Source organism: Dryas octopetala, chromosome 6 (assembly GCF_963921425.1).
Source record: "Dryas octopetala chromosome 6, drDryOcto1.1, whole genome shotgun sequence".
Classification (NCBI taxonomy): domain Eukaryota; kingdom Viridiplantae; phylum Streptophyta; class Magnoliopsida; order Rosales; family Rosaceae; genus Dryas; species Dryas octopetala.
In genome coordinates, this window is record NC_141371.1 from 20,023,857 (window position 1) to 20,168,035 (window position 144,179).

The 144,179-nt window shown below is 36.4% G+C and overlaps 5 protein-coding genes, 1 long non-coding RNA gene and 6 pseudogenes across 8 annotated transcripts; 7 read left to right on the plus strand and 5 right to left on the minus strand.

The window, feature by feature from the left end:
* Positions 1-6,066: 6,066 nt before the first annotated feature.
* LOC147283124 (uncharacterized) lies at positions 6,067-8,634 on the plus strand. The gene is made up of 3 exons (XM_086248363.1): positions 6,067-6,269; positions 6,361-7,217; positions 7,796-8,634. Exons 1-3 carry the CDS (start codon positions 6,067-6,069, stop codon positions 8,632-8,634), a joined length of 1,899 nt encoding a protein of 632 aa, XP_086104489.1.
* Positions 8,635-25,260: 16,626 nt separating this feature from the next.
* On the plus strand, positions 25,261-28,179 carry LOC147283125 (receptor-like protein EIX2). Its single transcript, XM_086248982.1, has one exon. The coding sequence runs from the start codon at positions 25,298-25,300 to the stop codon at positions 28,076-28,078; it is 2,781 nt and encodes a 926-aa protein (XP_086105108.1). The 5' UTR covers positions 25,261-25,297; the 3' UTR covers positions 28,079-28,179.
* Positions 28,180-46,705: 18,526 nt separating this feature from the next.
* LOC147283126 (receptor-like protein EIX2) lies at positions 46,706-49,559 on the plus strand. Its single transcript, XM_086248981.1, has one exon. It carries the CDS (start codon positions 47,113-47,115, stop codon positions 49,372-49,374), a length of 2,262 nt encoding a protein of 753 aa, XP_086105107.1. The 5' UTR covers positions 46,706-47,112; the 3' UTR covers positions 49,375-49,559.
* Positions 49,560-49,892: 333 nt separating this feature from the next.
* Positions 49,893-60,182, minus strand: LOC147283127 (uncharacterized; annotated as a pseudogene). The gene is made up of 9 exons (XR_015122929.1): positions 60,120-60,182; positions 58,857-59,348; positions 58,218-58,362; positions 57,960-58,171; positions 57,431-57,505; positions 57,228-57,324; positions 51,499-51,603; positions 50,891-51,058; positions 49,893-50,818 (listed from the first exon to the last, which is right to left on the minus strand). The product of XR_015122929.1 is annotated as an uncharacterized LOC147283127 (transcript).
* Positions 60,183-63,788: 3,606 nt separating this feature from the next.
* LOC147283128 (uncharacterized) lies at positions 63,789-66,098 on the minus strand. The gene is made up of 2 exons (XM_086248365.1): positions 66,058-66,098; positions 63,789-64,662 (listed from the first exon to the last, which is right to left on the minus strand). Exons 1-2 carry the CDS (start codon positions 66,096-66,098, stop codon positions 63,789-63,791), a joined length of 915 nt encoding a protein of 304 aa, XP_086104491.1.
* A 6,552-nt stretch (positions 66,099-72,650) lies between these two features.
* LOC147283129 (uncharacterized) lies at positions 72,651-81,271 on the plus strand (annotated as a pseudogene).
* A 3,686-nt stretch (positions 81,272-84,957) lies between these two features.
* LOC147283130 (uncharacterized) lies at positions 84,958-86,482 on the plus strand. The gene is made up of 2 exons (XR_015123028.1): positions 84,958-85,057; positions 86,095-86,482. It is a non-coding gene; the product is annotated as an uncharacterized LOC147283130 (long non-coding RNA).
* A 1,535-nt stretch (positions 86,483-88,017) lies between these two features.
* LOC147283131 (receptor-like kinase TMK4) lies at positions 88,018-88,392 on the plus strand. The gene has a single exon (XM_086248366.1). The coding sequence runs from the start codon at positions 88,018-88,020 to the stop codon at positions 88,390-88,392; it is 375 nt and encodes a 124-aa protein (XP_086104492.1).
* Positions 88,393-95,449: 7,057 nt separating this feature from the next.
* On the plus strand, positions 95,450-98,192 carry LOC147283132 (light-harvesting complex-like protein 3 isotype 1, chloroplastic; annotated as a pseudogene).
* Positions 98,184-100,758, minus strand: LOC147283133 (protein IN CHLOROPLAST ATPASE BIOGENESIS, chloroplastic-like; annotated as a pseudogene). Its single transcript, XR_015122860.1, has 11 exons — positions 100,618-100,758; positions 100,442-100,525; positions 99,962-100,036; positions 99,822-99,864; positions 99,695-99,752; positions 99,413-99,580; positions 99,242-99,304; positions 99,056-99,150; positions 98,866-98,947; positions 98,655-98,765; positions 98,184-98,564 (listed from the first exon to the last, which is right to left on the minus strand). The product of XR_015122860.1 is annotated as a protein IN CHLOROPLAST ATPASE BIOGENESIS, chloroplastic-like (transcript).
* A 20,860-nt stretch (positions 100,759-121,618) lies between these two features.
* Positions 121,619-123,094, minus strand: LOC147283134 (uncharacterized; annotated as a pseudogene).
* Positions 123,095-130,122: 7,028 nt separating this feature from the next.
* LOC147283135 (receptor-like protein 7) lies at positions 130,123-133,393 on the minus strand (annotated as a pseudogene).
* Between the last annotated feature and the right edge of the window lie 10,786 nt (positions 133,394-144,179).

The window sequence follows — 144,179 nt, forward strand, 5'->3', positions numbered from 1 at the left end:
TCACCCTACTCATACTACATCCTGAAGATGTGTTGATCTGATATATATGCATTTGCTCATCTTTTCCCTTCGACCACGGGTTTTTCCCATTGGGTTTACCGGGCAAGGTTTTGGTGTAGCAACTCTAATGCACCCCGCTCCCATAGACATACTATCTGGTCATGATCCAGAAGATATGACTTCACCTACTTTCGAGGTCCTGATGCGACTACTCCACACTCACGCGCGTTGCACTCTTTTTCCTTCGACCAGGGTTGTTTTTGTTCCCACAGGGTTTTTATTACTTGGCAAGGTTTTAACGAGGCAACTTAGAAGCGCATAGCAGAGACAACACTAATAACATGGAATATCCAAGGGGGAGTGTTGTAAATATATTGTTATATGTGGCTATCCCTGTAATTAGTTGTAGGGGCATACTAGTAAATAAAAAAAACCTAGTAAACCCTACTTCTATATAAGGATATTTATAACATGAATGAAATAGACTGATGATATTCTCTCTGCCTCCTCTTTTCCACAAACCCTAATCTCTACATATTTTACAACAAAACCAGCTTTTTCCATTTGGCAAGAGAATCCAGACAAGTGAATACAATATTATTCTCTAACTATCCAACTCAAGACAACAAGCGATCGAATACAATAAAAATTGTACAAAGCACAAATTTGTGTCCACAAGCAACTAGTTGCAACCTAGAAATTAATCTCAAGATCTTTAGCCTCCATTTCTGACTTGATTGATGCATGCTTCTCCTGTAACTCAATTATTTTCTTAGCAATACAATCAGCCTCTTCTACAAGTTTTGTTTTCTCATGAGTATATATGCTTCGCTATCTTACATTCAACATCTTTTGACTCGCCCTGAAACCGTCCTTTCCTATCTTTAATAGACAACAATTCATTCACACGCCCAAAATGCTATCAAAAACATTTTTTGGGTCATCAAAATGCAGCGTGGATACCTTCTCCACCAAACTAGAGAATGTTACCATATTGCCAATAGCAAATCCCTCCTGATATTCCTCTTTACATTTACCCAAAGGACGAAAATGTGGCTTTTGTGGCATTATTCTGAAAACTTCTAAAGATTCAATTGTTTTCCAAACTGGTGAGCACTTCACAAAAGGCATACATGGATGTTTTTCAAGTTGCTTCCGTAACACTTCTACAACATGCTCGATCAGTTTATCCTTGTTGGGAGCAGCCGAATTGTGCTGCTTATATTGTAACTTCTTCTAATCATTCATAGTACGTGTTAAGAGGTTCCTTTGCTGATATGCTGAAAATGAATTTAAGTTGCACACTCTCAAACCTGTAGGATCAATCCCTTTGTCCACACGCACAGCAACTTCATGAAGTGTCTGATCATTTATGACATTTTCCTCAGCAACATTTCCTGATCCATTCTGCTCCTTAACTACAATTCACAAAGCATGGTAATCTATCTGAAAACTCATTGGTCAAAATAACAATTTGTGTTTTTTGGATAAGTTGGCTGATGTACAAATTTGCTGAAAATTTCAATTTGGTCCTCTTGTTCAATTTGAATAATGTCAACCAACCTTATATATTTCACCACTTGTGCACAGTATTACAAGGACGTTAGCCAAAATTGAATCACTGCCAAGTTCAGCTGACATAACCTGGGTGTTAATAGCTTATTTTAGATAATATCCAATGTTGTCATTGTTGATAGCTTAAATCCCTAATGCTTCATGTTCCTCCTCTTTCCACAATATTTGAATAAAAGGGCCTAATAGGCTAATACAGAGATTAGATAAATTATTAAATAGAATTTTCACTTCTTCTGTAAAATAGTTTTTTAACTTTTAGTTTGTGATTTGACTCGATCATCAATCAAGTTGTGTCAAGCTAAGGATAACCCACTCCCAACAGTCAACACCAATCTACTTTGCTTACAAGAAGTGACAGGGCCAATCACTCCTCAAACCATCCAATTGAATTTACCAAAATAAGTTCCATTTTTTTTTCTTAGAGAACAGAAAAGTTCTAGTTCTCTATGGCAGAATCCACCAAGCAGGTTGAATTTTAATTGCTCTAATACCATCCTATGACTTTAAAGGGTCATGTTTGAGTATATTCCTACCATGCTCTTTTCTTGTGCTGGATCATTTGTATTCTTCTTCTGATCTCTCATTAGCTTCAGTAAATCTTCATTAGGAAGCTAACAAGGAATTTCAGCCGGTGAACCGTCCTTTCCCTTAGCTATTGACCCTAAGGTGAGAAGCACTTCAGCTTTGTTACTTATACCCTACTTTTGAACAATTTTTTCAGCAGAATCAACACTTGCATAGCCTTCCTTACCTGCACATCATCAAAAACCAATTTTCTTTTCTATAAGAAACCTAACCAATGTTGGTCTATTGATGAGCATATATATTTTCATTTGGCAAGAGACACTGAGACAGTGCACATATATATTGAATTCCAACTTGAGACTTTGTACGTCTTCCATTACTTTTGATAGGATGTATCCATTGACTATCTACCTCACCATCTCTCTGTTTCTTAGTTTTCTACACATATAATGATGAAAATGCTGATCAGGAACAATGGGTCACATAAAAACAAAACCAAAGAAGTAGTGACTTGATCCTCATTGCCCATCAAGAAAGGGGAAATAGAACAACACACCATGGCATGCAGTTTATTATATTTATGAGTCCGTGAATTATAAGGTACTAACAATGCAAAACATTAACCAAAAACACCCAATCAATTTCTATTAACTTGCGGACACTTTCCTCGAGCCCAAAACATAACATGCGGACACCTTCCAAAAGACTAGCATCAATGCATCACAACCAAAACAACTACACAAACAGCCCAAAACCGATCTCCTTCTTTTCTTGGCCAAATCGATCTCTTTCTTCAACTTTACCAAACCGACAACTGTTCATCTTCACTCTCAAGCATCCTTTTGCAACTGCTACAGCAACAACCAAAAAAAGAGGTTCAATATCTACAGTTTCATCTATAGTAACTACAACTGCAAGTTTGCAACTCCAATAAACTACAGTTTCATTTGCAATTAGTAACTGTAATTGCAAGTCTGCAACTCTTAAACTGCAGTTTCACTTGCCGTTAGTAACTGCAACTGCAAGTCTGCAACTCCAATAAACAACAGTTTTAATTCATTTGTAGTTCCAAAAATCAAGAACCTGCTACTGATAAGAAATTAAGAACGAGCTGTGATCATGCCCAATCCTCCATTCAACTGCAAATCCCTTGCCCATAAGCTCTCCGAGGTGGAGAGCCAAGGCAACTAGGTTTGGGCTCTCAAAGCCGCCCACGCGGTCAAGTTGAAAATTGACGCCGCCATTGAGGCCTTGAATGCGCTGAAGCTCCAGAATGCTTCGATCAAACTGGGGAAGCATGTCAACGTGGACAGACCAGAGGAGAAGCCGAAGTGATCAGAGAAGATCCATAAGGCTTTGATCGGAGCAGATCCATTGCTTCCTGGTCGACGTTGAGATTTTCAAGGCCATTGACGACAGCACTGCTCGTGGTGGTGGTGTTCGTCCTGAAGGTGCTTGCTCTGTGAAGAAGAAGAATAAGAAAATGATGAAGAGGAAAGAGAAAAGAGACATAGCAGGGGGAAAGAGAGAAGAGGAAAGTGATGAGAGAAGAAAGAGAGAGAGACAAAAAAGGAATAAAATGGCAATTGACCAGATTTCAAAATAAGCCAGCTAGTTGCAACTTACCTTGTTGTTAAATAAAATTAATTGGTGCACACTTTAAACCCACCAGGCAAGTAGCCCACTCAGCTAGAGTCAACGAAATGACATGCAGTCAAACTAACCTGACTGTTAATAAAACTAACCTAATTGTTATATATTAATAATTATGGTATTAGAAGTTAAAAATCATAGCAAAGATGTAGTATAGAATAATTGTTTCTTATATATATAGCACCCCACTACTATGATTTGCGAACTTTCCCCAATGTGAGGCCAAGCAGGTTCTTGAGAGGCTTTACAAGAAGTGGGAGAACAGGGATGAGAACAAAAATAGAAAATGTAGTTCTCACCTCTGGATCTTCGGAAACTGTGGATTCTACTTGAGTAGCAAAGGTGCAATGAGAGCTGGTCTAGATTCTTTATCATATTAATTTAAGCATTTTTGCATCTATCAGCAGCTTAGTTGTCCTAGTAGTTGGGGAAAAGGCTTGTTTGTACCATCTTCTTGAGTATTTTCCATAGTCTAATTTTGTATCGTATCCACTATTTTTATTTGATCTTGGATGTGCTCTCGCTTGTATTCAAAGATTTATTAGTAGTTTTAACATTTGATAAAAAGAGCTATCCAGGTTTATACTTTACTTTTTATCATTGAAAGTTTCTTGCTACTGGCCATTAGTATTATTGACCAAAAAAAAATGTAATCGTTTGTTTATTTTTGGTAAATGAATTAGTAATTAACAAAAAAAAAAAAAGCTCAATTACAAAATCATCCCATGAACTATAGGGACTATTTCAAACGGGGACAAAATATTTCAAGCACGTTCACCAATTAACAAAAGGCTTATTCGCTAATTTGCCTCTTGAAACTAACTTTTTTTCTCACTTTGCTCCTTTAACGTAATTTTTCTCACTTTGCTTCTTGAACTTTACAAATGACTCATTTCGTCAACTCCATCCATTAGTCCGTTAAAAAAGCTGATGTTGCGCCTATGTGGATGGCTATTTTGGTAATTTATTAGACTAAAGAGGTGAGTGGGACTGACAACTTGCAAATGGGTGCCACATCAGAAAGAAGGAAAAAAAAAAACAAAGCAATAAAAAATTTAAAAAAACTAAAAGAATAAAAAAAAATGTTAACTATTTAAAACCCCCAAGTTTGAACATGGTTATTTATAAACCTCCACTCTTAATAAAACTATTTCCCAACCCCCTATTGGACATTTAATCTCTCCCAAAACCCCCTAGTCAACTAATAGTTTGACCCATATTTTTTAAATATTCCAGTTTTACCCCTGTTTTGTTTTCCTACATCAACAGGTTTAATTACCGTACCGTTTTTTTAGTTAGCCCTGTTCTTGCGCTTGCGATGTTCATCGTGAGCTTGAATCTTCATTGAGCTTGAATCTTCATCATCGTGAGCTTGAATCTTCATCGTGAGTTCTTCATCTTCAAATGCGATTCTCTTCGTGAGGAATTGAATATTCGTGAGCTTGGGATCGGATTCGTCGGGGTGTTTTCTGTTCTCGGGGGAGGTCTTCATCGGATTTTGGAGTAATTGAACCTGCGCGAGCTTGTTATCGGATTCTTCAGATTGTGATCGGGAGGTTTTCATCGGAGCTTAGTAGACCAAATTTGATTACTGTGAGTTCTTGAAAATTGAGTTTCAATTGACTAAGTGATTTTAAATTTGTGTGTTGATTATGTTGAATTTAGGATAAATTTGTGTGTTGATTATGTTGAATTTAGGATAAATTTCAATTGATTTACAATTTCTGTGTGTGATTTAGTTACAATTTGTTTGAGTGATTTAGTAACAAGTTCTGGGAGTACCAATTCTGTTTCAAAACCTTAAAGAGAATAATTCAGTTTCAGTGTACCAATTATGTTGAAATTCAGTTTCACTGTAGGAATTATGTTGAAATTCAGTTTCAGTGTACCAATTCTGTTGCAATTCAGTTTCACTGTAGGAATTATGTTGAAATTCAGTTTCAGTGTACCAATTCTGTTGCAATTCAGTTTCACTGTAGGAATTTTGTTGAAATTCAGTTTCAGTGTACCAATTCTGTTGCAATTCAGTTTCAGTGTAGCAATTATGTGGAAATTCAGTTTCACTGTAGCAATTATATTGAAATTTAGTTTCAGTGTAGCAATTCTGTGGAAATTCAGTTTCAGTTACACTTGTGTTTTTTCTTTGTTTGTTTTATTTTAAGTCACAAATTGAAACTGATATTGCCTAAACTTATTAAGAAATTGAATTGCAATACTGATTATGTTGTTCTGTTTTAACAGTTTCAATTGATTTATTTTGTTAGTCAGTGTTTACTTATTTTTTTGTTTTATGTTTTCTTATCATGTAGCTTAATGGATGTTGGTGTGATTTCAAGAGTTACTTGTGATAGTAAGTCAGTTCTTTTGTCATTGTTTTCCGGTGTTACCTATGAATGGATTTGTAGTGAAGTAATAAAGAGATTCAATCATTTGAAGGCAGGGCAATTTAGGTTATCTTACTCTTTACCGGATCTTGAAAGTTGCAAATTGGAATGTGATATGGATGTTCACTTGATGTTAGCTTCTTTGCCGTTGTTTAAACTTTCATATGTTGATATACTTGTGAATATATCACGATGGTGTTCTTGTTGAGTATGTTGCTTGTAGTGCTCCTAGTACATCATCTAAAGATACAAGTGCTAGTGAAGTCTCTTATACAAGAAAGAAAGGTGCAAGTTGTTCATCTTCTGAAGACTTTGAGAGTTTGATTGATCCGAATCAGTATTTAGGTGATTTTGGAACTGCTGAAACTAAAAGTTATCTATCGAAAGAGTGGGAAGGTTATATTGATCATGTTGGACAAAAATTTGAGGGCGGTGTAGCTGAATTTCGTTTGAAATTGGTGAAATATGCTGTTCAGATGGGATTCAAATGTGTATATGCGAAGAATGACAAAGATCGGATTATAGCTGAATGTTTTGAGAAGAATTCACATGGTTGTAAATGGCGTGTGTATGCAGTGTTATGTAGAGCAAATGGATTTTGCTATATTCGTACTATGAATAATCAGCATACATGTCGTGGAGTTGTTCGTGAGACTAAAGGTAAGATGATGAGTTCACGAATTGTATCATCAATTGTGAAAGATGAGCTTCGTTTGAAGCCATCTTTGAGACCTATTGACATTGTGCAGGAACTGAAACTGAACTATGGTTTGGATATCAGTTATCAAAATGCATGGAAAGGTAAAGAGATGGCAAAGCTTCTTGTTCATGGTGATGAGGAGGCCTCTTTTCAAAAGTTAGCTTGGTACGTTGAAGCTGTGAAGATTTCAAATCCAGGCACACATTGTGTTTTACAGTTGGATGAGTCAAGTGGTCGGTTTTTGAGATTTTTCATTTCATATTCTGCATGTATTCAAGGATATAGATGGTGTCTTCCCATGGTTCATGTTGATGGAACTTTTTTGAAAGGGAAGTATTTGGGTCATTTGCTTGCTGCAAATGGAAGGAATGGTGATAAAGGTACGTCTTCTTTTTTTAGTTGCAGTTGTTTATTGATTTCGTTCATTTACCTTTCAACTCTTTTTTTTTTTTTTGCCGTTGCTTCCTTCCTCGATTTTTAAGGGTAAATCCCTATTTTTGATCCAATCTCCTCCTAGGGTATAGAATGGGCTTGGTGGAGACATTATGTTAGGGTTTAGCTCTCCGCCCAAATCCCGTAGCTAAACCCTAACATAAATGCCGACAAACCAGGTATTTGTAATATTGAAACTTTTAATTAACTTAATTATATATGGCTCTAAAGAGATTAATTCAGTTCAGTGTAGGAATTTTTTGGTAATTCAGTTTCAGTGTACCAATGATGTGGAAATTCAGTTTCAGTGTACCAATTCTGTGGAAATTCAGTTTCAGTCTAATATGGCAGTGAAAGTTAAAAAATAGAAAGATTGAGTTTATTTGACTTAGTAAAATTTATCTTCTGTCCAGTAATTTATCTTAGTCAAATTCAGTTACAGTTCGTAAATTATCATATTTTATTCTTTTGCTTTATTAGTTACACTTCGGCTTTTTCTTTGTTTGTTTTATTTATTTTTCTATAGGTATATTTCCTCTTGCTTATGCTATTGTGGATTCTGAGTCTGAAGACAATTGGACTTGGTTTTTTGAAAATTTGTATCAAGTTTTGGCACCCCAAGGTCGTACAGTTACATTCATTTCAGATCGTAATCCTGGCTTGTTAGAAGGTGTTAACCGTATTTTTCCTTCCTCACCTCATGCATATTGTTATTTTCATTTGGTAGGAAATTTGAAAAATAAGTTTCCTGTGAAAGTAGTTGGTAAATATTTGAGAGAACGTGTTCTGAATTTATTCATGAAATGTGCATATGCGCCAACGGTTGAGATTTTTTACAAACATTTGGCTGATTTGGAAAAAGAAGGGCATGATAATGCTAAGAAATTCTTAGAGAGCATTCCGTTTGAACATTGGGCGTGTGCTTTTTTTAAAGGTAATCGGTATGGGGTTATGGCAAATGGCTTATCTGAGTCTTTTAATTTTTGGATCCTCAAGTTTCGTTCATTGCCCATATTTGAAATGGTTGATGGTATTAGAGTTCAAATAATGGAAACTATGGACAAAAGAAGCACTGAGGCTAGTAGTTGGCATAATGTTCTTTGTCCTAAAATGGATGAGATGTTGAGGAAGTATATGGAAGTGGGTAGGCATTGGAAGATTGCCCGATCATATGATTCTGTTTATGAAGTGTTCGGTCCACATTCTGTTTTAGTTGATTTGAACTCCAACTTTTGTACTTGTCGTAGATGGAAAATTGAAGGGTTCCCTTGTGCTCATGCTCTTGTAGCAATTCAAAGAGAGGGTAAAAATGTCTATGATTACATTGAAGACGAATTTAAATCTGGTTACTATAGGAATTCCTAAGCAGCTGCAATTCTTCTCATTCCTTATATTGAGATATCTGCTTATGATGCTTCTGATTTTGTTATTCCTCCTTTTACAAAGAGGCCTCCTGGAAGACCAAGATCAACGAGGTATAAGTCTATTGGAGCCAGTTCAAGATCTATTAAATGTGGTAGATGTGGTAAAGTTGATGGCCACAATAAGAAAACATGTACTGCTCCTTTGAGGAATTGATTTCTTTGTTTTTGTAGTTTAGTTTCGGTTTATGAAATTGAATTTAAGGATTTCTTGGAATTATTACATTGAATTAGATTGATGATTCTCGAAATTTTTATTATGTAGTCCTGTATTCTTGGATTTTGGAATTTTCAAATGGAATCTGTTTGGTTTTCATGTTTTTAGTATTATTTTCGAAGGTGAAACTGTTTTGATATAGTTTCAGTTGAATATTTTGTATTATTAGGGATTTTGGTTTATGATTGCAGTTGAATGTTATTATCTGACTTATGATACAATTATTATATTCCAGTTGATAGCTTATTAACAATGAGACTGTTCATTCTCTTGAAACTGAAAAGACGTACGCCTCTTTCTTTGAACATGGAAACTGAAACTGTTTTGTAAGTGAAACTGTTTTGTAAGTAAAACTGTTTTGCAAGTGAAATTGTTTTTCAAGAGAAACTGTTTTGTAAAAGTTGACAAGTGCGTTGGTGTTATTGCGAGTTTTTTTGGTCCTACAAGCAAAGTTGACAACATTTAAATACAGTTTCAGTTACTTTTAGTGTCCAATTTTAGTTATTGTTTAACAGTTACACTAGAACTTAATGACCAAGAAGTTTTTTTTTTTTTAAAGTGAAATTGTTTAGACATTACAAAAATTACAGAAATAAAAGAACTACTTATATACAAGTTATAAATTAAAGAAATTAGATCAATGTTTGAATTTAGCCAAAAATTACAGAAATAAACCAACTACTTATATACAAGTTATAAATATAAAAGTCTCGACATTTTATCAATGTTTGAATTTCACCATGATATGATCAAACTTGTTGTTGGCTTCTGGTCTCTTAACTTTTTTGCCCAATATGTTCAACCAGCTAAGTGGATGATCCATGAACTTCTTCAGGACTTGTATTTTGAATTTCTGCACATCTGTCTTTGTGAAAGGGTTCTTAAATGGAACTCCCCTTTGAATTTGCTTTGTGTAGTACATGACTAGGAATCCACAATCATTTCTGCAATAGACAAGTTACAGTTACAGTCAAACTTACAGTTACAGTCATTCCTTTATTCTGAAATATATATTTGCACTTTTTAAAATATGTAATAATACTTACGTTCCCGATTTTTGCTGGGGACAGTTGTTGTCATCTTCAATTGGCATTTCAATGTTGTGTTCCAACAGCCAAGTCAATGTTACTTTCTCATCCTCATTCAGTTGCACTTGATATAAGTCATCTAGTTTCTGTTGATTTGCCTGGTTTAGGGAAATTGGACCTATTTGTTTCACTAGATTCTGCCTCCTTGTCCCTTTAGCTAAATCTTGTGCAGCATTCTTTTTGGATTCTGTGAGGAATTGATCCACGTAATCTTTCTGCATGTTTAAGACAACATATGTTAGTGTAACTGAATGAATCATATGTTAGTGTAATTTAATGTTAATATACATTTGGTTTGTTTCTTACCAAATACTTTGCATTTTCAAAGCATACATCACTTCCGTTCACATTACTTGATCTGAGGGAATTGAAATGCGTCCACTTTCTATTCTTCAAGTCAAGCATAAGTAGTGTGAAGTGGGTCTTTTTTGTAGATAACATAGGAAACAGGAATTTGTCATATTTTGGCAAGCGTACGTTGCAACAATTCTTTCAAAAGGAATCCAACGATGCCATTGTCGTTTTTCTCTTCCAAAAATCTCTAATGTTCTCAAGAAAAATAAATTTTAATTTGATAAAACATACATATACACATTTAGAATTAATAGTAGAAATAAATAATACAGTTTCAGTTCTTACCCAGGCATAAGTACTGAAAATGAATGTACCACTTTCTTGTAGCTCTTCTTGCAATATGTGATTATATGAGTCGACAACCTATGTTTTGTGATGAATTTCAATGTTAGAAATTAGTATTTTAAGGTATAAGAAGTATATAAGAATGAAATTGAGCATGTGTTACTTTCATGCTTTTATCTTACAGTATTTGGCATATCATGCTCTTTGATCAACTGATCCACATCCTCGTGTGATACTGTCCATCCAGGTTTACCACACCAAAAGAATTCACTATTTGATAAAGAAAACAATTTCAGTTACAGTATAAATTCAATTGCAGTGTGAAGATTCAGTTTCAGTCTAGTATTGCAGTGAAACTTCATATGTAAAAAGATGGAGTTTATTTGACTTACTCAAATTCAGTTTCTTTCCAATAATATATGATTTGTGCTTTCAATTCAGGTTCCATCATCTTGTACACTGCACATCTGCCCCATGGGATTTTTCTCCTCTTTTGATCTACTACTGCTGAATCAACAGTTGCAGTGGTTTCAACAGTTTCAGTGGTTTGAGTGTTGTCGAGTTCCTCAACATCATCTGTTTTCACTTCATCAGGACCCACTTGTGAAATTGGCATTGCAACTTCGGCAGTTTTGATGGTGGTCCTTGTCTTTTTCTTTCCACAGTCATAATCGAATTCAGGGTACTCCAACTTCTTCCTCTTTCTTTGTTTCATCCGTAATATTGCTGACAGGTTTTGGATGAAATGCTTATTTGATATCTTTAATGCCTGGCAGGGAGTTTCAGGAGTATTCTTTTCCTTCAAGAACTCTACCCCTTTGATGAGTTCGTTCTTGATGTGGATTATTTCACTTTGGATGTCTTCTAGGTTCTTGATCTGAAGCTCTAGGCTGCAGTTCTCAGTCGCTATTGCCAAAAGGTCATTACTCATTCCCTTCACTTGTTCATTCAATTCATTTACATGTTCATTTAGAGATGCATTTGTAGCATGCAACATGTGCATCTGAAATTCAACTTCAGAACTTTGTTGTTTTTCAATTTGCAACATGTGCTTCAGTTCTTCATTTTCTCTCTTTTTTTCCTGTAATTGTTCACAAAGTTTGTCAGCTTCCTCTTTCAGCATGTTGAATTGATGTTTTAGATCATTCCTTTCTCGTGTAAGCTCCTCATTCTCAGTCATTTCTTCTACCAGCATTTCTTGAGTCGATAGTCTTTGATATTCGACTCCATGTGGAACTTTAATTTGCCTATAATTTTCTTCCCTTTCTCTCAAATAATGATCTTCCAATGAGCCAACAATGTCTCGAAAAACATCATTGCCGCTTGTCTGGTCTCCACCTTCGACATCTTCATTTTCAGTTGCAGCATCAGATTCAGTTTCAGTTGCACTGCTGTCAGACTCATTCCCTTCTTCTTCATTTTCATCTTCTTCTTCTACAGGTTCATCCTCATCTTTCTTTTCCTCTTGTTTTTTGTTGTCATTTTTCCCCTTTGCAGTGTCATCCACTTGTTCTTCCTCATCAGATTCAGTTTCAGTGTTTCCACCTTGGTCTTCTTCCTCATCCTCACTTCCTTCCTCACCATCGCTTTTTTCCTCAACCTCCTCATCAGATTCAGTTTTTGTGTTTCCACCTTGCTCTTCTTCCTCATCCTCACTTCCTTCCTCATCATTGCTTTTTCCCTCATCCTCCTCGTCAGATTCAGTTTCAGTGTGTCCACCCTGCTGTTCTTCCTCATCGTCACTTCCTTCCTCACCATCGCTTTTTCCCTCATCTTTCTCTGCAGCCTCATCCAGTCCTTTGTGTTTCTTTTTTGGACCCTCTTGGTTTGTATTTCTTTGCCTGATCCTTACGTTCTTTCTTGCCATCTGCACAGTTGCAATATAAGGTATTGCAATAATAGTTACAATACAATAATTTCAGATTCAGTATAGATAATGTTTTTTTCACTTACCATTTGTACTAATGACATGTCTTCTTCAAAATCATCATCATCCTCATTACCACTTTCATCATCCTCATTACTACTGTCAACATCTTCTTCTGCAAACTGCACATTTACATTAGTGTTAGTATCATTGAGAAAACAATTTCAGTATATTAATAATACAATTACAGCTTAATTAGAATAGAAATTTTTACCTTTATATCTGCAAGTTTTGTCTTTCTCAAAGCTGCAATCAATTTCAACAAGTCCCACTTTACAATTGTTGGACTCATGTTTTCTCTTCCTTCTATTGGTTTTATAGCTCTAGTTTTCTCACAAAACCAATACTGTGAAGATACAATAAATAAAGATATAGTTACAATCATATCAACATATTGTAAAATAATGTTAATAAAAAACTGAAAAATGTAATTACGTACCAAAATCATTATAACACATCCACTGACAGAACTGCCCTGTGGACTATTCCTCAAATTATTTCTCAAGAAATCTCTTATGGCTCTTGCCCATGCAAACGATTTCATTTTCTTGATGTTTTCTATTGAGGAGATTAAATTCCATGCAAGTGTGTACCCCGAATTTGCAAAGAAGATGATAGTTAACATCAAGATAACAATCAGCCTCACCACATCATCCGTTCTGTCTTCTTGAAGGGCTTTTGTAAGTGCATTTTCAGCTTCTTTTTTGGTCACTCTTATGTCTTCACTGAAACATCTCTTTACAAAACTTGAATCAGATCTTGTGCAGCCATAGTTGTCGATTTGTACTTCCTTTCCATGACTTGGCAACCCAAACATCTTTGCAACATCTTCAACTTCAATTGCTTCAGATCTTCCCCCAATTTTGAATTTGTGTGTCCTTGTGTCATACAAGCTGAGGATTTGGTGGATCTGTTGGTCTGATTTCCTGTGCTCTTTCTTTGTTATTAATCCTCTGTTGCAGGCATCGAAAAAAGTCCAAAAAGGAGTCTGTTTTAACTTGTCCAGATGCTTCTGTTGTAGACTAGGCTTGATGCTTTGGAGGATATTCAAAAAGCTCACCAGGTTAGATCGATATTGTATACCTGGATTCCTTTTAGCATCCTTCGCTGGTGATTTTTTCTGACTCTATAAAAGTTTAAACAGTTACACTTATTACGATATGCTATGAATTGAAACTTGTCAAGGTATACTCAAACATAAGAAACATGTCAAGGTACATTTCCTAGTCCCATATTCAGTTACATTGCATTTATAGTAAAGTAAAGTAAACATGTGCAAATGGATAATTATAGTGAAACTGTTTATGTGTAAATGGATAATTATAGTGAATTTATAGCAAGTGAATTTATATCAAGAACAATTATGTGCTTGAAATTAGCTCAGTCAAATGATGAAACCATATTAGATTATGCAACTTAGTGAAACTGTTTCCTCCTACACTAAGTGAAACTGTTTCCTCCTACACTAAGTGAAACTGTTTCCTCCTAGACTTGGTTATAGTTACATACATTTGTGCAACTTGCATAATCTAGGTGAAACTACATCAGTCAAATGACGAAACCATATTACATTATGCAACTTAGTGAAACTGTTTCCTCCTACACTAAGTGAAACTGTTCTTATTTAGAAATTGAGTTGCAATTGTTTTTTGTCGTTTTACCTTATGTTTCGGTGCTTTGTTTTTTTTTGTTGCTTGCTTCCCCTTTGCCATTTTTTAAACCCTGCAATTTGAAAGTAGTCACAGTTATTAGAAAATACTAGTGACCTTGCTGAAAGTAGTCACAGTTTTAGAACCCTGCAAATTTTAAGTCTCAATTTGCATAAGAAACACAAATTCAATTCAAATATAGTTACATTAGTACACTTACCCAGAATACCCACAAATTTTTATGTTCCAGAATACCGAGAAGAAAATTATGTACACTTACCTTTTCTGCAAAAATTCTTTATGTTTGTTGTCGATTTTGGTTTCTTCAGCTAATATATGTGTTGGTTTGTAGGAGAGGGAGTAGATTTCGGAATGAGAAATCGTGGGGGGTGAGTGGCAGAAGTTGAAGAGTGAGTGGGTTCTGAAACTGTTTTCGAAGGGGGGAGTGGGTTCTGAAACTGGTTTCGTGATGGAATCAGAAATCGTGGGGGGGGGGGAGTTGGGGGAAGTTCAGAGGGAGTGGATTCTGAAAATGTTTTCGCAATGGAATGAGAAATCATGGTGGGGAGAAGTGGGGAAGGTTGAAGGGGGATGGGTTCTGAAACTGTTTTCGTGGGGGGCAGTGGGTCTGAAACTCTTTCAGTGATGGAATGAGAAATCTTGGAGGGGAAGTGGGAAAGTTGAAGGGGGATGGGTTCTGAAACTGTTTTTGTGGGCGGGGGGGGGGGGGGGGGGGAGTCGGTCCGAAAATGTTTTCTAATGGAAGGAGAAATCTTGGAGGGGGGAGTGGGGAAAATTGAACTGGGTTCTGAAACTGTTCGTGGGAGAGAGGGTCTGAAACTGTTTTCGTGATGGAGATCGTGGGATATTTTGTGTGCTACGTGTTTGTAATGGGGTGGGCTTGTGGGTTTGGGGTGGGCTGGGTTGCTGGCGGGGGTTGAGCTTCCAGCTGTCCTGTGGACTTGCTTGGATGCGGTTTGTTTGTGGGCTTCTGGCAATTTGTGGGCTTCCAACGGTTCTTTGGGCTGTGGGCTTGGTTGCAGTTTCTATGAGATTGGTTGCGGTTTCTGTGGGCTATGGGCTTGGTTAATGGCATAGATGTAAATTCTAGTAATTATGAAGCCTAAACTATTGGTAGGCTGTGTTTAGGGTGCGGCTGGTTTATTGGGTAATGGCTGGGTGCGGCAACAAATTATTTGCTATAATTGGGTGGTATAAATTACGGACTATAAAAAAAATAAAAGGGGGGGGGGGGGGAGGAGCAAACCCCCTACCCCGAGCCTCCATCCCCACCCTAACCCAACCCCAACCCCGACCCCAACCCCAAACCCACTTCACTACCCCCATCTCTTTTTTTTCTCTCTCTCTCTCTCTCTCTCTCTCTCTCTCTCTCTCTCTCACTTTATGCTGGAAGCCATTAAAGCCACCGTGAGCTTTTATGCAGGAAATTTGAAACCAGGTAGAGAGAGACAGAAAGAGAGAAGGGTAGCCGGCGCGTGAAGGGAATGAGTTTGGGTGGCAGAGAAGATGGAGGAGCATATGGTGGAGGCGCGGATGAGGGAGGGGAGAGCTTCGTGGGTGATTGAGGTTATGGTTTTGGTTTTGGGGAATTTGCAGAGAATGAGAGAGAGAGAGAGAGAGAGAGAGAGATGGGAGGAGGGGTCGCCGAAGGTATTGTGGTTGGGGTTGGCTGGTGGGGAGGGTATGAGGTAGGATGGTGGTGGCTACATTGGTTGCGGGTGGCAGGGCGAGGGATTTTGGGTCTTTTTTTTTTGTTAATGTGTTTGTTTAATTTTTTGTTTAATTGAATTTTTTTGTCATTTTTTTTTGTTTAGTTTACAAATAATTTTTTATTATTTTTTTTGTCCACATGGGATCTTACTTTTTTCAAAGGTTGGGTTCCAAACCTCCATCACTTCAAGCACTTTCCCTTCTTATTTCTTTGAATTATGCATCTATATAGGACCAAATTTTTAGACTACGTTAGTGAACCACATTATGTGATAAGACTGATCGATATGATAATTAGTGTTGTCTTGATTACCAAAGTCAATGGTGTAACAAGTGGTTCGATAATTTGGACCAAAAATGTATTCATCTAGCATTAGTCTGCATTAAACATCATCTTACTTTTAATTAGAATTGTAAATCTTTTACTGCTTGAATTATCTTATATGCATGACAGGGCTGTTTGTGACAATCATTGTTATAATACTCTTTAGGCGAACCCAGGATTCTGAGCACCTTAAGAAGCTAGCTGATGGCAAGCTTCTTGACATCATCGTCCAAATGCAACAAGTGGCACTGCCAAGCAAAACTGGAAACAGATAGAATTTTAGTTTACCTTTCAACAGAAAATTGTACTATTTTACTATCAGTACTATCAGTGACCCCAAGTTGTATTGTGATAAAATAAGTCACCCTGCATTAAATGTGTTATGTTCTTTTTTCTTACTCTTGACGAAGCTTTAACTCAGAAATTAAGAACTTTGTCTGCCATTGATGGAGATGGACATAGAAAAAGTGATGCTCTTATTTATTTGTCATTTCTCTAGCTTGACGAACCTACAACATTGTCAAGAAATTTGTCTGCCCTGCCGTAGAGGATGGGTTTAGAAAAAGTGAGGCTGCAATAAGCAATGGCTCTTGGCAAGACTATCCAAATGCAACAAGTGGCACTTCCAAGCAAACTGCAAAGAAAACTTAAATTTTCCTTGCAAATAGAAAATTGTACTACTTGACTATCTGTATCATTGACCCCAAATTTTCCACTCAAATTTTCTTTCTGGCCCCAGTCCCACAGCCACTTGATTGAACATGTTGTGTTGTGATATGATAAAAGTCACCCTGTATTTAATGTGTTGTGTATTTTTCTCTTGCTCTCCACCAAACTTTAACCTTGTCAAGGACTTTTCCAGACAATGATATATGGAGGTGGACTTAGAAAAAGTGATACTCTTATTTTTGTTACTATTCTAGCTAGTCAAGAAATTTTTCAGACCTGCCGTAGAGGATGGATTTAGAAAAAGTGGGGCTGCAATAATATATAGGGCCCTCCCTAGTACATATAGGCTAGCACTGCTCTTGATATATGGTTCATTGCTCATACACATCACCTTCTTTATACAATTTAAACTATTGCAATCATTACTTTTATGGCATGTTTACTAATGTGAGGATATAATGGGAAAAAAAAAATAAGGAATTGAATTCGTCCAAAATTAGGAATGAGAATACTATCCCCCACCCAAGAATCCAATTCCTCCAAAATAAGGAATTGAATTTCTGATATCATGTGGGCCCCAATTGTGTTTTTATTCCCATATGATTAGTAAACACATGAGCCATCCATAATTGGAATCTCACTCCTTATTTTGGAGGAATTGGATTTCGATTACGGATTAGTGAGCATGTCATTAATATTGGCTTATGCAATAGAAATCTGGGTGTGCCTTGCAAAGAAACTGAAAAGCAAGCACTTCTCATGGTCAAACAAGTTCTTAATGATTCTGCAATTCTACTTTCATCATGGGTTGGAGAAGGAGACTGTTGCAATTGGACTGGACTTGTCTGCGATAACTTCACCGGTCACATTCACTAGCTCAACATTTGCAATTGGACATACAGTTAGGAAAAAGTTTGCAAATAAATAGAGGTAATAACAAATACAAATTTAAGAGGAAAGGAAAGAAAGGAAGAAGATTACAATTGTCAGTTATGTATCTAACCCGCTTTACAGAAATATTCAATTAAATTGGATCTAAAAGATTTTAACACTAATGGATAAATTGGATATTTCATTCTTGTGTGTGTGGAGAAATTGGATATTTCATTCTAACCCGTTTTTAATACTGTAACAAAAGGACTAAAAGTCTTTAAATGATACAAAATGACTATTTTTTTCAAATTTTCTGATTTAAAGATTTATTCATACTTGAGTGGATGAAATGATATTTCTCTTTTATACTTGGTGAGTTTGGGGCGGAATCCAATAAAACAAAAACACAACTAATTATATCAGGAGGCCTCAAACTCAAGACCCTGATACAATCATTTCAAACAGTATTATAGGTGAGATTGACCAGAGTCATGACTTTAGATTAATATATGTATAAAATTTGATCCCTTTGATGTAAAAGAAAAATGATTATAATTGTAAATGAATTGGAGATAATATGTAATTTTGAATTAATTTTAGATCGGCAATAAAAAAAATTAGTGTTAGAGCAACATGAACTCCCAATATACAAACACAACAAGAGAGGCATAGACCAATAAAACCGAGTATGACGGTATGGATACATAACAAATGGTTCGTTAATGTGGACTAAAACTGGTTGTCCTATAGCATTACTCTGTATTATATATTATGTTAATTCTTATTAGAATTGTATATCTTTTACTGCTTGAATTATGAGAAATTTTATTCAATAACCCTTTTAAATACCTCAACTTTTTTGACCCCTTAGCCCCAAAACTAACAATAATGACTTTTACATTTTTTCAGACCAAAATACCCCTTTATATATGAAAATGTCACCACAGTCCACCATGTGTCAACTTCGACAGGTTGCTAGACCTTCTTGTAGCAGCCAAACCCTCCTCCACCTTCTTCCTGCAGCAGCCATGGAGAGCGACCTCCCTCACCGGCCAACGACCCATCATCTCTTCTCTCTATCTATCTATCTCCCGTCCTCTCCCAACCCAAATCTGAAAACAAACAAAAAAATTCGAAAACCCAGATCTGGGTGTTTTCTCTAAATAAGTTGGGAGGGAAGGGGAGAGAGAGAGAGAGAGAGAGAGAGAGAGAGAGAGAGAGAGACTCAAAGGTTGGGTTCCAAACCTCCATCACTTCAAGCACTTTCCCTTCTTATTTCTTTGAATTATGCATCTATATAGGACCATATTTTTAGACTACGTTAATGAACCACATTATGTGATAAGACTGATCGATATGATAATTAGTGTTGTGTCGATTACCAACTAGTCAATGGTGTAACAAGTGGTTTGATAATTCGGACCAAAAATGTATTCATCTAGCATTAGTCTGCATTAAACATCATCTTAATTTTAATTAGAATTGTAAATCTTTTCCTACTTGAATTATCTTATATGCATGACAGGGCTGTTTGTGACAATCATTGTTATAATACTCTTTAGGCGAACCCAAGATTCTGAGCACCTTAAGAAGCTAGCTGATGGCAAGCTTCTTGGCAAGATCGTCCAAACACAACAAGTGGCACTTCCAAGCAAAACTGGAAACAGAATTTAAATTTACCTTTCAACAGAAAATTGTACTATTTTACTATCAGTATCAGTGACCCCAAGTTGTATTGTGATAAGATAAGAACTTTGACTCAGAAATTAAGAACTTTGTCTGCCATTGATGGAGATGGACATAGAAAAAGTGATGCTCTTATTTATTTGTCTTTTCTCTTGATGAACCTATAACATTGTCAAGAAATTTGTCTACCCTGCCGTAGGGGATGGGTTTAGAAAAAGTGAGGCTGCAATAAGCAATGGCTCTTGGCAAGATTATCCAAATGCAACAAGTGCCACTTCCAAGCAAACTGGAAAGAAAACTTAAATTTGCCTTGCAAATAGAAAATTGCCCTACTTGACTATCTGTATCATTGACCCCAAATTTTCCACTCAAATTTTCTTTCTGGCCCCAGTCCCACAGCCACTTGATTGAACATGTTGTGTTGTGATATGATAAAAGTCACCCTGTATTTAATGTGTTGTGTATTTTTCTCTTGCTCTCCACCAAACTTTAACCTTGTCAAGGACTTTTCCAGACATTGATATATTGAGGTGGACTTAGAAAAAGTGATACTCTTATTTTTGTTACTATTCTAGCTAGTCAAGAAATTTTTCAGACCTGCCGTAGAGGATGGATTTAGAAAAAGTGGGGCTGCAATAATATATAGGGTCCTCCCTAGTACATATAGGCTAGCACTGCTCTTGATATATGGTTCATTGCTCATACACATCACCTTCTTTATACAATTTAAACTATTGCAATCATTACTTTTATGGCATGTTTACTAATGTGAGGATATAATGGGAAAAAAAAATAAGGAATTGAATTCGTCCAAAATTAGGAATGAGAATACTATCCCCCACCCATGAATCCAATTCCTCCAAAATAAGGAATTGAATTTCTGATATCATGTGGGCCCCAATTGTGTTTTTATTCCCATATGATTAGTAAACACATGAGCCATCCATAATTGGAATCTCACTCCTTATTTTGGAGGAATTGGATTTCGATTACGGATTAGTGAGCATGTCATTAATATTGGCTTATGCAATAGAAATCTGGGTGTGCCTTGCAAAGAAACTGAAAAGCAAGCACTTCTCATGGTCAAACAAGTTCTTAATGATTCTGCAATTCTACTTTCATCATGGGTTGGAGAAGGAGACTGTTGCAATTGGACTGGACTTGTCTGCGATAACTTCACCGGTCACATTCACTAGCTCAACATTTGCAATTGGACATACAGTTAGGAAAAAGTTTGCAAATGAATATAGGTAATAACAAATACAAATTTAAGAGGAAAGGAAAGAAAGGAAGAAGATTACAATTGTCAGTTATGTATCTAACCCGCTTTACAGAAATATTCAATTAAATTGGATCTAAAAGATTTTAACACTAATGGATAAATTGGATATTTCATTCTTGTGTGTGTGGAGAAAATGGATATTTCATTCTAACCCGTTTTTAATACTGTAACAAAAGGACTAAAAGTCTTTAAATGATACAAAATGACTATTTTTTTCAAATTTTCTGATTTAAAGATTTATTCATACTTGAGTGGATGAAATGATATTTCTCTTTTATACTTGGTGAGTTTGGGGCGGAATCCAATAAAACAAAAACACAACTAATTATATCAGGAGGCCTCAAACTCAAGACCCTGATACAATCATTTCAAACAGTATTATAGGTGAGATTGACCAGAGTCATGACTTTAGATTAATATATGTATAAAATTTGATCCCTTTGATGTAAAAGAAAAATGATTATAATTGTAAATGAATTGGAGATAATATGTAATTTTGAATTAATTTTAGATCGGCAATAAAAAAAATTAGTGTTAGAGCAACATGAACTCCCAATATACAAACACAACAAGAGAGGCATAGACCAATAAAACCGAGTATGACGGTATGGATAAAAGCATACATAACAAATGGTTCGTTAATGTGGACTAAAACTGGTTGTCCACCTTCTTCCTGCAGCAGCCATGGAGAGCGACCTCCCTCACCGGCCAACGACCCATCATCTCTTCTCTCTATCTATCTATCTCCCGTCCTCTCCCAACCCAAATCTGAAAACAAACAAAAAAATTCGAAAACCCAGATCTGGGTGTTTTCTCTAAATAAGTTGGGAGGGAAGGGGAGAGAGAGAGAGAGAGAGAGAGAGAGAGAGAGAGAGACTCAAAGGTTGGGTTCCAAACCTCCATCACTTCAAGCACTTTCCCTTCTTATTTCTTTGAATTATGCATCTATATAGGACCATATTTTTAGACTACGTTAATGAACCACATTATGTGATAAGACTGATCGATATGATAATTAGTGTTGTGTCGATTACCAACTAGTCAATGGTGTAACAAGTGGTTTGATAATTCGGACCAAAAATGTATTCATCTAGCATTAGTCTGCATTAAACATCATCTTAATTTTAATTAGAATTGTAAATCTTTTCCTACTTGAATTATCTTATATGCATGACAGGGCTGTTTGTGACAATCATTGTTATAATACTCTTTAGGCGAACCCAAGATTCTGAGCACCTTAAGAAGCTAGCTGATGGCAAGCTTCTTGGCAAGATCGTCCAAACACAACAAGTGGCACTTCCAAGCAAAACTGGAAACAGAATTTAAATTTACCTTTCAACAGAAAATTGTACTATTTTACTATCAGTATCAGTGACCCCAAGTTGTATTGTGATAAGATAAGAACTTTGACTCAGAAATTAAGAACTTTGTCTGCCATTGATGGAGATGGACATAGAAAAAGTGATGCTCTTATTTATTTGTCTTTTCTCTTGATGAACCTATAACATTGTCAAGAAATTTGTCTACCCTGCCGTAGGGGATGGGTTTAGAAAAAGTGAGGCTGCAATAAGCAATGGCTCTTGGCAAGATTATCCAAATGCAACAAGTGCCACTTCCAAGCAAACTGGAAAGAAAACTTAAATTTGCCTTGCAAATAGAAAATTGCCCTACTTGACTATCTGTATCATTGACCCCAAATTTTCCACTCAAATTTTCTTTCTGGTCCCAGTCCCACAGCCACTTGATTGAACATGTTGTGTTGTGATATGATAAAAGTCACCCTGTATTTAATGTGTTGTGTTTTTTTCTCTTGCTCTCCACCAAACTTTAACCTTGTCAAGGACTTTTCCAGACATTGATATATGGAGGTGGACTTAGAAAAAGTGATACTCTTATTTTTGTTTCTATTCTACTCAAGAAATTTTTCAAACCTGCCGTAGAGGATGGATTTAGAAAAACTGGGCCTGCAATAATAAATGGGCCCTCCCTAGTATATATAGGGTAGCACTGCTCTTGATATATGGTTCATTGCTCATACGCATCACCTACTTTATATAATTTAAACTCTTGCAACCATTACTTTTATGGCATGTTTACTAATGTGACGTATAATGAAAAAAAAAAAAGAGAGAATTGAATTCCTCTAAAATAATGACTGGAGTTGTTTGGATAACTTCACGGGTCACGTTCGCTAGCTCGACATTTGCAATTGGACATACAACCAGGAAAAAGTTTGCAAATAAATAGAGGTAATAACAAATACAAATTTAAGAGGAAAGGAAAGAAAGGAAGAAGATTACAATTGTCAGTTATGTATCTAATCCGCTTTACAGAAATATTCAATTAAATTGGATATAAAAGAATTTGACACACATAGATAAATTGGATATTTCATTCTTGTGTGATATAGAGAATTTAACTTAAAATATAAGAGAAAAGATTATAAGCCTCAAAATTTGTGCCTCAAACTCCATGTCATTTGAAATTAAATATACCTTAATCATATGTGGCACAACTATTTCTACACATTTTATTAACAGCTTTTTTGTGAAAGACCATCTTACAAATTCCAAATCCAACTATTTTTTTTTTGTTTGCAATAAATTTATTATCCCCATGTTTCTTCTTTGCAAGTTGCAACGGCACCTGCTCCTTCTCTCGTTCTAATTCGATCATGTTCAAAGTTCATGATTTCTAAAATCAAATTTTTATCACAATTTTTGGATTAAAGTTCTCATCGCAAGATTTAGATTTAAGCCTCTGCACCATCATTTTTTTCACGTTCGTTTTACTTTCTTTGTTTTCACGTTCTCATCATAATTTTTTTTAGTTGAAATTGCTATGTCGATCTCACTATAAGATTCATGAGATCAAGCCATACAGAATATTGCCAAAATCCAACTTGTTCTTGATGCCTACCCACATAGCCAAACTCAAATCAAATAGCTATATGTTGATATTGCCTTCCAGAACAAGTCTAGCATTCAAGTTGCAGCATATAATAATGATCAATTCTAATTAAATACAAATTATGAAATAAACTAGTTCTGAAGGATATTGGACTAAAGACAGACTTAATATATGAAATTTTAGAGTTCTACATTTGGGGCTGAATTTGTTTCCTTGTAAAAAATAAGTAATAGATTTTTTAATTTGGGATTGTAATCTTTTTTTTATAAATTTATTAGAAAGGTTGAAAAACCTGTTCCTATTAATAAATAAAATCTAAATTAAGAAAGAAAAAGGGTGAAAAAGAGAGCAAGAGGGTCTGAGTTTTTCTTGTTTGAGTATCCAGAGGAAAGAGAACACAAGCTTTGATCATGGCATCAGGAGATTTGGTAAGCAATTCCAACGGAGTTTGTTTGTTTGTTTTGTTGATGTTTTTCTAAGTAGTTAGCTCTGAATGATGGTTTCGGCTATTGAACAACAATGATTTTGAGTATTAATTTACTTTGATAAAGCTGATGTGGCAAGTGGATTATGACATGTATTTAATAAAATTAATATTTAATGTCACACCTTTTATTAAGGCACCTTAACACTTTTCAAAATATAATTGGTTTTAAATTACATGGCTTTGAGGCACATTTGAGGCTCAAAATCACAAATTTTGAGGCACCCTAACATATATTACCCAAAAAAAAAAAAGTATAAATAAACAACCACCTTTGAAATTATCAGTCAAACGCCTTCTTCTTCTTTTGATTTATCCAATTTTATGAAATATTATTTAAAATCTTTTTATTTTGTAATTTAATTCAAGTTTTTTATAATGTTAAGAAAGGTTAAATTAGTCTTTTTAAAAATTTATGTAAAAAATTATTTGCCACATGTATTTAACAGTATTTAATATTTTAAATGACATGAAATAGAAAGAACAAGAAACTGGAGGACTAAATTTAGTAAATTAACATAGAGAAGTTAGAGAAGCTTGCTTCACAAATCGATAGAGAAGAGGCAGAGGTGTTGGAATTGAATCCTTATACCTGCAAGCTATCTAGAATTTCCAGCAACACACAAAAGCTGAAAACAGTAAAAGACCAAAGGAAGCAGAATTGATTAATTGCCACACTTTTCTGATGTATTGATATTTTCTTAGAAAAGCATTACAGCTAGTCTAGTGGAAGTCCACCGACACAGAGCAACGAGTCTACCTAATAATTAAAGTAGAATAACTTTCATATAGTTAAAGCAAAACATATAAATCCTGTATTTAATGTATCGTGTTTTTTTCTCTTGCTTTCCACGAAGCTTTTACTTTGTCAAGGACTTTTTCGGACATTGATGGAGGCGGACTTAGAAAAAGTGATACTCTTATTTTTTTTTTGGTTCTATTCTCTTGACGGACCTATAACTCTTAGTCAAGAAATTTGTCAGACGTGCCGTAGAGGATGGATTTAGAAAAAGTGGGGCTGCAATAATATATAGGGCCGTCCGTAGTATATATCTATATATAGGTTAGCACTGCTCTTGATGGTTCATTGCTCTTACGCATAACCTACTTTATACAATTTAAACTTTATGGGGAGAACCATGAGAGCTGTTTTACTTGTCAGGTTTCTGACTATTGCAACCATTATTTTTAGTATTGGCTTATGTAATGGAAGTCTGGGTGGGCCTTGCAACGAAAGTGAAAAACAAGCGCTTCTCATGTTCAAGCAAGATCTTAATGATACTGGAAATCAACTTTCATCATGGGTTGGTCAAGAAGACTGCTGCAATTGGACTGGAGTTGTCTGCGATAACTTCACCGGTCACATTCGCGAGCTCCACCTTAATTCTTTTTATTCAAACTCTTGGTTGGGTGGTAAGATAAATCCTTCTCTTCTCAATTTAAAGCATCTCAGCTACTTGGACCTAAGCTACAATGATTTTGAAGGAATACAAATTCCTAGATTCTTTGGTTCTCTGAAAAGTCTAAGATATCTTAACCTCTCAGAAGCAGAGTTTGGTGGAACAATTCCTCATCAACTGGGAAATCTCTCAAGTCTACGCGATCTGCGTCTTGATAACTATAATTTGGAGGTTGAAAACCTCCAATGGATTTCTGGTCTTTCTCACTTGGAACACCTGGACATGAGTTATGTCAATCTTAGCAAAGCATCTGATCATTGGTTGCAAGTAAAAAACATGCTCCCCTCTTTGGTAGAGTTGCGTATGTCCTACTGTGGACTTCATCACATTCCCCCTCTTCCTATCATTAATTTTACTTCACTTGTCGTCATCGATCTTTCTTACAACAACTTTGCTTCTTTGATGCCCAGTTGGTTTTTTGGTCTTAGAAATCTAGTTTCTCTTGATCTCTATTATTGTGGTTTCCATGGTCCAATTCCTATCACTGATTTTCCAGTTGTAAATCTTTGTGAGTTGATGCATCTTGATCTGTCTTTGAATGATTTCAGCGGAAATGTATCAGAAATGTTTGAAAGTTTGTCTATTTGTAGTTCAGGTCCTCAAATAAAGTCATTGTCATTAGGGTATAATAATCTTTCAGGTCATCTAACAGAGCAGGTAGGAAATTTGAAAAATTTAACCTCCCTTTTTCTTTCTGGTAATTCAATATCAGGTCTCATTCCAGTCTCCCTAGGAAATCTATCATGCTTAGAAGAATTAGACTTTTCTAACAATCAGTTTAGTGGAACTCTTCCAGAAACGATTGGTCAACTGGAAATGTTGTTGTCATTAGATATTTCTAAAAATTCATTTGAAGGTGTAGTATCTGAAGTTCATTTTACTAATCTTACAAGATTGGAGTCCTTGTTTGCAAATGGAAACTCATTGACCCTGAAAACTAGTGGAGATTGGCTTCCTCCTTTTCAACTTCGACACTTACTTTTAGATAATTGTCATTTGGGGCATGAATTTCCTACCTGGCTTCGGAGACAAACAAACTTAGAGATGTTAAGTTTATCCAGTACAGGAATTTCAGATACCATTCCGACTTGGCTGTGGAACTTATCTTCCGATTTAAGTTATCTGAATCTCTCACACAATCAATTGTATGGGGAGATTCAAAATAAAATAGTTGCTCAAACGATTGATCTAAGCTCTAACCAGTTCAACGGTTCCTTACCTCTTGTTTCCTCTTCAGTACGAATCCTAGACCTTTCCAAATCATCATTTTCTGGATCAGTGTTCCACTTCTTTTGTGATCAGATGGATGGACCAAAACAACTACTACTCCTCCGTCTTGGACACAATCTTCTCTCTGGAAAAATTCCGGATTGTTGGATGAATTGGACAAACTTGAGAGTCGTAAATTTAGAAAACAACAGCTTCACTGGGAATATTCCAAGCTCCATGGGATATTTGCAATTCCTTGAATCATTGCACTTGCGCAATAATCACCTATCTGGAAAATTACCACTATCCCTGCAGAACTGTACCCAATTGTCTGTTCTTGAGCTTGGTGGAAATGAACTTGTCGGAAACTTACCAACATGGATAGGGAAAAGCCTTTCAATTTTGATGGTTCTTGACTTTCGTTCAAATAAGCTTCAAGGTGACATTCCTTACGAACTCTGTGATCTCGGTTATCTCCAAATCTTGGACCTTGCATATAACAATTTGTCAGGAATAATTCCAAAGTGCTTCCACAAGTTCAGTGCCATGGCCACCTTGTCAAACTCCAACTATTCCATTTATATTACGAGCAGTTATTTGGGGGACCTGTACATGGAGAATGCGATCTTAGTGACAAAAGGCAGAGAAGTGGAGTATGAAAAAACGTTGTATTTGGTTACAAGCATTGATCTTTCAAACAACAGCATAATTGGGGAGATCCCTGAGGAACTGACCAGCCTCATTGGCTTGCAAACTTTGAATTTATCAAATAATCTTTTGGCTGGGAGAATCCCTTCAAACATCAGTAACATGAGAAATTTAGAATCTCTTGATTTGTCGAGAAACCAACTTTCTGGTGAAATTCCTCAAAGCTTGGCGAGTTTGACATTTCTCAGTCACTTGAACTTGTCCTACAACAATTTGACGGGTCACATTCCAGAAAGCACCCAGATTCAAAGCTTTGATCAGTTTAGTTTTATTGGCAATAACCTTTGCGGACCTCCGCTGAACCAGAATTGCAGTGCAAATAGGGTGATACCACCAACAATTGGGGAACACAGAGGATATCATTTACTTGAAGACAAGTGGTTCTACCTCAGCTTGGGACTTGGATTCGCGTTCGGGTTTTGGAGTATACTTGGTTCGCTGCTAGTAAACATGCCATGGAGCGTTGCTCTTTCACGAATCCTTAATAACATAGTACGTAAACTTTATGGTGTAATTGTTGAACATATTTAGCTAGTTTTTGTGCTTCTGCATATAGAGTGAGCTTGTTGTGTTTGGGCTTGCTAAAAGGAAATGTGCATTGTATTTTATTGTACCCAAGGTTACCCTTTTGTTGTCATGTTTTAATTGTGTTAAAAGAAATAATATTTTAAAAATAAAGCTTTTTCACACTTTTTTCCATCCCTTATGAAATTGCAAGATTTGCCACTGAAATAACTTCAAGTCTCACTTTACTAATTTATGAAATTGTAAAATTTACTAATTTATAAATAAGTAACTCTTCATAGTGACAGGGAAGATCAAGGCATGCATTAATATAACTCTTCATAGTTGTATTTCTAGATTCAAAGTGAGACTTCTGTAAAATGATAAAAGCATCTCTTTATGTTATTATGGCTATGCTTGAGCAGATCACAAAATCCTTTAAGCTGAATTCGCATGAACGGAAGAAATTTTTCATGGCCTGAGAAGAAATGATAAAATTTCTACATTGATAACATGCTAATAATATGATTGGGAAAATTTGGTTTTATTCCACCATACTCCCAAGTATGTTTTCACAAATGGAAATCGAAGAAAAAAGAGAAACCAGCATTTTCCATTTCGCAAGAATCCAGACAACAAGCGAATACAATATTATTCTCTAACCATCCAACTCAAGACTAGATACTATAAAAAATTGTACAAAGCACAAATTTGTGTCCAAACTGATACCTAAGCTTGACATCCCTACTCTGAGGAGCAAATCTAACAACTTTCACTAAGGGTTGTGCGCCACCCATCCAAGGGTGTTAAGCAAATTGGGTAAAACTCAGGTCTATTTCAACGGAGCGAAAGCTAGCTTTTCAAAATCTGTCCGGGCACTCTGAATGCCTTTATTGATATCATCCACAAGCAACTGCAACCTAGAAATCTCAAGATCTTTAGCCTCCATTTCTGACTTGATTGATGCATGCTTCTCCTGTAACTCAATTATTTTCTTAGCAATACAATCAGCCTCTTCTACAAATTTTGTTTTCTCATGAGTATGCTTCGCTATCTTACATTCAGCATCTTTTGACTCGCCCTGAAACCGTCCTTTCCTATCTTTAATAGACAACAATTCATTCACACGCCCATGTAGAACAGTAACATTGAATCCATACTTTTCCAAGTCTAGAAGACTCTCCAAAATGCTATCAAAAACATTTCTTGGGTCATCAAAATGCAGCGTGGATACCTTCTCCACCAAACTAGAGAATGTTACCATATTGCCAATAGCAAATCCCTGCCGATTATTCTGAAAGGACAAAAATGTGGCTTTTGTGGCATTATTCTGAAAACTTCTAAAGATTCAATTGTTTTCCAAACTGGTGAGCACTTCACAAAAGGCATACTTTGATTCTCATCACGCACACAGTCACTGGCTGCATCAATTGCAGGAGATTCCCTAGCAAGCTCAACTTGGTCTTTTGTATCGCTATTTTGGTCAACGGTCCTATCAGGTATGGCCCTATTAAAGAAAACAGATATAGTCAAAATGTTTAGCTACACAACCTAGCTTGTTGAACAATCTAATTGTTTGCTAATGGTGACAATAATTTTTTTTGTCCAGTAATTTTTCCAAAAGTATGGTTTGCTTCATGTCCTTCCTGTCTTCCATGGATGTTTTTCAAGTTGCTTCCGTAACACTTCTACAACATGCTCAGTTTATCCTTGTTGGGAGCAGCATAATTGTGCTGCTTATATTGTAACTTCTTCTAATATATCATTCATAGTACGTGTTAAGAGGTTCCTTTGCTGATATGCTGAAAATGAATTTAAGTTGCACACTCTCAAACCTGTAGGATCAATCCCTTTGACCACACGCACAGCAACTTCATGAAGTGTCTGATCATTTATGACATTTTCCTCAGCAACATTTCCTCATCCATTTTGCTCCTTAACTACAATTCACAAAGCATGGTAATCTATATGAAAACTCATTTGTCAAAATAACAATTTCTGTTTTTTGGATAAGTTGGCTGATGTACAAATTTGCTGAAAATTTCAATTTGGTTCTTTCGTTCAATTTGAATAATGTCAACCAACCTTATATATTTCACCGCTTGTGCACAGTAGTAGAAGGAGGATATGCTGGGTTCAACTCATAATAGAGTAGGCAGTTCAAAATCACACCTTGTAGAGTGCGTGCGGTTGGTGTTTCTATCACGTTTAACAAAACAAATATCTTTCAACACACCAATGTTCCCTCCATCCACCACCACAACTTGACCGGATGGAAAAAAGCATGCACATGCCTCCGAATTTGATCTCAAGTTCACATGGGATCACTTTTGCACCTAAATCATCCTTCCTCTAATTGATAAATACAGGATTAAACATATATTGTTCAAATTGTAACTATAGGAACCAAATTGAAAATTTTAAAAAGTACATGCATGGTTGACTATCTGTATCAGTGACCCAAATTTTACACTCAAATTTTTTTTCTGGCCCCAGTCCCACACCCACTTGATTTAACATGTTGTGTTGTGATAAGATAAAACTCACCCTGTATTTAATGTGTTCGGTTCTTTTCTCTTGCTCTCCACGAAGCTTTAATCTAGTCACGGACATTTCCAGACATTGATTGGAGTCTATGGAATAATAAATTGTAAATTAGCGATAGTGAATGTGGATTTCTCTTGAAAATATGAGATCAGATACTTGTGAAGAATTGAATTGTATGCACTAACCTTTGTGGACCTCCACTAAAAGAGAATTGTAGTACAAATGGGGTGATACCACCAACGTACAGTTGAACAACATATAGAGGAAATGGTTTTTCACTCTTACTAAACAATACTACAGAGCATTTATGGTGTAATTGTTGAATGTTTACGTTAATTACATCACAACTTGACCTATTTTATGCACTGGTTGCTTTGGTTGGTAGTTCTATGACCTATTTTACTTCTACCGATTTTAACTGATCCTTTAAAGTAACTTTAAAAAACAACTGATCCTTTAAATTACAAATGGTTAACGGCAGATACAGTAAAATAGCTAGCTTGCCCATAACTTCACTGACAAAAACAGGGGAGGGAAGATAAACCGTCAAATTTCGAAGCATGGAATTTGTCCCTACTTTCTATCTATACGACCATTTTCAGAAAGGGAAAGAACAAGAAACTGAAGGACTAAATTAACAAGAATTTAGAGAAGTTAGGGAAGCTTGCTTCACAAATCGATAGACAAGAGGCAGAGGGTGCTGTGTCTGCTAACGAAAAATCAAAGCATGGCTTAGATACAGAATTGTCTGTGATGAAGCTCCATCATAACATGGTGGGCATGGATAAGGAGATCTCATCTCCCAAAGGTTGTGCTTCTCAATTGTTGGGTTCCAAACCTTCATCAGAACTTGCCCTTCTAATTTGTTTGAATTATGCATCTAGGACCATATTTTTAGACTACGTAGTCGAGGATCGAACATCACGAATCCACCCATATCCCATGCCGCATATTTCCTTACCGGGCCTAACACCCAATGAGTCTATCATAATACGAAGTCCGACATCGGGATCGGGTACTGGAATCGACTCCAACGAAGTACCCGGAGGGTGCTGCTCGGCCAAGCTCTCCAAATATATTCTCGAGTTGGCCACCATCTCATTCTTCAAAATGTTATATATACAAGTAACCAATTAGAAAAATAAATATAAAAAATTGTGAAAAAAATTAAAATATAAAAAACTAACATGTTTTGCCTTGGCCGCATCACAACCGGGATGAACATAGATATCCCAGAAAGTGTCTATCTCCGGGAATTGCGACCCACGCTGAAAAAGAAAATAATTTTGTCAAAGACCCAAACAATATTAAAGAATATATGTGTATTAAATTAAATAATGATGTACCCGACGTCGCCACTCCACTCGATATGAGATGGGCGTTGGACCACTATGATGGTTAAACGGCTTCCCTTTCCGATTTCTGTTGAAATGCACGTGTAGTTCGTGCTTCCACTGCCTGTTGGACTTGATGAGTAAATCTGTCATGTACGTGACGGTGAGGGGATCATCCATCTGAATGTCAAAGTTAACCTGAAAAAAATATTAGATTGTTATGAATGATCAAATTTATCGTTTTGAATTAATTATTGAGCTATATACTCACTGAGATGGAGCGGATCACTTTGTGTTGAATCTCTGCCGGCAATTTTTTCCAAGTGGTTGCAACCATGGCACACTCGGCACGGATAATAGCCCCTACATCGTGCGAGAACAAACTGTCAACGTTAGGATCTAACGGTCGTCGGCCGTTTTGCACACACATGACTGGAATCCACGCCCCAATACTGCGCACGATCCGAGAGGACTTCAACCCACTACATGGTCCCCTCGTTGCAGTGGATGACGTCGCAGTAGATGAAGCAGAAGCGGAAGTGGAAGCGGAAGCGGTGACCTGACTAGAGCGGTGAGATCGACGGGCCCTCCGTGGCATAGAGGGGCTCCCAGTACTCGAGGATGGTTGAACTACATCATTGGGAGCTGACTCCATTGCCTTCCACCTTATAACTAAATTATATTTCTCAAACTAATTAATCTACATTTTGTAATTAAACTAAATTTTATATTTAAAAACTAACAAACTAACTAATCTACATACAAACTACCTAATAAATTTTATAATTAAAAAACATATAAAACTAACTAATTTTATATGAAAACTAATTTGTTATCTAGCATAAGAAAATATCAGCAAACTAATTTCCCTAAGAACAATGATCAGAATTAAACTAATTTATTCAACACCAATAAACAAATTTAAGAACAAAAAATTAAAAACACCAGCCAAATAACATTAAAGGAGCGATTGAGTCTTAAGTCTGACCTGAAAAATTTCCCTGGGTATTACTATTCCCCTGGCCACCTGCACTTGATCCCTCTGAAAAAAAAACTAAAGCTAATGAGCAGAAAACACAGAAAACAGAAAAACAAAAAACACCCAAATAAAAATAAAAAAAAAACCCACCAAAAACCCACAATCGGGTGGGTTTGCTGCAGCTGGGTTCGGTGGGGTTGCTGGTCGGGGTGGGGGTTGCTAGTGGGGATAGGAATGGGAATCGAGGGAGGCGGCAGGGAGAGGGGAAGGAGAGAGAAAGAGGAAGCCGAGGAGGGTTTCGGGGAGAGAGAAAGAGGAGGGGGTGGGTTTCGGGGAGAGAGAAAGAAGAGGGGGTGAGAGATCGGGAGAGAGAGTTTTCTGTGGGCGATCGGCGGGGATGGGCGAAGCGGCGACGAGGGGAGGCGAAGCGACGGCGGGGCTAGAGCTGGGCGGGGATCGGGGTTTCTGTGGGGATCGGTGGGGATGGGCGGGCCTGGGGCTGGGGCTGGGAGGGGATCAGCGGGGATGGGCGGCCTGAGGCTGGGGCTGGGCGGGGATGGGCGGGGCTGGGGCTGGGAGAGAAAACAGAGAGATGAGAGAAAACAGAGAAAGGAAACAAAAGAAGAAGAAGAAGAAAAGAAAGTAGGTTTAAAATTTTGAGAATCTTAGGCAACGAATCATTTTCGTCGCCCAAAACGTTCTTGGGCGACGAACTAATAATCTCCTTGCCTAAGAACAACTTGGGCGACGAACTTAGGTTCGTCGCCCAAAAATTAAAATATATGGCGGGCTTAATACCGCCCAATTTTTCAACTTTTGGGTGAGGAAGGAGGAATTCCGTCGCCCAAAAGAGTCTTGGGTGACGACTTTCCCATTTCGTCACCTAAAAGCTGTCCGAATAATTAATTTTAAATAACTAAGTATGTTGTTAATTTTACATAATCAATTATGTTGTTAATTTTATATAATCAATTTATTAATTTTATCGATCCGAACCGTTCATTTATTAGTCCCTCACTAAAAGATTATCCCTACAAAAAATCGGTCAAATCGGAATTCATCTAGCCATTCGATTATCATTATTAAAATCATGATTGTTCATAAGTTCGATCTCCGATACTTAACTTCTAAAACTTTGATTGAGCTAATTTTTTGCATAAATGATCTTTGAGTGGGAAACTAATAAATGAACGGTTCGGATCGTTGAAAACACGATCAATATATGAGATTATATATATATAAATGAACGGTTTATATATTTGAAGAATAAAATTTCATTAACTCTTTCATTGAAATCTTGTCATTTCAATAATTGTGAAGACCATAACGTGATTACAACGATCAGAGCCGTTCATCATCTATGTTGATACTCAAAGATCATCCCTGCAAAAAATCGGTCAAATCAGAGTTCATATACCCGTTCAATTATTATTATAAGAATCACGATCATTTATACACCCTAAACGCCAAACCTAACTTCTACATCTCCGATTGAGATAATTTTTTGCATGGATGATCTTTGAGTGGGGCACTAAGAAATGATCGGTTCGGATTGTTAAAAACACAATAGAAAAGTGAGTTTCTACATACAAATACACTTGAAGAGTATAATTCTATTAGCTTTTTCGTTGAAACTTTGTCGATTCAACAATTGTGAAGACTACAATGTGATTTCAACAATTGGAGCCGTTCATTTTATTCGTTTATACTAAAAGATCATCCCTGCAAAAAATCGACCAAATCGGAATTGATCTACTCGATCGATTAGTATTAGAAAATTCACGATCGTTCATAAATTCGAGCACCGTTACGTAACTTTTACATCTTTGATTGAGCTAATTTTTTGCAATGATGATCATTGAGTGAGGAATTAAAAATTGAACGGTTTGGATTAATGGAAACACGATCGCATTATATGAATATAACCTACATAAAATTGTACAAAAAAAAAAGGCAATGAGACTTTGGGCGAGAAATATGCATGTTCCTCGCCCATAGATTGGGCGACGAATACGTAAGTTCCTCGCCCAAAGTGACTTTGGGCGATGAAGAGACACCTTCCTCGCTTAAAATCGCCTTGGGCGACGAAATAGTTCGTCGCCCAAAGTCGTTTTAGGCGAGGAAATTTTATGTTCATCGCCCAAAGTCACTTTGGGCGAGGAACTTACGTATTCGTCGCCCAACGTATGAATCAACTATCGTTTTTGCGTTTGTTTTAGGCAACGACATATTTTCGTCGCCCAAAGTGTCTTTAGGCGAGGAAAATTGTATTCGTCGCCCAAAGTTATCTTGGGCGACGAAGCCCAAACTTGGATGGGATTAGGCGACAACGTTTCTGGTTCGTCGCCGAATGTTGCTTTGGGCGACGAATTTTGGTTCTTCTCCCAAAGTTTCGTCGCCCAAATATATTTTTCTTGTAGTGTACATTAGCAAACCATATATTTGATAGACTGTTATGATAAGTGTTGTGTCTATTACCAACTAGTCAATAGCGTAACAAGTGGTTTGATAATGTGGACTAACTATGTTGTCATCTAGCATTACTCTGCATTATATATCATCTAAATTCTAAATCATTTACTGCACAAATTATCTTATAGGTCGAGTGGCAATGGTTAGGTTCTTCAGGCGAACCCAAGATTTTGAGCTAGGGACGAAGCCAGGATTTGAAAATGAGATGGGCTAAGCTAATTTTTTTTCTTTAGTGATATTGAAATTTCGGCAAAATCTTATTTGTTTGTTTTCGTATTTCCTATGTTGGTACACTTGTCAGAAAATTTAAATCATTCGAATTTATGAGATTTTTAAAAACGCTTAGCGGTAGGGAGGGATGTAGTGAGACGAGAGTGACTGAGTGAGAGACTCAATTTAGAGAAGAGAGGCGAGACTGAAAAGGAGAGGAAATAAGTCAGAAATTGACAATCGATTGTACGGGAAACAAGACTGTTGCAATTGGACTTGAGTTGTTTGCGATAACTTCACTGGTCACATCTGCGAGCTCGACATTTGCAATTGGACATGTCGCCAGGAAATAGTTTGCAAATAAATAGGGTAATAACAAATACAAATTTAAGAGGAAAGGAAAAAAAGGAAGAAGATTATAATCGTCAGTTATGCATCTAACCCCCTTTACAGAAATATTCAATTAAATTGGATCTAAAAGATTGTGATACACAGGGATAAATTGAGTATTTCATTCCTTGTGATGTGGAGAATTTGACTTAAAATATAAGGAAAAAAATTATAGGCCTCAAAATTTGTGCCCCAAACTCCATGTTATTTGAAATTAAATATACCTTAATCATATGTGGCACAACTATTTCTACACATCATTATATATTTGAAAAAGGGTGAAAAAGAGAGCAAGATCGAGGGTTTGAGTTTTTCTTGTTTGTGATGTAGAACAAATGGCAGAACGGTTCATGCAACAACTCGACCGCCAGAAGCCCAAGAAAAGAAACAAGCTTCAGCCCGGCCCAGTGTCAGAAATGGGCCCATGATATACCGATTCGAAGGGAACGACGAGACAAATTCAAGTCATCGCCATAGGCGATGACTGAGGGCCTATTTTGGCCAAATTCCTTCGTTTAGGGCTTCAAATAAGCAATTTAGTGTTTTTAAATAAATTTCCTAAATTGCACTTTATTTCCATTTTTATTTCCGTTTTGAATTTCGAACGTCTAGGGTTCTGAACGTATTTAAGGAACCTTTTGGCTGTTTGTAAGTTTCAGTTTTTATTATTTTCAATCAGAAAAACCTTGAGATTTCTCTCATTTCTCTGGTGGATTCCAGATTCTTTCTTAGGGATTAACGCTGGTTTTCCCTAATATATCTTAATTGCGTGTTACGCTGCGTCAAGTGGTATCAGAGCAAGGAGTTACCTGGCTCGATGGGTGATCATCCCAAAGAAGGAGATCGCGGACTTGATGCCCTATGGGAGGCTGTGAACAAACAAACCACGGAGACTACTCAGCTATCGACTCAACTTGAACAGATTCGACAGTTGTTAGTGGGTTTGAATCTTCAGGGTAACCCTAACCCTAACCCTAACGGACAGGGTAATCCCAGACAACAACCAGTTGACGGAAGACAAGCCATGGGATTTGCCCGTGGTAACAACCGGCGACAACAACCTGAGAGTGACGATGAATCCGATGAAGAAGAAGAAGTTCCGAATATTCGCAATAACGAACGGCCGCGATACAACCACAACCAGAATTTTGATGACTACAGGTTAAAAGCTGATATTCCCTATTTCAATGGACATATGCAGGTCGAGGATTTCCTTGATTGGCTTACAGAAGTGGAAAGGTTCTTTGATATCATGGAGGTTCCCGAGGGAAAGATGGTGAGGATGGCTGCTTTCCGTCTGAAAGCCAGCGCGGCTGTTTGGTGGGATCAGTTACAGAAAAGTCGAAACAGACAAGGGAAAAATCCTGTCAGAACTTGGCGGAGGATGAAACAATTAATGATGGATAGATTCCTACCGCAGGACTATGAGCAATATCTTTACCGCCTCTATCTGAACTGTACCCAAGGTGTGAGATCTGTTGCGGATTATACGGATGAGTTTTTGCGACTAGCAGAACGCAACAATCTGGCGGAGTCGGAACATCAAACTGTGGCAAGATATATGAGTGGTCTGAAGCCATCGATCCAAGAAAAAATTGGATTGCAAACTCTCTGGAGCGTTCACGAGGCTCACAATATGGCCTTGAAAGCCGAACTCATGGAAAGGGAGAGACGACCTGGATTTGGGAATAACACCTATCGAAGGAACATACCAGAGGTGTCAACCTCTGGTACTACTGATAAAGGAAAGGGGATTCTACCTAGCCCTGCGATCCCTCCAAAGGTTCAGGGCCAACCTTTCAAACTCACCGAGAGCGGTAGCAGATTCCCAGATAGAAACCAGACTCGGGCTCAGAACCAAAGGTCGAATCCGTATGCCAAACCAACAACGGACATATGTTATAGATGCAATAAACCGGGTCATCGATCAAATGTGTGTCCAGAAAGACGAACTGCAAACCTTGCGGAAGCTGAGGGGTTTGAGGATGACACTGAAGAAACCCAACTTGAAGATGAATATGAAGGGGTTGAGTTTGCTCAAGAGGAAGGCGGAGAACATGTTAATTTTGTCTTGCAGCGAATTCTCTTTTCACCCAAGCAGGAGGGGCAACGTCATAACATATTCCGCTCACTTTGTTCCATTAGAAACAAAGTTTGCAACCTGATTGTGGATGGCGGCAGCTGTGAAAACTTTGTAGCTAAAAGACTGGTGGATTATTTGCAGTTACCAACAGAGAAGCATGCAGCCCCATATTCCCTAGGGTGGGTCAAGAAAGGCCCTTCAGTGCAAGTAACCGAAGTTTGTCGAGTTCCTCTCTCCATCGGTAAGCACTATAAAGAAGAAATTTTGTGTGATGTCATTGATATGGATGCGTGTCATATTCTCTTGGGTCGACCATGGCAGTTTGACGTTGATGTCACCCATAGAGGTCGAGATAATGTCTACTTGTTTGCTTGGGGTTCTCACAAGATTGCACTGGCACCAATAAGTCAGACAGGGAAGACTGAACGACCAAGAATAGAGAGTTCAAATTTTCTGGCTATTTCTAGCAGTGAGCATGAACTAGTGAAAGCTGCAGAGGAGGCCCATGCAATTTATCCGTTAGTAGTTAAAGGTTTGCTGACAGCCGAGACAAAAGGGACGACGATTCCCACAGAAGTGCACAAAATTTTGGGTGATTTTCAAGAGTTGGTTTCTGATGACCTGCCAGATCAACTTCCTCCTATGAGAGATATACAGCACCACATTGACTTGGTGCCAGGAGCTAGTTTACCCAACCTTCCTCATTACAGAATGAGCCCGAAAGAGAATGAGATATTGAAGGAGAACATTGAAGAGCTGTTGAAAAAAGGGTTTATTCGTGAGAGTATGAGCCCGTGTGCAGTGCCTGTTTTGTTAGTTCCAAAGAAGGATGGTAGCTGGCGCATGTGTGTTGACAGTAGGGCGATCAACAAGATCACTATCAAATATCGGTTCCCTATACCGCGCCTGGATGACATGTTGGATGTGCTAGATGGATCAAAGTTGTTCTCTAAGATTGATCTCCGCAGTGGCTACCACCAAATTCGGATCAAACCAGGGGATGAGTGGAAGACAGCTTTCAAAAACAAGGATGGATTGTACGAGTGGCTGGTGATGCCATTCGGCTTGTCTAATGCTCCGAGTACTTTTATGCGCCTCATGAATCAGGTTCTACGCCCTTTTATTGGTTCATTTGTTGTAGTTTATTTTGATGATATCCTTATCTACAGCAAGACCAAGGAGGAGCACTTAGCTCACTTGCGACAGGTTCTAATGGTGCTAAAGGACAACCAGCTTTTTGTCAACTTGAAGAAGTGCTCCTTCCTCACCAGCAAGCTATTGTTTCTGGGTTTTGTAATTAGTGCGGAAGGAATTCATGTGGATGAGGAGAAGATTCGAGCTATCAGGGAGTGGCCCACCCCAAAAACAGTGAGTGAAGTAAGAAGTTTCCATGGGTTAGCTACATTTTATCGGAGGTTTGTGCGAAATTTTAGTGTTATTACTGCTCCTATTACTGAGTGTTTGAAGCAAGGCCGATTTCATTGGGGAGAAGAACAGGAGAGAAGTTTTGCTCTAATCAAGGAGAAACTTTGTACTACCCCAGTGTTGGCACTTCCCAATTTTGAGAAGATATTCGAGGTCGAATGTGATGCTAGTGGAGTGGGAGTCGGTGCTGTGTTGTCACAAGAAAAGAGGCCAGTAGCATTTTTCAGTGAGAAACTGAGTGAAGCTCGGCAGAAATGGAGTACTTATGACCAGGAGTTCTATGCCGTTGTGAGAGCTTTGAAGCAGTGGGAGCATTACTTGATACAACGGGAGTTTGTGCTGTATACTGATCACCAAGCCCTAAAATTTATTAATAGTCAGAAGCAGGTTAATAAAATGCATGTCCGATGGGCCACTTTTCTACAAAAGTTTCCTTTTGTGATTAAACACAAGGCTGGAGCCTTGAACCGAGTGGCAGATGCATTGAGTAGACGAGCCACTTTGCTTATCACTCTTTCTCAAGAAATAGTTGGGTTCCAGTTTCTGAGAGACTTGTATGTTGCAGACGATGATTTTAAAGACCTGTGGGCCAAGTGTGTCCAAAACCAACCCGTCATGGATTTCCATGTTAGTGATGGGTATTTGTTTAAGGGCAACAGGTTGTGCATCCCTATCTCTTCTTTAAGGGAGAAACTGATCCGAGACCTACATGGTGGAGGATTAAGTGCGCATTTGGGCCGAGACAAGACTATTGCTAGCTTGGAGGAGCGTTACTTTTGGCCACAACTGAAGAGGGATGTGGGAAATATTGTGAGAAAATGTTACACCTGCCAGGTGGCCAAGGGTCAGTCTCAAAACACTGGACTTTATATGCCTTTGCCTGTTCCTAACGATATTTGGCAGGACCTCTCTATGGATTTTGTGCTGGGTCTTCCACGAACCCAAAGGGGAGTGGATTCTGTTTTTGTTGTTGTTGACAGGTTCTCAAAGATGGCGCACTTTATTCCATGCCGGAAGACATCTGATGCATCCAACATAGCCAAATTGTTCTTTCGGGAGGTTGTCAGATTGCATGGAGTGCCCCAGTCTATTACCTCTGATCGTGACACCAAGTTCCTCAGCCATTTTTGGATCACTTTGTGGAGGATGTTTGGGACAGCCTTGAATCGTAGTAGCACAGCCCATCCCCAAACTGATGGACAAACAGAGGTGACGAACAGATCCTTGGGCAATATGATTCGCAGCATTTGTGGAGACAAACCAAAACAGTGGGACTTCGCTTTGCCCCAGGCAGAATTTGCATACAACAGTGCTGCCCATAGTGCAACTGGACAGTCGCCGTTCTCTCTGGTTTACACTGCGACTCCTAAGCATGTGGTTGATCTAGTGAAACTTCCCAAGGGACATGGGGTAAGTGTGGCAGCTGAAAATATGGCACTTTATTTCCATTTTTATTTCCGTTTTGAATTTCGAACGTCTAGGGTTCTGAACGTATTTAAGGAACCTTTTGGCTGTTTGTAAGTTTCAGTTTTTATTATTTTCAATCAGAAAAACCTTGAGATTTCTCTCATTTCTCTAATGGATTCCAGATTCTTTCTTAGGGATTAACGTTGGTTTTCCCTAATATATCTTAATTGCGTGTTACGCTGCGTCAGTTTGAGTCTCCAGAGGAAAGAGAACACAAGCTTTGATCATGGCGTCAGGAGATTAATTGATTAATTACCACACTTATATCTGCAAGCATTTTAGAATTTTCAGCAACACACAAAAGCTGAAAACAATAAAGACCAAAGGAAGCATATATAATTGATTAATTGCCACACTTTTCTGATGTATTGATATTTTCTTACAGATAGGATTCTTCAGATATCATTGCCGTAAAATTCTCTTTTATATATAACTATACTTTATATTTTGCAAATGGTGAGGATTTGTTAGATATATTATCATAATATAAATATGAGACAGGAAGAGGATTTAATAAAGTGGTGGTTGTATAACCGCATGAAATTAACCTTTCATTGTAAATGGGTGCAAAGTGGTCTTTGCACCACTTGGGTTAAATCTGCAGAGGGATGTCTGTGTCAAAAAGTGTCTATTGGGTTTAAAGTATATGGTTTTTCATCAAAAAATGTCTGTTGAGTTTAGTACGTGACCTTTGATCAAAAGGTGTTTAATGACCATTAATTAATATTGGCTGCAATTGACAACTCTTAATAAAAAGTGGTAACCCAAAAATTTAAAAAGATATTACACCACTTGGAAAAGGTACATCATCTCTATATAAAGAGAAGATTTCCTGCAGACTCATTACATCCGAAAGTTCTATTTCCTCTCTTGTATTTTGTGCCTTCATCTCCTTTGAGATTTCTAACAAACTATAATTTAATTCTAGAAATATTATCTAGTAATTGTTATACTTCAGAAACAATTACTTAAAACCTTGAGTCTTTTGAAAACCTTCATTTGAGTTTTGGGTTGGTCTTCGGTTGTGCAAAATGTATACCAACATTAGCATATTGCTAGGCTTCATTGTATCTTAGAGACTTATTTACATATCCCCTTTGCACACTTGTTGTGGGGACAAATAAAGTCTTAAGAAAAGCGTAAATTTTTACGTGCCTGTGAAGTATTTTTTCCTCCCTAACCATTACACACATACACATTATTCCAACATAGTGGAAGTCCACCGACACATAGCAACAAGTCTGCCTAATGATGAAAGGCATAATAATTAAAGTAGAATAGATTTCATAATTAAAGCAATACATATAATAAGTAAAGTACAACACCCTGTATTACATAATTAAAGCAAGTCACCCTGTATTTAATATATGTGTTGTGTTTTTTTCTCTTGCTCTCCACGAAGTTTAACCTTGTCAAGGAATCTTGGCCAAAAAAAAAAAACCTTGTCAAGGACTTTTCCAGACATTGATGGAGGTGGACTTAGAAAACGTGATACTCATATTTTTGTTTCTATTCTTTTGATGGACCTATAACTTAGTCGATCAAGAAATTTGTGATGCCGAGAGACTTGCGATTGACTTTGAAAATCAACTCGACATGTGCAAAAAATGGAAAGTCCACTTTGGCAGGCTGTATTTAATTTATATAATGTCAAAAATAGGTTAAATAATATATCAAATCGAAGGGAATTTCCAGATGAGGGTCCCCAACTCCGCTTGACCAGGTCGTTTTGTCTTTTAGGCCAAATAAAATCGTTTACAAGCTGTAAATGTCATTTTACTATTCTATGTCAAACTTTCTTATTTTCGCATTTAGGATTCCTTTTTCATTTGTGCTTCCAACGGAGTGGGTTTGTTTGTTTTGTTGATGTTTTTCTGAGTAGGAATAGAAGAAATACATTAAGTGAATTAGTTAGTTCTGAATGATGGGTTTGGCTATTGAACAACAATGATTTTGAGTATTAATTTACTTTGATAAAGCTTATGTGGCAAGTGGATTATGACATGTATTTAATAAAATTAAATATTTAAGTTAATATAAAATTTCATGTTACACCATTTATTGAGACACCTTAGCAGTTCTCAAAATATAACTAGTTTTAAGTTACATGACTTTGAGGCAAGGTACAAATTTTGAGGCACCCTAACATATATTACCCAAAGAAAAGAGTATGAATAAACAACCACCTATTAGTCTTTTGAAATTATCAGTCAAACGCCAACTTCTTCTTTTGATTTATCCAATGTTATGAAATATTATTTAAAATCGTTTTATTTTGTAATTTTATTCAAGTTTTTTATAATGTTAAGAAAGGTTAAATTAGTCATTTTAAAAGCTTATGTAAAAAATTATTTGTGACATGTATTTAACCGTATTTAATATTTTAAATGACATGAAATAGAAAGAACAAGAAACTGAAGGACTAAATTTAGTAAATTAACATAGAGAAGTTAGAGAAGCTTGCTTCACAAATCGATAGAGAAGAGGCAGAGGTGTTGGAATTACAAAAGCTGAAAACAGTAAAAACCAAAGGAAGCAGAATTGATTAATTGCCACACTTTTCTGATGTATTGATATTTTCTTAGAAAAGCATTACAGCTAGTCTAGTGGAAGTCCACCGACACATAGCGACGAGTCTACCTAATGATGAAAGGCATAATAACTCTTAGTCAAGAAATTTGTCAGACCTGCCGTAGAGGATGGATTTAGAAAAAGTGGGGTTGCAATAATATATAGAGGTTAGCACTGCTCTTGATGGTTGCAATAATATATGGTTCCTTACCTGTCAGAGTAGGAATGATATAATATAGGTATTTGATTATTAAAATATCTTTGTTTTAAATAAATTATTTTATATACTAATTAATAATGTGAGGGTATGATGAAAAAAAAAAAAAAAAAAGGAATTGAATTCTTCCAAAATAAAGAATCAGAATACTATCCCTTACCCAAGAATCCAATTCCTCCAAAATAAGGAATTGAATTCTTGATATCATGTGGGCTCCACTTGTGTTTTTATTCCCATATAGTTAGTAAACATATAAGTCATTCATAATCAGAATCCAACTCCTTATTTTGGAGGAATTAGATTCTGATTACGGATTAGTGAACATGTCATTAGTATTGGCTTATGCAATGGAAATATGGGTGTGCCTTGCAAAGAAACTGAAAAAACAAGCACTTCTCATGATCAAACAAGTTCTTAATGATACTGCAATTCTACTTTCATCATGGGTTGGGGAAGGAGACTGTTGCAATTGGACTGGAGTTGTCTGCGATAACTTCATCGGTCATGTTTGCTAGGTCAACATTTGCAATTGGATATACAGCTAGGAAAAAGTTTGCAAATAAATAGAGGTAATGACAAATACAAATTTAAAAGGAAAGAAAAGAAAGGAAGAAGATTACAATTGTGAATTATGTATCTAACCCGCTTTACAGAAATATTCAATTAAATTGGATCTAAAAGATTTTGACACACATGGATAATTGGATATTTCATTCTTGTGTGATGTGGAGAATTTGACTTAAAATATAAGTGAAAAGATTATGAGCCTCAAAATTTGTGCCTCAAACTCCATGCCATTTGAAATTAAATATACCTTAATCATATGTGGCACAACTATTTCTACACATCATTATATATTTGACACATCTTATTAACATTTTTTTTTGTGAAAAACCATCTTACAAATTCTAAATCCAACTATTTTTTTTTTCTTTTCAATAAATTTATTATCCCCATGTTTCTTCTATAGAGGTTGCAACGGCACCTGTTCCTTCTCTCGCCATTCTAATTCGATCATGTTCAAAGTTCATGATTTCTAAAATCAAATTTTTATCACAATCTTTGGATTAAAGTTCTCATCGCAAGTATTAGATTTAAGCCTCTGCACCATCATTTTTTACTTTCTTTGTTTTCACGTTCTCATCATAATTTTTTTTAGTTGAAATTGCTATGTCGATCTCACTATAAGATTCATGAGATCAAGCCATACACAGTATTCCCAAAATCCAACTTGTTCTTGATGCCTACCCACATAGCCAAACACAAATCAAATAGCTATATGTTGATATTGCCTTCCAGAACAAGTCTAGCATTCAAGTTGCAGCATATAATAATGATCAATTCTAATTAAATACAAATTATGAAAATAAACTAGTTCTGAAGAATATTGGACTAAAGACAGACTTAATATATGATATTTTAGAGTTCTACATTTGGGGCTGAATTTGTTTCCTTATAAAAAATAAGTAATAGATTTTTTAATTTGGGATTGTAATCTTTTTTTTTATAAATTTATTAGAAAGGTTGAAAAACCTGTTCCTATTAATAAATAAAATCTAAATTAAGAAAGAAAAAGGGTGAAAAAGAGAGCAAAGAGGGTCTGAGTTTTTCTTGTTTGAGAACATAAGCTTTGATCATGGCGTCAGGAGATTTGGTAAGCAATTCCAACGGAGTATGTTTGTTTGTTTTGTTGATGTTTTTCTAAGTAGTTACCTCTGAATGATGGGTTGGCTATTGAACAACAATGATTTTGAGTATTAATTTACTTTGATAAAGCTGATGTGGCAAGTGGATTATGAAATGTATTTAATAAAATTAATATTTAATGTCACACCTTTTATTAAGGCACCTTAACACTTTTCAAAATATAATTGGTTTTAAATTACATGGCTTTGAGGCACATTTGAGGCACAAATTTTGAGGCACCCTAACATATATTACCCAAAGAAAAAAGTATGAATAAACAACCACCTATTAGTCTTTTGAAATTATTAGTCAAACGCCAACTTCTTCTTTTGATTTATCCAATTTTATGAAATATTATTTAAAATCTTTTTATTTTGTAATTTAATTCAAGTTTTTTATAATGTTAAGAAAGGTTAAATTAGTCTTTTTAAAAATTTATGTAAAAAATTATTTGCCACATGTATTTAACAGTATTTAATATTTTAAATGACATGAAATAGAAAGAACAAGAAACTGGAGGACTAAATTTAGTAAATTAACATAGAGAAGTTAGAGAAGCTTGCTTCACAAATCGATAGAGAAGAGGCAGAGGTGTTGGAATTGAATCCTTATACCTGCAAGCTATCTAGAATTTCCAGCAACACACAAAAGCTGAAAACAGTAAAGACCAATGCAAAGGAAGCAGAATTGATTAATTGCCACACTTTTCTGATGTATTGATATTTTCTTAGAAAAGCATTACAGCTAGTCTAGTGGAAGTCCACCGACACAGAGCAACGAGTCTACCTAATAATTAAAGTAGAATAACTTTCATATAGTTAAAGCAAAACATATAAATCCTGTATTTAATGTGTCGTGTTTTTTTCTCTTGCTTTCCACGAAGCTTTTACTTTGTCAAGGACTTTTTCGGACATTGATGGAGGCGGACTTAGAAAAACTGATACTCTTATTTTAACTCTTAGTCAAGAAATTTGTCAGACGTGCCGTAGAGGATGGATTTAGAAAAAGTGGGGCTGCAATAATATATAGGGCCGTCCGTAGTATATATCTATATATAGGTTAGCACTGCTCTTGATGGTTCATTGCTCTTACGCATAACCTACTTTATACAATTTAAACTTTATGGGGAGAACCATGAGAGCTGTTTTACTTGTCAGGTTTCTGACTATTGCAACCATTACTTTTAGTATTGGCTTAGGTAATGGAAGTCTGGGTGGGCCTTGCAACGAAAGTGAAAAATAAGCGCTTCTCATGTTCAAGCAAGATCTTAATGATACTGGAAATCGACTTTCATCATGGGTTGGTCAAGAAGACTGTTGCAATTGGATTGGAGTTGTCTGCGATAACTTCACCGGTCACATTCACGAGCTCCACCTTAATTCTTCTCATTCAAATTACTCTCTCTTGGGTGGTAAGATAAATCCTTCTCTTCTCAATTTAAAGCATCTCAGTTACTTGGACCTAAGCCATAATGATTTTGAAGGAATACAAATTCCTAGATTCTTTGGTTCTCTGAAAAGTTTAAGATATCTTAACCTCTCAGAAGCAGAGTTTGGTGGAACAATTCCTCATCAACTGGGAAATCTCTCAAGTCTACGCGATCTGCGTCTTCATAACCATAATTTGGAGGTTGAAAACCTCCAATGGATTTCTAGTCTTTCTCACTTGGAACACTTGGACATGAGTGCTGTAAATCTTAGCAAAGCATCTGATCATTGGTTGCAAGTAACAAACATGCTCCCCTCTTTGGTAGAGTTGCATATGTCCGAATGTGGACTTCATCACATTCCCCCTTTTCCTATCATTAATTTTACTTCACTTGTCGTCATGGATCTTTCTTTCAATAACTTTGCTTCTTTGATGCCCAGTTGGTTTTTTGGTCTTAGAAATCTAGTTTCTCTTTATCTCTCTGAATGTAGTTTCCATGGTCCAATTCCTAGCAGTCAACAAAAGAACATGTCTCTCAAGGAAATTGATTTTCCAGTTGTAAATCTTTGTGAGTTGATGCATCTTGATCTGTCTGAAAACAAGTTCAGCGGAAACGTATCAGAAATCTTTGAAAGTTTGTCAATTTGTAGTTCAGGTCCTCAAATAGAGTCATTGTCATTAGGGTATAATAATCTTTCAGGTCATCTAACAGAGCATGTAGGAAATTTGAAAAATTTAACCTTACTTGATCTTTCTGTTAATTCAATATCAGGTCCCATTCAAACGTCCCTAGGAAATCTGTCATGCTTAGAAGTATTATTCATTTATAACAATCAGTTTAATGGAGCTCTTCCAGAAACTATTGGTCAACTGGAAATGTTGGGGTCATTAGATATTTCTGATAATTCATTAGAAGGTGTAGTATCTGAAGTTCATTTTACTAATCTTACAAGATTGGAGTCCTTGTTTGCAACTGGAAACTCATTGACCCTGAAAACTAGTGGAGATTGGCTTCCTCCTTTTCCACTTAGCCGGTTACTTTTAGATAATTGGCATTTGGAGCATGAATTTCCTACCTGGCTTCGGAGACAAACAAGATTAGAGATGTTAAGTTTATCCAGTACAGGAATTTCAGATACCATTCCGACTTGGCTGTGGAACTTATCTTCCGATTTAATTTATCTGAATCTTTCACACAATCAATTGTATGGGGAGATTCAAAATAAAATAGTTGCTCAAACGATTGATCTAAGCTCTAACCAGTTCAACGGTTCCTTACCTCTTGTTTCCTCTTCAGTAGAACTCCTAGACCTTTCCAAATCATCATTTTCTGGATCAGTGTTCCACTTCTTTTGTGATCAGATGGATGGACCAAAAAAACTACAACTCCTCCGTCTTGGACACAATCTTCTCTCTGGAAAAATTCCGGATTGTTGGATGAATTGGACAAACTTGAGAGCCGTAAATTTAGAAAACAACAGCTTCACTGGGAATATTCCAAGCTCCATGGGATATTCGCAATTCCTTGAATCATTGCACTTGCGCAATAATCACCTATCTGGAAAATTACCATTATCCCTGCAGAACTGTACCCAATTGTCTGTTCTTGAGCTTGGTGGGAATGAACTTGTCGGAAACTTACCAACATGGATAGGGAAAAGCCTTTCATATTTGATGGTTCTTGACTTTCGTTCAAATAAGCTTCAAGGTGACATTCCTTACGAACTCTGTGATCTCGGTTCTCTCCAAATCTTGGACCTTGCATATAACAATCTGTCAGGAATAATTCCAAAGTGCTTCCACAATTTCAGTGCCATGGCCACCTTGTCAAAATCCAACAATCCCCTTTATTTTGATGTGTTGAAAAGTTCTTTTTGGGAACCTTACATGGAGAATGCAATCTTAGTGTCAAAAGGCAGAGAAGTGGAGTATGACAAAACGCTGCGTTTGGTTGGAAGCATTGATCTTTCAAACAACATCATAATTGGGGAGATCCCTGAGGAACTGACCAGCCTCATTGGCTTGCAAACTTTGAATTTATCAAATAATCTTTTGGCTGGAAGAATCCCTTCAAACATCAGTAACATGAGAAGTTTAGAATCCCTTGATTTGTCGATGAACCAACTTTCTGGTGAAATTCCTCAAAGCTTGGCGAGTTTGACATTTCTCAGTCACTTGAACTTGTCCTACAACAATTTGACGGGTCACATTCCAGAAAGCACTCAGATTCAAAGCTTTGATCAGTTTAGTTTTATTGGCAATAAGCTTTGCGGACCTCCACTGAACCAGAATTGCAGTGCAAATAGGGAGATACCACCAACAATTGGGGAACACAGAGGATATCATATACTTGAAGACAAGTGGTTCTACCTCAGCTTGGGACTTGGATTCGCATTCGGGTTTTGGAGTATACTTGGTTCGCTGCTTGTAAACATGGCATGGAGCGTTGGTCTTTCACGAATCCTTAATAACATAGTACGTAAACTTTATGGTGTAATTGTTGAATATATTTAGCTAGGTTTTGTGCTTCTGCATATTGAGTGAGCTTGTTCTGTTTGGGCTTGCTAAAAGGAAATGTGCATTGTATTTTATTGTACCCAAGGTTACCCTTTTGTTGTCATGTTTTTATTGTGTTAAAAGAAATAATATTTTAAAAATAAAGCTTTTTCACACTTTTTTCCGTCCCTTATGAAATTGCAAGATTTACTAATTTATAAATAAGTAACTCTCTGTAGTGACAGGGAAGATCAAGGCATGCATTAATATAACTCTTCATAGTTGTATTTCTAGATTTGAAGTGAGATTTCTGTAAAATGATAAAAGCATCTCTGTATGTTATTATTGCTATGCTTGAGCAGATCACAAAATCCTTTAGGTTGAATTCGCATGAACGGAAGAAATTTTTTCATGGCCTGAGAAGAAATGATAAAATTTCTACATTGATAGCATGCTAATGATATGATTGGGAAAATTTGGTTTTATTCCCGCATACTCCCAAGTATGTTTTCACAAATGGAAATCAAAGAAAAAAGAGAAACCAGCATTTTCCATTTGGCAAGAGAATCCAATAAACAAGCGAATACAATATTATTCTCTAACCATCCAACTCAAGACTAGATACTATAAAAATTGTACAAAGCACAAATTTGTGTCCAAACTGATACCTAAGCTTGACATCCCTAATCTGAGGAGCAAATCTAACAACTTTCACTAAGGGTTGTGCGCCACCCATCCAAGGGTGTTAAGCAAATTGGGTAAAACTCTCAGGTCTATTTCAACGGAGCGAAAGCTAGCTTTTCAAAATCAGTCCGGGCGCTCTGAATGCCTTTATTGATATCATCCACAAGCAACTGCAACCTAGAAATCTCAAGATCTTTAGCCTCCATATCTGACTTGATTGATGCATGCTTCTCCTGTAACTCAATTATTTTCTTAGCAATACAATCAGCCTCTTCTACAAATTTTGTTTTCTCATGAGTATGCTTCGCTATCTTACATTCAGCATCTTTTGACTCGCCCTGAAACCGTCCTTTCCTATCTTTAATAGACAACAATTCATTCACACGCCCACGTAGAACGGTAACATTGAATCCATACTTTTCCAAGTCTAGAAGACTCTCCAAAATGCTATCAAAAACATTTCTTGGGTCATCAAAATGCAGCGTGGATACCTTCTCCACCAAACTAGAGAATGTTACCATATTGCCAATAGCAAATCCCTCCCGATATTCCTCTTTACATTTACCCAAAGGACGAAAATGTGGCTTTTGTGGCATTATTCTGAAAACTTCTAAAGATTCAATTGTTTTCCAAACTGGTGAGCACTTCACAAAAGGCATACTTTGATTCACATCACGCACACAGTCACTGGCTGCATCAATTGCAGGAGATTCCCTAGCAAGCTCAACTTGGTCTTTTGTATCGCTATTTTGGTCAACGGTCCTATCAGGGTATGGCCCTATTAAAAAAAAACAGATATAGTCAAATTCTATCTAGGACAGAAAAATAAATAATATATAAAGTAGCTTACTTGATTCACCCACGCTTGCCGGACACTGCACCCCTCCAAACCACATGGATAGAGGTCGGTCATCATCATCTATATTGTCAGACGCTCCAACAAGGGTTGCAGCTTCACTTGTCATGCACCTTGTTCCATTGACTTCAGCTGTATTTCTTCTAGAAGCATCTTGTGAATCTACAAAAATTCCAGATATGGTTTCAGTTCCAGAAAACACAAGGTGGATAGAATAACAAGAAATACTCTCTTTAGCTCTAATTCTTTCTCTGAAGTTGATAGACAGCACAGAGAAAATGTTTCGCTTCACAACCTTGTTGAACAATCTAATTGTCCGCTAATGGTGACAATAGATAATTTTTTTTTTTTTTTTTTTTTTTTTTTTACGTTTGGTATTTCCAGTAATTTTTCCAAAAGTATAGTTTGCTTCATGTCCTTCCTGTCTTCCATGGATGTTTTTGATGTTGCTTCCGTAACACTTCTACAACATGCTCAGTTTATCCTTGTTGAGAGCAGCCTAATTGTGCTGCTTATATTATAACTTCTTCTAATCATTCACAGTGTTAAGAGGTTCCTTTGCTGATATGCTGAAAATGAATTTAAGTTGCACACTCTCAAACCTGTAGGATCAATCCCTTTGACCACACGCACAGCAACTTCATGAAGTGTCTGATCATTTATGACATTTTCCTCAGCAACATTTCCTGATCCATTCTGCTCCTTAACTACAATTCACAAAGCATGGTAATCTAATCTGAAAACTCATTGGTCAAAATAACAATTTGTGTTTTTTGGATAAGTTGGCTGATGTACAAATTTGCCGAAAATTTCAATTTGGTCCTCTCGTTCAATTTGAATAATGTCAACCAACCTTATATATTTCACCACGTGTACAGTAGTAAAAGGAGGATATGCTGGGTTCAACTCATAATAGAGTAGGCAGTTCAAAATCACACCTTGTAGAGTCCGTGCAGTTGGTATTTCTATAACGTTTAAAAAAACTAAAGCCAAAAACCCTTACATATTTCAACACACCAATGTTCCCTCCATCCACCACCACAACTTGACTGGATGGAAAAAAGCATGCACATCCCAATATGATCTCAAGTTCACATGGGATCACTTTTGCACCTAAATCTGTTGGAAATAAAGTTTCCACTGATGCTCGAGTGAAAGAAGACTGATTTTAGTATAGGAAGTTAAATATTGCTGATGTGGTATTTTAGTGAGTTTCATTAAAATGATGTAATAGAGTATGACAGTTGGCATTGTGTAATTGGTCAAGTGTGTGTGTGGAATGAGTGAGGTAATAGGCTCACGCATCTTGTTCAGTTTTGTAACAGAATTGCTTTCATCAATATAAGATCACACACTGAACGTGAGTAAGCAAGTGAGCTACTCCATTTTTACACAGCTCTGTTTTCTTTCCTTCCTAAAAAAACAAATGTCTCTAAGAAATCAGTAAATCAACATGGTATCAGAGCCATGGATTCGACCTTGAGCTGGGCGTATTACTGTGATTGAGTGATTGAAAGTTAAAAACAAAAACTGAAGAAAACACAAGGATTTTTTCAGAAATGTCTGGATCTGGCAGTATGGAGCTACGAGCTCCAGTGTTTGATGGAACAGAATTTGATTATTGGAAGGTGAGAATGGTAACAATCTTCAAGTCTCAAGGACTTTGGAAGCTGGTTGAGAAAGGGATCACAGTCCCTGACTCTAAGAAGAAGAAGAAAGATGGAGAGGCTGGAGGTGCTGATGAAGACGATGAGATCAGTGCCTATCTTGAGGATCAGAACATGAAAGATGCCAAAGCACTTGGAATCATTCAAGGAGCTGTATCAAAGACAATTTTCCCTCGAATTGTGAACCAAGAGACAGCAAAAGGAGCTTGGGATTTGCTGCAAGAGGAATACCATGGAGATGAACAAGCCAGATCTGTGAAGCTACAAGGTTTGCGCAAGGAGTTTGAATACATGAAAATGAAAGATAATGAATCTCTTCCTGCATATTTTAGTCGTTTCTTTGATCTAACTAATCAAATGGAAAAGTATGGTGAGATTATGTCACATCAGAGATTGGTTCAAAAGGTTTTAATAAGTTTAACTAAAATCTATGATCCAATGTGTGTGATAATTGAAAGAACAGTTGATATGAATACTGTATCTGTGCATGAGGTTGTTGCATCACTTAAAAGCTATGAGGTGAGACTGAGTAGGCATGAAGAGGATGATGAGAGTTCTGAAAAGGCCTTTGCTAGCATGAGCATTGGGTCTAAGAATCGAAATGGCCAAGGCAGGACCTATGGCAATGATGGAGGGAAGCACAATCAAAGGCTCTGGAAAGGCAAGCCCAAGAAATGGGATAACAAGCTTACAGGAAGCTCAAAGCAAGTAAGTCACAGTGATGCAGGGAAACAAAAATGCAGAATCTGTGACAAAATGCATCTTGGAGACTGTTGGTTCAAAGGCAAAGTGAGGTGTCACAATTGCAGTAAATTTGGGCATGTGATGAAAGAATGCCATCAGCCTAAGAAGGAACATTCAGTGAATTATGCAAATCAAGTACAAGAACCAGCTGCTATGTTCTATGCATGTCATAAGGCCTCTGTTGACAAGGACAAAGAGGTCTGGTATCTAGACAGTGGTTGCAGCAATCACATGACTAGCAATGAGGCTATGCTCATTGATATTGACAGATCAATGACATGTAAAGTGAAAATGGGCACTGGTGAGTTGGTGAAGTCAACTGGGAAAGGTACTCTTCCCATAGAACATGAGGGTGGTGTCAGATACATTAAGGAGGTGATGATTGTGCCTGGACTCGATGAGAACCTATTGAGTGTGGGGCAAATGGTGGAGAATGGATACTGGTTGGTGTTTGGTGACTTCATGGTTAAAATTTATGGTGATGAAAGTCTGCAACAACTTATTGCTGCTGTGCCAATGAAAGGAAACAGATGTTTTCCCTTCTCATTTGACAGTCTCAATCCAATGTTGGTCAATCAAGCCACTGTTGTTGATTCCACATGGAAATGGCACAGAAGAATGGGGCATTTAAACTTTGAGAGTCTGAAAAGATTACAAGATAAAGAAATGGTGATTGGTCTGCCCAAGTTAACTGGAAAAATACATGTATGTGAAGGGTGTGCTGCAAGCAAGACTCACAGGGCAACATTTGATAAAGGGCAAGTGAGAAAAGCTGCTGAACCTTTGGAATTGGTCCATACAGATGTGTGTGGTCCTATGACTGAGTCTATAGGGGGAAACAGGTACTTCCTTACATTTATAGATGATAAGACTCGAATGTGTTGGGTGTATTTTCTGAAATTCAAGGCAGATGTATTCACTGTTTTTAAGAAATTCAAGTCTATGGTTGAATTGCAAAGTGGCTATAAACTGAAGAAACTAAGAAGTGACAGAGGGGGAGAATACACTTCACATGAATTTGTCAAATTCTGTGAAGATGTGGGAATTGACAAGCAACTCACTGTTGCATACTCACCCCAGCAGAATGGAACAGCAGAAAGAAAGAATAGGACAATAGTTGAGATGGCCAGGACAATGTTGCATGAGAAAAGGATGCCAAGGAAGTTTTGGGGTGAAGCAGTGCATACTGCTGTTTATCTCTTAAACAGGTGTCCTACTCAAGCCTTAGACAACAAGACTCCATTTGAGGAGTTCAGTGGGAGGAAGCCTGGTGTCAAGCATCTCAGAGTTTTTGGCTCCATCTGCTACACACACATTCCATCTCAGCAAAGGTCCAAACTGGATGAAACAGGCCAGAAGGGAGTCTTTGTAGGGTATGGGACAAGAGAAAAAGGCTATAGAGTTTATGATTTGACCAGTGACAAAGTTATTGTCTCAAGGAGTGTGACATTTGAGGAAGCAGGTATGTGGAATTGGGAAAGCAAGGAAGCTGTCTATGTATCTGTTCCTTGGGATAACACAGATGAGACAAGTGGAATTGAACCTGGTTTTGAGTTTTCTACTCCAACACAAGCTGTGCAAACTCAAACCATATCACGAAGCTCATCTGGATCAAGCCTTAGATCAGAGAGAAGACATATAGAAACTGAAGCACAAAATCAAGAAGGAGATGTTGTTGAAAGCACAGAAACCAGTGAGATTGAACTATCAAACACCTATGACACCACACCACTGAAGTGGAAGAATCTAACTGAGGTTTTTGCACACTGCAAACTCAGTGTCATTGAACCAGAGAACTATGCTGAGGCTGCAAAAGATATGGCATGGCAAAAGGCTATGAATGATGAGATAATGATGATTGAAAAGAATCATACATGGGAATTGGTAGAAAGACCAAGTAACAAGCCTATTGTTGGTGTGAAATGGATTTTCAAAACTAAACTTAATATGGATGGAACAATACAAAAGCACAAAGCAAGACTTGTGGCCAAAGGATACACTCAGAAACCAGGTGTGGATTTCAATGAGACCTTTGCACCAGTTGCCAGATTAGATACCATCAGGACCTTGATAGCTTTGGCTGCAGAGAAAGGGTGGAAGCTGTATCAACTAGATGTCAAGTCAGCATTCCTAAATGGAGTGTTAGAAGAAGAGGTCTATGTGGATCAGCCAGATGGATTTGTGGTTGAAAATGGTGAACACAAAGTCTACAAACTGAAGAAGGCTCTTTATGGCTTAAAACAGGCCCCTAGAGCTTGGTACAGCAATATAGATGCTTATCTGCTGGAATGTGGATTTAAGAAAAGCCCTAGTGAAGCTACACTATATGTGAAATGCAAGGAAGGTTTTGGGACTCTAATGGTGTCGATCTATGTTGATGATATTGTCTATACAGGTGACAATGAAGTGTTAATTGAAGAATTCAAGAGAGACATGATGCAAAGATATGAGATGACAGACTTAGGACTTCTGCATCATTTCCTTGGAATTGGAGTAATTCAGCAAGAGCATGGGATTTTTATTCATCAGAGGAAATATGCAATGACTCTACTAGACAAGTTTGGTTTGAAACACTGCAAATCTGTATCAACACCATTGGCCACCTCAGACAAGCTTAGAAAAGAGGATGGAAGCAAGCCTGCCAGTGAGGAGTTATATAGGAAAATCATTGGGAGTTTGCTATATTTAACTGCAACCAGGCCAGATATCATGTTTGCTACCAGCCTTCTTGCTAGATTTATGCATTGTCCTACTGAGAAGCACCTTGGAACAGCCAAAAGGGTCTTAAGATACATCAAAGGTACTCTAGACTATGGCATTCAATATCAGAAAGGGGATTCACCAATTCTGATTGGATATTGTGATAGTGATTGGAGTGGAGATGAAGATGACATGAGATCAACCTCTGGATATGCTTTTTCATTTGGAAGTGGAGCTTTCTCATGGGCCTCTGTCAAACAGCATAGTGTGGCTCTATCCACAGCAGAGGCTGAATATATAAGTGCAGCAGAAGCTACAACTCAAGCAATTTGGTTGAGGTTTGTGTTAGAAGATTTTGGTGAAGAACAGGTGGAACCAACTACCATTATGTGTGACAATACCTCTGCTATAGCCATGACAAAGAATCCAGTGTTCCATCAGAGATCGAAGCATATTAAAAGGAAATTCCATTTTATAAGGGATGCATTGCAGGAAGGTGTGATAGATTTGTTATACTGCAGAAGCAAGGATCAGATTGCAGACATTTTCACTAAGGCTCTTCCAAAGGATCGTTTTGCTTTCTTGAGAAACAAACTTGGAGTTAAATCAGTGCAAACTTTAGAAGGGAGTGTTGGAAATAAAGTTTCCACTGATGCTCGAGTGAAAGAAGACTGATTTTAGTATAGGAAGTTAAATATTGCTGATGTGGTATTTTAGTGAGTTTCATTAAAATGATGTAATAGAGTATGACAGTTGGCATTGTGTAATTGGTCAAGTGTGTGTGTGGAATGAGTGAGGTAATAGGCTCACGCATCTTGTTCAGTTTTGTAACAGAATTGCTTTCATCAATATAAGATCACACACTGAACGTGAGTAAGCAAGTGAGCTACTCCATTTTTACACAGCTCTGTTTTCTTTCCTTCCTAAAAAAACAAATGTCTCTAAGAAATCAGTAAATCAACAAAATCATCCTTCCTCTAATTGATAAATACAGGATTAAACATTGTTCAAATTGTAACTATAGGAACCAAATTGAAAATTTTAAAAAGTATAGAGTTGGCATTGTTCAAATTAAAACTAAAGGGACCAAATTAAAACACATTGAAAAGTGTACTGTTGGGATTGTTCAAATTGAAACTTGACCAAACTAGAGGGGCTAAAATGTCCTTTGGCCGAATTCATAATAAATACTAATGATTTTAGTTTTAATGCATTATTACCTCCCTCTGAAGCTTGTCGGCTTATGGCCACTAACTTTCGAGGCCTGCCCCTCTTTCTTTTATGACTGCTTCCTCCAGCTTCTTGCTGCTTAAAGTCCTGCTCAAATAAAGACAAACATCCATAGCAATGCCATTGAGCTAAGAAACAAACAGAAGACGAAAGATAAAATTGTTACTGTGGATGTCTCACTCCATGATTATACCATGTCTGGAAAAAGAACCAGGCTACGGAGCAGGTTAGCCAAAATTGAATCACTGCCAAGTTCAGCTGACAAAACCTGGGTGTTAATAGCTTATTTTAGATAATATCCAATGTTGTCATTGTTGATAGCTTAAATCCCTAATGCTTCATGTTCCTCCTCTTTCCACAATATTTGAATATAAGGGCCTAATAAATAGATTAGATAAATTATTAAATAGAATTTTCACTTCTTCTGTAAAATAGTTTTTTTACTTTTAGTTTGTGATCTGACTCATCAATCAAGTTGTGTCAAGCTAAGGATGACCCACTCCCAACAGTCAACACCAATCTACTTTGCTTACAAGAAGTGACATAGCCAATCACTCCTCAAACCATCCAATTGAATTTACCAAAATAAGTTCCATTTTTTTTTTCTTAGAGAACAGAAAAGTTCTAGTTCTCTATGGCAGAATCCACCAAGCAGGTTGAATTTTAATTGCTCCAATACCATCCTAGGAGTTTTATGGGGTCATTTTTGAGTACATTCCTACCATGCTCTTTTCTTGTGCTGGATCATTTGTATTCTTCTTCTGATCTCTCATTAGCTTCAGTAAATCTTCATTAGGAAGCTGACAAGGATTTTCAGCCGGTGAACCCTCCTTTCCCTTAGCTATTGACCCTAAGGTGAGAAGCACTTCAGCTTCGTTACTTATACCCTCCCTTTGAACAATTTTTCCAGCAGAATCAACACCAATTTTCTTTTGTATAAGAAACCTAACCAATGCAGGTCTATTGATGAGCATATATATTTTCATTTGGCAAGAGACAGTGCACATATATACCTGCTTCTTGGGTCAGTCAGATTCCAACTTGAGACTTTGTACGTCTTCCTTTACTTTTGATAGGATGTATCCATTGACTATCTACCTCACCATCTCTCTGTTGCTTAGTTTTCTACAATGATGAAAATGCTGATCAGGAACAATGGGTCACACAAAAACAAGACCAAAGAAGTAGTGACTTGATCCTCATTGCCCATCAAGAAAGGGGAAATAGAACAACACACCATCGCAGGCAGTTTACTATGGATCAATTTTTTCTCACTAAATACTTAAGAAGTTGACCCATATGAAACAGTATCAATCCCAACCAAAACCAAATAACCCCAGTTTCATAGTAGTATATAGGTCCACAAGTGTAGAAACTCAATAGCTACTTGCTTTTGTAACCAATCATTTAGGTCCTCTGACAAAAAAAAAATTAGGTGTACAAGATGTGTGTGTATGCTTGCATGTGTGTGACCGATTCATGAACCAACAAACACCACTATGTCATGAATGGCACATCACATCAAGGTCAGGGATCTCTCATGTCAATAACTCTTGAACAGAGATTGTAAATTTAGTAAAGACAAACAAATAAAGGTTAAGAGAAGACATTCAACTCACAATTTCCTTTTCCCCAAGCAAGCTCTCTGTTTTAAAAAGCTGATGGGTAACAACAGGTTTTCTTGAGCGTCTTGTTCCTTTAGCTCCTCTGGTCATTGTGGCTAATTCATGAAGCATTTCTTTATCACCTGGCTTTTTTTTTGATTGACGTGCTTCAAGAGATAATACGATCTCTGAAGCTTTGTCATCCTTTAACTTTTTCAAAGGACGTAACTTTGTAGCACTACCATTAGGGGCTGGCAGATTGATCACCCTGATGCTTTGGGGATGACTTGACTGCTCCATAAGATTCCTCCTTAAATTGTTTGATTCAGGATTTTCCCCTGCAGCACCTGAATTTTCTAGTTGAGTAGCCACCTCAGGATGGTTGAAATTGTTTTCGGGAAGCAGCACATTCTCTAACCCTTGCGGAGAATCCGAAGCCATCAATACTTCCTGGAACAAACCCGCATTAGCTACCCATAAATAAATATAATCCCTAGGAGACACTAACTAAACTTGAACTCATGCAAGCAGCTAAGCTTTTTGCTTTGACATACTTCATGACCACCAAACACAAAATAACTTATTAACGTTCATTACATCTGTACTCCATAGTAGGCACCATTCCATATATAAAAAGTTGAAACCCTCTCGATTCCCTTTGTGTGGATTGATTTCTCCACACATAGTACAAAACAAACCTCACTATAGATTGAGATTCCGCGACCCCCTCCCCCCTTCTCTCTTCCACCAACCCATTTGCCATCTTTCCATTCTCTGAATCTAATGTTATCAGGGAGATAAAAATTGTCTGAAGTTTTAGTTTTGTGTATGTTTGTTCTGGAGTTCAAGGCTAATCCCGCATCTTATTTTTCCTATTATTTGTGTAGATAGCATATTTCCTATGGCCATGTGCTTGCTCTTCTCTAATCTGCTGATGTTGATGCTTTTTTCTATTGTTATTGAAAGACCAATTTTATATTTTAGTTCAAGGTTTTAATAGAAGAAAATGGTAGATTGGATCAGTGCCTGTAATCAACCAATTCTTAGTAGGGCATTACAATTTCTGGCTTACTTTATTGGCTCCATTTCTGATTGGTTATTTCTTAATTAAATAATAAATTTGCATTAAAGATTTCTTTCCCATCTAAGCATTGTAGTATTTTACAATGCTTAGATACGTGCTTTTGGGTCCTGTACTCGGGTATTGTAGATCACTGCAAGTAGTGAAAACTACATGCTATAGGACCTTACATATAATTGCTTAAATGGTTTTTGTACCTTTGTGCTTGATACAAAAACATGCCACTGGACCTCTTCTTTTATTCTGTGATAGCATGACATGTTATCGAGCTGTTTGAATTGCATACGTGGTTCAATTTTAATTCTTATTTTGAAGCATTATGTATAGCATCATCTATTAACTCATCAAAATATGTTCAGATATTTAATGGGGGATTGTTTCAAACTGCAACTGAGCATAAGGAACAGATTCATGGTAATTCATTTATTTTAATCTCTGAGAGTTCAACAATTGATCTCCACACCTCTAGGTTTCCTGAAATGCAGAGCTCCTGTCTTAATGCTCCCTTTATGTTTGTTAGCTCATGTTTCTTTACAAGATTTTACATTTTTTTTTTGAAGTAAATGATTATATGTGATACTGAATTTATTCTTATGAGATTGTTACAAGAATACTGCAAAAACATTCTATGATGAATTGTGATGGAGATATGGTATCAGCTGCACTGGTCAAATTCAGAGTGGCATCCGAAGGGAATGAAAGCTTCTTCTTCTAATCCGAAGGTTGATAACTCAAGTTCCATGGTGAACTCTGTTAGTTCCTCCAGCTTCGTTGCCAAGTCAGGTACCTCTAACTCTGTTTTGAGTACTTCTTCTTGTACTAGTAATGGTGCATGGATAATTGATACAGGTGCTACGGATCATATGACTTCTGATTGTTATGTTTTTAGTCATTTTTCATCTGTCTGTCCTAAACCATTTATTGTTAATGCTAATGGTGTGTTATCTCCTGTTCTAGGGGGTGGCACGGTCTCCTTCTCCTCTGATTTATCTTTACATAATGTGCTGTTTGTTCCTTCCTTAAATTGTAACCTTGTTTCTGTTAGTCAACTAACCAGAACTCATAATTGTGTGGCCACATTCTTTCCTACCCATTGTGTTTTCCAGGACATTCTTACCAAGAAGAAGATTGGCAGTGGTAGAAAGAGTGGTGGATTGTACTATCTGGATAGTGGGGTGTTCGTTTCTGACGGTCATAGTGGCATTGTGAGACTCGTTCGTGATGGTTCCTCGGAAAATAAGAAGAAGATCTGGCTGTGGCATCGCCGACTTGGTCATCCTTCCTTTGGCTATCTTCGTCGTTTATTTCCCTCGTTATTTCTTGGTTTGAACATTTCCAATTTTAGTTGCGATGTTTGTGTGTTGGCCAAAAGCCATCGCTCAGTGTTTCCTTTTAATGATAAACGTATGGATGTCCCTTTTGCTTTGGTGCACTCGGATGTTTGGGGTCCTGCCCCGTGTGTTACAAATAAAGGAATGAAATGGTTTGTGACATTTATTGATGATTGTACTAGAATGACGTGGGTTTATCTTCTCAAACATAAGAGTGATGTGTGTGCTGTTTTTCGCTTTTTTCATAACATGGTCCTTACCCAGTTTGCATGTCCTATTAAAGTTTTGCGCTCGGATAATGGCGGTGAGTTCGTTAATACTGAGTTGACTCAGTATTTTGCTTCTACGGGGATTCTTCATCAGACTTCTTGCGCTCATTCTCCACAACAGAATGGGGTTGCTGAACGCAAAAATCGGCATTTGTTGGAAGTCACTCGGTCCCTTCTTCTGGGTGGTCACGTGCCATCTTTGCTCTGGGGTGATGCCTTGAGTTCAGCTGTCTATCTGATTAATCGGACCCCGTCTAGTGTCCTTGACTTTTGGCGACCATTGGATGTTCTCTCGGATTTTGTCACTTTACCAGGTATCCTTCATTTGGAACCCAGAGTTTTTGGGTGTGTTGTTTTTGTACATTTACACTCTCATCAGCGATCTAAGCTTGCATCTCGGGCCTTGGAGTATGTGTTTGTTGGTTATGGTCCGTCCCAGAAGGGGTATCGGTGTTATCATCCTTCTACTCAGCGCTTCTATGTGTCTATGGATGTCATTTTTCATGAACATCAACTATTTTATTCTCCACGTCCATTGCATTCTACCCTTCAGGGGGAGGTTTCTAGTGAAGTGCAGAATCAAGATGATCTGTTGTTCTTTGGTAGTAGTAGTGAGGAAGGATCAGAACAGACTACTGATCGTCTAGTGTCTGAGTCTAGTAGTGAGGAAGGATCAGAACAGACTACTAATCGTCCAGTGTCTGAGTCTGAGGATGAGACTGAGACAGCAGAATTTACTGAGAATAATACTGAGGATATAGTGGGACAAGAACCCACGAATTCTGAGTCTGAGGAATCACCACTCTATGATAGTACGGCCATCTCTCCTACTCCATTGAATCAATCTTCTTCGTCCATTGAGGTAACCAACAATACTCTTGATTCACATTCTGGTTCAAATATTGATTCTCATGCTTCTCAATTTACACTTCGTCCTCGGTCTAATCGAGGACAACCACCAGCTAAATATGAGCCAGATCCAAATGCCAAAGTTAGATACTCAATTAATAATCATGTGTCGTCTGTTAGGCTTTCAAAGTCATATGAATCGTATGTTCTGCAATTATCTTCCGTTTCTATTCCTAGTAGATTGCAGGATGCTCTTACAGATTCTAGATGGACCAAAGCTATGGCTGAAGAAATGGCGGCGTTACAGAAGAATTCAACCTGGGAATTGGTTTCTCTACCTAAGGGGAAGAAGACAGTGGGATGCAGATGGGTGTTTGCAGTCAAACACAAAGCTGATGGGTCAGTTGAAAGGTATAAGGCAAGGTCGGTAGCAACGGGTTATACACAGTCCTATGGCATAGACTACTTGGAGACGTTTGCTCCAGTGGCCAAGTTAAACACAGTACGGGTTCTGTTATCTTTGGCTGCTAACAAAGATTGGCCACTTTTTCAGTATGATGTAAAGAATGCCTTTCTCCATGGTGATTTGACTGAAGAAGTATACATGGATCCTCCTCCAGGTATACCAGAGTTTGATAATACAAAATTGGTATGTAGACTGAAAAAGTCTTTATATGGTCTCAAACAATCTCCGAGAGCCTGGTTTGGGAGATTCACCCGTGCAATGAAGAACTATGGTTATCGGCAGAGTAATTTTGATCATACTTTGTTCCTAAAAAAAAGGGGGAAGAAGATTACTGCTCTTATCATTTACGTTGATGATATGGTTCTGACCGGAGATGATTATGAGGAAATCTCTAATTTGCAGAGGTACTTGTCACAAGAGTTTGAAATGAAGCAGCTAGGGGACTTGAAGTTCTTTCTTGGGATAGAAGTGGCTCGGTCTAAACATGGCATATTCCTATCTCAAAGGAAATATGTTTTAGACTTGTTATCTGAAACTGATATGCTTGGGTGTAAGCCAGCTGTCACTCCTATGGAACAAAACCATAGACTTTTCGAGTGTTTGGGGGCCTTGCCAGCAGATAAAGGGCGATATCAGAGACTTGTTGGAAGATTGATATATCTGTCTCACACTAGACCTGACATTGCTTATGCAGTCAGTGTAGTAAGCCAGTTTATGCATGCCCCGTGTAAACCCCATATGGATGCTGTGGAGCAAATTTTGCAGTATTTGAAATCTGCACCTGGTAAAGGATTGTTGTTTGCTAATCATGGTCATGTGAATGTTGAAGGGTTTTCTGATGCAGACTAGGGTGGTTCAACAGATGATAGGAGGTCTACCTCAGGCTATTTTACCTTTGTAGGGGGGAATTTAGTGACCTGGAGGAGTAAGAAGCAATCAGTGGTATCTAGATCAAGTGCAGAGGCTGAATACAGAGGTATGGCACTCGGAATAGTCATGAAGCTTAAAACATTTTTCGATCATATGAGTTGTACCCCCACAGTGAGTACACTTTCGGTCAGGTTTCTTAGCATCTTTATTAGAGAATTTGTGGGCTGCCATAGCAACCGCCCCATCAGTACCCCCCATCATAGCTTCTTGCCGATTAGCCATGGAGCACACAATCGCATAGGCCGCCTGTAATTTAGGCAGAGGAGACATGCCAAGGACACGACCCCGAACTCCATCTAGATGAGAATCCAAACCAGCTAGAAACATGTATAATCTCTGAGAGTTAATCATAGTGGTATATTTTTCAACATCACTTGCATAATCCATAATGCAAGGTTCAATTGCATCAATATCCTGCCAAAGTTTTTGTAGCTTGCCAAAATAGGAAATAATAGACCCACCATTTTGACGTACAGAGATTACCTCACAATGGAGTTGATAGGCTTTGGAAGCATCTTGGCTCACTGTATAAGTCTGTCTGGCTGCGTCCCAGATGTCCTTCGCCGTCGGTAATCGAATAAAGAGAGAACAGACTTCTTTAGTCATGGCATCAAGAAGCCAAGACTTGACCATGCAATTCTCATCCTCCCATGCTTCAAACTCATCAGAATTCACATCCTCTGGAGTTGCTCGTGTTCCTGTGATAAAACCCCATCGTTTTCGACCTCTAATTTTATTTTGCACAATGAGAGCCCAATCAATATAATTCGAGCCATCAAGTTTCTCGGGTGAGACAAGTGATGACACATCCTGGGAGCTTAACGGAGGGAGAGCAGGCAACGGCAGTTTTGAGTTAACCACATCTTTGTTCTTATTCCCGTTCGAGCCTCCAGGACTAGAGGGTGGTGTTTAAGACATGATGATTGATAAACCACACACACAAAATAGCAAACAGCCAAGAAAAACAGTGCACTGCTACAGTACAAAGCAACACAGAAAAACAGTGCCCCTACAAGTGATGGGTCGGGTCGGCGTCGTAGCTGATGGTTGACGCGAGCGACGGGTCAGGCGAGTGGGCAGGCGATGCCCTGCTGGTCGACGTGGCAGGCAGACGTCGCGTCGGGCGAGCCGGTCGCGTCGGGTGGAGGCGGGCCCAGTCGCCGGCGTGTTGAGCAGAGGCGTCGGCGTCGGGTCTGAAGGAGCAGAGGTCGGCAAGGTTGGCAGGGGAGCAGAGGTGTAGATGATGATGCCGAGATTAAGGTACAGTGAAAAAGAAACAATTTTCTGGAAAACTTGTTACCCAAATTAATCACGTAGTGCAGCGGAACCCAACAATTTTGTGGAAAATTGTTAACCAAATTTATCTCGAACAATCTACAAGGCAGTAGGATAAAGAACCATGCTCTGATACCATGAACAGAAAAGGTTTAGGTTTAGGGGTTTCAATATGATTTCTGCTTAATTGATTAAGACCACAAAGTGTGGTTTATATACATGGGCCTATAGCTAAAATACAGGAATTAATAAATAGCCTAATTAATCCTAATAATTACACAATAATAACTTGAGTTGACTCACACCAACAGATATGGTATCAGCTGCACTGGTCAAATTCATGACTAAAAATTGGAGTAGAGGTAGAGAAGAGAAAACGAAGGCCCTTCATCTGAGTTTTTGCTAAGAAATGGGAAGGTCACTAGTAATTCAGACTTTTTGCATGGACTTGGCAGCCGCTTTTGACTTTAACAACTAGAGACTAAATCTATTCCATGATTAAAAATTTTGGGCATGGGTGTTCAGACAATATATGAGCATGAAATTCTTCCAGGGCACAATATATTCAAGTCTCCCACTTTAGCAAGTATAGCATGCTTACCACTTTTCTTTTCTCTGTTTTTCAGAATTATTGACCAGCATGACAAACTGAGGAAAAGAAGCACAGAAGCTTATACCACCAAGATAAGTAATACTCTTTTATCCTTCTGTCTGGTATAACCTAAGTATCATACAGCAGATAACATTGAGAAGTTAAATCACACATTAATATTCCGATTTCTTTAGTAAATGTCACACAGTACTTTCTTACTTGTTTTGTTGCCATTTTCAGCAGTTATAATTGAATAATCATGTATCTTGTGCTATCTTATGTATTTCTTTGCTATCTTATGAAGTTTTTGAATTGGGATCTAAAAGGCTCTATTATTGAAAACAAAATAATGAATGCAGATTGGGTTGGTAGTTCTGTTCGCTCACTGTATATCTTTATGTTAAAATTGTGTCAAGAAGCAACCTTGCCTCCAGACCTATTGCAGAGGCAAGGTATCTTGCCATTGTGTGGTCTGCAACGTCTCAGAAATCAACACATGAAGATTGACTAGTATTTCATACCAAGTATGTTCAGCTAGTTGCTGATATTTTCCAAACCACTTCCAATGGTCCCATTATGTTCTCCAAGGATCAAAATTGGTCTCTGAAAACTCTCCGTGCTTTTGGAACATGTATTTGAACAAATATTGATTAGTTAAATGAATGGATGGATTTTTGTTGAATGGATGGATTTTTATGAGAGAAAGGAATATAAGTAACATTTATAACATCCAAATCCCATTAAAAATTGACATGTATAATCTTGTTTATTTATATCAGTTTCAGAAGGTTTTATACATCGAAAAAACTTGATTACGATTTCCAATCTTGTTTTGGATATCAGTTGGGCTGAAAAAACAAATGGCATTTGCTTTGTTCTTTTGACAATTCATCCATTGCGTTTGATCTGTTTAAATGATTTTAAACGATTCGACAGGCTATGTAACAATATGACTGTTTAGGATCCCAACTATACTAGCATTATTCAATGATTAAAAAACAGAAAAAGATTTTGGTTAATACATAAAGGGGCAGCAAATACAAGCATGTGTATTGGCACTTTTTGGTACTTGATATTCAGCAAATTTTACCCAACTCAAGAATACCAAAACATTTTGATACAATATTGATGCATTGTCAATCCTTTCGAGCCTGATGTGCAATTCCTATATCAAAGTAATCGTTTGGCACTCCTGTTTGACAATCATAGTTGGACATGCAATCACGATCTATAGCATGTGTCCAACTCAACTTAAACTTACCGTCTAAATGTATAAATATGGGTGGTTTGGGTTTTGATCAAATTAGAAACTTAAACTTAAACCCTATATCCTATATCCTAAACCCTATATACTTATTATTAGGGTATATGGTCATTTTATGGGGTTTAGGGTTTAGGGTATACACTTTACCCTATATACATTATACTTATTAATTATTATAGTTCTAGGGTATAGTACTGTATAGTGTATATGGTATATGCCGTATACCCTATCTCTAAACCATAAACTCTATTAAATATCCTATACACTATAATAAGTTAAAACTTGAAACTCAAGCATACAATTCTAATTTTTAAACCCTAAACCCTATCCAAACTCCAATTTGCCCAAACCCCAAAACCAATAGAAAAAGACAATATAAGTATAAGACAAATAACAATGAGTTAGCAATCATTAATTGGTCTAGGATATAGGGTATAGGGTATAGGGTATATATCTATATTGTCATTTAGAAAAAAGACAATATAAGTATAAGACAAATAGCAATGAGTTAGCAATCATTAATTGGTCTAGAATATAGGGTATAGGGTATAGGATTTAGGGTCTATGGTTAATTTAGGGTTTAGGGTTTAGGGTATATATCTAATTATCTATTAAATTATATGTTTTATATAAATTATTAAACACATATTAATTAAAAATTTAAAACATATGTAAATATGTAATGTATATAGTTTTAGACTTTTAGTATAAGATTTTTAATTAAACTTGTTAATACTTAATACCCTAAAACATTTCTTCTAAAAAAAAATAATACCCTAAAAAATTAAAAATTCCAAAAACTAAAACAGAAAATCACTAAAACAAAAAAATTAAAACACAAAAACCTAGTCAGTCACTAACCGAGTCACTCTTTTACTCTCGAAATCTAGCCTCCACCCAGACTCTCTCTCGCCGCCCTCGCCCTCTCGCCCTCTCGCCACCCTCTCGCCATCCTCTCACCAGGACGTCCATCTGCCATCATCCCAGAAACCCAGAAAACTTAGACTCTTTCTCTCACCGAGTTTCGAAACCTAGAAACCCAGAAAACTCAGACTCTCTCTCTCTCACCAAGTTTCGATCTCTCAGATAGCCTGTGAGAGAAAGAGGTAACCTGCTGAATCCTCTTCTCTATGTCTGCAAAACCTGGGTTAGCCCTAGCTCGATGGGCTCATGCCGCTATCTCTCTCATCAACTCCTTCTCTCTTTTATCTGCATGCACAACCTAGGTCATTAGATTCCCTCCCTCTCTCTCTCTCTCTCGCTCTCTCTCTCTCTCTCTCTCTCTCTCTCTCTCTCTCTCTCTCTCTCTCACTGTTTCTTAATTTCCCTCTCTGTCTTTCTTCTCTCAATCCCTATCTTCGCTTGAGGTTTGTTTCCTTCATCGGGTAATGTCGTTTCACTCATCGGCCAGATGGCAGCTTCACTTCAACTCCTCCAAAGAGTCTTCCCAGCTGGTACTTGTTTCACTTCAAAGAAACCTCATTTTCTTTCTAATTTTTCAAATATTTACTTGGTTTAGATTAGGGATCCGATTTTTTTTGTTGTTGTTGATTTTTTCAAATAACTAATGTTGTTGTTTAATTGCTAATGGACTCTTAAATGCACTTAGTTTTCTATGTAGTTTTTATTTGTTAATTTTTGTTTTTCTTTTCTACAGGTTGTTGATTAATTGTACATGTGCTTGCTTGTGGTAAGGAAATCCTATCTTAAGTATTTTAATTTCTATTTTGATTTTTGGGTCTCAGTTTTGGGGCTATGATTTGTGATGGTTTTTTTTTTTTTTTTTTTCGCTTTTGCTTTGGTTTTTTCTTCCTAATTTGGTTCTTTGGTTTGCAAGACTGTACAAAATGAGATGCTTGGAGTGATAAGTAAGGTAAAAAATGAAGTGGGAAACAGTATGTGTATGCATGTCATAAATATTGGTACCAAAGACGAGAAAATTGGGGTAAAGGGAAATAAAACCTCCAATTAATGACAAATTTAGGACCACCAAGAAAGTTGGGTCTGAGGTTGTAACTGATTTCATGCGGAATGGGACCTTCCAAATCATTGTTGGCAAGATTCCTAACCCATAGCATATAAGTAAATAACTGACAGTAACACTAGATATTCAGCTGCATCTTTTTCTATGGTTTTTCTGAATGGTCTTGGCAAAATTTTCATTGTGCGTTATGTGGATGTCTATAGGAAATCATAGAAAAGATTATAGAAGAATAATTGAATAAATTTCATTTATTTTTTCAATTTCAGGTTCTAGATATTCTTTATTGTGGCAAAATCTTCTACACTTGTTCGCAAGTGATCTGCATAGCAAGAGCAGTGGTGACTGCAATGAGCTTCATGTTTAAATGATGAGACTAAAATTGTTTGCAAAGGTGAATTGCATGATGGGACTAAAATTGCTGTAAAAAGGATGGAATCTGTGGCAGTAGGAACTAAAGGATTGAACGAGGTTCAGGCCGAAATTACAGTCCTCACTAAGGTCAGGCATAGACATCTGGTTGCTCTTTTAGGATCCTGCATCAATGGCAATGAGAGGCTTCTGGTATACGAGTACGTGCCACAAGGGACATTGACACAACACTTGTTTGATTGGCGCGAGAATGGGGTACCTCCTTCTACTTGGAAGCAGAGAGTGACAATAGCATTGGATGTGGCAAGAGGGGGTCAAATATCTGCACAGCTTAGCTCAACAAAGTTTCATTCACAGAGATTTAAAGCCCTCAAACATACTTCTTGGGGATGACATGAGGGCCAAGGTTGCTGACTTTGGTTTGGTTAATACATAAAGGAGTATTATTGCAGCTGGCATCAAAATACAAGCATGTGTATTGGCAACTCTGTATTGGCACTTTTTGGTACTTGATGTGTAAATGTGGATATGTTGTCAAAATATGTATCGACACTTTGGTAAATATTATTAGTGATACACGCGGATGTTTTCTTCAGTGATATGCCCTTATTAGCATATTGTGATACATGAACATTTGGAGTAAATATTATTGCAATGTCAATCCATTTCCAGCCCCATGAGCAATTGCTATATCAAATTGGCAGTTTGACACCCCTGTTTGACAATCACATTTGGACATGCAATCAATTTATATTTTAAAACTTTTAGAATACATTATTGTGGTTTACAAAACATAAGATGTTTTCTTGTCAATCTAAAAGGATTTTTGAGTACCGATATTGACCTCTAATATATTGTCTGAGTTAATTTTGATCAATTTACTTGATATAGTATGTAGTGGGATGACTGGAAGTGCTTTGTCCATTTATTGGAGGCTTCCAATAAAAATTACCAATTTTCACCCTACAAAGTTGAAATGGAAATCAAAATTACCATTCCCCGCCCAAAAACTTAAAATTGAAACCAAAATTGCTTCCCCTCCCAAAAAATGTGTTTTTATGAAACTAAAATTCATTCCCCGCTCAAAATATTGAAATTGAAACCAAAATTCCTTCCCTGCCCAAAATTATTAAAATTAACCCACCCAAGTTGAAAAAAAGAAAAAACATTGTTATTATGTCATTTATTTTTACTTAGCGTGTATAGCCTTGGCAGTAAGACTTTAATTTATGAATCACCACCTAGTTGTTGAAGTTAATGTATAAGTTGATTTATGCATAAGACAAAAGTTCTGAAAAATGTGGCTCAAGCCAACATTTTCAGAAAATTCTACCTACTTCTGCTCAAAGGCAAAACTTCTGGAAATTGTGGCTCAAGCCAACTTCATCAGAAATTTGGACGTAGGAGGACAATCGATATGTATGCATCCTGAAAATTATGACAATTAAGAGTTTGAGATGTTACTTTTTCATGCGCTTGGAATGAGTAGATTAATTGGGGGTTCTAATCATTATTTCAGAAATTGAGGATTAAAATTAATAAGTTCATGTTTGTTAGTAAATATTCAGGCACTCCAATTTAAACTAGCATAGGATAATTGGGTATGTTAGACTAGATAAATACATTCCTTTTGTGAGAGATGCTGATAAACATATTGCCATGGGCAGGGGCTTGCCTCTGTAATAATATGCCTTCTAGGAACCTGAGTTGTGCACGAGGATGCAGTAGACCTATTATTCAATCCCATGCAGAGTAAATATGTCTAAGGAGGCATTCTTCAACATATGATGCCTCTGGCGCGTCTTCAAACTTGTCAAACTGTGTAATTTTGATTGCATGTCAAAACCTGATTGTCAAAGGAGCTTGTATTTAGCATTCTGGAAATGCAATTGCCCTTTTGTCTATATACAATTGCAGTGCGTAACGTTTTTTGGCCCAGTGATTCTGTTACCATTTTCTCGATGTTTGGTTCAAGAAAATGGTAACTTCGATCAAGAATGTGGTAACTTAGTATTTCTTGAGAAAATATTACCATTTCTTGAGGAAACAAAATCAAGAAAATTGTAACTTTGGTCAAGCTTGGGCTGGGTTACCACTTTCTTGAACCAAGTTACCATTTTCTTGATCGATCGATCAAGAAAGTGGTAACGTTTTTTGCCCCACTGATTCCGTTACCATTTTCTTGATGTTTGGTTCAAGAAAATGGTACCTTCAATCAAGAATGTGGTAACTTACCATTTCTTGAGAAAAAAAATCAAGAAAATGGTAAGTTTGGTCAAGCTTGGGCTGGGTTACCACTTTCTTGAACCAAGTTACCATTTTCTTGATCGATCGATCAAGAAAGTAGTAACGTGTTTTGCTTGGTTGATTCCGTTACCATTTTCCTTATGTTTGGTTCAAGAAAAAGGTAACTTCAATCAAGAATGTGGTAACTTACTATTTCTTGAGAAAATGTTACCATTTCTTGAGGAAAAAAATCAAGAAAATTGTAACTTTGGTCAAGCTTGGGCTGGGTTACCACTTTCTTGAACCAAGTTACCATTTTCTTGATTGATCGATCAAGAAAGTGGTAACGGTGTTTTGCTTGGCTGATTCCGTTACCATTTTCTTGATGTTTGGTTTAAGAAAATGGTAACTTCGATTAAGAATGTGGTAACTTACAATTTCTTGAGAAAATGTTACCATTTCTTGAGGAAAAAAATCAAGAAAATTGTAACTTTGGTCAAGATTGGGCTTGGTTACCACATTCTTGAACCAAGTTACCATTTTCTTGATCAAACGATCAAGAAAGTGGTAACGTTTTTTGCCTACTAATTTGGTTACCATTTTCTTGATGTTTGGTTCAAGAAAATGGTAACTTCGATTAAGAATGTGGTAACTTACCATTTCTTGAGAAAATGTTACAATTTTTTGAGAAAAAAAAAAATCAAAAAAATTGTAACTTTGGTCAAGATTAGGCTTGGTTACCACATTCTTGAACCAAGTTACTATTTTCTTGATCGAACGATCAAGAAAGTGGTAACGTTTTTTGCCCCATTGATTTGGTTACCATTTTATTGATGTTTGGTTCAAGAAAATGGTAATTTTGATGAAGAAAATGGTAACTTACCATTTCTTGAGATTAAGTTAGCAATTCTTGAAAACAAAATCAAAAAAATGGTAAGTTTGTTCAAGATGTAATTTTGTGATTGCATGTCCAAACCTGATTGGCAAACAGGAGCTTGTATTTAATACTCTGAGAATGCAATTGCATGTTTGTCTGTATACAGTTGTTTTCGTACGTGGTTACCACATTCTTGATGTGAAGTTACCATTTTCTTGAATATAAGATCAAGAAAGTGGTAACTTGGGTTTTAGGCATTTGTGAAGTTACCACTTATTGAAACAACTCTCAAGAAAATGGTAACTCTTAGTCAAGATTTGGTAAGTTACTAAATCTTGACTAAGAGTTACCAATGGTAAAACCCAAATCACACTCTCATCTCACTCTCGATTCAAAAGAAATAATCTCCCCTCACCCAGACTCTCTCTCGGTGCCCTCACCCTCTCAGTCTCTCACTTTCTCACTGAATCCTCGCCCTCTCAGTCTCTCACTCTCTCACTGAATCCTCGCCCTCTCGCCACCCTCGATCTCGCCCTCTCACCAAAAACTCAGAAACTCATCCCATAAAGATCAGACTCTCTCTCGCCGTCCTCGCCCTCTTGTTGAATCCTCACCCTCTAGCCACCCTTTCGCCATCCTCTCACTAAAAACGCAGAAAACTCAGAAACCCATCCTAGCACGTCCATCGCCCATCATCCCAGAAAACTCAACCCTCTCTCATTGAGTTTCGAAACCTAGAAACCTAGAAAACTCACTCAGACTCTCTCTCTCACCGAGTTTCGATCTCTCAGAAACCATAAAACTCAGACTCAGACTCTGTCTCTCTCACCCAGGTTAGGGCTTCGATTTGTTTACATTTGATTTTGTAGTTTTATTCATATGTCAAACTCTATATCTCTTTCATGAACTTAATATTTGGATTTTGAACTAATTTATGCAGACTCAGAAACAGGCACTTGCAGCAATTTAAGCTGAAGCCAAGACACGTTGAATGACAAATATTTCTGAGCAGGGATGGCGTAAGTGAAGGGCAATTTTATCAAGTCTTACTATATGAGTTTTATGCAATCCGAAAGGTGAGAATTGATTCATTTTGCTTCATTATCACTAGTATCAGATTGTTGGAGATAAAAAAAGGAAATTTTTGTTGCATTGATATGTAATCTCCATACAGGCATGTGGCTCCCTGGAGGCCAACAATCAACCGCCAGTGACTTTCATTGTGGTGCAAAAATGGCACCACACACGATTATTTACTAATAACCATAGGGACAGGAGCAGCGCATACAAGAGTGGGAACATATTGCCTGGTAAAGTTAAATTATCTTGGAAACTTGTATCTGTCATGTTGTACAGACTTTTGTACTAATAAAGAGTGTTCTGTGTTCTATATGTTTATTGTTGTTTTGTTTTCAGGCACCGTGGTTGATACTAAGATCTGTCATCCAACAGAATTTGATTTTTATCTCTGCAGCCATGCTGGTATTCAGGTAGAGAATTGTATTAATCTCTCTTTTTCTCTCTCTCTCTCTAGCTCTCTCTATTTGAGGAGACTTTACAAATGATGCATTGTAGAGCACACTCATAATTTTTCCATGAAATCTAAGACAATCACGCTTAGAAAAATCACTTTCACAATCAAGTGAGGCACGTGGTGGTTGAGAATCGGCTTCTACAATTTGATGTATGGGAGAGATCAACAACTCAATAGACAGTTCTTTTTGAAGGCAAAGTGGCTGAGGGGATAAAATATCTATTAGAGCCTTAATTTTGTAAAATACTTGGATTATTTCAAACTTGGGGAAGTTCATTCTCCTTTCTTTAGGCACAGATGTTGCTGCATAGTTATAGGCCGCGGGTGAAGAACAAGATGCTATGATAATGGTGACAATCATGAATAAGATATTGTAATACATGTACAATTATATACTTTTATTTATGGCCCGACTTCACATGTTTCTTTAGTTTTGGTTTATATTTTTGAAATTCTTGAAAACTAAATAAATTTTATCTTATATGGCAGGGGACAAGTCGACCAGCTCATTACCATGTTTTCTGGGATGAGAATAATTTTACTGCTGATGAATTCAGTCATTGACAAACAATCTTTGTTACACATATGCGAGGTTCACGCGCTCGGTGTCTGTTGGTAAACCATCGTTTTGCATGGCTTCTAGTAAGCCTATTGGAGCCAATGACATATCTACAACAGGCATTTTTTTTTTTTGGAATTGTAGCATGCAGATTGGCTTCTTGGCTTAAATTTAATGATGCAGTTGGTGTTGATCCATTATCTTGCCATTCATGTCTTGCTTATTTGATTGGTTGTTCCTCATATTTCATTTGTTGATGATTCTAGTTAATTGTTAAACTAGATTTTTTATTTTTGGTTGGCCTTGCTACTTTTTTTGTTTAGCTTTGACTTTTTTGCCATTAGTTGTTAGATTAGTTCTTAAATCTTTTCCACAACAACCCCTAAGGTTTGCATACTATGCATACTGGCAGATAAATGATATGTGTTGCCTATCATTTTAACTATATCAAACTAATTACTGAGTTCAAGATTTTCTGATCTTAAAAAGAAAGTTATAGAAATACATGGCTTAGGAAGAATACCAAGTATTTCCTTTAGTCTATTTCTATAACATAATTTTTGTCCAAGTTTTTCTTTTGTATTGTGTGGTTAATTATGCTAATTCCCACTACTACAATAATATAAATAGACGACACTATCTACACAACGGTTGTTTTAAAACTGTTGTGTAGTTTTTACAGATAACGGTTTTAAAAAAACTGTTGTATTTATGAATGAAATCCAATGGTTTTGAGAGGGGTAGATTTTTTGGTTTGGCCTACACAATGGTTTTAAGTTGTGACCATTGTGTAAGCGAAACAAAATGGAAAAACCGGTCTACAGTAACTTCATTAAAAAAATTTTGTTGTGTACTCTTGTTTCCCTCCGATATGTTTCCCTCTCAATGTTCATCGTTCCCACCCCTAAGTCATACACCCAGCAACAAACATTGCCAAAACCAGAAGAGATCTGAGAGATAAGCCATCATCTGCTCCAAGCGCACCCACCTGACCTCCAAGCGACCTCACAAGCCCGACCATGTGAGAGATCTGAAAGATAAGCCACCCATCGATCTCGCCTCTCTCTCTTTCTCGCCTCTCTCGTCGCATCTTCTCCTTCTCGCCACCGAGTCACCGTCGCGTGGGGACACTAAACCTAACCCTCAGTCCCTCATCCAGATCCAACCACTATCTCTCTTTCTCTCTCCGTTTGCTCTCTCTCGCCAATCGCTCTGTCTCACCGTCGGATCGCTTTCTTAATTTGTGTCACCGTCTTGAAGGAGAGAACTGGGAAGCGACCCTTGCTCACTGGGGATGTGAATGTCACTCTGAGAGATGGGTATGCCACGATTGGAGATATGAGTTCACCGTCGACAACTTGAGCTGGATTCGGAGCAGAAAGTTTAGGCTGGGTGCAAGGGTAGCTCGGCCAGTGGTTATTAGGGTGCTCTTAAGGGCCTACATAGAGTGCTACACAGCAGGTTTTTCATATCTCTTACCTTAGGTTATAGTCATAGTTATCTTCGTTTTGGTTTTCCTTTTCTACTTCTATTCATTGCTAGTAAATTGTTTTTGCAAGAAACCTTAAAAGTAATGAAGCTAAGTCAATGATTCTGCATATTGAAGATGTTTTCTTTAAGGGTTCAAACCCTATTTGCCAACCTTAATTTATTCCCATCCCAACATTTGACAAATAAAGTTACTAAGCTTGAAATGGGCAAGAACTATTTCTACTGTCGAAGGCCTTAATCCAAGTGATGAGAATTCTGCTCTTGTCCACTGTATTCAGGTTTAAATTTGTCATTTGTTGCTACTTGGATTAGAAATTTGTTGACCTTAATTTTTTCTTTATAAACAGTAGAAGTTATTAGAAAATATAAAGAAGCATGCAAGCCTGGGACACATGAAGAATTTAAGAGACCCCATAGAGAAATCATGTTGACAAATTTTACGAAGTTACTTTATGATAGATGGTTGTAATCATGTAATGCTTATCGGTATAAAAAATCAATTTGGCATTGATGTGATCAAATGAGGAGTCTTTCCCATGAGATTTGTGTATACTGCAGTAAGATCAGACCAGTTTTTTAACTTGGACTTCTGAACCAGTGGATAATTTGAGAAAAGTTTCTTTCTTTCTTCTTTTTATTGGGGTGGGTAGGATATACATTTCTTAAAGGGTGGGTAGGACATCCTTATAAGAGAAAGAGCATATCTTTTTATACTTTCAACATAGTTATTTGTACATCATTGTTGCTTACTAATAATGTACTATTTTTGTTTTCTTTTTGAAAATGAGTTGTTTTGTTGCGTCCATCATATATTTTTATGAGGCTCAGAATCAAGTTTTCATGGGCTGTAAAAGGTTGTTTGGTTGCTGCGGAATTGGAGGGGGAAAAGTTAGAATTTAGATTTTACTGAATGCATGCTTTATTTTCTCACTAGGTTGCGTATATTTAGTTTGCATTTCTAGGTTGAAATCAAGTTTCCATCGATAGGGTTGATGCAGTATGAGTGATAGAGTCTCATGGCGTGAGTTTCTGATTGTAGTTCCGTTTTTATTTGAGATATAAAAATTGGTTATAATATGGGTTATTTACTGAACTTGGATCTTTAGGTATGGAAGGAAATGGAATTCTAATTGGTTAGCTAGAACTGTTCTAGTTTCCTTTGTATATGTGACTGAATGCTATTCACTAAGTTTGGATAATTCCCAAGGATACTGAAACTCTTGATTGGTAATGGACTAATATGACTAATATCATAGTTCATTTAATTTTTAAATTTAGTTTGTATTTATTTTGAAGTATTTCTCTTGTTTATTGTTTCTAAATTAAGTCATTTGTGTTTGTAGATGTGAGAAATCATCTAGTTTTTTATCCATTATAAGTGTACGTGGAAAGCGCTACTGACTATCTTTCAAAACCAAGGCTCACAGCGAGGTAAGAAGACTTGAACTTATTTGTGAACCCTGTGAAACTCTTGTGGTAATGCATTTGAGTATGTTTGAATGTTTGGCATTGGCAAGAATATTAAAGGTTCTGACCTTACTGTTTACTTTTGTTTGATTTTGGTAGTCTTTGACCTTACTGTATACTTTTAGAAAACTGTATCATTTGGTAAGGAGTCATAAGCTGATTTTTTGTGAGTCACAAGTTCACATCCTAATGGTCATTTGAAGACAAAAATCACCATATTCCGTCCTTGAATGTAGTTTTCGTGGAATACCCAAGTCAGACCTGAAAATCTGAAACTCTGACAGCAACACTCCTCTTGCATGCCTACATTCTCACTAGTCCTTGTGTGATTTTGTGATATTTTTTTAACTGAAATTGTTTGGATAATATTAGGGTAACTGAATATATTGAATTTTACTTGCAATGAATGACAAGTTTGCTTTAATTTTTTGTGAAATTTGAAATTGTTAGATGGATAAGTCATGGATGTTTGCTGATAGAAGGTCGAGGGCATATGAATTAGGGATGGAAGCATTCTTCAAGTTTTCATTAGAAAATACTAGAAACCCAAACCTGATTCATTGTCCTTGCACGAAGTGTGGCAATGTGAAGCAGTTTGGTGTTGGAGTTGTAAGGGAACATTTATATTATAATGGTGTTGATAAAAGTTACCAACAATGGATATGGCATGGAGAACCTTCTAGGTCAGCTACAAATACAGTTAGAGAGAAAGAGCAAACTGAAGTAGAACGTTCATTTCTCTCTGAAACAGTGGAGATGGAAGGTGATAAGGCAAACTATTTTTCAGATGACGCAGCTCAAGATTTTTTGAATGTTATTGGGGATGGAGATACACCTTTGTATCCTGGTTGTACAAAACACACTAAGCTATCTGCACTAGTGAGGTTGTATAATTTGAAGGCAAAGCATGGATTGAGTGATGCAGGTTTCTCTGATTACCTTATTGCTTTTGGGGATTTGCTTCCAGAAGGTAATAAGCTACCCATATCCATGTATGAGGCAAAGAAGGCTCTGTGTGCATTGGGAATGGATTATGAGAAAATACATGCATGTCCTAATGATTGCATCTTGTACAGAAATGAAAATGAGGATGAAACCAGTTGTCCTACTTGTAGTCTGCCAAGGTGGAAGATTGGTAAGGATTCAAAAATGAAGGAGGGGGTGCCTGCCAAGGTCTTGTGGTATTTTCCCATTCTCCCAAGGTTTAAAAGGATGTTCGAATGTAGTGAAATAGCTGAGAGTTTAACTTGGCATGCTAATAAAAAACTGAATGATGGACAGATGCGGCATCCCGCTGATTCCCCATCATGGAAGTTAGTTGATTTTAAGTGGCCAAACTTCTCAGAAGATCCAAGAAACCTTAGACTAGCAATATCAGCTGATGGCTTCAATCCCCATAGTTCTTTGAGTAGCAAATACAGCTGTTGGCCAGTTATACTAGTTACTTATAATCTTCCTCCATGGTTGTGTATGAAAAGGAAGTTCATGATGCTGACTTTATTAATTTCTGGTCCTAAACAACCTGGAAATGATATAGATGTGTACCTGACACCTTTGGTTGATGATTTAAAATCTTTATGGGCAGGAGTTCCAGGAGTGTATGATGCGTTCAGCTGTGAATACTTCACCCTTAAAGCTGTACTTCTATGGACCATCAACGATTTTCCGGCCTATGGAAACTTATCTGGCTGCATTGTGAAAGGGTATAATGCTTGTCCAATCTGTGGATCACAAACAAGACCTCATAGGTTGGTACATGGTAATAAATTATCGTACATAGGGCATAGAAGATTCTTGTCACGCCATCATCCTTATCGAAGGCAAAGAGCAGCTTTCAATAACTTGCAAGAATTAACACCACCTCCTGTACCATTAACAGGAGAGGAAGTACTTGAAAAGGTTGAAAAGGAAAATTTCACACCTTTTGGCAAGAGGAAAGTCAAGAGTAAAGGGGTTGAGGGTGAAGCTAGAGCTTGTTGGAAGAAGAAGTCAATTTTCTTTCAGCTTGAGTATTGGAAATCTCTTCATGTTCGGCATATTATCGATGTTATGCATGTTGAGAAGAATGTGTGCGATAGTATTATTGGCACACTATTGAACATCCCTGGAAAAACAAAAGATGGGGTTGCAGCTCGTTTGGATTTGTTGGACATGGGGGTTAGAACTGAATTGGCACCTAACACTTGTGGAAAACGGACTCACTTGCCGGCTGCAAGTTGGAATTTGTCTAGAGAGGAGAAGCGATCTGTGTGCAAATCATTTCTAGGTATGAAGGTCCCTGAAGGCTATGGTTCAAATATTAGCAGTCTTGTATCAATGGAGGATTTAAAGATTCATGGCCTTAAGTCTCATGACTGTCATACCCTCATGCAACAATTGCTCCCTGTGGCCATACGTTCTGTGTTGGAAAAGCCTGTGAGATATGCTATCACGAGATTATGTTTTTTCTTTAATGCTATATGCAGCAAAGTTGTCGATGTATCAACGCTAGATAAACTTGAAGAAGATCAAGTAGTCACTCTGTGTTTGCTTGAGAAGTATTTTCCACCATCATTTTTTGATGTTATGGTTCATTTAACAGTGCACCTTGTGAGAGAAGTTAGGTTATGTGGACCAGTTTATTTTAGATGGATGTACCCCTTCGAAAGATATATGAAGGTGTTAAAGGGGTATGTACGAAATCGTCATTGTCCCGAGGGTTGCATAGCGGAGGGTTATATTGCGGAAGAAGCTATAGAGTTTTGCTCTAAACATATGCGTGAAGTTAGTACAGTTGGTATCCCGTCATCTCAAAAGTCTGGCTCTAACAATGAAACTAAGCCCCTATCAGGTGCTTCTATACATCGGGTTGATCGTGACCAGTTGGAGCAGGCCCATCTTTATGTACTAGAAAATACAGTTGAAGTTGAACCTTTTATTGAGTAAGAGCAATCATTTCCCTTTAAAATTAATTTTATAATTGTTCAATAGTTGTTTTCCCCCTGCTGGTTAATTGATACATGTCTCTTATTATAGTGAACATATGAGATATTTGAAAGAGAAATATCCCAAAAACAAGAAAAAGAAGAGGTGGTTGCAAGAAAAGCACAATCGAACCTTCATCCCTTGGATAAAAAAACGGGTGATATATTCAACTTTTTTTACTAGTTCATATTTAAAAAAAATGAAGCACATTCTCTGTATACACAGTGCACCTTATTTGATATAGACGGTCATCTTTGCAGGTGAATCATGCACTTTCTGTCACACCTAATAACATATCTGAAACTTTGAGATGGATAGCTGATGGACCGTGTGTTGAAGTTCCGAAGTTTAACAGTTACAAGATTAATGGGGTTCATTTTAGTACCAAGTGTCGTGATGACGTAAGAACTGTTCAGAACAGTGGTGTTTACCTCCTGGCAGATGCAATGCAGGTTGCTAGTTCGAAGGACAAAAACCCGGTCATCACAGATATGGTCTTCTATGGAGTGATTCAAGAAATATGGGAACTAGACTATTACAAGTTTAGGCTGCCCATTTTCAAGTGTGATTGGGTTGAGAATCAGAATGGCATTAAGATAGATGAACTTGGATTTACGTTGGTCAATTTGAGTAGGTTGAGTCATAAGCCGGACAAGTTTGTTTTGGGAAGACAAGTAAAACAAGTGTTTTATGTGGAAGATCCTGCAGATTCTAGGTGGTCTGTTGTACTAACAACCCCAGATAGAGATGACATTAGATGAGAAGATGAGCTGGGAAATACCACATTTGACCTTCAACCATTCACCACTAGTCTTCCACCCGTAGAGACGTTTGATGATATAGTGGGTGAAACTGGAACAGAATATGTGCGACCTGGAGGCGAGGGCATATGGATTGATTAGTTTATGTTTACCATATTTGAGCTTGTAAATTAATACTTATTTCAATTTGGATTAAAATATTAATATGTAATAAAGTGTTTGCTAGTTGTGTTTATATTTTTTTCTTTGGTTGCTGTCAAAGGTATTGATCTACAGCAAAGGTAAAAATCTTGTGTTTATACTTGTGTTGATACCTTTATATATGTTGCTTGTGTTTATACCTTATTTCAGTATTGCTTGTGTTTATTCTTACTTGATTGGTTATTATGCTTATTTGTCAAACCTTGTTCATACTTAATTAGTTGATTGCTTTTGTTTTTGCAGACCATGGCTCCACAGAGGGCATCTCCGGCTGGTAAGAAGAGGTGTAAAGCCAAAGCTAACAGGACACCGACAAAAGCAAAGACTTTTAAGCAAACACAATCTAAGGCTGTTGAGGATTCAAGTTCTGGTGCTAAGGAGACACTTACATCAGAAAGCAGTGTGAAGAGCAAACGAGGACCCGTTACAATGCCTCGCATTGTGAGGCGAAAGATCCTAAAGATTAAGAAGGTGGTTGAGTATAATAAGAAGGGTCAGCCTCGTGGGAAGGTGGCAACGGAACTACAATCTTACATTGGGGTGTTAGCACGTACAAAGATCCCTATTACCTTCGCTAAATGGAAGAAGGTGGACAATGAATATAAAAACAAGATTTGGGAAGAAATAGAGGTAAGCATACATTTAATCATGCTCTTTTTTTGTTTTCATATAAATACTTATAGCAACCTATTTTTGTAACCCTTCTTGTAATGTAGCAACTAATATATTGGACATCTATGTATGTAGTTGGCATTTGAGATAGCGCCGGAAAGCAAAAAGCTGGTAATGAAATCAGCGGGTGCTAAATGGAGGGAATTCAAGAGCCGTCTCACGACTGCTTTTGTACTACCATTTATAGATGACCTTGAGAAACTTAAGAAACCCCCTGCAGAGTATAACTTCCTTGAGAAAGCTGACTGGGACGAGTTTGTGCAGTCAAGACTAGAACCAAATTTTTTGGTAATTTCATGATTTTTACATATTATATCCCCTTAAATTACTGTCACATCTTCCTATTTGATGCAAGTAATTTGTTACTTGTTTGGATTGTAGAAACTTCATGAAGTTCAGCAGGAGAGACGTGCAAAGGCCGAGTACCAACATCGAATGTCGCGTAAAGGGTATGCTGGGTTGGAGTCAGAACTGGTTAGTGATGTGTTTTTAAATCCGCTGATTTTGTGTTATGATGTTTAGGTATGTAACACCGTCTATAAGTTCTAAAACCATATGGCTTTTGGCAGTTGAATGACATGAATTCTGACCAAGAAGAGGTTGATCGTGCTACTCTCTGGATGAAAGCACGTGCAAATAAAGAGGGTAAAATCATAGATGCCAAGGCAGCTGAGCTAGCAAATCGGATTGTGAGTCTGCACGCTAAATTTTTATACTTAGTTCATGGCACCCTACAGTTTATAACAGCCACATCATTGCTTGTTTCTCATTATTTTTTAACAATTTTTTAATTGCATTTTCAGGAAGAGTTGAAGCAACAAGAGAAGGAGGGGAAATTAAGTACATCTGGTAGCAATGATGTTTTGACACTTGCCTTGGGGACCCCTGAGCATGGTGGCAGGGTTAGAGCAGTTGGAAGTTATGTGACACCAAATTCATACTTCCACCTCCCTAAGCGAAGGAAGACAAGTGTGAAAGAGAATGTGAGAGAGTCAATTAAAGCAATTGTAGAGGAGGAGCGAGAGAAGATTGTGGCGCAGATAGTGGCAGAGGAACGAGAGAAAATCAAGGCAGAGATAATGGCAGAGGAGAAAAGAAAGATCTCGGCTCAAATTTTGGAGGAGGAGCGAGCAAATATTGTGGCCAAACTTGTGATGGATGAGCGAGACAAGTTAATGGCAGCAGGGTCCCCTGATTGGCAGGCCAAGGTGACTACATTGGATGAAATACTAGCTAATGTCAAGGGTCCTGCTGCAAATATCCCAGTCCCGGTACAAAAGACTGCTCCTCCCACTCCCCCAACTCCACACACCGTGGAATATGGATCCGATAAAGCCAGTTGTAATGCTGCAAAGAAGGTGTTGGGATTGAATGACAATCCAAAGGAGGATGACATCATGGATGTGGATTCTGAATTTGTGAGGGAATCAATATTTAAGGTGATTCAATGAAATTTTATATGCATCTAAACAATGTCTTCAGTTACGCTTAGTTAAAATGCTTAGTGAAAATGCCTTCAGTTATGCTTAGTTAAAATGCCTTCAGTTAATTTGAAATTGTGTCTTGTGTGCAGGGGAAACAATGCAAGTTAGTTGTGGAAGGTGAGGATAAAAAAATTGTTGCACATGCAACACTGATTGAGGTACAGGTTGACAACCCGACTGTCCATGGCATTCCTTTGGGAAAGGACAACCTCAGGGTTTCAATCTATGCTTCATTTAATGATGATGCACTGCTTCCCATCCCTGTGAGAGGCGAACTTGAAACTGTGGGCCAAGCCAAAGGTTGTGTTGTAGCTTGGCCAAAACAGTTTGTTTTGCCTATGGAGGAGAACAAAAAGGGTATTAAGGTATTGTGGTCAACCGTGTTGATTTTGGCAATTTTTTATGTTATTTATGAAATCCTACATCTAACATATTTTTAATTTTGAACCTAGAAACCCTTGAAGGCCAAAGCTGATAAGCATCAAAAGAGTGTAAACAAGCCACAACCTTTGGACCTGAAAGTACTGCCCCCTACATTGAAGGTGTTATGCATGTATGCACAAACTGGCATGAAGAAGGATGCGACAATCCACTTTGTAATTGAACCTGAAGTTTTTGGTCAGCCTCGGAAAATCCACGTACTGAGTGAAGATATAGAGCAGTTTAGCCGTATGGAGGAGATATCAGCCACTTGCATTGTTGTGTATATGAGGTAGCTTAATTATGTCTTTCCATGTGAATTAAGTAATAAGTTTGGCAAGCTTTCTTCCACTATGATATGTTAAATTATGTATGTTCCTTATAGGTTTTTATTCGATGTGGTTAAGAAATCAAAAATGAATGACATGATTGGTTTTATTGACCCTGCTCGAATGGGGGCTATTGGCTGTGGAACCGTTGATGAGAGATCACGAGTATTAGCAGATAGGTTCAAAAGTTCTGCTGAGGATCAGCTTTACTTAGTCCCTTATAACTCTGGGTAAGTAATTGTTTTAATGTGTTTTATAGTTGTTTTGCAATTTAACATAATCCATAAGAAGTTTGGTAGATGTTTAATGAATTTTTTGTGTAGAAATCATTGGGCGTTAACGGTTGTCAATCCGGGCAAGGAGATTGTCCATTTTTTGGACCCAATGAGAAGGAGACTATGTGGTGAAGAATGGAGAACCGTGGTGGACAAGTAAGTAATTAATTGAGCAGAAGCTTGATTCCCAAAACAGCAGTTTGATTTATTTATGCATATGCATGTATAAGGTTTTTATTTGCTATGCTGATACACGGTATCTGTTTTCATGTTAAAGTGCGATCAGAATCTTTAAAGCCCAAGGGAATAAGAAAGGGAACAAGGCAGTTGTGTGGAAAAACTTGTCGGTATGCATGTTTGCTAATTTCTACTCAAGTTCATAGTGATTTAGATATAATACTTAAGATTATGAATTTCGGTCCTAATTCTATTGCTTATACTATTTAGGGCATTCCTCAACAACCAACCCACAAGGAGTGTGGCTATTTTGTTATGCGGTTTATGAAAGAGATAGTTGAAGATGAAGGATTAAGCTTTGCTACCAAGGTACAAACTGAACTTGAAATTTAGACTTAATTTTATACTATTTGGAATGTATATATACTAGGATATATATATCATGGGAAGTTTGAAATTTAATAAGCTGAAAGGTTAATTGCATGTGGGGCAGATTTTAAGTCCTAGGTAGCATTTGGCCTAGACTTAATTGGGACAGATTTTAAGTCTTATGCACATTTGCATGTGTTCATAGTAGCATTATGAAAACAAAGAAGTTATTTATAGTAGCAACTTGATGCCCTACTAGTTTCCAAGTCGCTTGTTCTATTTTATTTTTGATTTTTTTTCTTTGGTGTATTTAGGTTACTCATTTTACATATGCTTATCATTTGTTGTGTTGTTGTGCACCTTTGATAGTTTATTTTTGAAAATCCCACCTTTCTTTGGGTCATGCAACTCTTTTCTTGGCCCTATGCTTAGATTTAGCCTGTTTGTTTTGTCATGTTGACCAATTGATTGGTGACTTGCACTTTCATGAAATTGATTAATTGGCCAGCAAATTAATTTCCTGAATTTTTGTAACTTCTAAACAGATATTGGGGTTCACTATTTTTGTGTAGTCGTCATAAGTGGAATTAAGCTCTTTCATCTAATTAAGTTTGCATGCTAGAATTATTTCAATCTTACCAAATCAAAATAGACCTTTGAACAATTTCCTGCTGTCTACTAAACTTTGCCCAGGTTTGAATGTTGAATGTTGGTATACTGCATGTGTTACAGTGTGCATGTTTCATGGTGTCATGATAACATGATGGTTTGGCTGCAACCTCATTACACTTGGGACATGTTTCATTTTGTTTAAAATGTGGTTTGGATCAATTGTGTAAAAACCCTTGTTAATTATGATGATGATGGATTAATTTTATGGTTATGACAGGTTGATTGTTTTTTAAGTCAATTAGATCATTAATTTGATGGTTGATGATTAACTTGATGGTTATGGCAGGTTAATTGTTTTTTAAGTCACTTGTGTCTTGGTGTATTCCCTTATGTTAATCCCTTTGTTACTCCATGGTTAATTTCAGTGGGAAAGGAGAAAGGACAACACCTACTCACAGGACCAGATTGATGAAGTACGTGCTGAATGGGCAGGCTTTCTGGTGCGCTATATGTAGATCCAATACGTACTCCTCACTTCCCTAAATCTGCTGGCTGGGTTTAACAAGCATTTTTTGGTAAATATTTTGTATAGCTAACTGGCTAGGCTGTGTAGACATGCAATATTATGATGGGAGCAGTTCATTGACTAGCTAATCTTGCAAAGTCAGATATTTTGGTATTTATATGGCTGACTTTGCACGATTACTTAGGTTAGACCATGTCATCCCTAGCTTTATAGTTTTTGTAATCAACAAGTACTTTTTGTAGTTATCAAGTTACTTATAATTTTTTGGGCTGTACATTAATTGGCAAGGAATGTGTGAATGGGTTTGTTATCATGATCGACTTTGTAAACTCCAATTCCAATTTAATGAATTCATGGATCTTTTTGAGTTACCAATATTTGTGGATTACTTTGGATGCAACAAGCAGGGATTTAGTGGGATTTAATTCCAATTGGATATGCAAGCAGGGAATTAATGGGGATTCAATTGGATGTAAGCAAGGATATTAAAATGTGAATCAAACAAACAACAGTTTTAAATTTAAAAAAATTATGTTAATTAACAATAGACAACGGTTTTAGTTAAATAACCATTGTATAAAACTCCTACTAACAACAGTTAAAACGATTAACCAAAAAATTGATGTGTATCATCTATCTATACAACATTTTTGAAAAAAAATTACTTGTCAAACACCTAACTTAACATCACATATAGTTAAAAAAAGTTGTGGAAAACATGATTACCCAACGGTTTTAAGATATAAAATGATATGTATAAGTAATTAAAATAACATGTTTTAGTAAAAACTGTTGTTGAGTTTCTTATGTACAAACATCATGCTGGTTTTATACTTAATTATGCAACGGTGTTTCTTAAAACGGATGTTTAATAAGACTTCAGACAACATTTATATCATATAAGTATTGTCTAATTATTACTAATACAATTGTTTTGTATCTGTAAACGTTGTGTATTGGGTTTCAACACAACTGTTTAAGATGAATATTGGGTATTTTGGTGGATACTAGACAACAGTTTTAAATTATAAATGTTGTATTAATACATTTAGACAACGGGTTTTTACCGTTGTCTAAATATACTATAGTCGTCACTCGCCTAGACGACGGAATTTTGGGTAAATAGACAACGGTTTTTCACCGTTGTCTATTTATATTATTGTAGTAGTGTCCTCTTTTTCTCCGCAGATTAAAAGAGAAGGGGTTTTACTGCTAATAGGTTTGAATTCAAGGCTCTCTAATGATCTACCTTCCTATCTTCAGAAGCTTCGATGCAAGGTAATGGATGATGGAAAATATTTGATTAGATTTCTACTTTATTGATAGACTTTAGATTAGTATCATTCCCATATAGTTCTGTCTAACTTCTATTACAGAATTGAAAGGAGGTTCTAGAGACAGGTAACTCTAATTTCTTCTTTGTTTGACTTCAGGTTGCTTTTCATGCATTGAGGTTTGCTCCTCCAATTTTGGGAATTGGTAACAAGCTTTCATATATGTGGATGGTAACACTAGATATTCAGCTGCATCTTTTTCTTTGGTTTTTCTGAATGGTCTTGGCAAAATTTTCATTGTGTGTTATGTGGATGTCTATAGGAAATCATAGAAAAGATTATAGAAGAATAATTGAAGAAATTTCATTTATTTTTTCAATTTCAGGTTCTAGATATTCTTTATTGTGGCAAAATCTTCTACACTTGTTTGCAAGTGATCTGCATAGCCAGAGCAGTGGTGACCGCAGTGAGCTTCATGTTTAAATGATGGGACTAAAATTGTTTTCAAAGGTGAATTGCATGATGGGACTAACATTGCTGTTAAAAGGATGGAATCTGTGGCAGTAGGAACTAAAGGATTGAACGAGTTTCAGGCAGAAATTGCAGTCCTCACTAAGGTCAGGCATAGACATCTGGTTGCTCTTTTAGGATCCTGCATCAATGGTAATGAGAGGCTTATGGTATACGAGTACGTGCCACAAGGGACATTGATACAACACTTGTTTGATTGGCGCGAGAATGGGTTACCTCCTTTTACTTGGAAGCAGAGAGTGACAATAGCATTGGATGTGGCAAGAGGGGTCAAATATCTGCACAGCTTAGCTCAACAAAGTTTCATTCACAGAGATTTAAAGCTCTCAAACATACTTCTTGGGGATGACATGAGGGCCAAGGTTGCTGACTTTGGTTTGGTTAATACATAAAGGGATATTATTGTAGCTGACATCAAAATACAAGCATGTGTATTGGCAAACTCTGTATTGGCGTATTTTGGTACTTGATGTGTAAATGTGGATATGTTGTCAAAATTTGTATTGACACTTTTTGGTACTTAATATTCAACAACATGTAAATGCTTGATTCTAACATTGCTTGTTTATTAAGTCAAAACTATTACAAGGGAACCAATTAAATTTATAGTCTTTATGAAACTAGACAAACTCACATCTCCACAAAATAGTTAAGTACATGTAGGGAATCAAATTGTAAAAGAAATGAGCCAAAAGGCTTCCGCCAAAATATTTTAGAAGGAACTACAATTACTATCTAAATGTATAAATATGAGTGATTTGGGTTTTGGTCAAATTAGAAACTTAAACCCTATATTCTATATCCTAAATCCTATTGTGTTTTTTAAAAATTTTAAATCCTATAACTTACCCAATACTCTATACCTTAAGACTATAATTCATAGTTGGTAACTTGGTATATAACTATAGAAGTGTTTAGGATATGGTATATACTATATCCTATTGAAAATGACCAATGGCCATGTTGCTAGGCAAATGACCAATGACCATTTCAATTCCTATTTTTAACTTTGATCAAGAAAATGACAACTTACCATTTTTTGAGATTAAGTTACCAATTCTTGAAAATAAAATCAAAAAAATGGTAAGTTTGTTCAAGATGTAATTTTGTGATTGGATGTCCAAACCCGATTGGCAAACAGGAGCTTGTATTTAATACTCGGAGAATGCAATTGCACGTTTGTTTGATATAGTTGCATGCGTACGTGGGTACCACATTCTTGATGGGAAGTTACCATTTTCTTGAATAAAAGATCAAAAAAGTGGTAACTTGGGTAAATATTATTAGTGATACACGCGGATGTTTTCTTCAGTGATATGCCCTTATTAGCATATTGGGATACATGAACATTTGGAGTAAATATTATTGCAATGTCAATCCATCCAGCCCGATGCTGCCTCTGGCGCATTTACAGACTTGTCAAACTGTGTAATTTTGGATTGTATGTCAAAACCTGATTGTCAAACAGGAGCTTGTATTCAGTAGTCTGAGAATGCAATTGCCCTTTCGTCTATACACAGTTGCAGTGCGAAACGTTTTTTGGCCCAGTGATGAAGTTACCATTTTCTTGATGTTTGGTTCAAGAAAATGGTAACTTACCATTTTTTGACAAAAAGTTACCATTTCTTGAGAAAAAAAATCAAGAAAATGGTAACTTTGATCAAGCTTGGGCTTGGTTACCACTTTTTTGATCGAAGTTGCCATTTTCTTGATCGAATGATTAAGAAAGTGGTAACGTTTTTTGCCCCACTGATTTGCTTACCAGTTTCTTGAGGATTGGTTCAAGAAAATGGTAACTTGGATCACGAAAATGGTAACCTACCATTTCTTGAGAAAAAGTTACCATTTCTTGAGGAAAAAAATCAAGAAAATGGTAACTTTGTTAAAGATTGGGCTTGGTTACCACATTCTTGAACCAAGTTACCATTTTCTTGATCAATTCGTCAAAACAGTGGTAATATTTTTTGTCCCAGTGATGAAGTTACCATTTTCTTGATGTTTGGTTCAAGAAAATGATAACTTCGATCAAGAAAGTGGTAACTTACCATTTCTTAAGAAAATGTTACCATTTCTTGAGAAAAAAAATCAAGAAAATGGTAAGTTTCGTCAAGATTGGGCTTGGTTACCACATTCTTGAATCAAGTTACCAGTTTCTTGATCGAACGATCAAGAAAGTGGTAACATTTTTTGCCCCACTGATTTGGTTACCATTTTCTTGATGTTTGGTTCAAGAAAATGGTAACTTGGATCAAGAAAATGGTAACTTACCATTTCTTGAGAAAAAGTTACCATTTCTTGAGAAAACAAATTAAGAAAATGGTAACTTTGGTCAAGCTTGGGCTTGGTTACCACTTTCTTGATTGAAGTTACCATTTTTTTGATCGAACGATCAAGAAAGTGGTAACGTTTTTTGCCCCACTGATTTGGTTACCATTTTCTTGAAAATTGGTTCAAGAAAATGGTAACTTGGATTAAGAAAATGGTAACTTACCATTTCTTGAGAAAAAGTTACCATTTGTTAAGGAAAAAAATCAAGAAAATGGTAACTTTGGTCAACATTGGGCTTGGTTACCACATTCTTGAATCAATTAAGTTACCATTTTTTTGATTGATTCCTCAAGAAAGTGGTAACATTTTTTGGCCCAGTGATGAAGTTACCATTTTCTTGATGTTTGGTTTAAGAAAATGGTAACCAAATCAGTGGGGCAAAAAACTTTACCACTTTCTTGATCATTCGATCAAGAAAATGGTAACTTTGGTCAAGATTGGGCTTGGTTACCACATTCTTGAACCAAGTTACCATTTTCTTGATCGAATGATCAAGAAAGTGGTAAAATTTTTTGCCCCACTGATTTGGTTACCATTTTCTTAATGTTTGATTCAAGAAAATGGTAACTTCGATCAAGAAAATGGTAACCACCATATCTTGAGAAAAAAAATCAAAAAAATGGTAATTTTGGTCATGATTGGGCTTGGTTACCACATTCTTGAACCACATTACCATTTTCTTGATCGAACGATCAAAAAAGTGGTAACTTGGTTTGAGGCAAGGATTTGGTTACCATTTTCTTGATATTTGGTTCAAGAAAATGGTAACTTCGATCAAGAATGTGGTAAGTTACCAAATCTTGACCAAGAGTTACCACTATCTTGAGGGATGCATCAAAAAAATGTAAAACTTGTTTACCAGTTCAGCAGGTTATTTTTTTTTTTTTTCTTTTAATGTGTAGGTATTGTATGCCTCTCTAGTCATGATAGAATGCAATTCACACGCAACAGCATTTATTTGTTAAGAAAAAAAAAACTTAAAAAAAAAACTGAAGAGAATACGCAAGACGCTAGAATAATTCTTAGGTCCTTTACGGATTGCACACATAAGTTCAACCATGCAACACTTGGAAGAACATGTGGTAATTAAACATCCAATGCAGCACAAAGAAATGCCATATGCCGTTCATAAAATCACTTAAACCCACATGTAACACACATGTACATAGATCCCAAGTAATTCATCTGTTCATAAAATATCAGATCCCAAGTACAAAGAAATGCCATATGCCGTTCATAAAATCACTTAAACCCACATGTAACACACATGTACATAGATCAACACAACCCATCAATATCATATTACATTTCAATAACAAAATGCAGTGTCTAATTTATGAAATTAAGCCCAAGAATAATTCCCATGGGAGCTAACATCTGTAATTCATAGAAAATGTACATCCCTTACATGCATTAGTACAATCTCAAATTAAAATCATAAAAGCATAATGATACTGGAATCACCAAAACCCCACATCACCGTATCACCATCAACAGATGAATTAGCCCATTAAATTTATGAAAAAAAAAAAAAAAAGCCCAGATAAGGACCAAGCTAGAATACCTGCTTTTTGGGCCGAACCCACTGGCCATCAACCCAATTTTGATGACAAAACTTGGGTGTTAATAGCTTATTTTAGATAATATCCAATGTTGTCATTGTTGATAGCTTAAATCCCTAATGCTTCATGTTCCTCCTCTTTCCACAATATTTGAATATAAGGGCCTAATACATAGATTAGATAAATTATTAAATAGAATTTTCACTTCTTCTGTAAAATAGTTTTTTTACTTTTAGTTTGTGATTTGATTCATCAATCAAGTTGTGTCGAGCTCTGGATGACCCACTCCCAACAGTCAACACCAATCTACTTTGCTTACAAGAAGTGACATAGCCAATCACTCCTCAAACCATCCAATTGAATTTACCAAAATAAGTTCCATTTTTTTTTTTTGTCTTAGAGAACAGAAAAGTTCTAGTTCTCTATGGCACAATCCACCAAGCAGGTTGAATTTTAATTGCTCCAATACCATCCTATGACTTTTATGGCCGGGGTCATTTTTGAGTATATTCCTACCATGCTCTTTTCTTGTGCTGGATCATTTGTATTCTTCTTCTGATCTCTCATTAGCTTCAGTAAATCTTCATTAGGAAGCTGACAAGGAATTTCAGCCGGTGAACCGTCCTTTCCCTTAGCTATTGACGCTAAGGTGAGAAGCACTTCAGCTTCGTTACTTATACCCTCCTTTTGAACAATTTTTCCAGCAGAATCAACACTTGCATAGCCTTCCTTACCTGCACATCATCAAAAACCAAATTTCTTTTCTATAACAAACCTAACCAATGCAGGTCTATTGATGAGCATATATATTTTCATTTGGCAAGAGACAGTGCACATATATACCTGCTTCTTGGGTCAGTCGAATTCCAACTTGAGACTTTGTACGTCTTCCTTTACTTTTGATAGGATGTATCCATTGACTATCTACCACACCATCTCTCTGTTTCTTAGTTTTCTACACATATAATGATGAAAATGCTGATCAGGAACAATGGGTCACAGAAAAACAAAACCAAAGAAATAGTGACTTGATCCTCATTGCCCATCAAGAAAGGGGAAATAGAACAACACACCATGGCATGCAGTTTATTATATTTATGAGTCCGTGAATTATAAGGTACTAACAAAGCAAAACATTAACCAAAAACACTCAATCCATTTCTATTAACTTGCGGACACTTTCCTCCAACCCAAAACATAACATGTGGACACCTTCCAAAAGACTAGCATCAATGCATCACAACCAAAACAACTACACAAACAGCCCAAAACCGACCTCCTTCTTTTCTTGGCCAAATCAATCTCTTTCTTCAACTTTACCAAACTGACAACTATTCATCTTCACTCTCAAGCATCCTTCTGCAACTGCTACAGCAACAACCAAAAAAAGGGGTTCAATCTCTACAGTTTCATCTATAGTAACAGCAACTGCAAGTTTGCAACTCTAATAAACTGCAGTTTCACTTGCAACTAGTAACTGCAGCTGCAAGTCTGCAACTATTAAACTGCAGTTTCACTTGCCGTTAGTAACTACAACCGCAAGTCTGCAACTCCAATAAACTGCAGTTTCAGTTCATTTGTAGTTCCAAAAATTGCAGTTTCACATTTTCAGTTGTAGTTTTAGAAACTAAACTTAAAAAAAAAAAAAAAAATCAAGAATTTGCTACTGATAAGAAATTAAGAACGAGCTGTGATCATGCCCAATCCTCCATCCAACTGCAAATCCCTTGCCCATAAGCTCTCGGAGGTGGAGAGCCAAGGCAACTAGGTTCGGGCTCTCAAAACCGCCCGCGCGGTCAACTCGGAAATTGACACCGCCATTGAGGCCTTGAATGCGCAGAAGCTCCAAAATGCTTCGATCAAGCTCGGGAAGCACGTCAACGTGGACAGACCAGAGGAGAAGCCGAAGTGGTCGGAGAAGATCCAGAAGGCTTTGATCGGAGCAGATCCATTGCTTCCTGGTCGACGCTGAGATTTTCAAGGCCGTTGACGACAGCACTGCTCATGGTGGTGGTGTTCGTCCTGGAGGCGCTTGCTCTATAAAGAAGAAGAATAAGAAGATGATGAAGAGGAAAGAGAAAAGAGACATAGCGGGGGGAGAGAGAGAAGAAGAAAGTGATGAGAGAAGAAAGAGAGAGACAAAAAAGAAATAAAATGGCAATTGACCAGATTTCAAAATAAGCCAGCTAGCTGCAACTTACCTTGTTGTTAAATAAAATTAATTGGTGCACACTTAACACCCACCAGGCAAGCAGCCCACTCAGCTGGAGCCAACGGAATGACATGCAGTCAAACTAACCTGACTGTTAATAAAACTAACTTGATTGTTATATATTAATAATTATGGTATTAGAAGTTAAAAATCATAACAAAGATGTAGTATAGAGTAATTCTTTCTTATATATATAGCACCCCACTACTATGATTTGCGAACTTTCCCCAATGTGAGGCCAAGCAGGTTCTTGAGAGGCTTTACAAGAAGTGGGAGAACAGGATGAGAACAAAAACAGAAAATGAAGTTCTCACCTCTGGATCTTTGGAAACTGTGGATTCTACTTGAGTAGCAAAGGTGCAATGAGAACTGGTCTAGATTCTTTATCATATTAAGTTAAGCATTTTTGCATCTCTCAGCAGCTCAATTGTCCCAGCAGTTGGGGAAAAGGCTTGTTTGTACCATCTTCTTGAGTATTAGTTTTCCATAGTCTAATTTTGTATCGTATCCACTATTTTTATTTGATCTTGGATGTTCTCTCGCTGGTATTCAAAGATTTATTAGTAGTTTTAACATTTGATAAAAAGAGCTATCCAGGTTTATACTTTACTTTTTATCATTGAAAGTTTCTTGCTATCGGCCATTAGTATTATTGGCCAAAAAAAAAATGAAATTGTTTGTTTATTTTTGGTAAATGAATTAGTAAATTAACAAAAAAAAACGAAAAAAGCTCAGTTACAAAAATCTCCCATGAACTATAGGGACTATTTCAAACGGGCACAAAATATTTCAAGCACGTTCACCAATTAACAAAAGGCTTATTCGCAAATTTGCCTCCTGAAACTAACTTTTTTTCTCACTTTGCTCCCTTAAAGTTAATTCTTCTCACTTTGCTTCTCGAAATTTACAAATGACTCATTTAGTCAACTCCATCCATTAGTCCGTTAAAAAAGTTGACGTTGCGCCTATGTGGATGGCCATTTTGGTAATTTACTAGACTAAAGAGGTGAGTGGGATTGACAACTCGCCAAATGGGCAGACGTCAGAAAGAAGAAAAAAAAACAAAGTAATAAAAAATTAAAAACAAACTAAAAGAATAAAAAAAATAAAAGGGGGGAAGGAGCAAACCCCCCACCCCGAGCCTCCATCCCCACCCTAACCCAACCCCACTTCACTGCCCCCATCTCTTTCTCTCTCTCTCTCTCTCTCTCTCTCTCTATCTCTCTCTCTCTCTCTCTCTCACTTTCTGCTGGAAGCTATTAAAGCCACCGTGAGCTTTTATGCAGGAAATTTGAAGCCAGGTAGAGAGAGACAAAAAGAGAGAGGGGTAGCCGGCGCGTGAAGGGAATGAGTTTGGCTGGCGGAGAAGGTGGAGGAGCATATGGTGGAGGCGCGGATGAGGGTTTGGATGGGGAGAGCTTGGTGGGTGATTGAGGTTATGGTTTTAGGGAATTTGCAGAGAATGAGAGAGAGAGAGAGAGAGAGAGAGAGAGATAGAGAGAGAGAGAGAGAGAGAGAGAGATGGGAGGAGGGGTCGCCAGAGATATTATGGTTGGGGTTGGCTAGTGGGGAGAGTGGTGGGTACATTGGTTGTGGGTGGCCGGGGAAGGGATTTTGGGTCTTTTATTTGTTTTTTTTTTAATGTGTTTGTTTAGTTTTTTGTTTAATTGAATTTTTTTGTGATTTTTTTTTTGTTTAGTTTACAAATAATTTTTTATTACTTTTTTTGTCCATATGGGATCTTACATAACTAAAAAAGGATCACACATGTGCCACGTCAGCTCTTTTAACGACAAAATGGATGGAGTTGGACGGAAATAGTCTAATAAGAGTCATTTGTAAAGTTCGGGGGCAAATTGGAAAAATTTAACTTTAAGGGGGCAAAATGAGAAAAAAAGTTAGTTTCAGGAGGCAAATTCATGAATAATCTATAACAAAAACCATCAGAAAACGCATTTCATCAAGGGTTCCGTGGGTTGTTAAGTGCCAACGTTTTGACGTAGTTTTTTAGATGATGTGGCGAATTTTTCCCGCCTAAAACTTGACACCTGGATCTCCATGTGTCAAATTTTGGGTGGTAAAAATCTGCCACATCATCTAAAAAATCAAGTCAACTTGTTCATGTTGGTATTTAACAGCACCAATGATGGAACCATTGACGGAATGCATTTTTTCATGGTTTTTGATAATTGGTGGACTTACATGAAATATTTTGTAGTTTGTGGACCTGTTTGAAATAGTCCCCATAGTTCATGGGAGTTTTTTGTAATTGAGCCATAAAAAAAAGCCAGAAACCCAAAAGAACATAACAGTGTACATAATACAAGGCCACAAGCCCTAACAATATGTTTTCACGTAGCTACAAGAAGGCCCCGCTTGGTATTGCTTTTTCAGACTTAAAATCACTTGTTTTGACAATTTTTGACCCAAGGCCTGTTTGGTTAAGAAATGAAAATCAGCTTTTTTTCAAAATTCCAGCCCATTGTAGATATTTTAAAAAGATGCCCAAGGGATGCAGACCAAGAAAAAGTAAAAAGATCGAGACAGCAGACCAATTAATCAGGCCAAAAATGTTTACGCAACTAATTATGAATAAACAACCATGGCAAAAGAAAAAAGTATGAATAAACAACCACCTATTAGCCTTTTGAAATTGCTAGTCAAACGCCAACTTCTTTCTTTTGATTTACCCAATTTTAGGAAATTTTTTTTATTTTGTAAGTTAATTCAAGTTTTTTATAATTTTAAGAAAAGTTAAATGAGTTTTTTTTAAAAGCTTATGTAAAAAATTATTTGTGACATGTATTTAACAGTATTTAATATTTTAAATGACATGTCATTACCATTAGGGGCACCCTAACACTCCCATTTTTAAAATTACAAATGGTTAAAGGCAGATGCAGTAAAATAGCTAGCTTGCCCAAAACTTTACTGACAACAACAGGGGAGGGAAGATAATTAAGCTTTCAAATTTCGAAGCATGGGATTCCTCCCTACTTTCTATCTATACGATTTTGAGAAAGGGAAAGAACAAGAAACTGAAGGACTAAATTAACATAGAGAAGTTAGAGAAGCTTGCTTCACAAATCAGACTGTTTCTGCTGACTATAAATCAAAGCATGGCTCGGGTACAGAATTGTCTGTGATGAAATTCACCGATGAGCGGTGGAAAAATGTGACATGGGATCTGAATATGTTTTCCGAAGATGGCAAGTTGGAGTGGGATGGTATCATTCTAGCAGGTTCTCCAATTGGTCTCTGTGATTTATAACAAATTAAAAGTTGTGTTTCTATACAATTTTCATGTGTTTTATGTGGGATTCGAGTATAGGAGTAATATATTGTTCTATGCTTGCGTCCAATTCAAATTTTTTCATACATTCATGAAACTATATTGTTTATTTTATATGTATTGGCATTGCAGAAGCAAAGAGGAGGAAGTTTCTTGAACTTCATCCAGAAGCAGCTACCAATTAAGGAGGACCCAGTACTTTTTAGAAGCTCCATCATACCTTGGTGGGCATGGATAAGGAGATCACATCTCCCAGAGGCTGAGACACTCAAAGGTTGGGTTCCAAACCTCCATCACTTCAAGCACTTTCCCTTCTTATTTCTTTGAATTATGCATCTATATAGGACCATATTTTTAGACTACGTTAGTGAACCACATTATGGGATAAGACTGATTGATATGATAATTAGTGTTGTTTCGATTACCAACTAGTCAATGGTGTAACAAGTGGTTCGATAATTCGGACCAAAAATGTATTCATCTAGCATTAGCCTGCATTAAACATCATCTTAATTTTAATTAGAATTGTAAATCTTTTACTGCTTGAATTATCTTATATGCATGACAGGGCTGTTTGTGACAGTCATTGTTATAATACTCTTTAGGCGAACCCAAGATTCTGAGCACCTTAAGAAGCTTATTACAAATTCAAGTCTTGCAAAGCCAACCATTTTAGAAAATTCAATCCATTACCGGAGAACTTATTACAAATTTCACTGTAATGGACACGAACACTGGCAAAGTGGCAGTGACGAATTTTGGCAGCAATTACTGGAACAGGAGTCTCCATAGTCCAACTGAAGTCATGCTTCTTTTTCTGTTTATCTTTGCATAATGCCTCAGCAAACTGGACCTAAAATCAACTGAGCACCATCTTTCACAAGAAAATTGAGAAAAAAATGACAATGCACCATAAAATATGTCAACAAATAAGGTGACAGACACAACTTCTGAAAGATCTGCCACAGATTAATTACTCAGCTGAAAGACTCTCTCCGGTCATGAAGCCATATCTCTTTATCTTCATTATCAACCTTTGTATAGTACAAATTTCGCAATATCATGGAGGCCAGCCTCTTTATAACAATCAGCAACCTGCTCCACAGAGTCATCCCAAGTCCCTTCAATAGAAGCTAGATCCAACAAGAAAGCTGCTTCATCCAATGCAACCTGCAAAAGATGTAAATTTGAAGATAAGAAATCCTTTTAATGATTTTTGTTTGTTTTTGGAAGTTCACAAGCCATAATGATTATGAAAACCTGAGCAGGGGCTTTTCCCTTCTTAAGATCTGCTTGCCTTCCCTCTTCAGTCACCCTCTCCTTAATGTATTCAATTTGCTCATCCTCCCATTGTGCTATATCAGCAACTTCCTGAATTTAAAGTATTCAACTGCATAATGTCACGAAAGAATTCTTGCGGAAGAAACTGGGGGCTAAGACAATGTGGGAGTTATCAGCGAAAGTTGAACACCTGGTATCTGCCACCTAAAGTCCACCATGGTGATTTTAAAGCTCCCCTAGCAGCATCTTTAGCTTCAAGACTACGCCCAACCCTATAAAATTTACAGATAGGGCTCCTTAGAAGATGAGACTTATGCGATTCATCTGACTAATTCACAAAAATGTATAGGAGAAAGTAACTGGCGAAGTTGCCTACGAACTTCAGCAAAACCTCAGCATTGAATACAAAAGGCCGTGCAAATCCAGGAAAATGCTCCTTCTTTGTATAGAATTCACCAGTCACCAAAGCCGAAACCTTTCAGAAGCACATAAAGTAAATAGGACTGCAAAGGCACTAATCAAATGCTGCTTAGAGGCAGTAACCATAGTCAGATGATGAATCTTACATGATCCCCTTCCTCAAAATGCCACTTCACCTAGCGCTCCAAGACATCTGGAAATAAACCAACCTGAATACAAATATCATTACTGCTTCCCTGTTTTTCTTGAAAGAAGAAACGATACAAAGAAGAAGGAGAGATGGAGGCCAAATACAGCAATAGAAAATTATTTTGTACTTTTCTTAAAAGGTAGATATCTAGGTTTGAAATCTTCGACTTGGCAAAGTCACCCTTTTCATAAAGCTTCTCCCCAGCATCCGCGGAAGCATGAAATAGTTCTTCATTGCTTTCTCCAGAATTCTTAGCATCTTCTTCAACTAGGATTCTGTGAATAAATTGGTCGACCTGTGGATGAAAGATAGGATGTCTGCCCTGATAAGAGTTGTAATACCAGTACAAAAATGCATTTACAAAGAATTTTTAGCCATGTATATTCAACACTGTCCATGCTTTACTTACATTCTTAGCTAAAAGCCACACCCCATGCTTCTTGACCTCAACTACTGGCATCTCCATACTGCAGGCATTGGACTAGATGAATCAAGCATGAAAAGAAGGATCAAAATTTTTCCTGACAAATACTTACCCTGGCGGAGCTGTAGGCCACCGAAGCAGTGCAGTTACAGCATCTATTGACAAGGGAATTGTACAAAATTAGAACGACTTGAACTACAAAACAATTATTGGGAATAGTCACTACCAAACATAGGTGATGCTTCTCTATACCTGAGCTGTTTTTTGCTAGTGGTATGGCAATGGGGATTAAGCCTTGCTTGGCTCCTGGAGAAATAATAGATTCACCTGTTACATAGTAATGCATGTAAGAATTTATTTAAAAATTTGATTCCTTACGAGATGAACAAACAAAAATGGATGGACTATGTATAATAACCATTAATTATACATCAATAGCTAATACATTGCCTTCTAACTTCTAATGACATACTATTCAACACAAGGACCCTAGTAATATAGTAACTATAATCTTAAGAAAATCTGTAATATAAAACATTGCCTTTCAAAGATGACATTGCTCAATTGAACTCAGAAAAATCATTTTAGTGATGCATAACATGGCAACATTAAAGGAAGCAACCAACATATGCAAATTCCAAAACAAACACAAGAAGAGAGTGACACCCAACTAATTGATGAGCTTGAATGTTGAAAAATGAATCTTGAGGAGGTTGTTAAGCAATGACCCACCTCTTGTCTTGAGCATTCTCAGCAACTGGGTCAAATGCTGTGGAGGCTGAGTTGCTGCCACCTCCTTGATGAAAGACACATGGTCTGCAATCATCACCACAATCAATTCCCTAACTCAAAACAGTGATATCAACAAGCAGTTCCAAAACTCCAAACCAAACGGTGCATTAGATTACCAGCAGTGGAAGAGGAATAAGAGCAGCGTGGCCCAGCTCTGCCGTGCCCAAGAAGCACAGTGGGCAGAGCAGTGGCTCGAGGACCTCCGTACACCAATCCGCCGCCAACTTTCATTTATGTGCTGTTGGAGTCTCTGCCGCTGAGCTACTCTGCTCTGCTTCGTCTTTGTTTATCTTAATCTTGCACCAAAATTCTCAGCCACATTAGATTGGGCCAAAAAATTGTGAATTGACTACCCAACCCAAAAGCCTCAGGCCTGATGAATCTTTAATGAGATCTGGTATGGTCCTGATGGATCTGTAAGGTATGGCCCTGTTAGATCTTTTTTTTCTTTCTTTTTTAGTTTGGCCCTGTTAGATCATTAAGAAAAAAAAAAAAACTAACATAAAAAACATTAAAATGAAATTACGAAGTCACACCCATCCTAATTTTAATATGTAAGAGAATCTCCAACCTTCCCTAAACTTTTTTCCAAATTTAAATTTGGGAAAAAATGACAAAAAAATAGCTTCAACGATTCTCTAAAATCTCTCATAATTTGAGATTTCTCTAAAAATTTTCCAAAATCAAGTTAAAGGGATGGGGTTACCCAAACCTCAAATAGTCAAACTTTATATAATTTGAGTATTGGGTAGTCTTTCCCCAAATTTAAAATTTTCCCCAAACTTATCCTTATATTTGGAAAAAAAAAATAATATATATATATATAGGAAAAGAGCATCTCACGCCCTTACCTAAACTTCTCCCCAAATTTAAATTTGGATAAAAAATGAAATAAAACATAGCTCCAACACTTTCTTATAATTTCCCAAAATTTTAGATTTCCCTAAAAGTTTCCTCAAACTTTCAAGAGTCAAATTTTATTTGATTTAGGGAAATTTCAACTTTAGCATTAGAGAGCCATTCCCCAAAGTTAACTTTTTCTCCAAATTTATCCTCATATTTGAAAGAAATATAGGGAAATTGTTGAAGGTGTTCTAACAATGTTAAAAAAAAAGGCACGCCAAGTGCTTGTCACTATAGAATCTAACGCCTCATTTTAAAGTGCTAGATATACCACATTTTTATACCATAATTTCATACCACCTTATGTGGCAACTTACATGGCATTCATACATTGGATACTAAAAAATAAAAATAAAAACCCAAAAAGAAAAAGAAAAACTTTGTCCAATAAAGTAATGACACGTGAGATGGTATAAGAATGTGGTATAAGAAATGTGGTAAGAATAGCATTATTCTTTTGAAAATAAAGCTAGACCATTTTTAAAATTACAAAAAGGTGCATTAATTAAAAATTAAAAATTAAAAATTAAAAATTGTAGAATGTACTTATTTATCATTTACAGTAAAACTTATAAAAAAAAAAAATAGCGATTGATCAGCCTCACTGTCTACATCCTGAAGGTTGGCCTCCATCACCCCATTAGGAGATGTCACCATTAGAGAGATGCCGGCACATTTTTTTTCTTCTGAATATTAAAGAATAAAATAAAGAAATAAATTGAACATCTTTGAATGCTTCTTAGGAATTGGTTGCACGTAGATGTATTTAGAGGCTTTTTGGGAAAATAGCAATAGAAAATGAAAGCCCTAGGTTGGAAATGGGGCCACAATAATGGTTTTTTCTTTATTTATTATCAAATGATAATGAAAGAGGGTATTTCGAATTCGGGTATAGAGGTAAATATTTTTATTGACATTAATCTGCCTATGTGTGATTTAGAACCCTAATTTAGTGGCACCACCAAGAGCTGTTTTGAGTGAGTCTACAATAATTGTTCTTGCCACTAGCTAGATCCATCTTCATTTTTCCGTGTGGTAAATTGAAACTCAGACCCACACTAGTCACTAGGCACTACAATATCATTGTTGCTTTTCTTTTGGTGCTAATATAATTATGGTTGTTGCATTAAGGTTGAATGGCTTTGCAAGGAGAAAGGCCAATTAATGGGACCTTAAAAAGTACTGAAAGATGAAAAAGAAGGAACACAACGTCTAGTACTCTAGTGTGTGAATTCTTTGCAACTCTCTTTTCTTTTATAATGAAGTCTAAGTCTAAAGTTGTCTAACCCACCATTATCTACAGCAAGAAAAAGTTTTCTTACGCATTGTGTTCTAGGGGTGGGTTTATAAACCGAAAAACCGACCAAACCAAATAAAAAAAAAAATCGGTTGTTAATATTAAACCGATTGACCAAAAACCGAACCGAATTGACCATCCCTTAGATTAGTCCATGGTCTTTTTTCAAATTAGAAAGTTCTTCCTTGAATACACATTGAAAGATCTAAGAAAGCCCAAAGCATAGTAATTATGATTATTATATATGTATAATAATAATAACGTCCATTATACATCAATAGCTAACACATTGTCTTCCAATGACATACTATTCAACACAAGGGCCATAGTAACTATAATCTTGAGAAATTCTATAATACATATCATTATCTTTTAAAGATTCATAACATGGCACTATGGCAGCACTAAAGGAAACAACCAACATATGCAAATTCAAAAACACAAGAAGAGACTGACACACTGACACCCAACAAATTGATGAGCTTGAATTAATGTTGAAAAATGATTCTTGAAGAGGTTGTTAAGCAATGACCCACCTCGTCTTGAGCATTCTCAGCCACTCGCTCAAATGCTGTATAGGCTGAGTTGCTGCTACTTCCTTGATGAAAGACACATGGTCTGCAATCACCACCATATAATCAATTCCCAACCTCAAAACAGTGATATCAATAAGCAGTTCCAAAATTCCAAAGCCAACAGTGAGTGCTTTAGATTATACCAAGAGTGGAAGAGGAATAAGAGCAGCTTGGCCATGCTCTGTCGTGCCCAAGAAGCACAGTGGACAGAGCAGTGGCTCAAGGACCTCCGTACACCAATCCGCCCGCCAACTTTCATTTCTGTGCTGTTGGGTCTCTGCTGCTGAGCTGTTCTGCTCTGCTTCGTCTTTGTTTATCTTGATCTTGTACCAAAATTCTCAACCAACATTAGATTGGGCCCGAAAATTGTAAAGTGACTACCAAAAACATGGGCCTCAGGCCCAGATGGATATTCAATGAGGTCAGGTTTGGCCTATTATGATTTGCATGTAAGGTGTTGCACAATTGGGATCGAGGAGGTGGGCTTCCAAATATACCTAATTAATATTTGTTCAGTGCATGTAGCTCCTAAAACAATCTCCAAAGTTTCTGACAACATCCACTTCTTAAAAAAAGAGGTTTCTAATTTTGCATTCATTAATTTAATTTTTTATTTTAAAACTTGAAAAAAAAAAATGAAAATGGTGGTTGTTTGGCCTCATTGCCTCCACGTGAAGGTTGCCTCTTTGATGGAGGCCAATCCCTAAGGAGATGCCTTTATTAGAGAGATGATGGTACATTCTTACCTTTTGATTTTTATTTTGATTTTTTGAAATTTTAAGATAGTAAAATAAATAAAGAGAAATTGAAATTTTTTGAACACTTTGAAAGCATAAGTTGCACATAGATGTATATAGAAGCTTTTTGCGAAAATAGCAAAACAAATGAGAGCTTGAGGTTGGAAATAAGGCCACAATGATTATTTGTTTTCTTTATTTATTATCAAATATGATAATGAGATAGGGAAATTCAAACTTGGTTATAGGGGTAAAAATTCTTAATCACTAGAGTTACAAGATCGGCCTTGTCATGAATTCGGATCAACTCGAGCTAGGCCAATAGATTAAAACCCTTGGCCTAACACGAATTCGATGTTCAAACTGTGCTTGGCTCGACCCACTTAAAGTCAAGTCAGACCGAGCCAAGCTAATTTGTAAACACATTGGGTTCGTGCCAAACTCAGACTAGCTCAATCCATATGTTATACTTGAGTGAGCGTTCAAACACCCACTCAAGTGCCAACCACGTACACTTAAAACGGTTTGTATTTATGGTTAATAGTTATCTCAGGTGGCTTATGATTTTGAAAATGAGTCTCCCCTAATAACCAACAATTCATAGTTAACATCTATAGAAAAATCAATATCGAGGATGGGATGCCATTGACTCTGCCAAAGAACACAAACCAATATTGCAATGAAAACATGCATACAATTTTTTCTTTTTTAATTGTTTTGTTGAGAAAATAGACTTTATTCATGGATGACAACCAAGATAGCCATCTGTTAGATATAAACCACAAGCATCAAGAAACCAATCTACAGTCAAGAAAAGACTAAACCAAATCAAACAGAAAATACATACAAGAAGCCATCGATAAGCACAGCTAGTCTTCTCCTCTCTAATGTCTTCCTTAATAGCAGCTCAATATGGGACTGAGTTCTTGTGCAGAAGCGTGACAATGAGAGCAGGGACCAGTTCCTTTTATATGTGATGGTTAGATAAGAGTCCTCCCATAAAGGTGCAACTCATGCCTCTTATCTAAACATACACAGCTGTCAAAGAACACCTTAACCATGTCCTATAAGGATTCAATTACCTTACTAATCAGGCCCTTTATGCTTATTGAATTAGAATCAAAAACCAATAAGGATATCCGGATTGACTTAGTATTGTTCTTTCTTGGACTGTAAGTTATGGAGCCTTGTAGAATCATAATCCATTAATGATAAGTTCATTAGGAAATCTTACATTCTCCCACTTGAACTTATCACCAATGTCTTACAATAACACCATAAAATACTGTCCAAAAATCCTTTGTGATCACTTAAACAATACAAGTCAAAAACCTGCAATGTGATTTGATCAACTACTGATTTACAAGGAACCATAGGAAAGTCTTGCAGTACAGAAAAGGCAAGTATCCTATGACCACCATGGAAAATCGAGTAATGTCACTAACCACCTGTATGAACATGAAACAATGTGTTGATCCTTAGTGATTCAATACTTGAAAACACATCAGTCCACTTTAACGATTCAGAAGAATCTTCTTGAAATGCTTTAATAAAGCCTGTTAGTCTTAAAAGAGACTATATTCCATAACCATTACTTAATAATAATAAGTTGTATTAAAACCACAATGTGAAAACAGAGACAACAGAAATATTTGAAAAATAATCGAGACCAAAACAGTAAGTTGACTAATGATGTTGTAACTGTAAATGCACTTAACATCACTTCTATAAGTTCCAACTAACCAATGAGTTTATAAACCAAGGCTCGAAAATTATCAAAAACAATGTTTGAAAATAAATAACAAACTCCCACTAGGCTACAGCATCAAAAGATTCTAAGACTCCCATTCTAGAAACATGTTCTTTGAAAACTCCTATAGGCATGGCTTTAGTAAACGAATCTGCCAACATGTTGTGAGTGTCAATATTTTCCACATGAATCTCTCCATCTCTGACCTTATCTCTTAGCCAAAAAAACTTAGGATCAATATGTCTTGACTTAGTTGACCTTCTGTTATTCTTGGCAAAGAAAACTGCAGCTTCATTATCACAATAAAGTGTCATTGGGTTTGCTGTAGAATCCATCACTTCAGCTGCTTGGATAAAATTTCTCAACCAGACTGCTTGAGTTCCAGCTTCATAAAGTGCTACAAACTCTGCCTGCATAGTTGAGGTTGTTGTTAGAGTTTGTTTTCCACTTCTTCATGTTATTGCCCCACCTGCTAACATAAATAAGTACCCAGAAGTTGATTTCCCCTCTTCTTTACTTCTAGCAAAGTCAGAATCCGAGTAGCCAATCACTTCTAGATGACTTGTTCTCTTATAAACTAGCATATAGTCTTTGGTTTTCTGCAGGTATCTCAGCACTTTCTTGCCTGCACTCCAGTGTACCAAACCAGGATTTGTTTGATATCTGCCTAAGATTCCCACTGCATAACTAAGGTCTGGTCTAGTACAGACCATCGCATACATCAAACTGCCTTCTAAGGAAGCATAAGGCTTATCTTTCATTTTGTCTTTCTCCAAATTGTTTCTAGGACATTGACCTTTATGAAACATGTCACCTTTCTGCATTGGTACTTCTCCAGGTGAGCAATCTGCCATAGAAAATCTTTTCAACACCCTGTCAATATAATTTCTTTGTGACAAGCCTAAAAGACCCTTTTCTCTATCTCTTCTAATTTCAATACCAAGTACAAAACCAGCCTCTCCCAAATCTTTCATTTCAAATTCCTTAGACAGAAAACCTTTGGTTTCTATGAGTAAGTTCAAGTCACTGCTAGCCAACAAGATATCATCCACATATAAGACTAAGAAGATAAATCTGCTCCCACTTACTTTAAGATAGATACATTCATCAAGTTTATTCTCTGTAAATCCAAAAGATGTAATAACAGCATCGAATTTGAGGTACCATTGCCTAGAAGCCTGCTTCAGTCCATAAATGGACTTTTGGACTTTACAAACTTGGTTCTCACAGCCTGGAGTTATAAAACCCTCAGGTTGTGTCATGTAAATGTCTTCCTTTAGATTTCCATTAAGGAAAGCAATCTTTACATCCATTTGATGCAACTCAAGATTGAAATAGGCTACCAAAGCCATGATAACTCTAAAGGAGTCCTTAGTAGAGACTGGTGAGAATGTCTCGTTATAGTCATTGCCATATTTTTGTGTGAACCCTTTCGCTACTAACCTAGCCTTATGTCTTTCGATTTTCCCATCTGCACCCCTTTTGGTTTTGAACACCCATTTGCAGCCTATAGGTTTCGAGCCTTCAGGTAGATCAACCAACTCCCAGACTGAATTGTTACTCATTGACTGAAGTTCTAACTGCATAGCTTCCAGCCAACTGCTTGCATTAACACTATTTACAGCTTCCTTGTAAGTTAGAGGGTCATTCTCATCTTCCCCAATGTTGTAATCTGTTTCCTGCAAGTAAACAACATAGTCTTCAGAAATTGCAGGCTTCTTTTGTCTTTGAGATTGTCTCCTAGGTATAACATCTGCAACTTGATCAATATGAGCATTGGCAAGTTGAGGTCCTTGGTCACCTTGGTTCTGAATGTTAGTTATTTCAAGATTTTCAAGATTTTCACCTTGAGCTTGAAATAAAAAGGATTGATCCGAGATGGTCAAGGGGTCAAAAGCTGAACTGGGGGCAGTGTTTGGCTCTTTTACAGCTTCTTCTATCATTTCTTCAAGAAAAGAGTCCAGATTTTCCTCACTTTGCCGTGGCTCACCCTCCTCAATAAATTTAGCTTTGTTGGTTTCCAAGATTCTGGTATGGTGATGAGGGCAATATAACTTATAACCTTTTGATTTGTCTGGAAAACCAATAAAATAACCACTGACAGTCTTAGGATCCAACTTACCAAGTTGAGGATTATAAACCTTTGCCTCTGCTTGACAGCCCCAAACAAGCAAATGCATTAAACTAGGTCTCTTGGTAGTCCAAAGTTCATATGGTGTCTTAGGGACAGATTTGCTAGGCACTCGATTGCATATATAGTTTGCAGTCTTCAATGCTTCCCCCCATAAAAATTTAGGCAAAGTGCAGCCACTCATCATGCTTCTCACCATGTTAAGTAAGGTTCGATTCTTCCTTTCAGCAACACCATTCTGCTGTGGGGTTCCAGGAGTGGTGTATTGGGCTATAATTCCACAAGATTCAAGATAAAGTGCAAATTGACCTTTGTTTTGACCCTTTTCATCATATCTGCCATAGAACTCCCCCCCACGATCTGACATCACTACCTTAATTGTCTTTTCTAGTTGGTGTTCTACCTCAGTTTTAAAAATTTTAAAAAATTCAAGTGCTTGTGATTTTTCTGAAATTAGGTAGATAAAGCAGTATCTTGAGTAATCATCAATGAAAGTAATGAAATACTTGTTTCCACAGATTGTTTGAACAGGGAAAGAGCCACAAATGTCAGTGTGAATGATTTCTAAGGTTTGTGCACTTCTAGTTGAGTCTTTCTTACTGGTGTTAGTCATTTTGCCTTTAATACATTCTACACAGGTTTGGAAATCGTTGAAGTCAAGGGTTGGCAGTAGGTTGTCTTGGACTAGTTTTTGCAATCTCACTTGTGAAATGTGGCCTAAACGTTTATGCCAGAGCATGGATGAATTAATATTGAACTTATTTCTCTTAGTTCCTACATTGTTTTCAACCAAGAAAGTTTCATTCAAGTAAGAACATTGCAATTTCCAATAATCATCCTCAAGCACAGCACAACCAATATAAATAGAATTTTCAAACAAGGAAAATTTATTAATATCAATACTTGAAGTCAAACCACACTTAATCAATTTCGAAAGTGAAACTAAATTCCTCCTTATAGAAGGCACAACTAAGACATTTTCTAATTCCAAAATGAAACCTACTTCCAACCTAAGCCTAATGGTTCCTATAGCTTGTACTTCTACTGGTGCTCCATTGCCAACGCAGAGCCTTGATTCTTCTTTACTTGGGATTCTCCTTCTTTCCAGCCCCTGCAAAGAATTGGCAATGTGCACAGGTGAGGCAGTGTCTATCCACCAAGAAAAAACAGGTATGTTAACTAAATTGGATTCTAGGATAGTGTAAATATCTATGTCTTTCTTAGCTTTCCACTTCTTGTACTTGTTACAGTTCCTCTTCATGTGACCCTCTTGATTACAAAAAAAAGCATTTAAAAACTGTGGTTTCGTTGACTCTAAGGTTCTGTGGAGTAGGATTGTTAAAGTTGGAGACTTTGGCAGTATGATTGGTGTTTTGATCTTGCTTAGGTCCAAGTTTTGCACTTTTGTTTGAACTCCTTTTGGAATTTGGGTTCACCATTAGATTAACAGTGTGCTCATTCTCCTTTTTCAGCCTTTCTTCCTCCAGAACACAGTAACCAATCAGCTCATTCACTGTCCACTTATCCCTTTGAGTATTATAAGTATGTTGGATCTGACCATACTTAGGAGGTAAGGCATTCAGTGCAGTCCACACCAAATAGCCATCAGAAATCGGCATGTCTAAGCTTGTCAGTCTAGCAGCTACATCAACCATCTTCATAATGAATTCCCTAACACTTCCAGCACCATCAAACTTCATGTTAGTGAACATATGCAAAAGGTTCCCAGTCTCTGCCTTGTCAGATTCCATAAACTTTTCAGTAATGGATTGCATAAAATCTTTAGCAACCTCAGATTCTGAAATACCTCCTCTAATAGTTTCACTCATGGTTCTTTTCATTATAAGTAAAGACATTCTATTTGATCTCTGCCATTTCTCAAATTTGACTTTCAGCTCTGGAGCACTATCTTCAGCTATCAAGGGGCAGTCTTCCCTTAAGGCTAAATCCATCTCAGAGAGGCCTAGATAGATCTCAAGATCTTATTTCCATTTCTTAAAGTTTGTACCATTGAGTGGTTCTATATTAGCAAAGTTAAAAACAGATGCTGCAGAAAAGTGAAAACCAAGTTTAATGATCTTGAAATCGAAAACCAACCAAAGAAAATCCCATATTTTCCTTAAAACTGTCATTGAGTCTCACCTTTGGGCAGAGAACACAAAGAAATAGAAAAACCATATAACCAGTTCCAACACAACATGTCTGTCATCATAAAACTTTCAACACCTTTAGGCAGTAGCAAAGATTTATAAAGTAAATACATATTTTGCCTTAACTGTAATATGCTAATTATATTCTTAATCAAGTAAATGTTTAAACCTCCTTTGAGAGAACCATTTATTTAATCAAGAATAAATTACAATCTGATCTTTATTCTTTAATCTAGAAATTTTAATAAAATTATTACTTTGGTAAAACAAATTATTAAATTTCTAGATTTGTTCTAAGATCACATAATTTGCCTTGAGTTACAAAACTTTATTTTGAACCTGAAAACGTGTCTGATAGATTGCTGAAACTTAAAGACAATAATAAGCATATGAAAACCAGTCAACAATCAAAATCTACTAGAGATTGTAAAGCAAGAATCACATATATTAATATTGCACATACAGAACTAAAGCATCAAGATTCCCAGAATCGAAGAGTAATATCACAGTTCCAATATTATGCATATCAATTCCATATAATCAAAAGTTCTAGCAATTCAAGACTAATATAATATTAAGTTCAAATATTTACTTTACGCAGCAGTGAGGCATCTTTCAAGTATATGCATGTTAGATTAATCATAAGAAAAAACTAGATGATTTCAGAATGTTTGTGTGGTGCTCTGATACCAAATATTAGATATAAACCACAAGCATCAAGAAACCAATCTACAGTCAAGAAAAGACTAAACCAAATCAAACAGAAAATACATACAAGAAGTCATCGATAAGCACAGCTAGTCTTCTCCTCTCTAATGTCTTCCTTAATAGCAGCTCAATATGGGACTGAGTGCTTGTGCAGAAGCGTGACAATGAGAGCAGGGACCAGTTCCTTTTATATATGATGGTTAGATAAGAGTCCTCCCATAAAGGTGCAACTCATGCCTCTTATCTAAACATACACAGCTGTCAAAGAACACCTTAACCATGTCCTATAAGGATTCAATTACCTTACTAATCAGGCCCTTTATGCTTATTGAATTAGAATCAAAAACCAATAAGGATATCCGGATTGACTTAGTATTGTTCTTTCTTGGACTGTAAGTTATGGAGCCTTGTAGAATCCTAATCCATTAATGATAAGTTCATTAGGAAATCTTACACCATCTTCAATCCGTAGACATAAATAAGAAACAAAGAGGCATGGTGAGGATGCATAGACAACACAAGCCTCAAAAGGGAGTTGTGGAGGACATGAAATTCTAAAACAAGAAGAAAGAGACATGGTGAGGATGTGGGTCTGTTAGGTCAGGGTTCAAATGTGGTGTAAAGGATTGGGCCAAACAAGTGCATGTCTTACAACTTTTGGTGAAATGGATGTTCCCAAATCCCAATGCATAGTTCAAGTTGGTATGGTTTCATTTTTCCTTTTTTGGTTGGAGGTATGGTTTCATTTTTCCTTTTTGAAAAAATGAACTTTAACTTGAACTGAACTAGCTCAGTACAAGAGGGAAAGTCAAAAAGTGAAGGTGGGAGATGATCTGCAACAACTGGTCGGGTGGCAGGCTCACGGGAACCACAATACTTTATGGCTGGGTTGCATGTAATCTAGTGGTCGTAGTCCACATGTGGTGCTTGGAGAGTTGGAGGTTGGCTGGAGTAAAAAGACGCTTAGGAGTTGCCACCTTAGGGGTATTTGGGTTCAACTCAAAAGTATAAAATGAGTTGCAAACTTTAATATATTAAAATGCGTTGAACTGCAACACATACTGGGCTTGCTCTTAGGAGGACAGTTACCAAGTACCAATTGCTCGTGTTCGGGAAATTCTAAACGAACCCATATTTTTCTTTTCAAATCCTAAAATTTTTTTTCTCTCCAAATGTTTCATTCACCCTTAAATAGTTAAAAAATCAAATATAATAAGTAATGCTCTAGTTTCGATTGATTTTTGGTTAGATGCTCTAGTTTCCTTTATGGTATCATAGCCAAGTTCACCCACGTGTATTAGATTGAGTGGCTACACATTTTGCACGTCATCCGATATGAGTTATCCATGTGTGTGACTTATAAGTAATGCCACATGTGAAGAGTTGTGTGAGAATGTAGAGCATGTTTTGTATAAGTGTTTATAAGGGTCTTAGGTCTCTCCGGCCCTCCTATTGCTAATTAGCTTTGAGTTGAATACTCATTATGTGACGTCACTTAATCTAAACACGTGTATATTAAATAGCATGGAGTACGCTCGGATGACCACTCAGCCTAACATATGGGTGAACTCTCTGTCTCTCTGTGTAAGAGCAGAGGTTTGCAGAGGTTTTAGAATTTTTTTCTTCCATTAATAATTATCGGTAAAGATGGAAAGTTAGGCGGATCGATCGAAACTTCTTTTTCAAGGTTTGAAAAGGAAAAATGAGATTCCCCCTCACGTTCATCTGGAGATTGAAGTACTCCAAGACAACCACAAACAACCATATGTAATGACTTGGGTGGTTCCTATAACTCTTCCGATTGAAGATCCAACGCGAGCAAACTTCCTGAGACAACTACTAGCAGGGTTGCGCCCAAAAGAAGAGCACGAAGGACGAATAAAAGAGAGTCAACACAAAATCTGCTCATAGCAGTCACATATAGGAGAGATCGATTTCGCTCAAATAATTAAAGATGAGATCAACACCATTTTTTTTGGCCAGGGAGATCAACACCATAAATAATCGTAACAAGAACTATCACCCGATATTACACACTAAGCACCGACCAAATCTACAACTTTTGAATTTGAGGGTGGGACCATGTATGATTATAGTTAAACTTTGAAATTGTCAATCAGGATCTTGCATTTAAACATGATTCCATCGAATAAATTATTGTATTTGAAAGTATAATGCTAAAAGAACATTAAACTAAAGCTACGTTGATTACCCATGTAAGGATAATAGTGATAAAAATTAATATATGTTCACAACAATGTTTATAGTCAAATAGTACGTCAAATTCTTTACCAAAAAGCCAAAAATAAAAATAAATAAACCACATTAATTACCGAGGCAGAGGCTTTTCTTCCAAAACCTCATGTTGCATGCATACAGCGACCTTAACGACTCAACCCCACACTAACTTAATTTGCTACATTTACCAGAAAAAGAAAAAGAAAAAAAAAAAAAAAGGTTTCTTCCTGACTCCCTAAACTCGTAGTCCCCATCAATTAATGTCGACCTACCAAGAAATAGTTCTTGGTGGTGCCACTAAATTAGGGTTCCAAATCAATAATTCAACTAGATTTTTTTTTTTTACGATCCAGATATGGAAGGGGACCGGGTGAGCAAACTTTAATGATTTAGTGGCAGAGTTGCTGGAAATTGATTACTGCGAGTTAGTGTGGGGTTGAGCCATTGAGGTCGCTGTATGCATGCAACATGAGGTTTTGGAAGAAAAGCCTCTGCCTCTGTAATTAATATGGTTTATTTATTTTTATTTTTGGCTTTCAATTTCCAGCAACTCTGCCACTAAATCATTAAAGTTTGCTCACCCGGCCCCCTTCCATGTCTGGATCGTAAAAAAAAAAATCTCAGTTGAATTATTGATTTGGAGCCCTAATTTAGTGGCACCACCAAGAACTATTTCTTGGTAGGTCGACATTAATTGATGGGGACTACGAGTCTAGGGAGTCAGGAAGAAACCTTTTTTTTTTTTTTTTCTTTTTCTTTTTCTGGTAAATGTAGTAAATTAGTAAGATCATGATAACTTTAGTTGTTTAAAATAAATAAAATTCCGCATACACCTAAATCATTGAATGCATTAATATTGCATTCATCTATTTACCAAAAAGAAAAAAACATGAACCATGCTTGTCTCGTACTGCAATGCATTTTATCCAGTGTCTTTCACTTTTAATTTAATGGCCAAAGTTCATTTTTGATCCATGTAGTTTTAATTGTTATGATTTTAGTCATGCAATTTATAAATTGTTGCAATTCAAGGACATCTTTGCATTTTTATTCATCAAATCGTCAAATTTATTGTGATTTTGGTCATGTACTTTACAAACTATTTCGATTTTGGTCATGTACTTTACATACCATTAGTGATTCAATGACTAATTTAATGAATTAATTAACAAAAATGCTAACGTGTCATTGAATTGCAACAATTTGTAAACTTCAAGACTAAAATCATAACAATTGAAACTACATGGATCAAAGTGACTTGGATCAAACTAAAATCATAACGTAATTATAGAGAATGAACTGTTGGAACTTGGAAGGGCTGGAGCTAAGGAGAGTCAGGCGTGACGGCTTCGGGCCTCCAAATATATATATATATATATATATGATCAGGCCCCTACAGGTATTGGATCCCACATTTAAGCTTATTTGTGGGATCCCTCATGAGGCCCACTCCATATTGTATTTCAATAATCGAAACCGTCTACTTTTTTGGTCTCCATTGAAGAATCGTGCTTGCAAAAAATTAGGTTAATCAGAGAACCATTTAACTGTTGATTAAATGATCACCATTTCAAATATTTATCGAAAATATTTTGTTCGTCTATTTATTTTGATCAAAGTTTGATAGCTTAATAGTTTCCGATTTGTTTAATTTTTTGCAAGAATGATATTTGAATATAGACTTAAAAAATAGACGATTTTGATCATTGAAATAAAATGTGAGGTGGACTCCACATTGGGATCCCATAAATATATCTTTTATATATTGTCTTAGTTCTAAGTAATTAAAAATAAGTTCCAATGCAAAAAATAAATTAGCCCAATTCAAAATGACTCATCTATTTATTAAATTAATTAACTGCCGAACTACCCAACTACTCAATTAACTTAACTAAATAAAATCAATTCCAGCGAATGTATGTTGAGGGTCAATTGCCTCACTTTTATGATTCGCCTCGGGTCCCCAAAATCTCACTTTCGGCCTTGAACCTTCGACCCTTCGGCATATATACCACACAAAAAACAACTTAGCATTTCTCTAAATGAAATGATCGACCATTTGACTTATATGTATAAGACATCATAAATAGTTCACTCGTAGTGTAATGAAATGATATTTCTCGATCTCTATTTTATTGGTAAATGTCTTAAATTCTGATACCCTCTTTCAACAAAAAACGAATCTCAATTATTTCATTATATGAAGGGGTCAATTCATTGAAATTAAGTACATATGCCAGCCTTATAGTTTATTTTTATTTTTTTAACTTACTACTCTCAATGACTTTGAAGAAATCTAGGCATTCATCCCAAAACCAATTAGCAATGAGAGAAGTAGCCCAAATCCTTATAAGCTACTAGCAAGGCCCTCACATCTTCAATGTGAGATTTTTCTCAACACGCCCCCGCACGTGTGGCGTCATTTAAGCCTAACACGTGGACAATTTATATTGGGTGATGTGGGAGCACGTGTGGCCGTTAAGCGCATCACGTGGATAACCTGGCTCTAATACCATGAAGAAATCTAGGCATCTATCCCAAAACCAATTGGCAATGAGAGGAGTAGCCTAAATCCTTATAAGCCACTAGCAAGACCCTCACATCTTCAATGTGAGATTTCTCTCAACAAGCTTAAAAGCTCCTAACTCAAAATATCACACAAGTTTGAATTATTACTTTCAAGGAAAGAGACAACTAACATACGTAACAATAAAGACAATTTTCACGTGCGTCTGGTGCATTCGTCAACGGATTTTAAACCTCCAAGCTATCAATATTATTGGCGGAGATACCAATCACTTGGAAAATTGTAGATACAACTAATGTGACATTCCTTGAAGAGAGAAATAGAGACCAAAGATGAGAGAAAGAGAGTGAGAAAAGAGAGAGAGCCAATAAGAGAGGGGGGATGCCATATGGTATCACATGGGGGAATAGATAAGTTCTTCTTTGGATCTTGTCATGTTATCTAGGTACCACATTATTTGATGAATAAAATTGTTTAAAAAAATAGAAAAAACTTACATATCCTCATGTTGTAGTGATGTGGCATTCCTTGAAGAGAGATATAGAGATGAGAGAAAGAGAGAAAGAAAGAGAACCAATGAGAGAGGGGGGATGTCATGTGGTATCACATGGGGGGATAGGTAAGTTCTTCTCCAAGATCCATCATAATGCTATAAACAATAAAAAAAAATTCGTATTATTATAAATAAATAAGATTTAGTGGTACTGATTATATAAACAAATCAATTAAAATTTAAAATTTTAAAATTTATTTGGGGTACTATTCATACCACATAGATGAGCATTGTCAGGTATTGATATATGGTATATATATATATATATATATCTCTCTAGATGTAGTCTCTACTCATCAAAGATTCAAAGCTTTAATTAGTTGGATTTGGGGATTTAACTTTTTATAGGATAGGGGTAACTACAAAATAATATGAAAGAGTCTATACATTGCATTATTTATCTTTGTTGAATACATGGTGAAGTTGTTAGAAACTTTTGCATATGAGGAATGTTATCTATCTTCTCCAATCTATCTTTTCCTTTATTATTCTCATTCCACAGTGTAAATTCATGATCGGAACTATTCATTTTTTAGATAATTATTTGAAGATCATCTCTGCAAAAAATAAGTAAATCAGAAATCGTTTGGTTATGTAACTGTGATAAAATAAACAGACGGTTTTTGTAACAATTTGATTTACCGTTTGTTTATTTGATAACGATTACATGATTAAACTATTTTCGATTTAGTGATTTTTTGTAGAAAGTATCTTCAAATAATTATCTAAAAAAATGAACAATTCAGATTATAAAAATATACTATGGAATGAAAATAATAAAGGAGAAAATCAATGTAGATGGTGGATTAAAGAAGGTGGATAGCATTTCATACTTTCACAACTTTTGGCCAAGAGCACATGGGTTATTGTCTCCCAACTAAAGGGCAAAACCTTCAGTATCGATCAGTAAGTACGTGGATTAAAAGCATGAACCAAAAAAAAAAAAGGGTTAGGGTGTAGTAACCGATGGTATATAATGAATGTTGGATGATGCCACTTGGCTAAGATTAAGACCCAATTTGGTATTGAGGTGTGACCAAAATAATCAGCTTATTTTAAAAGTTTTCAACCCAAAGTGTTTGATAAAAAAAGTAGAAGCTGTTTATTTTCAAAACTGAAGTCAAAATAAGTAGGTGGAGGGTTGTCTTAACCCACATTAGCTTTTCTCACAACTGCTTTACCTCACAACAATACCAAACTGACCTTAAAAGGACATGGGTTATTTGCTTATTGCTAATGAATGCTGGATCGAGCCACTTGAAATGACGCGAGCCACAAGGATACATGCATATATCTGAAATAACAACCGATACCCACTCAGATTTTTAGAAATTGATTGAATTTATCTATTTGTCTTGTTTTTTTGTTTGTTTTAATTATAATTATATAATATAAATTTTTTATATAACTTCGTTCATATTCAAAAAGTTCTACGAATCTTTTAGGCTCTCCATTTTACAAAAAAAAATGTTAGAAATTTATTTCGTTATTTACTTTTGAATAATAAATACAGAGCTATAATTTAAAGTCAAACAAAAATAAGTAGATAAAAATAAACAAAAATCTAAATTTGAAATAAAATTAATAAAATACCAAACATATATTAAAGATGGTACATCCAAATTAAGGGTGATCATAAAGTTAGCGAATGAAGTCGATCCTCTAATTGTTTTGGAGGTGACAAGCATATATTTACAAGGCATAAATTCAATTTAGACACATAACTATATAAGCTATTTCAACGGGGTCCATGAATTTTAAAATATTTCAAATATACACCCGATCTATTATCTAAATTGAAAAATAAATTTCTGTCCATTGATTCGTTGAGAGATCAGTTAAATGGCAGCTTGGCTTTTGCTGACCAGAATTACTTGACGACGTGGCGCTATCTCAGCAAACATTTCCCGCCAAATGAGCGACACGGGCCCACAATTTAATAATAATAGAGAGAGTGAAAGTTTGTAGGCCCGTGCTAGGGGTTAGGTGGACCCATGTCGCTCATTTCCCGCCAAATGAGCGACACAGGTCCACCTAACCCCTGACACGGGTCCACAAAATCATCATCTCTTTCTCGCTCGTTGAACACAAGTGAGAGATTTATATTCGAATTTGGGGGAAACGTGATATTTTTTGGAGACTAAATGGTCAGGAGAGCATTCGACGAGCGGGAAAGAGGTGATGGGTGTGTGGGCCCGTGTCAAGTGGACATGTGTTGCTCATTTGGCGGGAAATGTATGCTGAGTTGGTGCCACGTCGCCAATTAATCCCCGTTAGCACAAGTCAAGCTGACATTTAACTGATCTCTCAAGAAATTGATGGACGGAATTTCATTTTTCAATTTACATAATAAATCATGTGTATATTTGAAATATTTGAAAATTCGTGAACCTCGTTAAAATAGCATATATAGTTATGTGTCTAAATTGAATTTATGCCTATTTACAACAAAGCAAAATGAAACGTACGCTTTTGCCACTTTTCTTTTTCTCGAGGAATAATTTTATTTAATTAAGGATGATTAATATCTAATAACAGTACATTAGACAGCCAAGAAATATAGAGATGTGGCTAAAGGCTAAAGCGACATGCATTTAAGCAAACAGTGCACACTGCACAGATTCATTGTTAAGATCTATATATTTATGCCCTAATAATAATTTCTTATTTGACCAAAAAAAAAAAAAAATTTCTTAATTTCTTTTTTCTGAACGTACGACATGCACATGTCACCATCTTGTACAGTTATGCGTATATGCAACCACTCGATTGTGTTTTTTTTTTAATCCTTATCATAAAATCTGCAACCACTCGATTGAATCACTAAATAAGAAAAACGTGCATGCCTAGTACCAAGTACCAGCTAATGGAAAATTGTCGTACGTATGATATATAACATTTTTTAAATTTTTAATTGTTTAAAGGATTTATTTTTTATTATTAAAATATCTACCTTTTTATTATTATATTTATTTATATGTTATACGTATAAGAGACCGTTACAATTAAATTTGACAATGAATTTTTTTCTTTTTCTTTTTGTTTGAAAGAAATAACATTCGAATTTGTGACTTTTCTCAACAAAATAAAGAAATGTCTTAAACTAACAGTTAGTTAATCTTGTACTATTACAATTAAATTGAACAATAATTCAATCTCATGTTTCACACCAAACAAAGGACATACTCACTTGGAAATTTGGAACTGGATCCTCTAGGAGACTATACAAGGCATTTAACATGGAGCATTCAAAAGATTTCAATGGTTAGGATTGTACCATCTATTTAATAAACCCCTTTTACATTTATCCATCACCATTTTAATGACTTATCAAAAAGAAAAAGAAAAAAAAAAAATCACTTCATCTTTAATGATCGACCCACCGTCTTCCCCTGGGCATTCAGCTTCCTCCCCCCACCATGGTTACCCACGCCTCCAAATCATCTCCCAAGTAGCTTACGCTGGACCCGGGATAAGATTTGTCTTTTTTTTTGGTTAACAGGGATAAGATTTGTCTGGTGTCATCATATATTGGTTGCAAGAACATTTTAAAAGTGGAGGCAAACTATAGACAATAGCTAAATTCCTTCTCTTTAAAAATTGAAATAAGAAAGAATTATTCATTCCAGAAAACTTCATGGGCAACCAAATAGATCACCCCCAAACTTCACAATAGCACTTCTATAGAAAACATGAAAAGCATTCGCCACTGTGGGTGACGATGATGGATGAGGGAGAGGGAATGGCTTGAAGCGGCGGCAGCCATGGCAGAGAGAAGGGAGGAGGGTAAATGCCCAGGAGAAGACCATGGCAGATCTCTCATTAAAGCAAAAGTGTTTTGTTTTTTTGATAAATTATTAAAAGGGTGATGGATAAATATAAAATGGGTTTATTAAAAGTCTTAAATAGATGGTACAATCCTAGCCATTAAATTGTTTTGAATGGTCTAAATTAAAAATCTTGTACAGTCTGGTAGAAAAAAAAAAAAAAACTGGTAGAGGATCCACTTCCGTAAATATGATAAGACTTTAATTAATTATATTGTACGTTGAAATGCACTCTAGTAGCTAGTGAGTTTTTAGAATTGAAAAGAATTGCTGATATTAGACAAAATGGTTACAATAAAATCCTTGAGATTAGCCTAAATCGTAAAAAATGGTGGGGTAAAATCGTTACAATAAAACAAAACTTAACTATATCCATTAGTTTTGTATTATTCGTGAATCATGAGAAAGAATCTCACAACGATAAATTAAGGTCTTGCATAGTAATTTATAAGTTATTGAGTCATTTTTTTACGTTAGAATTGTAAGGCTAAACACGTAGACAACAGTCACAACATTTAATTATGAATATTGTGAAGAAATGATATATTGCATAAGGAAATGATAGATCAATAGATAACGATAACTTTTAATTATGTATTTTTTTCTAAGTTCATACTAACATCATCTTAAAATTTAGTGTTTAGATTGTATTATATATTTAGAGGAAATTACAGATTTAGTCCACTTATTTTATACCTAATTCAATTTTGGTTCACGATCTTTTTTAAGTTCTGTTTTGGTCCACTAATTATTCCACTTGTTCAATAAAGGTCCAGATTTGTTTTCTTAAATTTGGCCTGCCTTTTACCCTATCAAAGTTCACTTAAATTCAGCAAACATATACTTCTTTTAAAGCTATGCATCTCTATTTTACAACCATATAAAGATTATTCAAATTGGAGTTCTAAAATTCAAGATAATTGACCCTAAAGTAGGGTACCCGAAATTGTCAATTTTTCAAACTTCACCTAATTTCAATTCTTTTAGATTCTAATACTCTAAATTGATTCCTATGACTAAAAAATGATGAAATATAACTTATACTTCAATTATAATTGAAGAAAACACAACCCAAAAGATTTAAAGTCAGAAATCTGGACATTTATTAAATAAATGAAACAATTAGTAGACCAAAATATAACTTAAAAAAGATCATGGACCAAAATTGAATTAGATATAAAATAAATGAACTAAATCTGTAATTTCCTCATATATATTAAAAAATATATATACGTCATAAAACATAAAAAACGAATGAAAATTCGCTGATTTTCCTTCCAATGTTTACTAGCATGCAGTGATTGCTGCTCTAGGGGTCATTAATTTGGGGTACTTTTTAGCATGTGCACATGCATTGGTACAAGTAGAAAGGTTCTGAGAACTACATATATATATATATATATATATATATAGTACACTTGAAGTTGTAGTGTCTAAACAACCCCAGAAAATTTCTGGTTGATACTGATTGATATATATATATATATATATATATATATATATATTGAAAAATCACCTCCTAAAAGAATAAGTAAAAACTAAAAAGATCGATGGTCATGAAATTCCAACCCCACAAAGGCACAAGTAGACAAATTAAAGCATCAAGAATCAGATCATTATCATGATCAGGAAGGAAAAATTTTCATAAACCTAGGATTACCAAGTCTAGCTTAGTCCCAACAATGTTATTTGGATCATCTGTACTAGTTGCATTGCTGAGCTAACAAGCTATAGACGAATCTCACTTTTAATAAAGAGAGAATAAAATTATTTGTACTAAATGTGATACACTTATCATGCATAGTAAAAAAGTTTCAAATAACAATATATAGTTTTTAGGCTACGGTGACAGCATCCATGAACTCTGAGTCTTTTCCCATGGCCTCCAAAGTCTCAGCCAAAAGACAAGTTTCAATATCAAAGCTGCCTTCTTCAACCCCAGTAAACACCGTAATCTTCCCATATGACTTGTTCCCGGCGCCGCTTCTCACGGCGACCGGCCTCCCCCAACCCAAGTCATTGCCGTACACGTCGAACCTCGGCGAACTGCTCGTGACCAAAGCATTAACCGCCATGTTGTCTTCTGTCAGCAACTTGGGTTCTTTCGCCCAACACTCCAAGAAGCTCCTCAGTTTCTCTTCTGTATGCAAAGCCACCATCTTGTTCATTTCCAAAGCCACGAGCCCAAGTCCGAGTTCGAGTAACTCGCCTTGTTTGAGGGTCACAGTCCCCGCCTGAACCGCATTGCCCAAGTACTGTTGTGGCAATGGCGGATTCATCCTCGGCCGGGCACCGATGAGTAATCGGTAACTTGTTTCTTTATCAGGGTTGGGGTTCTTGTCACTTCCGCGAATTATGGACCGCCATAGATGAGCCAAGAGTGCTTGTAAGGATGAGATCCTAGTATTTTTGGTGTGTTGATCAATCTCAGCATTGGCTTTTGCTTTCAGTTGAGCAATCTTTTTTCTCGAAAAGTGGAAAACTCTTTCTTTTAGTATTAATGGTTCATCATCAAACACTTGGTTGTGATCATTTGGGAAGGGAATGCGAATGGGAACATTTGTGCCATCAAGAAACCAACGCTGAAGAACAGGAGGCTTTGATGGACGATCAAAACCCCGAGAAATTTCCGACCAAGAATTGAAGAAATGCCAAAACGAAGTGCCATCAATGACGGTGTGGTTGATGGTGCAACCTACGAAAACACCACCCACAAGCTCGGTTACTTGGACTGCAAGCAAGGGCTTGGAAGTGCCGTTGTAGTTTTTGACACCATTTAGAGGGAAAAAGGAGTGGACAATATTGTGAGGGACATAGACAGAGTCTTTGACGTCTGAGAGGGTGACGCCATCGGCTTTGGCGTGGACAAACAGAACCCCTGCGTTGTTGCAGTTGATGGAGAAGGAGAAGGTGTTGTCGGGGTTTTCAGTCACGGAGAGGCGGCCGGCGAGTGGTGGAAAGAAGTCTAGTGTACGGGAAAGGGAGGTCTTGAGATGTTGGATGATGTTTAGGGATGAGGAGTTGTTGTGTTGGGAAAGGGTTTTGGGTTTGTGAAAGAGGAGTCCTTTTTGGATGGGATCTACAAGGAGAAGCTGGAGGTCCCAAGGAGTTAGCTCAATTGTTTGAGGTGATGAGGACTCATTTTGATCACTCGCTGCTTTCACTGTACTGGATGAGATGAGCCTGATGCCTCCCATGTTTGGATCTCTCTCTCTCTCTCTCTCTCTGTTGCAAAATATTTGGTTTTTGGTTGCGATGAGCCTGATAGAATTCCCCAATTAAATATACATGCAATGTTTGTACTTCCAATGCAACTTAATGCGCACATGGCGATATGGTGTTGGTCATAACTCATAAGTCATTAATTAATTTATTGTGTTACTAAACAGGCCTATCAGGCTTTTAAAAAAAGAGAATGCTATCTACATTTTTTAATCCACTTTTTCTGCCAATTTTTTTTTTTTATTATTCATATTTTACAGTGTATTTTCATGATCGAAATTGTTCATTTTTTAGATAATTATTTAAAGATCATCTCTAAAAAAATCAATTAAATCGAAAATCGTTTGGTTATATAATCGTTATCAAATAAACAAACGGTGAATCAAATTGTTATCAAAATCGTTTGTTTATTTGATCACAATTACATAATCAAACGATTTCCGATTTAGTTGATTTTTTGCAGAGATAATCTTCATAGTTAGATCTAAAAAATAAACGGCTTCGATCATAAATTTATACTGTAAAATAAGAATAATAAAAAAAAGGTAGATTGAACAAAGTAGATATATAGCATTCCTCTTTCAAAAACACACTTGCTAGCTAGCTTTTAATATGTGGAGGTGATGATTAACATCTTTGTTACCAACCTGGCCTATCAGTCATGAATGTCCTGAAATGTTGGATGTATAAAGTATATATATATATATATATATATATATTAACACATGTGATTATGAATTATATATATATTTATTAAACAAAAAGTATATATTGCCATATAAAATAAATTTATCTAATTTGAAAGCAATATATATTTGATTATTCTCGAAGTGTTGGTTGCTTTCATATATATAAGATCCGTTTGACACTATTTTTAAAAAAATGATTTTACTGAAAGCACTTCTACTAAGAAGCACATACAAAAATTTTTAAAAATTTTAAATAATTTATGTAAAAGCACTTGAAAGCACCTAGATATATGCTTCTAAAACAAATCTCTTTAATAAAGAGGTCTTATCGGAAATGGGGTTGCGGGGGAAATTGTTGGACGGACTTAAGCAAAAAGATAGACACAAGGAACGAGGATTGCCAAAAGATAAAATGCTTTTATATTTTAAAAATTTTTATTTATCTTTGTCAAATGTTACCAAAAATATTTTTACTAATTTAAAAATATTTTTTAATAATTTAAAAATATTTTTTATAGTTCTAAAACCACTGCAAAAGGGCCCATAATTTCATCAAAGCAGAAGATGCTGTAAAAGTGTTGGTCGCTTTCATATATATAGTTTTATCCAGCTTTAATTATTTGCCCATAATTTCATCAAATTAAGCAGAAGATTGTCATGCAAATGCATTCAAGGTTGATGATAAGGTAAAGTAATCGTACGTGTCAAATGCTTGATGATAATTAATGGTATACAAGAGTGCGTTATCATCTTGGGTGGCTTCATCGTACTAGACAAGCAAATATTTGTCTCTGCTTTGCGCATAAAATATTCGAGGATGATGAATGATGGATATGGAAAAATTATTGCCGGTTATTAGTTATTACGTAAGTTATTAATTTATAATATAAATTGAGATGAATTTATACTAATATAAGTAAATTAATAACACTATTTAATAATAAATATATACACCTATCGTACCTATCATATCGATAAAATGAAATAATATAATAAAAAAGCTCCTTTTTTTTTTTTTTTTCTTTAAGTAAGAATTGATAGCTAGATTGAGGTGTAATAGGTACCTATCATGCCTGTCAGATGAAACGCTATGATTAGAGCTGTCTATCGGTCGGTTCGAATTGGCATTGGGGCTTACCAAATCAAAATCAAAAAATTCGGTATTTTTCGATTTCGATATTTTTCAGTTTTGGTATTTTTTGGTTCGGTAATTTTTGGTAAATTTCAGTTTTCGGTTCGATTTCAGTAATTTTGGTATCGGATATTTTCGGTTCATTTTCGATTTACTTCGGTATATCTTCGGTTCATTTCAGTTTAATTATAATAATACTAATTATTATATACCAATATAAATTAAAATTTAATCAAATATGATGCATAAAATATAATGTTTGATGAATATATATTTGCACGAGTAGTATTGGTAGTTTAGTATAGTACTAGTATTTTACCCTAGTAATAATATATATTAGTATAATTAGTTTAATAATATGTATTAGTACATATCCTATTAATTTAGTATGTATATATACCGATAAATATGAGTGTGTATATATATATATATATATGCATTACTTACCTAAAGATGAGATTTTTATTTTCCTAAAAATAATAACATTTACTTTATTAGAGAATGACTCTATATCTTAACTCACACTTTTGATAATATTAATATAATAACATTATACAATTATATTTTTTATAGTTATTTAAGATATTAGTAGTTTAATATTTATTGTACCACTAACATAATAGTATTATATAAGTATATATAACTAAATTTCGGTATATATTTTGGTTTTTTCGGTAATAATCGATTCGGTTTCTTTCGGTAATAATTTTCGGTAATCGGTCGGTTTATTAACTTTTTTCAGTTTTTACCAAAACAAAACCAACTTTTTTCGGATATTTTTGGTTTCGGATTTTCGATTTTTGAATTGTGAAAATTGGTATACCAAACTAAAAAAATTTGGTCGATAGTCGATTGGTTCGGTAAAAACCAAACCAAAGGACAACCCTAGCTATGATAAGAAAGTTTCTCTTTTTCTTTCTCCAAGCTATAATAAGTGGAGTATATATTGTTATTTACGTGATAGGAAATGATAAGATAAAGTAATCGTGTCATGCTAGATATGACCTTACTTCCCGGCCAAAAAAAAAAGACCAGACTTAATTAAATGGTCCACAAGAGTCAATATCATGGGTGGCTTCTTCAGTTCGTACTTGACAGACAACATTTGTCGTACGTCTCTGTATTGCGCATAAAATATTCAAGGAGACAATGATGGTCGTACGAGATTATTTGTACAATTTTTTTTTTTCTGATTATATTTGGTTCACGTATGATTTATAATGATTACATTGCTTGATGGATGGATATATGAAACCATGAAACCTTATCTCTCATAGACATAAGATTATATTCGTCAATGCAAATGTGGAGATCGATTATATTCATCCATATTCATGATTAGAGATGTGGAGTCGTGGAGATCGATTATTTATATATATATATATGTTATATTAGGGGCCTTTTAATGAGAAATCCCTCATTTTACCCTAATATATACATATATATTCATGCAGTAATCAATGTGAAACACGTAACTCATTGTGCGCTTATGTGGCAGTATCATTATCCAAGAACCTAATCCATATATAAAGATTGATGTTGGAGCTGTCTTACCAAGAGCAGAAAACTAATGACCTACTATTAATGTTAACCACAAATTAAACCCAATTATATATAAGTGCATCACAGATTCTAGGTTTGATTTCGTTCAATTTCTTTTTTGTTATGTGTCTCTTTCACATAAATTGGTTTTAATTTTATGATCAGCTAGTCTTATGTTCAATATATTGATTTTTACTTTTTTATATTTAATTTTTAATTTTAATTATGTATTTTATTCAAGGGTAAGAAGTAAAAAATAAAATAGATTTGCAGCACTTTTTAGATGCAAGTAGAGTGACATTGTTGTATTTATATTAAATGATTAAAATCGAAATATGTAAAAATAAGAAAAACAGAAAATGCAAATAAAAAAAGGAACGGTGTACGTTAACCAAAATTAATGATAAGGTGGGGAGATTAATGTGAGAATGACAAACAGGGTACCCTGATCGAGGATATATAGCCGTGTGGGCATGTAATGTCTTTGAAAAATGGGGATTGTCAATGGCCACACTCTTTTTTATGCTTCTGATCGACGTGTCTTTATATTGTTGGCATCCAATTGTTTTGTATTTTCGGTTTGCTTAATTTCCTTACCATTTTGGCTTTTGCCAGCAAACTAGAAACAACTACCAGAAATAATAATGGTTTTTGAATTTCGGGGATGGAATTTTAGGACGGCAAGGCTGCATTGCGACGAAAAAGAGTGACTAGCTTGAAGGTTTTGATGAGCTGCATGAACTTCGAAATGATGGATAATTCCTTGTAGCGAGTTTTGAAAGCCGCATGAATATGATGTACGGTTGCAAATAACCACAATTTTGAAAAACAAATTTGTATATATTATAATTGTGGGAGAACATCTACTATACAAATATTGATGTCAAACATTACAATCCACCTGTGGTATCTATACTCTTAAAGGAGAAATAAGACCTCGTCAATATTTAATAGTTAAAAATGTGGTTGTGTAACATGGGCGGGTGAAAACAACTATTTTTTAAATTCACTCCATTTTCAGTTCTTCATGAAAATATATAGCAAACAACTATTTTTAATTTCTTACATTGGATCCAAACTACTATTTTTGCTATAAAATCTTCATAAAGGTATGGCAAAACTGGGTTAAATTACAAATAATTTCAAGCATATTTGTGCACATTTTATCTAAACATTTTTTCCTTTTTGGATTGTAGCATGCACGAATTTAACTTTGGTTCCATCCTTTAGCCATCTCATCACGTGAACTAAAACTCGTATGTGATCTATTACCGGTATGGTAGGAATGTTGTGCAGTGAGATTTTTGATAGGATAGAACAAAGAGTGAAGACAGAGTCAAACTTATTAGACCAGACTATATTAATTAGTCTACCCACAATCCAGGATAAAAAATAAAAAAAATTACCAAGTCAATAATTAATCCATTCGCACTATCATGTCACTACATTCTTTTCACAACTTTCGTTTTCTTTTAGTCCTCTTTAAAAAATGAACTTTCGTTTTCTTTTCATGGTCCTTCTGTTTCTTTTACGCTGTTTCGTTCCTATAAAAACTTTTTTTGGGCTTTCTTTGTGTATTGGGCTTTGCTTTTGTTTTTTGGTTTATTATGTGTTTTGGGCCCCTGTAGTTTGTGTCTTATTATATTGGGCCAATAGACTTTATGAGGATTCAGAAGATGTCTTTTTTTTGTATCTGGGATCGATTTACAAGCTGCTCGCTTGTACTCTGGGTTGTAATTGCTATATTGCCTCAGTGAAGCAGAGTCAGAGCTCATTCTGCACTATTTTTCTTCATCCTCTGCCTTCGTCAAGGTTAGTGCATCTCCAATTTTCTTTTTCCAGTTTCATGTTCTTTGTTCAGCGGATTTAATCAAGACCCAACTCCACTTCATTTCAATTTTCTGAACTAGTTGGTCAAAAGTTGATAGCAACTGTCAAATTGATGCACCAACTTACATTTCTCTGCTTGTTACAACTTAAAACTTACAAACCTAAACAGAAAACCCCATTCTAATTTGTAGGAAACTATGAAATTATCAGTACCAAAAACAGGCGAAATGATGAGGACTCAATAGTGAGATGGGCAAATAGGCTTTGTTTTTGGAATCAAGTTTAACACTGATGTCTTGATTAATACTGCTTTGTTTTTGGGACCATGCATAGAGGGTATGACAAAGAAAGCTCCATTTCTGCTTAAACAACTTTATAAAAAGAACACTGTCCCAAATGCCTCATCCTTTCAGATATATAAATATAAAAGCATTAAGCATGATAAGGAGTGCTTATCATCCTGATGAGCATAGTTTAAAACGTTTATATCTACTATCTGTAATAATAGGAATTTTGATGAAGCAGTCTAAGTCTTAGAAGTGATGTCTGAGAGACCTATAGTTGGGGTGAAGAGCTCCATATATGATTTTAAATATTGTTATTCGAAGTTATGAATTCCCTCTTGACCTAAAAACAAAGTTCAGAATTCCCAAATGTGGATTCTATTCTCAACAATCAATAGCTTCATATTTGGAGAAGCTAGGATAGAAACAAAAGTCAAGGTAGATTATATATGTAGCTCTGCCCACAATTTAGTTCAGAGTTGAGACTATGGGCTAGTTCATCCAACAATTGTGGTGACGCTTTTATCTTCTACACCCATACCCCAAGCCCATGGTGACTATGTTGTAATTAATCAAGTGGAACCCCTGATCGAGTACACTCAAACAAAAGAGAAGACAATTGTTGAATAATTCCATTGAATTTGTGCCTGACTATTGGGATAGAAAAAATAATCTCCTTCAAGACAAATTTCAATTGAGCTATCTTAAACCAAGAGAACACGTAGAAGAACAACAAGAACAATTTCAGATTTCAACAAAACACAAACACCAAGCAAAAATGGAATTTGCTGGCATGATTTTGAGTTTTCTTCAAAACACAAGAACAAAAAAAGATAATTAAACCATTACAAGCAACTTACACCACTACACCTACAAATCAATAAGAAGAAGAGAATAAAGCATAACTGGGTACCAGTAGAGTAAAACATGATCATATTGGTCAGGGATTTAGCACAACTGGGTACGTGCTAACTCACAGCGTATAATTAAATTATCAAGAGAGCACAAGAATGATAACCTAAGCAACTCGCTTAACTATTTTTGAACTTGGAAAACTCATCAAACTCAACTACTCCACTCAAGTTATTTGAGAAAAGTCAAAATACTCGAAGATTTTTTAAGCTGGAAGAGTGACCTGGAAATTGCACTCCTTTCAATTTGTTAAATCGGAAGATTAGGCCAGTTAATTGGGTCAACCTCATAAGGGCAAGATGAGATTTGACCAGTTATTTGATTAAAGCCCAATTTAATTGTATAAGCTGCGTGAGGTTGGACACAAAACATGGGACTTCTCTCCCTAAGGCCACAAAACTCGTACTGACTATGTTGTTTTGTTACTGGTAATAGTAGGAATAAGCCTGAAATAATAGATATTTTGATGGAGCTATCCAAGTCTTAAAAGAAATGTTTGAGAGATCTATTGTTTTTGATTGAAGCATCTTAGTCATCTCTTTTATGTCTACACACCTCATGCCTCAAGGTTTGTGATAGGACAAGTAGAACAAAAAGTGGAATACAGTGCCGAGCTTATAGTATACTATTGGGAATAAGATAACATGATATTTGCCTTCAAGGCCTGAATACAAACATAACATAGTAGATAAACAGAACCATATAAAAAAGAAAGAAACAATGCTCATAGACCAGAAAACAAAACGCACACCAGAACTACATGAAATTGGACTTGAAGGCCCAAAGACTTCCCTAACAGCTACACACATGCATGAAGCAGCATATGTATACATGGATTAAATGGATTAAGTTATGTGTCCCCTTCTCACCCTTGTGCCTATTGGCTGCCTCCTCCTGCTAAATGTCTCTACAAACCATGCATGTTTCTTGGTTGTGAAAATGTTCCCAGTAACCACTCCAACCACTAGCCCACTAACAACACCTGGCAGAACAACGTACCAATCTAATTCAATTCGAAACCCAGAGTCTTCATCTTCACCAAAGATTGGAGGTGGTGGTGCTGAGGTCTCAGAATCTTCACATTTCTTTGACAAAAGCTTGCCACACAAACCCGAGTTTCCTTGGTACGAATCACCTTGGAATGTATCAAATTGTTGCCCATGTGGGATAGGCCCCCAAAGATGGTTATGGGATACATTAAAATACGCAAGGAAATTGAGTTGCACTAAATTACTGGGGATCTTTCCTGAGAGTTGGTTTTGGGAGAGATCCAACGATTCAAGAGCAGTCATGTTTCCTAAGGATGAGGGGATGAGACCAGTGAGAGTGTTGTTGGAAAGGTTAAGCAAATGAAGGCCTCTTAGATTCCCAATGGCACCTGCTGGAATCTCTCCTTCAAATCTATTACTTGAGAGATCAATGAATCTGAGATGATAAGGGGTCTTCAAATATTTCAACTCAACACCTTTGCCAAAAATTGTCATCGAATAATCATCATGGTAGATTGCATACAAGCCGATTGTGAAAGTGTTTTGCAAATATGTTTGCTCATTTTCATCAACATATTTCATGCTATTCCAATTCTCAAAGTAGTCAGCCGGCAACGTACTTGAAAAACTATTGTTGGACAAGTCAATGATGCACAACATTGTGAACTCATAGTTAGTTGCAGGTTTCCCAATTCTGCCATGAAATCCATTAGACCGCAAAATGAGAACCCTTAATGCTGGAAGTGCCCCTAACCAAAATGGAAATATGTCCATGATGTGATTGTTTGCAAAATTAAGAAACTGTAACTCAGTGCAATTGGCCAATGATCTTGGTAGCTTCCCCTGTAACTGATTTTAACTTAAATCAACCATTTTTAACATGCTATTCCCGTCTGAACCCAGGTGAGGAATATCGCCGTGAAAAGAATTGTTCCGCAAGTTCAATATTTCAAAAGCACTGGAGGTTCCCAAACATTGTGGAAGCATGCCACTCAGCTTGTTGTTGGAAACATCAAGAACACTTAGAAAATTCAAGTTGCAGAAAGATGGTGGAATTTCTCCAGTGAAATCATTGTTTTGAACAGAGTAAATTCTGATTGGTTGCGGTGGAATTGGCAGTGACCCCCTTAACCTGTTAAACCCGAGCTTGAAAATGTTTAGTTTCTGCCATGGAAGAATGAGTAGTGGATCATCATTTTGGTCAAATCCTGTTAAACTGTTATGAGAGAGGTTGAGTAACAACAAAGTTTCTCTATTTGAGTTCCACATCCATTTTGGGATTTGGCCATGAATATTGTTGTCAGAGAGGTCCAGCATCCTCAACTTACTATTATTTTTCAAAAAATCTGGAAACTCTGTTAAGTTGCATGAACCCAATTCTAGAACTTCAAACTTTGGAGCAGTATTCAAACCGGGTTTGATCTGCACAGATAACTTGTTGGACGATAATGTAAGTGATGTTAACTTTTCAAGCTTGGAAAACTTATCAAACTCAACTAATCCACTCAAATTATTTGAGCGAAGGCTAAGATTTTCAAGATTTTTAAGCTGGAAGAGTGACCTAGGAATTGGTCCTTGCAAATTGTTATACCAGAGGCCTAGATCAGTTAACTGGGTCAACTTCATAAGGCAAGATGGGATTTGACCAGTTATTTGATTGTAGCCCAAGTTTAACACTGCAAGTTGCGTCAGATTAGCCAGAAAACATGGAAATTCTCCCCTTATGTAGGTATACGCAAGGCTCAAGTGGTAGAGTTTGGTTAGCTTTCCAAACCAAGACCAGGAATCAGATACTTGGCCACTAAAATTATAAAGGGGTCTTGAAACTTCGAAGTAATTGTAACTATGGTCGAAAGAGAAAGAAAGGCCAAGGTAACTGAGCTGAGTAAGATTGCCGAGTGAAGTTGGAATATGGGGATAAAAATTACAGTACCCAAGTTTCAACAAATTTAAGGAAGGAAGGTCTCCAATTGAAGCAGGTATATGACCTGAAAAATTCGTCCACGAAACATCCAATTCCTTTAAGGGACTGCTCCTGTTAAAGTCATGAAAATAACCATTTAGTTCTTGGTTATACATCACCTTAAGAAGCTCTAAGTTTGGTAGGTGGAAAATGCCTGGTGGGAATTCCCCATACAAACCACAGTATTCAAGACGAAGAGATGTGAGAGAAGATGCATTCATCAAGATATCAGGAATAGTGGAGAGTATGTCTACCTTACTAAGGTGAAGTTGTTTTATGTTGGTTAAATTTTGAACTAGGCTTCTCAGGTCGGCTTTGTTCATTTCCAAAAGATTAGTAGAAGTAAAAGAATCATAATTGAAAGACAGATCAAGGGTAGACAACTTGGATAGCTTGGAAATTTCGGATGGAATTTGGCCAGAAAATGAGGACTGTGAAAGGTTGAGGTATGTTAAGCTGGTAAGGTCAAGGCCTAATCTTGATGGTATTTCAGAGAAATTGAAGTGATTATCTGAGAGGTCAAGTCTCTGCAAGTGAACAAGTCGGAAGAGGGTGTTGGTGGAGTTGATAGAACCATAAAGACAGCTGCTTCTGAGGTCAAGCCCAATCACATGGCCAGAGTCTTCATCGCACTCAACACCATCCCATGAGCAGCAATTACTCTTTTCATGATCACCTTGTTGCCTACTCCAAGATGCAACCTTTGGATAAGCAAAAGGTTCCCCAGAAGCAGACTTGTCTATTGTGAAGCTTTGCTTGAATTGCAACAAGGGCAGAGCGCTCGTCATTGTGACAAACTGTCTGTGTCTGCACAAATGAGAAACAGTGAATAGCTTTGAGTAACAATAAAATAAAAAGATGCATAGAAAAAAAGTTACACCAGGACGACGCCATTCCCATGAATCCCATTACAATTCTGTTTAGATTTCTGAGTGATATATGTTTGTTGACATAAAGGAAGATAAATTATACTCCTTTTATAGACACAACTCGATCAATAGTCTCATGTAGAGGTGTCAAACGGGTCAGGCCGGCCTGAGCACGACACGGCATGGCACGATTAAAATAGGCAAGGCACGATTAAATAGGCCGGGCTGGGCCGAAGTTTTTAGCCCATCAGGCAAGGAACGACACGAGCACAACACGGGCCAAGCACGGCACGAGCACGGGCACGAAATGGGCCCGAATTAGGCACAATTATTTTAACATTATTTTTTTCATTTTTAAAAAAATTTTCAACAAAAATATTCAATTTTCATGAAAAATAATGTTAATATTTAATTATAAATAAGAAAAAATATTATAAGATTAGTTTTATCACCCTAAAAAATAAAAATAAAAAAAAGTCTGTGGGCCGGCCCGTTTAAAGCACGGCACGAGCACGAATGGCCCGCGGGCCGTGCCGGGCTTAGGTCTTAACTATATGGGCCGGCCCGTTTGACACCTCTAGTCTCATGTGCAGTTACTTTATATAGCTGGGGATGAGTGGTGAATGATGATATTTTAAGACACGTTTATTTCCCTGTAATCGGAATGAGCATAAATTTGAATCGGAATGAAGATAAATCGGAGTGAAAATGAATCGGAGTGAGGAGTAATCAAAGTGAGCATGAATCAAAGTCAGACATTTCTATTAACGTGTTTACTAACTATCAGGAATCAAAATAAGAAACAACATAATTTAAATTTCCATACATGTGTTTACTTATTTACAGAAATCAGAATCAATTACTAAAATGCTTTTTTAGTAAAATCACCTCAAGTCGTCTGCCTTTTTCATCACACTGGATTAATTGTTTCATGGCTTAATAAGAGTCTCTTAAATTTTCTCCCTCCAAATTCCAATCTAGCTATGCCCCATTCAGAAATCTGCAGACTTAGGCATTGAACCATAATAAATGCTATTGATCATCATCACCACAAACATTATTGTTGACCTATCCGTTAAGAGTGAGAGACCATGTGGTTCAAGTCTTGCAAAGCCAACCATTTTAGAAAATTCAATCCATTACCGGAGAACTTATTACAGGGCTGATGGCAAGCTTCTTGGCATCATCGTCCAAACGCAACAGGTGGCACTTCCAAGAAAAACTGGAAACAGATCGAATTTAAGTTTACCTTTCAACATAAAATTGTACTATTTTACTATCAGTACTATCAGTGACCCCAAGTTGTATTGTGATAAGATAAGTCACCCTGTATTAGATGTGTTATGTTCTTTTTTCTTACTCTTGACGAAGCTTTAACTCGGAAATTAAGAACTTTGTCTGCCATTGATGGAGATGGACATAGAAAAAGTGATGCTCTTATTTATTTGTCATTTCTCTTGACGAACCTATAACATTGTCAAGAAATTTGTCTGCCCTGCCGTAGAGGATGGGTTTAGAAAAAGTGAGGCTGCAATAAGCAATGGCTCTTGGCAAGATTATCCAAATGCAACAAGTGGCACTTCCAAGCAAACTGCAAAGAAAACTTAAATTTTCCTTGCAAATAGAAAATTGTACTACTTGACTATCTGTATCATTGACCCCAAATTTTCCACTCAAATTTTCTTTCTGGCCCCAGTCCCACAGCCACTTGATTGAACATGTTGTGTTGTGATATGACAAAAGCTAGTCACCCTGCACATAATGTGTTGTGTTTTTTTCTCTTGCTCTCCACCAAGCTTTAACCTTGTCAAAGACTTTTCCAGACATTGATATATGGAGGTGGACTTAGAAAAAGTGATACTCTTATTTTTGTTACTATTCTAGCTAGTCAAGAAATTTTTCAGACCTGCCGTAGTGGATGCATTTAGAAAAAGTGGGGCTGCAATAATAAATAGGGCCCTCCCTAGTACATATAGGCTAGCACTGCTCTTGATATATGGTTCATTGATCATACACATCACCTTATTTATACAATTTAAACTATTGCAATCATTACTTTTATGGCATGTTTACTAATGTGAGGGTATAATGGGAAAAAAAATAAGGAATTGAATTCGTCCAAAATAAGGAATGAGAATACTATCCCCCACCCAAGAATCCAATTCCTCCAAAATAAAGAATTGAATTTCTGATATCATGTGGGCCCCACTTGTGTTTTTATTCCCATATGATTAGTAAACACATGAGTCATCCATAATTGGAATCTCACTCTTTATTTTGGAGGAATTGGATTCCGATTACGGATTAGTGAGCATGTCATTAATATTGGCTTATGCAATAGAAATCTGGGTGTGCCTTGCAAAGAAACTGAAAAGCAAGCACTTCTCATGGTCAAACAAGTCCTTAATGATTCTGCAATTCTACTTTCATCATGGGTTGGAGAAGGAGACTATTGCAATTGGACTGGACTAGTCTGCGATAACTTCACCGGTCACATTCACTAGCTCAACATTTGCAATTGGACATACAGCTAGGAAAAAGTTTGCAAATAAATAGAGGTAATAACAAATACAAATTTAAGAGGAAAGGAAAGAAAGGAAGAAGATTACAATTGTCAGTTATGTATCTAACCCGCTTTACATAAATATTCAATTAAATTGGATCTAAAAGATTTTGACACTAATGGATAAATTGGATATTTCATTCTTGTGTGTGTGGAGAAATTGGATATTTCATTCTAACCCGTTTTTAATACTATAACAAAAGGACTAAAAGTCTTGAAATGATACAAAATTTGACTATTTTTTTCAAATTTTCTGATTTAAAGATTTATTCATACTTGAGTGGATAAATGATATTTCTCTTTTATACTTGGTGAGTTTGGGGCGGAATCCAATAAAACAAAAACACAACTAATTATATCAGGAGGCCTCAAACTCAAGACCCTGATACAATCATTTCAAACAGTATTATAGGTGAGATTGACCAGAGTCATGACTTTAGATTAATATATGTATAAAATTTGATCCCTTTGATGTAAAAGAAAAATGATTATAATTGTAAATGAATTGGAGATAATATGTAATTTTGAATTAATTTTGAATTAATTTTAGATCGGCAATAAAAAAAATTAGTGTTAGAGCAACATGAACTCCCAATATACAAACACAACAAGAGAGGCATAGACCAATAAAACCGAGTATGACGGTATGGATAAAAGCATACATAACAAATGGTTCGTTAATGTGGACTAAAACTGGTTGTCCTATAGCATTACTCTGTATTATATATTATGTTAATTCTTATTAGAATTGTATATCTTTTACTGCTTGAATTATGAGAAATTTTATTCAATAACCCTTTTAAATACCTCTTAAACTTTTTTGACCCCTTAGCCCCAAAACTAACAATAATGACTTTTACATTTTTTCAGACCAAAATACCCCTTTATATATGAAAATGTCACCACAGTCCACCATGTGTCGACTTCGACAGGTTGCTAGACCTTCTTGTAGCAGCCAAACCCTCCTCCACCTTCTTCCTGCAGCAACCATGGAGAGCGACCTCCCTCACCGGCCAACGACCCATCATCTCTTCTCTCTATCTATCTATCTCCCGTCCTCTCCCAACCCAAATCTGAAAACAAACAAAAAAATTCGAAAACCCAGATCTGGGTGTTTTCTCTAAATAGGTTGGGAGGGAAGGGGGAGAGAGAGATAGAGAGAGAGAGAGAGAGAGAGAGAGTGACACTCAAAGGTTGGGTTCCAAACCTCCATCACTTCAAGCACTTTCCCTTCTTATTTCTTTGAATTATGCATCTATATAGGACCATATTTTTAGACTACGTTAATGAACCACATTATGTGATAAGACTGATCGATATGATAATTAGTGTTGTGTCGATTACCAACTAGTCAATGGTGTAACAAGTGGTTCGATAATTCGGACCAAAAATGTATTCATCTAGCATTAGTCTGCATTAAACATCATCTTAATTTTAATTAGAATTGTAAATCTTTTCCTACTTGAATTATCTTATATGCATGACAGGGCTGTTTGTGACAATCATTGTTTGTTTGTGACAATCATTGTTATAATACTCTTTAGGCGAACCCAAGATTCTGAGCACCTTAAGAAGCTAGCTGATGGCAAGCTTCTTGGCAAGATCGTCCAAACACAACAAGTGGCACTTCCAAGCAAAACTAGAAACAGAATTTAAGTTTACCTTTCAACAGAAAATTGTACTATTTTACTATCAGTATCGGTGACCCCATAATAAAAGCTATTGAACCATAATAAATGCTATTGATCATCATCACCACAAACATTATTGTTGACCTATCCGTTAAGAGTGAGAGACCACGTGGTTCAAGTCTTGCAAAGCCAACCATTTTAGAAAATTCAATCCATTACCGGAGAACTTATTACAGGGCTGATGGCAAGCTTCTTGGCATCATCGTCCAAACGCAACAGGTGGCACTTCCAAGCAAAACTGGAAACAGATCGAATTTAAGTTTACCTTTCAACAGAAAATTGTACTATTTTACTATCAGTACTATCAGTGACCCCAAGTGTATTGTGATAAGATAAGTCACCCTGTATTAGATGTGTTATGTTCTTTTTTCTTACTCTTGACGAAGCTTTAACTCGGAAATTAAGAACTTTGTCTGCCATTGATGGAGATGGACATAGAAAAAGTGATGCTCTTATTTATTTGTCATTTCTCTTGACGAACCTATAACATTGTCAAGAAATTTGTCTGCCCTGCCGTAGAGGATGGGTTTAGAAAAAGTGAGGCTGCAATAAGCAATGGCTCTTGGCAAGATTATCCAAATGCAACAAGTGGCACTTCCAAGCAAACTGCAAAGATAAGTCACCCTGCATTAGATGTGTTATGTTCTTTTTTCTTACTCTTGACGAAGCTTTAACTCAGAAATTAAGAACTTTGTCTGCCATTGATGGAGATGGACACTCAAATTTTCTTTCTGGCCCCAGTCCCATAGCCACTTGATTGAACATGTTGTGTTGTGATATGATAAAAGTCACCCTGTATTTAATGTGTTGTGTTTTTTTCTCTTGCTCTCCACCAAACTTTAACCTTGTCAAGGACTTTTCCGGACATTGATATATGGAGGTGGACTTAGAAAAAGTGATACTCTTATTTTTCTTTCTATTCTACTCAAGAAATTTTTCAAACCTGCCGTAGAGGATGGATTTAGAAAAACTGGGCCTGCAATAATAAATGGGCCCTCCCTAGTATATATAGGGTAGCACTGCTCTTGATATATGGTTCATTGCTCATACGCATCACCTACTTTATATAATTTAAACTATTGCAACCATTACTTTTATGGCACGTTTACTAGTGTGAGGTATAATTAAAAAAAAGAAAAGAAAAGAAAAGGGAATTGAATTCCTCTAAAATAAGGACTGGAGTTGTCTGGATAACTTCACCGGTCACGTTGGCTAGCTCGACATTTGCAATTGGACATACAGCCAGGAAAAAGTTTGCAAATAAATAGAGGTAATAACAAATACAAATTTAAGAGGAAAGGAAAGAAAGGAAGAAGATTACAATTGTCAGTTATGTATCTAATCCGCTTTACATAAATATTCAATTAAATTGGATCTAAAAGATTTTGACACACATGGATAAATTGGATATTTCATTCTTGTGTGATATAGAGAATTTAACTTAAAATATAGGAGAAAAGATTATGAGGCTCAAAATTTGTGCCTCAAACTCCATGTCATTTGAAATTAAATATACCTTAATCATATGTGGCACAACTATTTCTACACATTTTATTAACAGCTTTTTTGTGAAAGACCATCTTACAAATTCCAAATCCAACTATTTTTTTTTTGTTTTCAATAAATTTATTATCCCCATGTTTCTTCTTTGCAAGTTGCAACGGCACCTGCTCCTTCTCTCGTTCTAATTCGATCATGTTCAAAGTTCATGATTTCTAAAATCAAATTTTTATCACAATTTTTGGATTAAAGTTCTCATCGCAAGATTTAGATTTAAGCCTCTGCACCATCATTTTTTTCACGTTCGTTTTACTTTCTTTGTTTTCACGTTCTCATCATAATTTTTTTTAGTTGAAATTGCTATGTCGATCTCACTATAAGATTCATGAGATCAAGCCATACAGAATATTGCCAAAATCCAACTTGTTCTTGATGCCTACCCACATAGCCAAACTCAAATCAAATAGCTATATGTTGATATTGCCTTCCAGAACAAGTCTAGCATTCAAGTTGCAGCATATAATAATGATCAATTCTAATTAAATACAAATTATGAAATAAACTAGTTCTGAAGGATATTGGACTAAAGACAGACTTAATATATGAAATTTTAGAGTTCTACATTTGGGGCTGAATTTGTTTCCTTATAAAAAATAAGTAATAGATTTTTTAATTTGGGATTGTAATCTTTTTTTTATAAATTTATTAGAAAGGTTGAAAAACCTGTTCCTATTAATAAATAAAATCTAAATTAAGAAAGAAAAAGGGTGAAAAAGAGAGCAAGAGGGTCTGAGTTTTTCTTGTTTGAGTATCCAGAGAAAAGAGAACACAAGCTTTGATCATGGCGTCAGGAGATTTGGTAAGCAATTCCAACGGAGTTTGTTTGTTTGTTTTGTTGATGTTTTTCTAAGTAGTTAGCTCTGAATGATGGTTTCGGCTATTGAACAACAATGATTTTGAGTATTAATTTACTTTGATAAAGCTGATGTGGCAAGTGGATTATGACATGTATTTAATAAAATTAAATATTTAATGTCACACCTTTTATTAAGGCACCTTAACACTTTTCAAAATATAATTGGTTTTAAATTACATGGCTTTGAGGCACATTTGAGGCTCAAAATCACAAATTTTGAGGCACCCTATCATATATTACCCAAAAAAAAAAAAAGTACGAATAAACAACCACCTATTAGTCTTTTGAAATTATCAGTCAAACGCCTTCTTCTTCTTTTGATTTATCCAATTTTATGAAATATTATTTAAAATTTTTTATTTTCTAATTTAATTCAAGTTTTTTATAATGTTAAGAAAGGTTAAATTAGTCTTTTTAAAAATATATGTAAAAAATTATTTGCCACATGTATTTAACAGTATTTAATATTTTAAATGACATGAAATAGAAAGAACAAGAAACTGGAGGACTAAATTTAGTAAATTAACATAGAGAAGTTAGAGAAGCTTGCTTCACAAATCGATAGAGAAGAGGCAGAGGTGTTGGAATTGAATCCTTATACCTGCAAGCTATCTAGAATTTCCAGCAACACACAAAAGCTGAAAACAGTAAAGAGCAAAGGAAGCAGAATTGATTAATTGCCACACTTTTCTGATGTATTGATATTTTCTTAGAAAAGCATTACAGCTAGTCTAGTGGAAGTCCACCGACACAGAGCAACGAGTCTACCTAATAATTAAAGTAGAATAACTTTCATATAGTTAAAGCAAAACATATAAATCCTGTATTTAATGTATCGTGTTTTTTTCTCTTGTTCTCCACGAAGCTTTAACCTTGTCAAGGACTTTTTCAGACATTGATGGAGGTGGACTTAGAAAAAGTGATACTCTTATTTTTCTTGATGGACCTATACTCTTAGTCAAGAAATTTGTCAGACGTGCCGTAGAGGATGGATTTAGAAAAAGTGGGGCTGCAATAATATATAGGGCCCTTCCTAGTATATATCTATATATAGGTTAGCACTGCTCTTGATGGTTCATTGCACTTACGCATAACCTACTTTATACAATTTAAACTTCATGGGGAGAACCATGAGAGCTGTTTTACTTGTCCGGTTTCTGACTATTGCAACCATTACTTTTAGTATTGGCTTATGCAATGGAAATCTGGGTGTGCCTTGCAACGAAAGTGAAAAACAAGCACTTCTCATGTGTTAGTTTTTAGGATTTGTTAATGTTGGCTATTTCCTTGTCAAATCAATTGTATTAATGTGTATTTATTCACTCACAAGCTCTAGGGTAGATTTAGGACAAGGTCTGCTGCTTTGAAGAAGTCAAGAATGAACAAGTCACAAGGTATACTGCACTTCATTCATTTCATGAAATTAACAGATTTTCGTCTATTTGACTAGTCATTCACTGATCATAATGAACACTATTTATCACGTACAGTGACTGTTACTTAAGTCACAGTTGCTACAGTGGGTCATTTCGGGTTTTGCTTTTTAAGCCCAATTCTTTGAAAGCCCATATTCTGTTTAGTATTAGACATGCATGTGCATTGCACAAGACTTGTTTTTTCCACTGTAGCATCCAGATCTGATTTCCTATTTCCCATTCACACACACACATTCACGCACACACACTATTCATCATCTTCTACATTCTGATTTTTAAATGCAAAATTCCTTTTGACAGCTGATTTTTTCTATCCTTAGTAAATACTAGGATACCCCTCTAGGACAAAGGGAATATGCCCTTAATCCGTCTCTTGTGGACAGCCATTGATTGGCTTCCACGTGGCATGGGCGAACATGCCCCTTGCGTGGGTGTGTACGGGGATAAGAGGGCTGGCTGTCCAGATCTGTGTGTATGCTGATGAGCGATTTGAGAGCGTGAATTCTTGGGTTTTCACGGCTGGGCATTTTCCATGTGAGGTGCTTATCTTCATATTTTTCAGAAAATGGTTTTTAAATCTTGATAAATCACAAAGAGATTTTCTGAAATAGTTTTTGTTAAATCTGAAATTCTTTATGGGTTTGAGTGCTTAAATGTCTTCACACATTCTTCAAACTCATTCATTTTAGATTTAAGTTGAAGGATTCAATATTGATCTTTTCATGCCGATAGCTTGAGAAGATTGATCTTTATTTGTGAATCCTACATTTGCATATCATGTTCATGCATTGATGAAACCACTTAGCTTGGTGCGGATTGGTGCCATGGGTTGATGAGCTTGGAGTGGAGCTGCCTTCTTCATGAATGACCATCTGCCTTGCGTATGGAAGTTGCACAAAATGGGTAAGCTAGCTGCCACTTAGTCTAGGACTTAGTGATTGAGCTTGTGTGCTGAGTGCCCTCCTTTGTATTGAACTTCTGATTTAGTGGATTGCCTGGTCAGCTGGATAGACCCCCAGTTTTTACCCTTTGTGGTTTTTCTGGGTGAACATCTTGTGTGTTTCTGTCTTCCATATTTGTGTTGTTATGATTACTGACTCACTCATCTTTTAAACACAAATCTGTACTGGAGCTATTTGATTAAAATTGATATATGCCTTATATAATTGTTTAGAAAATCACACATCACTGTAGTTGTGGATAACACTGGGATGCCTATTGTGATGGATCCTCTGAGTGTATAGGATGTCACTTGATCCTTGGTGTGTTTGATTTGTGTTGTTTTACTGAAGTGATTTTTGATTTTTAGAAGTCAATGTGGAGTTTCACATTTTGTTACTGGACTGTCTGAGTTGTGTTTGGTTGACTAGTTCGTGAGTAATCACATAAACCAAAAATTGGGGTCCGATCACTGAAAGTAAAATTAATCAAGTTAATTAAGTGAATAGATCACCTAAACTAAACTTTCAATTGGTATCAGAGCGCTACTCTAAAAGCAAATAGAGAGATCCTAGGGTGTTGTTTGTTTTCTAGGTGTGTCTAGATGGAAAGAGATCGCGTTGCAGGATCTTGCAACTCTCCTCCATTTTTTGATGGCAGCAACTACGCTGCTTGGAGAGAAAAATTTGAAATTTTTCTTGATGCCTATGATGAGTTGGCATATGAGTATCTCAATGTTGAGTGGATTCCTCCCACACGGATTGTTGATGGGATTGAAACTCCTAAGCCTAGGTCCGAATGGTCTTTTGCCGAAGTCACGGCCTCTAGCTCCAACAAGAAGGCTAGAAATGCTATTGTCACTGCATTGTCTTCCTCACAATTTGCACACATACAACATTGTGTCACGGCTAGGCAAGCTTGGAACAAACTTAGGGTTGTTCATGAGGGGGACAAACAAGTTAGGTCACTTAAGCTTCAAATGGTACATGCCAAATTTGAAGAAATTAGGATGAAAGAGTCCGAGTCATTTTCCGAGTTCTATGAAAGGTTGGAAGCCCTCACAAATGAAGCCATGTCTCTAGGTAAACCTTATGAGGAGTCTACCATTGTCCAAAAGGTTCTTAGATCTCTACCTAAGAGATTTCAATCTAAGAAGCATGCAATACAAGAAGTCCAAAATTTGGATGAACTCAAAATTGGTAAATTGGTAGGAAAGCTTAAAACCTTTGAGATGGAACTTGAAATGGATGAAAGGGATAGCAAGAAGTCAAAAGATATTGCTTTGCAAAGTGTCAAAGAGATGAGTGAAAACTTGAGTGAAAAATCATCCATGTCCGATGATGAGGTTGCCCTTTTTGTCAAAAGATTTAGATGAATTCTTAGAAATAAAGGGAGAGAAGCTAGAACTAGTGGTAACAACTTTAAGGAGTTCAAATTCAAACCTCAAGGAGAGAATTCATTTGAGAGAAAACAAGAAAGGAAGCCTAACTTTAAAGAGGGAAGAACAACCAAGAGAGATGTGAAATGTTACACTTGTGGTGGAATAGGTCACATAGCAATTGAATGTGCAAACAATAGAAAGAATCATTCTTCAAGTAAGAATAAAGCCATGAAAATCACTTGGAGTGATAGTGAGAGTGATGACTCAAATGATTGTGAGTCTTCTTCCGATGTTGAGGATGATGAAGTTGCATTTGTTGCATCAATCAAGGAGATTGATCAAGTAGATGGTGAGTCGGACTCAGAATCTGTTCCTGATGATGAGTCTTACACTGCACTTTGTGATAAGTATGACTTACTTTTCA

Coding starts and splice junctions, on each gene's coding strand:
- LOC147283124 (XM_086248363.1), top strand. CDS start 6,067: ATGGATGTTGGTGTGATTTCAAGAGTTACTTGTGATAGTAAGTCAGTT. Junction 6,270..6,360: donor GATATGGATGTTCACTTGAT/GTTAGCTTCTTT, acceptor TGTTGCTTGTAG/TGCTCCTAGTACATCATCTA. Junction 7,218..7,795: donor TGGAAGGAATGGTGATAAAG/GTACGTCTTCTT, acceptor ATTTTTCTATAG/GTATATTTCCTCTTGCTTAT.
- LOC147283125 (XM_086248982.1), top strand. CDS start 25,298: ATGGGGAGAACCATGAGAGCTGTTTTACTTGTCAGGTTTCTGACTATT.
- LOC147283126 (XM_086248981.1), top strand. CDS start 47,113: ATGAGTGCTGTAAATCTTAGCAAAGCATCTGATCATTGGTTGCAAGTA.
- LOC147283128 (XM_086248365.1), bottom strand. CDS start 66,098: ATGGCAAGATACCTTGCCTCTGCAATAGGTCTGGAGGCAAG. Junction 64,663..66,057: donor GCAATAGGTCTGGAGGCAAG/GTTGCTTCTTGA, acceptor ACCACCCTCTAG/TCCTGGAGGCTCGAACGGGA.
- LOC147283131 (XM_086248366.1), top strand. CDS start 88,018: ATGGAATCTGTGGCAGTAGGAACTAAAGGATTGAACGAGTTTCAGGCA.